General features: G+C 41.5%; 1 protein-coding gene across 2 annotated transcripts; it reads left to right on the plus strand.

Moving 5' to 3' along the window:
* The first annotated feature begins 18,184 nt into the window (after nucleotides 1-18,184).
* LMO1 (LIM domain only 1) lies at nucleotides 18,185-96,548 on the plus strand. 2 transcript variants are annotated; one of them, XM_074999035.1, is made up of 4 exons: nucleotides 18,185-18,202; nucleotides 81,008-81,221; nucleotides 91,992-92,117; nucleotides 96,108-96,548. In XM_074999035.1, exons 2-4 carry the CDS (start codon nucleotides 81,016-81,018, stop codon nucleotides 96,211-96,213), a joined length of 438 nt encoding a protein of 145 aa, XP_074855136.1. In that variant the 5' UTR covers nucleotides 18,185-18,202; nucleotides 81,008-81,015; the 3' UTR covers nucleotides 96,214-96,548. The 2 variants fall into 2 exon arrangements, with proteins under 2 accessions (XP_074855136.1, XP_074855135.1); XM_074999034.1 differs by lacking the exon at nucleotides 18,185-18,202 and adding an exon at nucleotides 24,772-24,898.
* The last annotated feature ends 8,080 nt before the right edge of the window (nucleotides 96,549-104,628 follow it).

Consider the following 104,628-nt stretch of genomic DNA (forward strand, 5'->3'; position numbering starts at 1 on the left):
ACTTATTTAGGTTCCTAACTTCCACTGAAATCAGTGGGCTCTATAAGCCAAAATACATTTATGGATCTGGGTTTTTCTGATTCTCAATTCCATGTCTGTAAAATGAGTTCCTTCTACTTTTTGTCTCTTCTACTTTAGGAGGAGTTGTGATTTGTACAGTGCCTAACACAATTAGAATACAGTCTTTGTTTGGGCCTCTAGACCTATTGTAATAGAAATAATGATAATTATTCCCCATCACCAATGGAGAAATGACACCAAGAGAGACTAAGGGCCTCATTTTCAGAAGGGCTGAACACCCACAATTCCAGTTGAAGTTAATAGGAGCTATTGGTTTCCAGTGCTTCTCATGACCAGGCTCTAAGGGGCAGATTTTTATGGTATTTTCAAAAGCACACAGGCACTTTTGAAAATTCCATTGGGTGGTTAGCTGCATCTTTAGATGCCTAAGTACCTTTAAAAATCTGGTCCTAAGTGTCTTCTTCAGTCAGTAAAAAAGCCAGAGGCCAAGTGACGAGCAGGAGCTTGTGACCAGCAGGGGGGGTTGCAAACAGGGCTGCTAACAGAGGAGTCTGAGAGGGTGTTTGTAAGAGGGAGTCTGATGGAGTCCTACTATGCGTAGGAAGACTCGCATCACCTGTGTCAGCACTCCTCCTGTCTCCTCCACTTCTAGACGGACAGACCAGCTGATCATGGACGCATCTACTCAGACCCTGGTGCAGTGCTTCAGAGACTGTGACTCATATTTCCCACTTACAGAAATCCAGGCTGAGGGGAACATCTGGTGGACTGAGTTTGAGATGGACAGAGGAGACCAACTTGTTAAAAGTCTCTGGGTAAGGTTAAAAGGAGTAAAAAGCAGGGGTGATGTCATGGTAGGGGGGGTCTACTGCAGACCACCTAACCAGGAAGAAGAGGTGGATGAGGCTTTTTTTTAAACAACTAACAAATCATCCTAAGCACAGAACTTGGTGGGGGGTTGTGGGACTTCAAATATCCAGACATTACTTAGGGCACAAGAGCAAACCATTCCTCTGCATAGGAAAGATAGGAAATGTGGCAAGAGACCAGCTTGCCATAACCAGGAGATATTGAATGACTTAAAAATCAAAAAGGAATTGTATAAAAAGCGAAAACTAGGTCAAAGTGTAAAGGAGGAATATAAACAAATAACACAGGAATGTAGGGGCAAAATTAAAAAAGGTGAAAGCACAAAACAAGCTTAAACTAGTTTGAGACATAAAGTGAAACAAGAAAACATTCTACAAATATATTAGAAACAAGAGGAAGACCAAGGACAGGGTAGGCCTGTTGCATAATGAAGAGGAACGAACAATAACAGAAAATGTAGAAATGGCAGAAGTACTTAATGATTTTTTTGTTTCAGTTTTCACAAAGGAGGTGATAGAGACTGGGTGCCTAATATAGTGAATGCTAGTGGACATGGGATACGTCAAGAAGATAAAATAGGAAAAGAAAATATTAATAATTCCTTCAAAAAACAGCTGTCTTCAAGTCACTAGGACCTGATGAATTGCATCTGATAATACTCGAGGAGCTGATAGAAGAGGTGTCCGAGCCACTAGCCATCATCTTTAAAAAATCATGGAAGTCAGGAGAGGTTCCAGAAGGCTGGAAAAGGGCAAATATAATGCCCATCTATAAAAAGGGCAATAAGGACAACCCAGGAGATTACAGACAAGTCAGCTTAACGTCAGTGGCAGGAAAGATGATGGAACAAATAATTAAGGAATCCGTCTACAAACATCTGGAAGATAATAAGGTGATAGGGAACAGCATGGATTTGTCAAGAGCAAATCAGGTGAAACTAACCTGATAGCTTTCTTTGATAGGATCACAAGCATTGTGGATAAAGGGGAAACAGTGGATATGGTATACCTAGACTTTAGTAAAGCATTTGATGCAGTATTGCATGACCTGATCAGTAAACTATGGAAATGCAACTTAGGTGGGGCTACTATTGGGTGGGTGTGTAACTGGTTCAATAACTGTTTACAGAGAGAAGTTAGTAATTGTTCATAGTTGTGCTGGAAGGGAATAACAAGTAGAGTTCCACAGGGGTCAGTTTTGGTGTCAGATAATGGCACAGAGAGTACACTCATCAAGTTTGAAGATGATACCAAACTGGGAAGGGGCTGCAAATGCTTTGGAGGATAGGGTCTGAATTCAAAATGATCTGGACAAACTGGAGAATTGGTCTGAGGAAAACAGGGTGATGTTCCATAAGGACAAATGTAAAGCTCTGCACTTGTGGAGGCAAAATCAGTTTCACATAAACAAAATGGTAAGCGACTCCCTAGGATGGACTACTGCAGAAAGGGATCTACAGGTCACAGTGGACCACAAGCTGAGTATAAGTCAACAGTGTGACACTGTTGCAAAAAAAAAAAAAAAGAGCAGAGGAGTGTGTGAGCAAAACACAAGACACAAGAAGTAATTCTTCCGCTCTACTCTGCTCTACTCCTCAGCTGGAGCACTTCGCCAGTTCTGGGCACCACATTTCGGGAAAGATGTGGAGGAATTGGAGAGGGCTGAGAGAAGAACAACTAAAAAGATTAAAGGTCTAGAAAGTATAACCTATGAGAGAAGATTAAAAGAACTGGGGTTGTTTATTTTGGAAAAGAGAAGGCTAAGAAGGGACATGGTCTACAAGAAGGAGAGAGAAAAATTATTTTCCTTAGCCTCTGATGAAAGGACAAGAAGTGATGGGCTTAAATTGCTGTAAGGGAGGTTTAGGTTGAACATGAGGAAAAAATCCTAATTGTTAGGGTGCTTAAATACTGGCATAAATTGCTTAGGGTGGTTGTAGAATCTCCATAATCGGAGCTATTTAAGAACAGGTTGGATAAATATCTAACAGGGATGATATAGATGATGCTTGGCTCTACCATGAGGGCAGGGAACTGGACTTTATGAATTCTTGAGTCCTCTTCAACTTCTAGTATTCTATGATTATAAGCTACAGAAGAGTAGGAATCTCACCCTAGATCTCCTGACAGTCTCAGTTCAATAGCCTGAGCTCTAGACCAGCTTTTCTCTCCCAGAAAGCTTTGTCCTTTAGTTCCCAAAAATGTCTGAAATGTCACATTGTATTTGTTTGAGAAATGCTTGTTGAAGAAAGGACACATAGTTCATTGGATCATGTTATGACATGATACAAATTAACTTGTCACATTTTTCAAAAAATATTCTTTTAATGTTCTTGTTGTGAGTCATTTGTCTGAGACTTTCATGCGATGCCACCTTCATTACTTTGGACCTAACTGCAACGCTTTTGTAATTATTTGTGCTTGTTTGCTCTTGGGGTTGGAAAATTTCCCCTGTGTGTTTTCTTTCTTCAAGGCTGCTGCAGTGCTCCTGACGTGAGCTTAGCAGAGATGGTAGTACTGAAAGCTTTCTGAAATCATTCCTGAAATGTGGTGTATAATCTCCTGAGATTAACTTGATGACAAAATTTAAATGTAAGTTTGATTTGGCTCCGTCTACTTAACTGATCTCTAGCATATAAAAAGGCTTCAGTTAAGTATTTAAGATGACATTTAATTGGTCCTGGATAGCATACCACTTGGTGTAAAATCTTTGTGTTTCTTAAGAACTTTAACCACTGTCTTTCCAGCAGAGCTAGATTTACCTTCACCTGGATTTTGTAGGTATATAAAAGCTTTAAACTGGGACCAACCCAAGAAATTTCCTCCAAGTCACCCAGCTGTCCTTACTGCTTCTTATGAACTCCTGCTTAGTAACTGGATTTTCATGCTGAAAGACAGGACTGTCCGGAAGCTCCTTCCCCATCTTCCTATGAGACTGGGTCTGATAAGTACACGAGCTACTGGAGGAAATAAGAAATTATTACATTAAAAATATGCATTAGGTCTATACTGTTCCTTTGGTTCAAAGTGTTTAGCTTGTGGAGTTTCAGGACCATAGGCTGGAATTGGAGGACCAGACAAATAGGGGAAAAAGTTGTCCAAAAATACTGTTTAAAAATAATATACACATTATTATTAGTCAGTCCACAGCACTAAAGGTTATAGTTACATTTCAGCAGAACTCTCTATTTCCTACTGCCTTTTTGGCAGCAACAGTCCCCTCTTAACAGTATTTTAGTGCTTAGAGTTGATGGTAAGCTCTATTTTATCCCCATCAATCAGCATTGACAACTATACGTTAGAGGTCGTCCACGAGTTCATGTACCTCGGGTCCACCATCACTGACACCCTGTCATTGGACACTGAGCTAAACAGGAGGATCGGAAAAGCGGCCACAACTCTGTCCAGGCTCAGCAAGAGAGTGTGGAATAGCAACAAGCTGTACACTCACACCAAAATGCAAGTCTACAGAGCCTGCATCCTCAGCACCCTCCTTTATGGCAGCGAGACTTGGACCCTGTATGCCCGCCAGGAAAAGAGGCTGAACGTCTTCCACTTGCGCTGCCTCAGGCGCATCCTTGGAATATCATGGAAGGACAGAGTGACCAACACCGCTGTCCTCGAGCAAGCTGGAATCCCAACCATGCACACCCTCCTCAGGCAGCGTCGGCTCCGCTGGCTTGGCCACGTCCACAGGATGAATGATAGAAGGATTCCAAAAGACATCCTGTATGGTGAGCTAGCCTCTGGCAAAAGACCTCCCGGATGCCCCCAGCTGCGCTACAAAGATGTCTGCAAGAGAGACCTCAGAGAGGTAGATATTGAGCTGGACAACTGCGAAGAACTAGCAGACGACCACGGCAGATGGAGGCAGGGGTTACACAAGGGCCTTCAGAAGGCGAGATGAGGATCAGACAGCTAGCAGAGGAGAAGCGAGCGCACAGAAAGCACACTAAGGACTTGCCAGACACCCACCACATCTGCAAGAGAAGCAGCAAGGACTGTCACTCTCGTGTGGGTCTTCATAGTCACAGTAGACGCTGTAAATGAAGTCCTCAGTTGAAACTATAAAGGGTGCGATCCATAGTCTATGCAGACTGAAGGATGCCTACTATAACGTTTAATTTAAAAAACCAAAGTGTGACTATTTGAATTAATTAGAGGATGTGTAAGAATGCACGTATGATATTCACCTTTAAATGCACATTTGTATCTATTGATCTCTATATATTTGAAGTGTATTTATGTAAACTTGATATACTAGCAATGTGATTATAGATAATTTGCAAGGGTGTTGTAGGGTAAAGCATCAAACAGCATGAGTTAAAGTTCTGTGTTTTAACTCTATGCTTTTTTAAAAGGCTCAGCTCTTCACTCTCTTGAAAAATACATCAGAGTTGTAGCTCAACCTCTTTAAGTGATAACTTGACTTCAGCTGCTCTTTAGCCAAAAAAGAAAAACAATCTATTTAAAACAGAAGTGTAGCCATTACCAGGCTATCTAAACTGCACTTCATACTCTTCTCACTGGTCTGACTACCTTGAAAGCATGTTAGGAAGAAACTGTGTTTGACAGCAACCTCACAGTTCTCATTTTCAGCCACAGTTTCAAGGCTAGGTGCCAAGCGCATAGCCAAAAGCTTACTTAGTTAATGTATTGATTGGTTGTTTAATCCATTTGACTCACTATGGCTTCTGAGTGCTGTATTAAAATGTAAATTAAAAAATTATTAAGAAAATTTATCTAAGAACCTGACAAAAAGAGGTTCCTTACCTGAAAGAATGTCCACCTGGGCTCAGGTGAACTACCTTATTCATTGTGCTCTGCATTCAATTGTCGTTTTTAGCGAGAGCCCTGCCAATCACCCTGGAGACCTGACAGGCAGAAACTAGTAGTACAAAGTCTAAATTAGTCTTAATTACTACAAAATAAGGAGAAAGAGGGATTGACTGAAGTGACCTCATCAGTTTTGAAAATGAGTGGAAGGCTGAATGAAGTCTCACTGGGACAGAAAGGAGCCAAAATAATTTTCCACACTCCCCCAGCTCTGAATTTTGGTTGAGGACTGAAATGGGGAAATAGTTTCAGATGAGAGAGAGCTGGATCTGAACCACTGATCATCTAAACCGTAAGTACACTCAGATTTACTGACTTCTAATGTCTTTCACCCTGGCAATAGGGAACACACTTCTGCCCCGATGGTGTGTATGTTAGGATTTTTTTGCTAGCTCTGTGGTGTTCTGAGTCTCTAGCATGAACAAGTTTTTCACCTTCTTGAAGAAACTGTGGCAGGTCCAAACATCGTAATTTTCTTATTTTAGGGCACAAGTTCACATATCTTGTGATGGACCAGAAAGAATAGAGCCATGCAGACTTGCATGCCCTTATTACGTCTCAGTTCAGTCAATGTCTCCATCCCTGATTTTCACAGAGAGAGGGACTTAGTCATCTACTTAGTTGTTCCATCTCTCGTGTTTCTATGATCCTATGAGAATTTTACCAAGAATAGCCCTAGGCATCTCCCTGGCCAAGGCAAAAAATGTTCTGTCATCTACCACAGAGCAGCCAAGCAAAAAAACCCCAAGGAAACAGCCCCAGTGTCATGGCAGCCTGCGTCCCAACAGTCTTGCTTATCTAACCCACTACCTTCATCCCAAACTAGCCCTAAAACCACAGCATTGTCAGCTTTTTCCATTGGCTGGTACCTAAAAGGAACAGAAGCACCAGGGATGGCATTGTAACTGTTCATCTAGAAAAATGGGTCCTATTAATAAAAGGAGAGGGGGAGTTACAATCCACTCTGCTACAGACATAACGACTTGCTTCCTCCAAAACTGATATCAAGTTAAATACTAGAGTGGAAATTGTATGGGTGCAGAATCAGTGTTAGTTGATTCATTTTGTATTTCCCCAGCTATATTTCAGTCCCAGCCAATGTTACTGGTTTAGTTAGATGTTGCCCCTGTTAACTAAGTGGAGCATATGACATTGCTTTATATCAAAGATACTCCTACAGACATTCTCACTGGTTTGTTTCTGTTGAGCTGAAACTGGACTCAGTGGCCATGATTCTGGGTTAAATACTGCTCTTGTACACCAACATAGTACGTAGATGCTGGATTTCCTGCTGATCTAGTGAGTGGGCTTCCCAACTAGACCAGGGTTGTAAATTACAGCAGGCTACTGCCACAATCTTGAAGGCCACAAAGAACAACATACAGCCACCTGGTCACCTGAGTTGCACCAAGTTCATCATGGCTGCAATTGAGAATCTGGGCCACTGTTTTAAACTGGGATCTGTACAATGTTCTTCTGGTTTCATTTTAATTGGGAGAGAGAGCATGAGATTGGGAAGCACATCTAAATAGTTCTGCATCTGCTCAAAGGAAGCTTGCTAGGGAAGGTTTGTATTAGGAGGAAACCTGTTAGAGATGATGAATGATCTAGGGCTGAAACCCTTTGCATGGAGAATGGGATGAGAATTGGGACATCCCTGTCAGTGTTCCCTGTAAGCTGTACACTTCTGCAGCCATTCATGAGAGAGTCCGATGCCACCCAGCTGATTAGCACAGTGCCCACAGCTAGGTTGGTGTTTCTACCAGTGGTGCACCTTTGCACATGCCTCAGTGCACATAAAATTTATTCTGCACATAGATGGAAAACATCCTCACAGGAAAATATTAGAAAGAATATTGATTCCTGGTATGTACTGTGGATAGTGACTATATCCTGTGTTTGGACTGATGTAGTATTAGTGAATGTGTGCTCATGTTAACATATACATGTGCTATAACATAACATTAGCAACTTCACTTCTGAACTATTTTCTTCTGAAATTTTTTAGACACATTCACTTCTGGTATGATTCCACTGGATCAGGAATAATTTTGACTGTACATGTCAGAAGACATGTATCTTTTCTTCCTTCTGTGCATGTACATTGCCACTGATGGCTTTCTGTTTTCATTACAACAGAGAAGGTTAAAGGCAATTCTAGTAATATGATTGGGAAAGTGTAGAAGGAAATGCCAGTATTAATATATGACATCTGCTTTCTGCTCTAATTCTGGTCAAAGTACTCTAGACCTAAATTTATACTGCTGTGCCATCTTCCAGCTATGAAGAGTGGTGCAGCAAATTCTTAGTATCACTATTTAAATTCCTCTCGGCATAGATTCATGAGATGCTGGCCATCTTTTCATTTTGGATTGTCAGTGGATTTGGATGACACAAAGGGAGGAGAGGAGAAATCTGCTAAAAAGGTTCTGCTCTCAGAATGAAAATCTTTCCTAAAGAACTTTCCCCTTTCCCCACACACCTCAAGCAATATTATTCTTCTCTGAGTGCACCTACTATTCATAAAGAAATGTTGGCCAGATGTGCCTCATAGTGTATGTTCTCACTTAGCTTCCAACTGCCTGTTTTCCAGAAATGTTTATCTGCAGCGAACTTGCTTATGCTGCTCTTACACCTCCTTGCTGCTGTTGGGATGTATTTCCTCTCACCACCTGCACAAACGCATATGTCTAATGAAGCAAGAGCAACACCACCAGTAGAGTCAGGTTAAACTGAATGCCCTTGAAAAGATGTGCAAAATATGGTGCAGTGCAACAGACACTCACCACCAATGATGGGAAGATGAGTTGCTTAATTCCATAGTCAATATTTGGGTCACATCTTTTGTGTGCACCTCCTGCACATGCCTGCAGAAGTTACATTCTTTAGCTGATTGTGCATTACTAGCATGCAATTAAGCCACAACCTCACTGAACAGAGACGAAGAGACACACAAAGTAATCAGAGCCTGCTCCGCTAACAGTGGGGCCTGTCCAGTGAGGTGTAAATGCTATAAGTAATTGGAATGCAGGGCCTTGCAGGCTCGGGGCTAAAGGCAACTGATTTGCTCCTCTTGCACTATGTAAATTCTGCATTGTGTCCTGCCACTGTGTTGTGACATTTCCAGTGCAAACCAATGTGTAATTGCCCCACGGTGACTGTGCCCATGTCTCCACTATGTGGTGGATCGATGTGGCAGTGATTGCCCAACCGGCCATCAATTTATCATGTCTACTTTTGATGCCATAAATTGATCTTCGAGCTTGCTCCTGTCAATGCTGGTATTCCACCAAAATGAGAAGAGTAGCAAGTGTTGACGGGACAGCAGCCCTGTTGACCTTACCATAGTAGGTATGTTGACTAGTAGATTGACGGTGCAGGTAAGTGCAGACAAGACCTTTCATGTTGCACTTTGAGACAGCATTCATTATACTCTTACTCCCTTCCTGTTCACACCAGCTGTACCTGCCCTTTCTGAAGGCAAGAAAGGAGAGAAAGAGAGACAGTTGTTCTGTGTTTGTACAGCATCTAGTGCAGTGTAGCCTTAGTCCACAACTAGAACTTCTAGAAACTACTGCAGTAGAGATAATCAATAATAGGAGTAAAAATGTGTTCTCTTTCTGAGTGTGAAGAGTGACCTTGGTGGCTCTAACTGATTTATTCAGCAATCTCGTATTCTTTCTTGATGTGTAACTGTGTTCTTCACTTTTTCTTGAATATAAGCCAGAGTGAGATGAGTTCTGGTGCAAACTGCAGACTCTGTCAGAGATTTTACATACCTACAAGGTCTCAGAGGCTGGGTTCCAGTCAAAGCCCAAACATTTACACTAAAATTTTATGGCTCTGTAGACTAACTCACATGAACCTTAGTCAATATGGGCCAGGCATGGCTTTTTTATTACTGTATAGACATGCCCTAAGATCTACATGTGAACCTAGAACCATAGGGTGATTGTCATCATGCTGTGGGGATGCCAAGGTGAACAAGGGATGAGACCAAGTGACCTCCCACTCAGCCAAAGCGTTAGAGCCTGAGAATCCTTGCCATGCTGAGAACTGGCCAGAGCAGAAACTGCCCCCAAGTACCGTGGACCCTGAAGACTGGCTGGGGCCACCACTAGATACCTACGCCCTGATGGGAATATAGGAAGTGGACCAGGGACAGCTAACTCCACTTTGGCTGTATGGTTACTTAAACATGGTTAATTTCTTGTAGCTGGATTCCTCACTGATGCAGTGGCAGGAAGATACACCATTGTTATGGTCTTCATCTGGGAAAGTCGACCCCGAAAATCCTTGCGAGCAGCAAGGGTTAAGGAAGGTTGATGGAAGAAATGCTCTCATTGACCCATTCTTCTGTATACTCAGATGCTGAAGTCAACTGCTGCTAAGTCAATTTTAGCCATGCAATTGGCGTATCTAAAACTGTAGATCAGTGGTCAACTTCTATGTCTAGTATAGCCATAGCCTTAGGCTCCTGGAGTTTGGTTCCTCTTGAGTGGTAGAAAGTGATGGTATCTCCCACGCATCAACTGGTTGTGGCACCACATTGAGTGGTGATGGTTTGAGATGTTCCTTTTCTTTTTCAGCATAAGGAATTGTTACAGAGCATCTCAGTGAATGCCTCACCAAGATGACCAGCACAGGTTATGCTTCTCAGAGCTTTTGTGGAGCTGATCAGAAAATTCATCTTCTCACTGAAAAATTTTAGCAGAAAATTTGAATTTTTTTATTAGGTAGGAAAAAAACGAATTCTAACAAATTAAAACATTCAGTTTTTAGCTGAAATTTTTCTTTTGTAAAAATTTCTAAGATGACAAATACTTTCAATTAAACAAAACTTTTCACAGAAAATTCAATGTTCTATAGGCAAAAAGTTGACTGAAAATATTTGTGCATCCTTGATAGCGGGCTCTCTGCAGACTCATATAGACATGTTTCTGCATGCAGTTTCTCTGTTCATTTTTGTGGGTTTCTTTCAACCTGAGCAGTAAAAATTCACTCTTTTAAAAAAATGAACATTGAGATGCTGGAGAAAGTGAAACAGGTGTCAGCTCAATGTTCTGGGCCTAGGTGAACCACCACTGTGACCATATGCTTCTACTGGTAGACTTGGTTTGTTTAATACAAGCCTGCAGTGCTAGTGCCTCTTGCTAACTCTTCCAGTTCTATAGTCAGTCTTGTGGTATTTGCTGCCTTCTTCAAACCTCCAGCTCCTACAAGCATAGTATTAATGACGAATCCCAGCTGTCATTAAAAAGTGTCTAGTCCTCAAGATTTCAGAGAAAACCTTAAAAAACATCAATTCCAAAAGCTTAAAAACTAGAACACAAATGAAAAGACTCCAACCATATGATTTGAAAATAATCTCATGATTTTCAAGCCAAGCTCATGATAATCAATTAGACTTCAGACTATGGAGTGTTTGTGCCTGGCAGAGCTGGGCCTGATTTTGCTTGCCTGACATGTTCAAACAATTTTGGTAGGTGCCCAATTAAGAGAAAAATGTAACTATAATGTAACAACTCCTTACTTTCTTTCACCTGAATAAGGCCGTGTGGTTGGACTTGCTCAGGAATGTGGGATTTTTTTTTAAACCTTAATTTGTTAATTGGCTGTACTTTTCCTTGACTGGGGCAAATATTCAATTGTGACATGATAGATAGATATACAAGAGAAGAGCAGTAATGAGCAGGGGTAATTAACTACAAAAAGGTTTTGAGTGGAAGTGAGGTGAAGGTAGATCTGCACTGAACAGGCTTGTCAGCTATGTCCTGTTTGTAATATAGGAACTTGCTGGTCTAGACCTGCTTTGCTCAAAAGCCAGTTCCAGCTAGCCCTTAAGCCACTGACTTCAGCCTCAGGCTCTGTCGTCCTAGAACCTCTTTTCTTCCCAACTTTATTGGAGGGGAAGATGAGTGAGGAATCTGTGCCGTCTTATATCCAGCTCAACTCCCCTTATACTTGCCATGCCATTGACAGGTTTATATATTGGACAGCTGCTTGAATTCCTGTTTCCCCAGAACAGAGAAACCACATGGAGTTCAGACCCATAAAAAACTGTACGGGAGGCAAAATTTGCCCTGTGATAAATTACATGGATTCATTTATGAATTAGGGAACAGATTTTGAGTTCTAGAGTTCTTGCTTCATTTAAAAGAAACGACATTTTTCTTTGTAACTTTGTGTTGCTGCTACCCAGAGAACAGCAGTCAAGGCATCCCATTACTAATATAATACCTGTAAATTCCCCAAGAAGGTCACCACAGATTGTGTAGCCTAATGGCTAAAGTGTCAGCCTTATATTACAAAGGTAGAAAGCTCACATTCTCTAGAGGCTGCCCTTTTATGAGATCCTTCTGTTTTTTATCCTCTCAGTATCAGAGGCAGTACTCTATTTTTAACACAGAGATAATTTTAATCGAAAAGGTCTCCATTGAACAAAAACACTTAATTTTTATTTCAAGAATCAAGATCTGGTAACACAGATTTTTTGCTTCATATAGATATTCAAATTGTCTTATAGCTAATTCAGTTCTAGAGCTGCTGGGTGGGAACCAGATCTTCTATTTTGCAGTGAGTGTTACCTGGCAGACTCAGGCAGGACTTTGGGTTGTGGTTCCACACATGGAACCAGATGAAAGATAGTGTGTACTGCCTGGATCCATCAGGCAACACCCCCCAGGCACGGGCACCAGCCTGCTGCCAGCCTCACAGAAGGCTGGATGATCCCCAGGCCCTGAAGGGAGTGTGGAAGCCCTGCCAGCACATGCCCCGGCTAGAAGCGGGCTAGCCACAAGGACAACGGCCTAACCCCAGGCACATGGGGGAATGCGGCTCCCAGCACATGGGCATGTCTGCAGGCAAGAGGTAGCACCCGCTTCCATGAACAGTGCTACAAGCCACAGGTGTGTGGTAGAGGTGCACCTCTGTGGCCAGACACCCCCCTTGGCTGCTAGCCCATTAAGCAGAAGAAGGGTGACACTGCTGTGGTCAGCTCAGTCATGGAGGCACTGTGGAGCTCCCATGCAGCAAAGCCCAATGTGCACACCCCACATGGCACTGCTCCCGGGACATTCCCGTCCCTCAGCCTGGGGGGTTGTGTTGGTCAGTGCTCATGGTGGGGGGCCTTAGGGCCACCTCTCCTCCTTGTCTTCCTTACAGCTGGACATGTGCTGTCTGGGGGCTTGGCCAGCCCTCCCCAGCACCAGAGTGAGCCAGACCCACACCACCAAAGTACCACTGTCAAGCAGCCGAGCTGCCCGCTGTTAACAGAGCAGATCAAAAGAGCAATACACTGTGCCATTTGGACGTGATCTGTGGGCAGAAGTTTTGTCGGAAGTTATCTACCAACAAAAACTTCTGTCGACAGATCACTCTAATCTAGACATAGCCTAGCAGAGCTTTGCCCATCAACATAGCTACCATCTCTCAGGGAGATGGCATTTCCACAGATGGGAGAAGCCCTCCCATTGGTCTAGGTGGTGTCTTCGCTAAGAACTGCAGCAGTGCCACTGCAACACTGTAAGTGTAGACAAGCCATAAAATATCTAGGAAGAAAACCTGGGTCACTAATATGGCAGAAGCAAGTCTTATTCACTTAGCAATGTCATTCCAGACATAATCAGATAAATCTAACTCAAGTAGTAGGAGTTGGTGCTGAGCAGCTAAAACCTTGGAAATTAAATTTAAAAAGTGTTCAAACAACACCATGTTGCCAAATTGGGCCCTCAAACATTAGCAAATGCCAAAATTAAGATGGCTAATGAAACCTGAATTCTGCCACTTTGAGTACACATTATGATAGGATGGTTAGTTTCATGATTGTATACTTTTTTCCTCCACTGGGCTACTGCCTTATTGAAGCACAGGATAACATGTAGAGATCTTTCCATCCAGTTCAGCCCTGGCTGGGATACAACACAGGTTCACTATTTTTACCCTCCAGAAAACCTTCTTCTACTAATCTCTATGGTTTTTGAGGCATTTCATTCTCTGCTACTTATGGCCAGAATACAAGAGGAAAACTAACTGTGATCTAATAAACAGGGAATTGATTTAGGATTCAGGAAATCTGGATTGTACTCCCGACTTTCCACACAGCTTGTGTGATCCTGAGCAAGGCACTGACATTTTCTATACTTCTCTTTCCTCACACATTATTTCTCTCCTTTGTCTGTCTATACTACAAGGACCACAGAGAAGAGGATGTCTGTTAAGGTGTTTTTGTGTACCCTGCACCACAATGAGGCTGTGATCCTGGATGGCTCCTGTAGATGCCACTATAGCATGAATAACTCAGAAGCCTTGAATGGCATTTTAACCGTGTCTAGTCCTGTTCTGAGCCTGCATACAATGCAGACTAATGCTACAGGATTGGATGGGGAGTCAGGAGATCTAGTTGCTATTTTCAGCTCTTCCACTAGTATGCAGCTTGACCTTGGGCAAGTAACTTTCACTTCTCTGAACCGGTTTCTCCTCTCATTCTTTGTCAGCTCTATTTTGAATGACAATAGCACCAGTAGACTGGGGCCACTGGTACAATTATTATTATGAATAGTATAGAAAAACTCTTAGGGCTTGTCTACACTACCACCTTCTTTCAAAGGAAGGATGGTAATTAGGGTGTTGGGAGTTTACTAATGAAGTGCTGCGGTGCACATGCAGCAATTCATTAAGCAAATTCCCCCCGTGGCAACTCTGAAGTACAGGCACGCGTCTAGCTGTGGCTCACCTGCCGGCACTTCGAAGTGCCAGGGCAACTTTGACGTCCCTTTACTCCTCAAAATTTGAGCCGCGGCTAGATATGTGCCGGTACTCTGAAGTTTTAAACTTCGAAGTTGCTGCGGGGGGGAATTTGCTTAATGAATTGCTGCATATGCACCGCAGCACTTCATTAGTAAACTCCCAACACCCTAATTACCATCCTTCCTTTGAAGGAAGGTGGTCGTGTAGACAAGTGTAGACAAGCCCCTAGAGAAGGCCAGTCTCATGGCATTTCCAGTCTAGTGGAGATATACATGCATACATATCTCATAGAACTGGAACGGACCTTGAGAGATCAAGTCCAGTCCCCTGCCTTCTCAGCAGGACCAAGCACCCTCCCTGACAGATTTTTGTTTAAATCTGTTTGCCCCAGATCCCTAAATGGCCTTCTCAAGGATTGAAATCACAGCCTGGGGTTTACAAGGCCAATCCTAGCTAGTGTTTTTAGACACCAGATATTCAGATAAGTATTCAAATACTTTCTTTTCTGAATGGACTGTTTGAATATATTTAATTGCAAAAGATGCACGGGGCAGTACTCCACTATATTGCAAAAAACATTTACCTATGATAGAGACTTTTACATAGGGGTTAATCCTGGGATCTTTATTAAACCTGTACACCTCAGAGCTCACATAAATGTAAAGGTAGAGATCAATGCATGGCATTTAAACTATTCACTGTTTGCCTGGAGAATTATTTATGTTTTGTAATAGTTTGGCTTTGGTTGTGAGACCCTACTTGAATTTGTCCATTGCTTCTTCTCTTTTTCATCCCCAGGGACCACAATCTTTCTGAATTCAACTGTGAACATTACTTCTAGGAAGGCAATACCAAAATCAATATTCATTTCACAGTTTAGACCCTTTACTCAGTTTCTCGCTGCTTCTCCCTTTGCATCCTCCGTAGTGTCCTTCAGCTTTGTGTATCCAAATAAATGCCTATATGGTAAGAGCATCCTTAGACAAAACTCTCGCATCTCAACAACAAACTCAGAATAAAATGCAATTGCTGCATGATAAGGTCTTGATCCTACTGTCATTTCAGTTAAAGCCTCCATTGATTACAGTGGAAGTACAACTGGGCCCTTAAAATTTCACTTGTATTAGAGGTGTGCGAATGCAGCTAAAGGCTTATCTGGGTTTGGGATTTCTTGAGTTCTGCTGTGTAGTTTCCAAAAAGATTCATTGAGTTACACAGGTCAGGTTCCTGTGGGTGCAGTATATGCCATACACTGGAAATTAAAGACCAGAAAATTAAGAGGGTTTGTTGTGTTACAAAGCTGTAGGCTTTTTTATCATCGTACTCATAGAAAAACGTACTGCACTAATGGAACACAACATTATGTTCCAAGTTGTATTTATACTTGCAAGTAATAAGTATACTTCAGTTAAGCTTCCTTGGAACTAAAGGTACCAGTTTTTCACCTTGGCTTTATCTGACACGTACAAGGTGTGCTTTAAAGATAATGGGTAGAGTTGCCAAATGAGCGACTTTAATCATGGCAGCCCCGACATCAGTAAATGGGGTGATGTGGAAGTGGGAGAAAATCCCAGGAAACAAATCTTTTGGCATTTTTAAAAAATTTAAAACAAACATTTTCTGTGTCCCACTAATGAAAACCAGCCTGAATAAGAAATTTTAAAAGGCAAGGCAATGGGGAAAAATGACAAAAAAAACCCAAAAAACAAACAAAAAAACCCAAAAAACCTTGTATATGAGCAGAATCAATGTTAGTTTCCTGATAGGTATAGATAGGTAAATGGAGTAATAGATAAAATCATGCTTTGCCTGTGGAAACAAAAAGAAAATCTTCAATACCCTTATGCAAATTGAGGACACTAACAATAAGATCTTTAGAAAGTGAAAACCGATGGGGGGGCAATCAATACATATTATTTTAATGGAATAGTAACAGAGGTAGTTGTGTTAGTCTGTATTCTAACAAAACGAAACAGCAGTCATGTAGCACTTTAAAGACTAACAAAATGATTTATTAGGTGATGAGCTTCTGTGGGACAGACCCACTTCTTCAGATCTGAAGAAGTGGGTCTGTCCCAAGAAAGCTCATCACCTAATAAATCATTTTGTTAGTCTTTAAAGTGCTACATGACTGCTGTTTCATTTTAATGGAAGTTCACATGGAATTAAAATTTGGAACCTGCAAACCACAAGTCTTGTCTCTCTAATGGGCAGCATAATGATTGTTGATTTCAGTTTGTATTAGTCCTGTCTAGCCTCTTTCAGTGTTCCAGTTTCAGCTAATGGAAATCAAGCTCATCATGCTAAACCTAGGAAGCAAGTGCATTAATAGTGGGCACTGACATTAATTCAGATTGTAAACAGTTCAGAACTGTTATCGGTACATGTGCTGTATACAGTGTATGATATGCTATCTTCTCTGCTGCTTTCATAGGACTGCTTCCTTCACAGCTTTTTAAAATACAGAACATCAAGTGCTACACAAGTTTACCACCTTTCTGCCTTGGTAAACAAAACTGTTGGTAAATTTTGTTTTGTATCCCTCAACTCTGTCAATGCTTTACACCTTTTTCCTCTCTCTCTCTCTGTGTGGTGGTGGCAAGCGCTTTTCAAGCCAGCAATGCCACCTACATTCATTGCAATGCAGTTCTCAGCTTTACTTTTAAAAAGTTTAGCCGGGGGACATGTGAGGAATAATCTAACGCAAGAAGTAGAAAGAAAATTGAGCTTATTTATACAGGAACACGTGTGTTAGAGCAATGCCTGCTCTCCTCGGCTATACACTCCCGCATATTCTCTCTCGCACACGTATACACACACACACACACTCTTTAACTGTGCTTTTGTGTTTTGTCAGAATTAATGAGAAAAGTTCCCTTGCCCTAGGGGTAATTAGTGTCCTTGGAGTTAAATAAGCTAATACTTAGACACCTCTGGCACAGGCAATTATGTTTGTGTATTGAATAATTGATTCAAAGAGGGGGGGAAGGGGCTGCTAATCAGATCTGAGCATAATGAATTGATTTAATTAACAGGGGAATCTGAGGGTCCCTGGGAAATGTGTGCATTTATTCAGCAGCCAGAGAGAGTGCAAAGCACATAAATTGAGAAGAGAGAGCGAGAGAGAGAGGCAGGCGGCAAGTGCTTTTGCGTTCAGCGATAGGTTCCCATTTTTCTCCCTCCCCACCTCCCTTCCTTTGAATATAATTTTAGCTTTAGAGTGAAATAAAGAGCAAAGCACTTCGGAGCTTGGAAAACGCTGCAGTAGCAACAGCAAAGGGGCTGGGGGGAGGCCTGTGAGGCATCACATGCACTCGCATTAAAACATTTTTGACAGTGTACGTTGGGAAGGCGCTGGAGAACCAACCGGCCCTGGATTTGGCTTCCTTTACCTTTGAAAAATTCTTCCCCTCCTTTCCGAGGTGGAGCGGGCGGCGAGGGGCTGAGATTGCTTTTGCACCAGTACAGCTCTTCCGCGCCGCATGTCATTCTAGCCCGGTGCAATCTAGGTGAAAAGTCGTGCAAGTGCAGCTAGCGGGCTGGGGTGGGGGAGCAAGCCAGGGAGGGCGAGCCGGGTGCGTGTGTCGCTCATTCCCGGGTCCTGCTTCCCTTCGCCTCCCTGGAGCGAAGGAGCGGCGGCGGCTGGAGGGCGCGAGAACGCCAGAGACAGCGGCGGAGGTAGCTGCAGCCCGCGAGCCCCGGGACCATGGTGCTGGACAAGGAGGACGGTAGGTGGGGAGCTGAGATGGGCCGGACGGGCAGGGCGCGCTGCAGGAGCAGGGGCATTTCTGCAAGTGCACGTCCCGGTTGCTGTGCAGCTCGGCGCACGCGGGCTCGGGGCGGGGGGGGGGAGAGCTTGCGGGGCTGCCTCGCTGAACTCCACGGGCTCGGCCGGGTATTCACTACCCCAGCTCTCCTGTAACAAGCCGCCTTCCCCCCTCAGTGTGATTTTTGTGCGCTCTCTCTCCCGAGCGGAATGCGCTGCTTGCTGGAGTTCTCTGGCCTGGATCAGGCTCCCTGCCTCTTTAAATCCATTAGCTTCAGAATTTCCTATGCTCCCCGCCTGTCCCCTGCTTGTTACCTTCTCTTGTCGTGTTTCTCCCCTTGCCTAGTCCACCCTCACGCACCCCCTTCCAACTCCCTCCCCCTTTATGGCTCTAAACCTGCTATTAATGACCAAGAGCTCACAGCTTTGCTAAACTGCTTCACAAAGGGCGCCTTGGCTTATTGTGGGAAAGGATTTACTTTTTAAATGAGGCTGGGAAGACAAGGGGGGCGTGTGGAAATGAGGGAGCAGGCTGCATGCAAGTTTAGATCAACCATGTGCTTATTGTCAAGACTCGCTAGAAATTCATTTGGACTCACTTGGGAGCGGGGAGGCAAGCAGTGTTGTAGGCAAGATTTAAAGACTATGTCAGCTAATTTAAAGGGAAACTAATTCTGGTGTGTAAAGTATTAAAAAAGGGCAGGGGAGAAAGGAGAGAGATTGGTAAATCTCCAAAATAGTTCTGCACTCTGGAGAAACCTAGGCGAGGAGAAATAAAGGTGCTACTGGAAGTTTTTGTCATTTGTGGCTGGGGTGAATGGAGAAGATAATTCCAACCTCTGTCAGCCACTGGTCTGCACTCCTAGCTGTCAGATTTGGCAGTTGAGGGTTATTTGCAACAGAGAACTGGGGTAATGTTTTTGGTGAGCAGAAAGCGGTCTACAGGCTTGATGTAATAACACGCTTAAAAACTCTTGCCTGGCTTATCCTCCTGAGGCATTTGAATTTCTTCCCCTATCTCCCAAATCTTTAAAACTTATTTACAAAGCACCAGTGAGTAGTGAAAGCATGGTCACCTGCTGTCATGCATGGTGATGCTGTTTCAGAGTTTTCCCCATAAGAGTTCATCATATTGACTTTTTTAAAAAAAGAAGCTTAAGATCATTGGAGTCTTATTTTCTTCATAATTGAAAAGACTGTCATTGCCAGCATGATTTCCTGTCAGAAGCTAATATATACATGCCTGGACATCACTGATTCTGACAGTATCTTGCAGTGTCTTTTTGCGTACAACTGTGTTTTCAAATAGCGGCCTATGCCTTGAGGATGAGCACCTGGGTGGTCACTGGGTCAAGGGTAATCTTATATGCTCCTAATCGGCATAGACAATACCTGGGGAAAGCAGCTCAGAAAGTGGTCCTTTCCTCCAAGCCCTGATTGGGGAAAACTGTGGTAACATAACTGATATTCTTAATTGTTCTCCTTCATCTACTGTTACCACTTTCCCACCCTTTCATTAGCCTATGCCAATCATAGTTATATACAGAAATAGAAGTGTTACAGAGGTGGCTGTCTTTTGAAGAACCTGATGAGTGGATATCCTGTTGGTCATCATGATCCTGTTGCAAGCTCAGAACTTCATGACCTCTTGTGAACATAACTGTGTCACTTGCTATGAGGTCAGGTGGTGTTTGCTTCTCACCATCATGCCAGCTTCAGTTACGTTGCAAACTGAAAAACCTCACATTGGCAGTGTTACAGTGAATGCTGTGTTATGCGCCTGTATAAATTACCAGAAAACTTCTGTCCTTGACAAATGAGGGATTTTAATTTGAAAAGGCGAATGCCAGAATAAAAAGAGCCAGTGGGAATCTTCCTTTCCCCCTCAGTTTTGGAGTGTCTGTAAGAGGAGTGTATGCTTGACCAAAGCCTTAATGGAGTCAATTGGGGCATGAGGAAAAAACATATGCCTGTTTGTGTACTCCACCTGCATGGGAGGGTGTCAAATCTCTAACAGCTAGAAGGTTAAATGCACACTGGGGCTCTGAGGGGTGTGTGGGGAGGGAGTTAAATCTGTAGACTTCATAATTTTCCACAGTTTGTCAGAGCCCTCTGGAGTAAACTGATCCAGTATTAGTAATGGCGTGTATAATGCTCCAGCCAAAAGCAAGTGTGTGTGTGAATGAGAAAGAGGATGGGGAGAAAACTTGCTCTAAATATTAAGTAAAAGGTATGAAATGTTCAGTAAAAAGAAAAATAAACCTCTCTCTCATCTACACCGTGATACAGGGGCCGAAGGAATAAAGTCAGTATAGGTAAGCAAGGTTAATTCTTTTCTGGTAATGCTAACACATGATAGTGGAAAATACAAGCCCTGATTTCATTTTTGTGGATAAACTGCAATGGTTGGTCCTTGAAACTTAAATTGTTACAGTGTAAATTTTGTTTGACTACAGGGGGAAAAGGTCATCTTTTTACTTTAAACATGAAAGTCTTCCAATAATAATAAACTAGGCAACATCTTAATCTCTCTTAACTTTATGCCAAAGGGTGTCTGCCAACCCATATCTGTTTAAATCTGATTGACGGTTTAACAGCAGGATGCTGCCTCTGCTGCAGAAGTAAGGGAAGCAGGTGAGCTGCGAGGAAAGACTGAGATCTAAAGAGGTTTTGCTAATGGGGATATTTGGGTTCTTTCAAGTATTGCAGACGGACTCATTAAACATAAGGAGCTCAGGGCTGGAATGATGGTGGTGTAAGGAAGTGAAACTAGAATCATTGATTATTCAGACAGTTCTCAACAGCCCTCATTCTGGGAGCTCTCGTGAGTGGCGATATAAAAGGAAATAATGGGGATGGTGATGAAGGTAAAGAGGAAATTAGAATGAGACACACTTAAATAGAAGACTAGTAGGAAAGCCATAATGTTGCAATCGGAGTAACAAACTGTAGTAATGCCTGGGAATCTTCAAAACTGTTCATAGTGCAGTTATGCTGTAGAAGAAATTGTACCTGTTAAAAGTGTCAGAGGAATTAGGAATGGAAGGCAAAATTAAGAGAGAGAACTATTTTATGAGGAGATTATTTTATGCTTTTCTTTCTCTTTCTGCCCGACTTGAATGGCACTTCAGTTGCCTGATCATCTGTGACTGTTAAAGAGGATGCTGGATCTATACAGGTTATAAATGGACTAAAATGGAGGTTATTAGTAGGTACACCAGTTCCTTGTCTAGAAAGCCCTTGTTAGTGAAAATGGGTCTGTTTTCTTAATGCACACAGGTCTCCTTCTGGGGACAGGTCTGTTTTTTCTTTTGTCCAGTTTGTTTTTTAACCTTCTAAAATCCCTAAAGTAGCTGATCACAGATCCCCAATTCTCTCTGTCTCTCTCTCTCTTTCTTTTTTGCAGGGTCATTTTAATCTTAAAAAGCTAGCTCTTCTACATGAGGCAGCACTATGATAGCTTCATGAAAGCTGTATGCATCCATGTGGGAAACCAGGAATTGTTTAAGTCCTTCATTCCTTCAGCAATCTTGGGGCATTGTGGAGCTCTCACATCCTCTTAGGTAGAAGTTGTAATGTGCTACTTGCTTTTGCAACCCTGAGAGCTAGTTGTCCAACAATATTGTTGTTTTGGAGGAAATTGCTGTCCCAGCCTCAGGGTACGTGTTGCAATGATGGCTTCAGGGGAGCATGCAAGCCTTCGAATGACACTGCCACCACCACACATGGTCTAATAATCAGTTTGCTGCCTAGTAAGTGGAAAGCTGCCCTGACTCAAACTCTTCTTGGTGTTGACAGAGGCAACAGAAATGCAGTAATGCTTTTCTAAGGGCTCTGCAAATATTAGTGTGGGTGAAGGAGGAGAAGATAAAAATTGTCAGGTTCCTGACATGTGGTACCACAACCTCATCATGTCATGTCTGTAAGGCAGCATTGCTTCATGTATCTGAAGTGACACAATATAACTGATAGAACCCCAATGTGATGATAACAAATATTTTAAAATGGAAACTTACACAAGTGTTTCCCCAAAAGGAATCTACAGCACAGTAGTTACAGAGGAAAATTCTGAGCTAAAAATCTCTGCAGACTCACACCTATACAAGTCGGGTGTGCTAGCCGCAGCCAAGTTTGGCACTGAATTTCTCTTTTGTTTTGTTTTGCAAAACCTAGCCAGCCCAGTGTCCAACATGATCAGGATTATTATAAATATTCTTCAAATACATAATAGTGATAGGAAAGCAGAACTTCTGCTAAAAATAACCCAACAATCAGAGATCTCAAATATCATGACCATTTCAAAAATTGGTTTAACTGTATCTGATTCTATTTAATTGCTCATAAAGTACTTTAAGGGTTATAGGACGTGTGTTTTTTCCCTGGTATCTGAAATGAGCAAGTGAGTGAGGAGTGTTTAATGTAAGAATTATTAGTCTGCAAAAGGGAATTGACGTTACTGGGTATGTAAAAGTAATGCAGGAAAAAATGCAAATCAGTCTAGCATTACAGATTAATGTGTGTGATTTTTGACAGCTATGTAATCAGTCTACAGGTATGTTTAGAAAAATGTCAATGGTAATAGACATCGGCAGTTTAATGTAGATGAGAACTTTAAACTTCACATAGTTCATGAAAGATATAACATATAAAAAGTATTGCCCTAAAATAGCAGCTGTGGGGTAGGAAAAAAAGAGAGCCAAAATTAAGGTGCTGTGATCCAAAGAAGTTATATGCTTTCTAATAAAGGTTGGCAATGCATTTGAGCAAATATTAAAATATTACCTCTGCTAGCTTATACATTTCTACTTTTCTGTTAGTGGTGTTCAGAAATGTTTAGCAGGCATTAGTTACCACATCTTTGGCCTGCAGTTCCCCCCCCCCTTTTTTTTAACTTTAAAGTAGTGAAAATAAACGATCACTTAGCTGTTGTACTTGTACCCCAATGTACAATTTCACTCCTTCCGAGGTACATTAGAAGGAGAAGAATAGAAGTTTTAAGTATTGGATGAAAATGATTCTATGCAAAATGATATATTTAACATCAAATATGTTCAAGGACTGTTAGGATTAAGTATTCAAAATGAAGGGGGAAGGAAAAGCCATTTGAGCTGAGGATAAGGAATCTAATTAAAAACAGGTTTTAAGGATATATAACTTGAGCCTGCTATCATGCTCTGAAGGAGAGCTGTTGTATCAGTTGTAAAGTGGAGGGAGAAAGATCATTAGAATGAGAATAAAATGTTTTCTCTGATTAAAAAAAGCATGTTGGAAATTAGATTGTGCTTCGCATTGAAGGACCTCATCCTGCAATCTTGACTGGTGTAATTGAAGACAATGGGCTACTAGTGAGAGTAAGGGTTACTCAAGTGAGCAAAGATGGAAATTGCCTCCTCATGCACCCTGCCCCAGTTGTGTCAATTTTTATATTCCAGTATTAGTAGCAGTAACTGCAACTGTGATGTCTCTGAACAAGTGGAGCAAATGGGCAAGGATTAGTATTGCATTCAGTTTGTAGAAACTGTTGTCCTAGCTGAAATGCTTCATGAAACACTGAATTTCACCGTATGCGTTTTGGAAGTTTCTGAAGTGTGCCTGGAGGGAAAAAAAGGTCAAAATGAGCTTTGAGAAGTGTTACTTCTAAATCATGACACATCTGTGAAATAGACTTAATAATGGAAGAAGGCAATGGGACAGGGCTATGATCTCAGAATCCGTGCTGAGAAAGGGAGAGTCTAACCCATTAGCAGCTACTATACAGTTTCAAATGCCACTTCAGGCTTTAAATGAGAACAGTGGGGAAGGCTTTGGAGTGAGAGAAGTAAAACACAGTTGTGTAAGGTACTGTTCATAAAGACATGCTGAGTGTGTTTGTGTGTGAAAATTGGTTGGCGATGGTGACCAGCATTAAAGAGAGCCAAAGTTAGGCACGCCTGAAAAACTCCAGCTACTCAGTAGCTATTAAAAATAAAGCTACAGCGTGTGTCCTGCAGGTGGTGCTGCTGAGCTAGAAAGCCTTAAATTCACCATTAATTCCTGACAGAAGAATAAGAGGGGGTCCCTGAGAAACGCGGGCATTTATTCAGGAGCAAGTGTGCTTAGCGCACAAATTGAGAGACAGAGCAGCAGTAGCCAGGCTTAGATATATTCCCCTCTCTCGCTGAATATAATTTGTGATTTAGAGTCATCTTAAATCCAAGGGAAAACACTTTGTAAGGGTTGAAAGCTGTGTAGTTGCAACAGCCAGGGTTACGAGCTATCAACTGCAATTACATTAAAACAGATTATACTGTGCAAATTGAGCCATTTAGAAGGTGAGAACCAAAGAGACAGCTCTGATTTCCATCCCCCCCTTTTTTTTTCTAAATTGCAGTTTTAATTCTTTGCAATTCCAAGGTACAAAAGTAGGTGAGACAGCTTTTGTATCTGCAAAGTGCTGCATTTCTGAATGTAATTCTAACTGAGTGCAATCTAGGTTAAAAGCTGGACAACTGGGTAATTAGAGCTCACTGGCTGCTAAAGGAGGATCAGCTGTGCTGTGGCTCATCTGTGTTCCCAGAGACTAGTTCTCTTCTTCCCTGAGCGAAAGCTGCTGGAGACAGAACATCTGCATCCGGACGCCTCTTGATCCCTGAGATGATGGTGCTGGACAAGGAGGACGGTAGGTGGGCTGAGATTCCTTAAGCTTGTACATAGTGTATGCTGCATGTTGGTTACATGTAAGTAAAAATGGCTCTGACACATAAGTACCTTGTGCATGGTTGGGTGGTCTGCCATCACCCTTTGATATTTTTCCCTATGCCAATAACACACTCTGTTTTCCCTTGGCTTTGCTGACAAGTAAGCTAGCGCAGAAGGGTTTACTTCAGGCTCTGTTTGCTGAAGGACATGTGGTATAAACAGTTTATTTTTCAATCCATTTGGATTTTTTCCTGGCAACTGATAACATGACTCTGTTTTGCCCATCTTAGCCTGTTTATTTAGTAGCTTTTATTTTACATCTAATTTTGAGGCTTTATCTCCCACATCTTTTTTCACTTTACATGTTTAATAGCTATATCTTATGGTTCTTCATAACTATAAACATAATGACAATAAGGTAATAGGCCTGCTAAACTGCTTTGACAAAGAATAATTGGTTTGTGGTGACAGTTTCCTCTCCTCACTAAATGGGAGAGGTGGTGCTACTGTAAGAAGGTAACTTAATGAAGGAAGCCAAAGAAGAGTGTGATTGTTTTTAAGTGTGGGTTGCTGGCACGTGCTTCTGATATTTTTAAAGCTAGTTGCCCTGAGGGCAGAAGGAACAGAGCGTTAATCTAGGGCAGCAGCAAATATTTGCCCTGGGACACTGTTACTTAGTGGCTAGAACATGATACTAGGAGTCAGAAAACCAGTATCATTCATGTGGCTGCCATTTGCCCTTGGACGAGAAACTTAATTGCTCAGTCACTGGTAGTTTCTGGGATCAATATGGTGAGTCTGACCACAAGTTTTCTGATGAGAAGACAAACATTGTTTCGTTACTGTGTGACAAATGCAGCATTTTGGGGTGCTATCATAATGTTTATGGGAAACTAAACATTGGGGATTTCCTTTAAAAACAAGCAAGCTATTTTGACTTTAAAGAGCTATGAGTACTCATTCTTTTATATCCATTTTCTAAATGGATAAGGTCAGTGTTGTTGAGTGGTTGTTGAGTCCACCAATATATGCTGCTGGATAGCATGGATTCTGGTAGCTTTTAGCATATGTGACAAAATCTCTAACAGCTGAAAAGTTTGACACGAGTATCATTAGGAATCAGAATGGAAATACTGAATTTCCATCAGTTCAGACCTGATTAAGCTTGAAAGGACAAATTTTAAGCTATCTAGAAACCGATAAAATTAAATGCTTTGACACCCAGTAACAGAAATATCGCTATAGTCAATGTGTGTCAGTTCTTGAGACAAACAGGAATTGTTTTTCCCTGTCATAATTCATGCTAATTGCATAACACTAATAGTATTTAAAACTAAGTAATACCAATATCAGGTAGAAAGAGGAAGATTTCCACCTGTGGTGTTTTTTCTAGTGTCAAAATGGATTGTGTACCGAGATGTTTTTAGAGTAGGAAGAGCCTAAGTATTAAAAAGTAACCCATGTCTAATGCTTTCTACCCAGTAGGTTTCATAATTGCTACAGTGAGGTTTTTCAGCATTAAAATAACCGTAAGAATACTGCTCAAAATTAGATCAGACCTGTAGCTTTACTTACAGTGGACTTTTTTTAGGTATCCGTTTTCAGTCAAAATAACTTTTATTTTGCTTAATCTGTGCACTCCAACTTACTTGCAAATGAAGAGACCCTTAGTCTACTTTTATTGAGTGATGGAACACAAGTATTTTGCCTAGCCCTTGCTTGACCTGCAAGTTGTGGTGAACAAAATTTGGATGAACATTTTTCCACCAAGATTCTTCCTTGCTATTTAAAAAAAAAAAAAAAATTTACTGCCATTCCCCTCAGTTCAATGGAATTCATAAAGTCTTATTTCTGAATTGACAATCATGGTGTCTTATTTACAAATTTCATGTCTGGAATGCATAACCAGTCTTACCAATACCGTAGCAGTCAATTTTGCTTCCTGAAATTTCCAAATAACCTGACATAGAAGATAGAAATTTTGATTTCTATTGAGGTGTCAGATTGGTTTCCTTGTCAATATATTACAGCTTAGAAAATGAAGTAGATAAGAAGCATCTGTTAGAAATCTTCTCCAGCAACTTTGCAGGTGAGTGGACAGTGGATATAAGAAGTATTAAGTGGTTGTATATTGCTTATGCTGGAAAAACAAATGAAGGTCTCTGGATTTCAAAGGCTTTGAAGCAGCTTTGCTCTCCAAGGTGTTCCATTGCTGCTGCAGTTTTTTGTTTTTTTTTTTTTTTGGAGCAGGGGGTGGGTGGGATGGGCTGTGTAAACTGAATCTAGTGAGTCTATTTTATTAGAAGCATAAGGCTGCCTTATAACCTTACTCTGAATAAGACATATTAGGCTGGCTGACTTTATTTCCTGTTGGACACAAGTTGTGTGCTGCTTTTTAAACAAAAACAATTTTTTCCATGTTGTAAAATCCTCCTTTTCAATTCATGCTTGTGCTCAGAATTATAATCTGTGATGACGGAACAGAGCAGCACACCCAAAATTAATTCTTTAGTTTGAGGAAGTGCTGTTACTCACAAAAGAAGTGCCATGTAGAGATGACATTTTCAAGTGTAATGCGTGAATAACACTTAAAGCAAAACAAAAATTTAATATTCATAATAGTAATTAGGGAAGGTGCTGCTGCTTAACCCAGCTATAATCTTTTGCTAACCAATGAGCCTCAGCCTACTAAGTAATGTGTATGGCATGAAACACACTACCAGAAATCATCATTCTTTCGTGCAACATTTTTTCACCTAACTTATGTTAACTACTCTGTCCTGAGACCCAGGTTACTGAATCAGTTGTTACTGCACTCTTCAGGTGTACGAAGGCACTGATCAGAATGCAAGTATACTGTAAAACCGGTACAGCCAAACAAAGCTGACAGATATGGAGCCTGTGAGTTAAAAATAGAACTTGAATCAATTAAATGTGGTAACAAAAGGGTAATATCAATACCAGGTGGAAGAGTTCCAGGAAGTATAATAGGATACTTTTTATAGGTGTTGTGGATGAAGACTTGATATTATGAGAGTGGCCTAAAATACGGGTACCTAGGATGGGTGTGAGTTTGCGCAAAAAAGCTGGATATTGAAATGAAGTGTTTATGGCAATGAATATTCGAGGCTCTGAAACAAGACCATCTGCTGTAGTGGTAAACACTGAAGACTTCAAAAAGAGGAAGTGATGCTGAGACAGCAGAAAAGAAAACAAGCGGGTTGGAAGATGGTTAAAATAATTTAACTTGGAGAGAACCAATGTGTGCTCCAGGACTGCAGTTTTACAAACAGTTAATTCATGCATTTTGAAAGGCTGATTAGCAAATGGATTTGTATTAACTGATTTTATGTGAGTTGAAATGGGAGGTAATAATCAAACACTTGCATATATCAAGCTGTGGGGAAAGGAGTAATATGGGAGAATTAACCTCAACATAAACCTCAAAATACAGCACTCCAAAAATGTGTCTACAAAACAGTATTTCTCTCATCTATATTTAATAGCAAGAGGTTCTCACTTATCCACTTATATTGCTTACACAACATGGTAAATGAAGGCTAAGCCACTTGAAGAAAAGGGAAGGACCAGCTCTAGGTAAAGATGGATTAAATACCATAGATGTGGATCGGTAGGTGACTCTAACGTGTGAATAAAAGCACTGGCTCCAAATAGAATCCTATGTCATGGTAAGTCAGGAGAATAAGGACATTTTTCCCTTCTTCCAACTACAAACACAGTGACAGAAATGATCAGTGAGATACAACTCCAGCCACGTTTGGGTCCATGCATTCGTCATATAAATAGACATTTCAGATGCCACAAACAAATATGACGAGATCAAGAAATGATACTTTACTCAATGGATACAACTATTTACAAGGTCATTATAAACATCCAATAAGGTGAAAAGTCTCAGGAGATTAGTCATGTTAGTTTGTAGCTAGACAAATAACAAGCAAACCTGTGGCACCTTTAAGACTAACAAATTTATTAAGTAAGGAGCTGTCATCGACAGAACCTAACTTCTTAGTGGATTTTACCCTGGAAGCTCATGACCTAATGAATTTGTTATTCTCTAAGGTATCACAGGACTGCTTGTTATTTAACAAGGTAGTTCTAAAATGAACACAAGTCAAAACATGAGGCAGTGCCACCTCTGGAAGAGAAACCATCCTGTGTTGAGGTTTGTCAGCAACATGAAGGTGGTCTTGGATGACATTTATATTGGTAAATGTCAGTGCCATCATTCAAAACACAAATAATGAAAATATTTCCACTGATGATAAATCTAAGATTTCAAATAAGTAAGAAAAGTGTTGCTTGCCACTCAGCTTGATTTCAAGATATTTGTATGCTTTGACATGTGCTATTGATAATTTGTCTTAATGATTGTTTCAACTTTTTGAACTCAGTGTCTGCTGTCAGTTATTGCTGTCTGATGCCCCCCACCCCTTGCTGTCTAACATCCTCTATAATTTTGTAGAAATCCAAAAATAAAACTAAAAAATGCTTACAAATAAACATTCACAATATCTAATGATTTAAAAGTCTGGTTGGTAGCACGATGAGGCTAAGGTTGACTTCTTGCCTGCTATGGTTCTGCACAGCTCCCAGAAGCAGCCAGGATGTCCAGCTGCCAGGTGCAGGGGCAGCCAGGGGCTCCCTGTACTGCCCCTGCACAAGCGTTGCCTCCACAGTTCCCGTTCACTGGAAGCATGGCCAATGGGAGCTGCAAGGGGCAATGCCTACAGACTGTTTAGGAGCCTAACGTGCTGGCTGCTTCCAGAAGCCTCTGAGGTAAGTGCCACCCAGCCAGAGCCCACTCTCCCTCCTGTACCTCAGCCTCCTGCCTCAGCCCTTTGTGTGTGTGTGTATGTATGTGGTGGGAGAGCATAAGGAATGGTGTGGGGGGCGGGATGGGAGAGAGCAAGAGATGGAATGAGAAGAGGACAGGACTTTGAAGAAAGGATGGGGCCTCAGAGAAGGGTTGGGGCTGGGACTAGGACAGGGGTGTTTAATCACACAGAAAGTTAGCAGCCCTGGCAGGGGTCTCAAAAAGAAAAATGTTGAGAACCCCTACCCTAAACTCAGCTGCTTCAAATGCTGTGGGACTGTACAATTAGGGGTACAGTCATAGGTGGCTTGGCTGAAAGGATGACTCTAAAATATTATCTCTTTTCAATACTTCGGAAGGGGTTAGGTTGGTTACAGTTTTCAGTGGTCATTTTGCTGAGTTCTGAGTCTGATGAAATTGGTTTTGCCCATCCCTAAGGGAAAAAGGAGAAGTTAACATTCCTGAGAGGTGTGTGTGTGTGTGTGTGTATATATATATATACACACACACACACTCCTGTGTTGTACAAGTAAGGCCATTTCGTAGTATGCAGGGTTATGGTACTGAGGCTGGACTTCTCCAGAGCTTCAGTGTTTTTAAGTTCTCAAGTACTTCTGACATGTTGCAGTTGTCTTCTAGGCATATTATGTGTTTAAAACAATTAGGAAACACTTTTTTCCACCTTTGGGGATGGAAGGGAGGGATAAAAGGACTGAATCATGGAAATTACCTAGATTTAATTTTGGATTTGAATGCAATGAGAGAGCAGCTCAACAGCTAGGAAGATTAAAATTCTGTTTCACTGCCTATGGGTAGGTGTGTTCAGTTTTCATGGGGTATTCATGAATGCTGTGCATTTTATGTTTGCTGTGGCAGCCCTTAAAAAGGCATCAAAGCATAGAAGCATTTAAAAAAAAAAAGTCCAGTGCATTATTAATAAAGAGAATGAGATTTCATGATAGAAGGTCATGGTTTTTAAGTGGTTAAGAAGTTGTCATGGTTCAAGGATTGATTCCACTTGGGAAGTTTTTTTTAGGTTTTCAGAGTTCACCTTTAGAAACAAATTGCACTGCTTGTAAATAAATGTCTGTTTTTCTATTCAAAGCTTTTGTTTAACCTAGGTCAAATAATTAGTCTTATAACACCATTAGGCTTTGGTGAGAAGTAACTAAACATTTATGAAGGAAAATTCACTTGCAGCACTAGTATTAAGTGAATTTTTAAACCATTTTATCTTGGGTTAAGAATATGAAAGTTCATGGTAAGTAAAGTATTTGAAATCCATCCAACTCAGAGTAACAGCATCAAAAAAAAAAAGGAGGAGGGTGAGGAAAAAAACACAGTAAATATTAAACATGATGATCTAAGAATAGAAAATACATTGAAGATATTACTAACTGCTGAATTGTACAATGGGGCTATATATTTTTAAAATTGTGCTGAATTGTCATCGTTTAGTACATTGAGAAGTTTTCAACAGTACAAGAATGACTACCCCCTAATTCCCATAATGTGGGTGAACTGTTTGAAGATACAGACTAAAACGGCTTTTAGAGACCTTTGTTCATATGAAATGATCTTCAGTGACTGTACCACCTATTCACCAATAATTGGGGATGGAGGGTACTGAGGGGCCTAGTCTATTTTTTATCTTATTTACTATTGCTTTAATATATCTTGGCCTATAAATAGCTTATGAGTGATCCACTACTGCAGTTTTGATAATTCTCCGATGCATGGGCTATTTTTCCTGTTTGCTGACAGGTTGACTCCCAAGCCCAATAGAGTTTTAAAGACTTTTGGTTACTGCTTCACATATAAATGGTATGTTGTCTGGGCAGAGCCTGTTTTTGTTCTGTTTGTACATCATTTGGCACAAGGACATTCTGGGCCATGACCAGAGTTCCAATTTAATTAATTAATTAATTAGTATTTTTACACAAGTTGGCACAACTTTTTTCTGCCGTTAATGCTCTTGCAAAGAAAAATCATAGAATAGATGCCAAAGAGGATCACAAGTAGTGGAGGATTAATACTGCATCAGAAAATACAAATGATAATTTAAACAAAAAAATCTAAATTCAGAGTTCTGCATTCATTGATCAAATTCCTATGTGTGTTAACAAAACTAGGTTGATAGTTGGTTGATACAACTACTGTTTTTAAAAGTTCTACTTTTTTTTTTTCCCCTAAAAGAAAGACAACACGGGGTTTATTCAGGAGTGAAGATAACTTGAACCCAAATTAAACAATAAAATATCCCCCACTACTGTAAACGTATATTTGAGACATGGCCAGAGATGCTCCTAGTTGGCTCATTATGGATACAAGATAGAAATGTATTCCAGAGGACTGTATTTCTAATAAATAAAAAAGCATAATGAGAATGTAACTGGGAAGGAAGACAAAAGCAGCCATGCTTTAAATTGTTAATGATGGTGCCAGTGGCTGCAGCTTTACCACAGCTGTTTAAATTGATCTGCTAGTGAAAATGTTTTGTTTTGGCACTTTCCCTTCATGTGCAGCTCTTTCAGAGGGACCCCTGGAAGCTTTTCAAAGGGAGAATTGTGATCTCTTTGTAAATGGGGTTTAGAGTACCAGAGTTCCAATATTTTCGATTATATAAGCATACAAGTGTGTGCTCTCCTTTTATAACACTTCTAACACATACACAGTTGTTTTCCTCTCCCATATACACCCCCGTTTACAAATTATTAATGCCTCATTCTAAAGGACGCTATTCTGGTGTCAGCGTCACCTTTCTGTACAGTCTCTTCTTTTTCTGACACTATCATGCTTCATAAGAAAAGCAAAACAGTACTTCTTAATCTTGGGAAATAACGGGCTAGCATAAACTTATGTCTAGTTCCTAGTCAGAGATTGCACTGCAAAATGTATGCCTTTATAGTATTTTATGATGTATTACTTACCAAGACTCCTTTGTGCTAGGTGCTGTACAAACATAAAAATGAGATGTTTGGAGTTTATCATCATTTTGTTTCTAAAGTTGTCTCTCTTTTAGTTAGTTAACTTCAGCATTGTTTTGTATTTACACCATGCATACACACGCAGTGGTGATGGGTAGACTCTCAGAATTATAAAATGTCGCTAGTAAGTTGAGATGAATTTGCTTTTATTTATTGTCTGAAGCAAATCACATGTATTCAAGTTGTTTCCAAGCCTCCAGGAAAGCGGAGCTTTGCTGGTTTGTCCACCGCCTACAAAGTTACAATCCCTGCCTTCAGGAACTTAAGCTCTGTGCACCAAATATTTGGAAACATAAAGAAAGACTTGTGTGGGATAATTATGGCTTTGAAGATGTGGAAGACACCTATAGTAGATGTCTTAATGGATAGGCTGGGCCTTGTATGCTTTAGGTGATCTCAGCAGCTCGGTTTCTGCACAGTGTTTCTAGCTGAGGATATTTAGCATTATTCAAAATCCATTATATATTCATTTTTTTCTCTCCTTTGTGGTACCCCTGCTATGGATACGAAAGGCTGTTTTAGGCATCATCTCAAACCTTTTGACCTGTCTGCATAGACTGGAGCTCTGTTTTTGAAAAGACTCCTTTATCTCTGTTTTTCTTCCATGCCCTTCCATTCATTTGCCTATACAAAGCAATAAAGGGTAAAACTAAAGTAACATAAATTGGTCTGTCTTCCTGAATCCATGTCTCACTAATGTACCCAGATTAACTCAACTGTAAATTGTCTCCTTTGGATGTCGTGTCTTGCTAAAAGTTTCCTATATGATTCATGATTTGGATTGCTTTTAACAGCTATTGGCTAAGCAATATGGTAAATGTACAAGGTGATGCAATTGGCATTAGTGAGAGGATGCACAGGAGCATGTAATGCAGTCAATACTACATTAACTACTGATGCCCAATTACAGAAACTGGAAGAGTGGCTTTTAGGAGCATTAGGACTTGCAGAAGAGCTGAGATCACCTGCCGCTCCTTGCCTAAAAGCTTCACCCTTTATGCGCTGGGATCAAAGCAAACATTCAGTTCTCCTTCATCATGTATAGTAACAAAGTTCGTTTCTCCCCCCCCCCCCCCCCCCAAAAAAAAAGTGTCGTGCTGATGCTTTTAACACATGTAAATTCAAATTTCCATATTTCAAGATTCTCTTTCCATCCCCGGAGGCAAGACTTTATTTGAATAAAATCTCTCTAACCACCTCTATACTTGTTCTGTTTCTCTGCATCCTTCTACTTGAGCCATTTTTGTTTAAAGAAATGCTTTAAGTGCAGTTGAGTGTCCTATTTCAGTGAGTCAGACAGAACAGGACTCTTCTTCCCATAGCCAGTCTCCTGTCCGTTCTCTAATCTGTATGTGATTGACACCTCAGCTGGTTTACACTCTAGAGATAAAAGTCCTAAAATACAGCCAGACACGCTATAAATCAGGATATTTGAGAGTGACTTCTTAGCCTGACGAAGTTCAGATTGAGAACTTACTGTTACCACCACTGTTTCGAAACTGAGTTATAGTAGTACGAAAGTTTATAGGGTCAAATTATGTTTGAAAAAAAATGCAGTGTGCATTTCTTATATTACTGCAGTTTCTAGCTCCTTTTTAAAATTGGCAGTGTCACTGCTGCATCACTGTATTAACAAGCCACAGAGTTCTTCATGACTTGAAGACAGGATGGAGGAGGTGAGGGGAACTGTAAATGACATTTAAATATTTTAATATAAAAGAAGACTGTCAAGTGGCTTGCCACTCTTATTTCAGTGATTCTTATCTTCACTCGGGGTACTTTGCATATCCCGAGTCCTTTTTTCCTCAAAACATTGCAGAACATTAAGTAATTCTATCTAATCTCTTGTGTATTGGCCCACTTTTACAGTTGTGAACCCTGGGTATACAGAGGTTTGGTGACTTGCCAAGGTCGAGAGAGGGGGATTTGGTTTTACAAATGTTATCAGAGTATCTACCAGACACAATGACGTGTACGTGTAATCCCAGCTATCTGGGGGCTGAGGCTGGAAGATTGCTTGGGCTTAGGGGTTCTGTGCACTATGCTGAGTGGGCGATGCCACCAACAGCTTAGCCAGTGTATGGCTGAAGGACTGGCTAGAACACAGGAGGAAAATAATTTTTGATGGGGCCAAGACTTTGGTAAGTAGCCAAGGACCACACTTTTTTATGGCTGGCGTACGGGGTCTGGAATGTAGTTTGGGTGCAAAAGAAGCTCAGGGTAGGGAACTAGGGTGCAGGATAGGCTGTAGGGTCTGAGAGAGTTTGGGTGAAGGAGAGGGTTGTGACCTGGGCCTGGGGTTGGGGTGAAGAGTCTGGGAGGAGGTGTGGGTGCAAGAGAGGATTCTGGCCCTAGGAAGGGGTGTGAGGGAGTGGGGTGTGCAGTGCCAGAAACAGAACTGGGCTGGGGGACACTTACCAAAGCCTCTCCTAGCCAGCAGTGCTTTCATGCAGGTTTCCCTGCCTGCCATCAGTGCTAGCTCACTGGCTGTTCCATGTGGCTCTCTGAGCCAGAGTGGGGCTTCTGCCAGGGCCCTCAGCAAAATCGCTCTGCTCTCATTAGCTGGTTTTGGCATTGCTTCCACCCCCTGTGAAGTCTCTCAGCTACTGTTCGGTGGAAACTAGCCAATAGGACCTGAGAAATTGTGCCCCAGCAAAATCTCTTGGCTCCCATTGCCTGGTTTCCAGCCAAGGGAAGCTGAGAGATTTTTGTTGAGGGTGAGAAAGGAAACTGACCAATGGGAGCTAACAGATTTTGCTGGGGGTGGGCCACAACATGAATTTCTCCCTGCTTCGCAGGTATATGGGCTGGTCATTGGCCGATTTCAAAGGATTGGTGGGCCACATCCATCCCCTGGGCTGTATCTTGTCACCCTTGGGCTAGAGCAACATGAGTGATGTGTTTACGGTCAGTGCTGCTTCTGTGACGACTCATGAACTGATTGATCAAGGTGACTAGAGTGCCTGTGCTAATTGTTCCTAACTTGGGTGGCCTGATCTCTCACTGTACAATGCTTGCACACTTGCTCAGCTGAGTCAGGGCTGTTCAGACAGCATCTCCATCCTTAGCTGGGGAGAGTACAGGCAAAAATGGTTAAGATGAACTGAGGTGGAAAGGGAGAACAGTACGGGCTTCTCCCTCCTACTCACTGGCCAGGAGTGAAGGGTGGAGGAGCCGCTCTATGGCCGTGTCTACATGTGCCCCAAACTTCGAAATGGCCACGCAAATGGCCATTTTGAAGTTTACTAATGAAGCGCTGAAATGCATATTCAGCGCTTCATTAGCATGCGGGCTGCCGCGGCGCTTCAAAATTGACGTGCCTTGCCACCGTACGGTGCGTCCAGACGGGGCTCCTTTTCGAAAGGACCCCGCCTACTTCAAAGTCCCTTTATTCCCATAAGGGAACTTCAAAGTAGGTGGGGTCCTTTTGAAAAGGAGCCCCATCTGGACGCGACACGCGGTGGCAAGGCTCGTCAATTTCGAAGCGCCGCGGCAGCCTGCCTGCTAATGAAGCGCTGAATATGCATTTCAGCGCTCCATTAGTAAACTTCAAAATGGCCATTTGCGTGGCCATTTTGAAGTTTGGGGCACATGTAGACGTAGCCTATAAGAGAGAGCTGAAGAACTTCATTACTCCACAAATCACCATTGACACATCTTTCCTGGGCATCTCATGAGGCCCAGGTAGCTTCACACTGACTGCCCCTTTCTCTGGGGCAACTGCAGGGTAGTATTTGAACCCTTTGTGCTTAAGCAAGTGCACCTCAGTTTGCTTTGTGTAGTGTTATGGGCCATGAGGACACTGTATTCTAAATCTGGCTTACAGTTTCTGGAATTGGGTCTCATTGCCATGGTAGTGCAGTATGGACTGAGTATCTAGACCTTTTGACTTGGCTTTGCAGCCTACATTTTGTCCGTGTTGTAAAATGACAGTGCTCAGCCCTAAGTGTCAGGCGAAGTCTGGTGAACTTTAGCAGGGTCTTGGGACCCGGAGATGCAGGCTTGAGTCAATACCTCAGCTTAGTGTGCCATGTAGTCATAACCACAGAACTTAGATTCAACTGATCAGACAAGGCCTCCATTCGGCGAAGGACAAAAATCTCTACTAGCACGTTGTTCTTCCTTTGGGCAGCTTCCCTGGCACCATTTTGTTTATAAGTGGGGCCTAAAAACTTCTTGACCATTTAATGTCTCCATTGTCAAAGTAAAACTATCACAAGGTCACAACTGACATTGTCCCTGCCTAGTTTAATGCTTTCACATATTCAGCTAGCTGGAAGAGTTGGTAGTGCTATTAGAGCAAGGGCGGGGGGAGGGACATTGTTGTTTTTAAGAGGACTGTCACTTTCCGTTCCTGATCAATGCTCTTTTGAACATCTGGGGTGGGGGAGCAGAAGGTAACCTGCTGGCTTGCCATCTTTTATGTACATTAGTGCAAGGAGTACAGGCATTGGAGACGTGAGGGACCTTAACTGATCTGTGCATTTAGCCTGGCCTCAGTGTGCGGTGCTGACTAGTTGCCTACACATGATGCATTTCCCTGCTCTTACAGACGGTGGCTTAAGTTTCTAAGTCTCCCAAAGGGCAAGTCAAAACATCCTTTTAGTGAGTTTCTGGAGTTGGTGTCTTGTCTTATATATTATTCCTAACAGAATGGGCATGTAACCTTTCCTATGCACAATTAAAATACATACACTAGTATTGCTGTCCTTGTGAAATTATTAGAAAATTTAGGGTATGTTGCTGTTCACCCCTTTGGCAGTACTGGGAATTGAAGGGCTGGAATTTATAGAACCTAAGTTAAACAGGCACTAACTTTTTCTAAGTTGTTCCCTTGTGCCTCTTTAATTCGGAATAAGTGAAAATTTAACAGCCATCTTTACAAATGGGTAAGAACAATTCATTGGCTAGCTTGTTTGGTTGTTTAAACATGCAGTGTTTAAGTGGGCTGCTCGGTGAAACTTGTACATTCATGAAATAGCTGATTGAAAAGCAATATTTCAGATAAATACAAGCCAGCGATCTATCAGCAGTGGTAATAAAAGCTGGGCTTCAGGCTGTGATTTTATTTTGAAATAATAAGAATTGCTTTATTCTTTTTACTTGAGTTACCATGGTAATTCTGTCGTGTAGCAGTGTTATATTGATTTAGAAAGTGGACAGTAATATTTCTTTTGTGTTATTCTGTTTCTAGGGGTTGATTTCTAATTTCCACTTGGAGATTACTTTTCTTAAGTCCCTTCCCCTTTTTTTCTCTAGCAGTGTAATTTTCCTCTCACACATTGCTATTTTCTGAGCTTATTGGCTTGCTCTTATTTTAAATTAAACTTGCTGGTTTCAAATATTGAAATGACATCTTTGTCTGTGGCTGTACTTTGGTTTAACAAAATATTACCTTCTGCTGTTTTATGCTTAATAATTTAAGGGAGGCTTTATGTCTGCTATCAGTGGTTGTTGGTAACTAACGACTAAACCAACAGAAAGCTTAAACCTGTGACATTTTAATATGGTGTAATGGTGCTTCCACCTTGCATATGATTCTTTTAAAGAAAAGTCTATGGTGTATATATGAGCATTCTTACCAATCACACTTGAAGGGGATTTATATGAGTTTACGACTGGAACTAACTGTGAGTTAGGGTTCCATAGTAGCTAAGAGACTCATCAGCTTTGTATTTTGAAAACCCATTTATCATGTCTCAATGAATTCCCCCTTTAATCAAATGCCAAAAGTCTTTCAAAAGCTACACTTCCTTTTTAATACTAATCTGCAATTCTGTGTAAGATAGTAAATGTGAAGATCTGAGAAGCATTAATAGAAAAGATGCAGCCCTATAAAGTACATCCAAAATATTTTCTCTGTCAAGATCTGAGTATGGGTCTGTGTTTCTTCTTTTAAGAGATGGCCTCCTAAAGCTGAGCTGCTTCTCCTTTTGGAGTTCCAGGTTGTCCGCCCTTGCAAGAGAAGCAGACCTCTGCTTGAGCATGAGGATGATGAGAGGAAATGAACATCTACCATCTCATTTAAAGATACAAGCATTTAAAACACTTCCACCTGTTTGAGTGTAACTATTAATGGCTTGATTCTGTGGGCTTAAAAAGCTGTTTTCCCATCCATACTACTGACAGATAAACTTCTTCCCCTTGTTTGAAAATTCTCCTTTCCAAGAATTTTTGAGGGGCAAATCCCTGAGCAAACCAGTACGTAATTTGCCTTGGGACTTTTTTAATTTTCATCCTTCTCACAAGCCTGAGAAACAGTCTTGAGAATGCTGACTGGTCTAATGGGGAAACTTATGCCACCACATCTGATTCTGTCAGTTTCTATATAAAATCCCCTCGCTTCATGAAATTTCATTTGAGTTAGAAAGTATGCACATAAGCTCCTTGCTTGAGGATACCTTTTGTCTTACTTATTTAATGTGTATAATTTCTTCATTTGGCTTTTTTTGAGCTCTTTGCAAAATAAAAAAGAGGTGGGACAGGAGAAAAACAATTTCTGGGCAATCTTTCTAAATGACACTGACTAAAATTATTCGACAACTGAATGAACAGTTGTTGTATTGCAAACTGTTTCTGTAGGCCTGCACTCCCTATTTATTTTAGTCCAAGTGCTATAATGCATAAACAGCAGTCATTCCCACAAATCTTTTTAGCCATATTCCATGCAACTAGCTCTGCAACTGTTGCCTGCAGTGGTCTATTTAGGGTCTGTGATCCACAGCCTCTAAAGCTTTCAAGTAGGTCTTGACCCTTGAGTTTATAATGGCCTCTGGAGCCATTATGACCAATCCAGTGATGTCTGTTCCACACTAATATATAATAGATCCACATAAAATAATTGCTTTAAAGATTGTAATTCTCTCTCTCTTTCTCTCTAGTAGACTGCAATGGTTCTGAATGGAGAAATGAAATTTTAAAGTAATGCAGCAGTTGACCATATTAATCTGAGTGCTTGGTGGTCTAAAACTTGGGACTCAACTCACTAACACTCTTATTCTTTCCTTTCTTGCTTCCTTCTCTGTTATTTAACATTTTTTTCTGATCTTTTTTTCAAAGGGCAGGTCATAATCTATATGTTAGCAGCGTTGGTCTACTCTGCATTCTTCCCTCTCCTGCTGAATTGCAGTGATGTGGTAAAATGGCATCTGACCTCACAGAGCGCTGCAAGGAGTAAGCTTCTGTTGATCTTCAATTATCCCACATGCTTCTCACAAACGTACTTCAACTGATTGTAGGCACCATTTTAATGAGCACACACTTTTGCATAACAGACTGCTATTTGTTGGAGCAAGCAATCCAGGAGAAGGATCTAGATGATGTGAAAGGCATTTTCCAACATATATTTCTATAAGCCTGTTCTATCTTAAGGGATATAGTCGTGCCTGCAAATGTGAGTCAAGGTTTGAGGTTGCCACCGCCTGCTTTAAAATGTGATTTCCTTTCACAGTTCATTCCATTATGACTGTATGATGCATCATCTGGGATTGAGTAATTGGCTAGCTCAGATGTAATTTTTGTTTCCGCTAGAGAGATGTTTACAAACTGATGTAGTATCTCTTTAAAACCTCCCACTGAGAATCTGATTAAAGGCCTGATGTTCTTCCGCAAAGAATGCATGCTCCCAGGTGACATGAAAGGGTCAGCATGCTGCCACAGTTTCAGCTGTTAAGAATTAAGTTAAGACCAATTCAGATGCTTCTGTGTATGTTCAGTGTTGATTGGACTGTAGTCCAATTGGATGGCGGTAAAAGTAACTACAGGTTGAACCCCACTAATCTGGCACTCTTTTGTCTTTCAATGTCCGTGGTCTGGCATAATTTTAGTTAGCTACTTATCCTGGGTGTGGACAAGGTTCCCATAGTTCCATAAAAGTTTGTTTACAACTACCAGCTCTGGCTGTCAGTGTTCTGTGCTGCTGTTTAGCTGTAATTCACTCCTAAATGTCTTCTAAAAGCCCAGTAAGCAGTGAAAGTGTTGGTGAAGCTGCTAGACAATATTGGGCTCCTGTTGTTTGGCAAATTGTCTCATTTGGCATGAGTCAGGCCCTGAGGGTACCAGACTAGAGCTTCAATATGTATACCGTAGGCTACATCTACACTAGCAAGTCCCTTTAGAAAATCAGGCCCTCTTCCAAAAGAATACGTGGAGTGTCTACCACACAAAATGCACTCCTTTGAATTCCTTTTGAAAGAACACAGTGCTTCTTCTGGAGGCCCTCTTCCTCTCCCAAATGAAGAAGAGCGCCTCTTTTTGAAAGATTCTTTCAGAAAATAGCATGAGTAGCTGCTCCAGGGGCCCTTTGTTCCAAAGAACAGTCCTAATGGTTTGGATTGTTCAATCCCTGGCAAATTCTTTTGAAAGAGTCGGGGCTGTGTGGATATGCTTTTGAAAGATTTGATTGCTCTTTTGATCTGCTTTTTTTGTGTCTAGATGTGCTCTTTTGAAAGAAGGGCTTCTGGAAGATCATCTTTCTGAAGATCACTGTAGTGCAGACATGGCCCCAGTGTGTGTGAACTCAGTTTAGTGACACAATAAAGCTGAATGAATTATGGCCACTTGTGACTGGTATTTGAGCATGCATTAAATAGTTCAATTTGGGTGGAAGGGAAACATCATAAGACCACATTCCCAAGTAGACTGCAGAAAATGTTACCACTGGCTGGTGTAGCTATTCTTCAAGTGTGGGGAAAAAGGTTTATCTAACAGGGATGGCTTTTACTTGTGGATTTGAACATTTGTGATACTGAATTCCTGCTGAAGATAATACAGGTTGAACCTCTCTAGTCTGTCTGCCTTTGGACCTGACTGGTGCCGAACCACATGATGTCCATATTGTCTAGCAGCATTACCAACCCTTCTGCTGCTTACTGGGCTCTGAGAAGACACTTTAGGAGTAAATTAGAACTAAATAACAGCACAGAATTCTGAGAGCCATGATGGTGGTTTTAAATAAATTTTATGGGACAAAAAAGCAGTCCTGTAGCACCTTAAAGCCAAATGATATTGTTTGTTTCATGGCACAGACCCATTTCTTCAGATCTGGAGAATAACAACTGATAACTGAGAGAGAGAATTGAAAAAAAGCTGATGTATCAAATAGAGGGGGGAAGGAAGGTGGTTAAGGGAGTTTTTTAAAAAAAAATTTTTTTTCAAGTGTCTGTCAAGTTCAGTGGGATGCCTGCAGACACTATGAATATCAAAGATGGGGAAATTGTCCTTGTAATGTGTAAGATAATTGATACCTATCACCATGGACTCAATGAAGATATCCTGCTTGAAAATTAATTCCAAGTTAGATGTCTCTCTTTCTAATCTGGTGTTAAAATCTCTGTTTTAGAATGCATCCTGTTAAGTCTTCAATAGTGCGTCCAGCCAAACTGAAATGTTCATTTACTGGTTTTTGTGTATTCAGATTGTTAATGTCTCATTTGTGTCCATTCATCCTTTGGCAAAGTGGTTGTCCAGTTTGTCCAACGTACATGGCAGAGGGCACTGCTGGCACATGACGGCGTATATCACATTAGTGGAAGTGCAGGATTATGAGTCCCTGATCATGTGACTGATATTGTTAGGTCCACTGATGGGGTCTCCAGAGTAAATATGAGGACAGACTTGGCAACAGGGTATGTTGCAAGGAAAAGTTCCAGGATTAGTATTTCTGTGGTGTGGCGTGTGGTTGCTAGTGAGACTTTTCCTGATGTTGGGTAGCTGTCTGTAGGAAAGACCATACTTGTCACCTAGGGCCTGTGAGAGTGCAGCATCATGTTCCACTATAGGTTGTAGGTTGTCGAAAATGCGCTGGAGGGGTTTGAGTTGGGGGCTATCAGGGATGACAAGCTGTGTGCTAGTGTTAACTTCTTGGGCTTGTGTAGAAGTAGCTGTTTTCTCTGTATTCATTTGGTCCTGTTAATCTGTTTCTTCTAGTACATAATTACGTTTTACGAATGCCTGGTAGAGATTTTGAAGCTTTTTATCTCTGCCAGTAATCATGCTCGACCACGGATGTTGCCAGACCAGAGCGTGGCAAGATTTGAGAGGTTCGGCCTCTACTAGATCGCTAGATCTGTGGGAGAATTCAGTAAGGGAAGTGGGTACTATGCAAAACAACCATTGCCCTTCTTTTGGGTTTGTTGTAATAGAAGCCCTCAACTTTTAGCTTTGGCAAACTTGCTGTCTTGAAGTAACATGAGCAGTGTTACTCAAACTTCAAACGCCAGTAGTCATTCACTTAAAGTTAGCACTTTACCATGGATTATGATGTTCTCATCCTGCCTGAGGTTTTGAGGCTCACTGTTCCAGGTTTCCATTTGCTGGTGTTCCATAGCCTTAAAACAAGCACTACCATGTGGCACAGTCTGGTCTCCTGATTGCATTCATGCTTCCCATTGCGGTCAACAATGCCACTGTTGGACCTGAAGAATTCTCATGCTGCCAGTGCTTGCATCAAAGGTTCTGCTGCATGGTAGGGAAATTCAATGTTCATACAAGAAACTTGTGGAAAGAAAAAATTGGCTGAGTTGAGATTGTGTGCTTCTGAGGAAACACTTCTTCCTGTATTTTCTTTCAAAATTCCTGCTGCTGATCCCAGAGTCTTGTGCTTTAAGTGTTTTGAAGAAAGCAGGAAAAATGCACTAACACCAGAATAATGCTGGTGCAGGTCTTGCTCCTGAGGCCAGTTCTTTTTTTTGGTAAGTGTGATTGCACCAAAGAGAAATCTAGCACAGATTTTCAAAACCAAGTTGAGGTTTCACTCTCTCCCTTGGATATATTGGTGTCTATCTTCTTTGTATCCAAGTGCTGCCCAATGGAGACCAGTGGACCAAGCAACTGTGGGTGTTTTGTGCATAAGTTCTTAGGCTAAGTGGTCTCAACGGTGGACGAGGAGGTGTGGTGCTGCAAATCGACAACTCCTGTGAAGGCTGAGGAAGATGCCCCACTGCCTTGTGGGTTATTCTGGGAAGGAGTAAGGCTAAGGGAGTAAACCCTGACAGAAAATCCGGAGTGGAGTCCTAAGGCGGTTCTGTGTCAACTTCTGGCACCGTCCCAGCAACTTCTTCAGCTGAGCTGGTACCAGATGTAGAGGTTATCCTTTCCTTTGGACTATATCAGTAAAGCTGAGGGGGGGGGCTGGTATCTGTGCAGCCCAGGGTCTCCATAAAAATTGCTGAGGTTCACACCTGGAGAGGTACTCCAGCATCGCTTAACAGCATTGAACCAACACGGGAGGCAACAGATACTGGTTATAAACTCTTGCTCGATTTGTGTAGAGAATGAGTGCCAGCGGTTGCTTCCAATGGTGGGAGAGATCATCATATCTCATTGGACAGTCACCGCCCGCCTTAAGCTGGGCAGCCCCCAGCCAGTAGGGTACTGTCTCACCACAGTTCAGTTGCCTCACTGGGTGCATGAGGCTTAAGGTTCCCAAACCTGACAAGTGACTGAAATGAGCACCAGACAAACCAACAAGAAAATTATTAAGAAAAGGAAATCACCAAAGTTTCAAGCTTGCTTGTTGGAATGTACAGACTATGTTGACCAGTTTGACTGAAGATCTTCAGGACATCAGTGACACCCAAAAGACCGCTGTCATCAATGAGGAACTGAAGAGGCTCCAAGTTGACATCGCCACTTTGCAGGAGACGTGACTCGCAGCTTCGGGATCCCTAATGGAAAAGGACTACACCTTTTTCTGGCAGGGCAAAGCCCAAGAGGAACCCAGGGAGCACGGTGTCGGCTTTGCCATCAGAAACACCCTTCTGCAAATGGTGGAACTAGTCATGGGCGGATCAGAAAGACTCCTTCAGGTCAAACTTGAAACCTGCGCCGGTCCCGTCCACCTGATTGGCACTTACGCTCCAACCCTGAACACCACACCAGAAGCAACGGACAAGTTCTATGACAAGCTCAGTGCCGCCATAGTGCAAATACCTGCTCGTGAACAATTGTACCTTTTGGGTGACTTCAGTGCAAGAGTTGGAGCCGATCGTGACTCATGGCCCTCTTGCCTAGGTCACTTCGGTGTGGGAAAAGTGAATGACAATGGATAGTGTCTCCTCAAACTTTGCACGTACCGCAATCTGTGCATCAAACACATTTTTCCAAACCAAGCCACAGCACAGTGTGTCATGGAGACACCCACGCTCGAAACACTGGCACCAATTACACTTGGTCATCACCAGATGCAACAACCTCAAAAACGTCGTCCTGACATGCAGCTACCATAGTGCTGACTGTGATACAGATCATTTGCTAGTCTGCTCCAAGCTCAAGCTGAGACCCAAGAAGCTGCACCATTCTAAACTAACTGGAAGTCCCCACATTGGTGCCAGAAAGATGGCAAACTCAGGAAAAAGCTGAAATGGTCAGGGAGACCCTTGAGGAGAATCTGCGCAGCAGCCCTCGGGGTGCTGATGCAACATCCAGATGGCAACATCTGAGGGACAAAATCTACAATACGGCCTTGTCAGTGTTTGGAAGAAGAGCTGGAAACAAACATCTGGCTGGAAGCTAACTCTGAGATGATTTCAGTCATCGAAAAGAAGCGTGCTGCACTTCTGGAGTACAAACGCTCACCGAGTCAGAGTATCCAGAAAGCACTCAGAGTAGCCAGAAAAATAGTACAGCAGACAGCCAGGCGCTATGCCAACAACTACTGGCTTAAGCTATGCAGCAATATCCAGACCTGTGCTGACTTTGGTAATCTCAGGGGAACGTACGAGGGCCTAAAGAAGGCAAGGTGACCCATCCAGAATAAGACAGCACCTCTGAAATCCAAATCTGGTGAAGTCATCACTGACAAAGCCAAACAGATGGAGCGATGGGTTGAGTACTACTCCGAGCTGTACTCGTGCAAGAACACTGTGGTTGGTACAGCCCTCAGTGCCGTCGAGCTCCTGTCAGACATGGACAAGCTGGACCTGGAACCAACTGTGGTCGAATTGAAGAAAGCTATTGACAGCACTGCAGTAGGAAAGGCCCCAGGCCAGGATGGTATACCACCAGAGGTAATCAAGTGTGCCTTGGACACACTCCTGGAACCCCTACATGAGCTGCTGTGCCTGTGCTGGAGAGAGGGTGTGGTTCCACAGGATATGCAGGATGCCAACATTGTAACCTTGTATAAGAACAAAGGAGACAGAAGTGACTGCAACAATTACTGTGGAATCTCCCTCCTAAGTATCACTGGTAAATTGTTCACTCGTGTCATCCTCGGAAGACTCCAGAAGCTTGCTGAGAGGGTGTATGCTGAATTCCAGTGTGGATCCATGCCGAGAGATCTACCACTGACGTGATCTTCTCCCTGAGGCAGCTGCAGGACAAATGCAGAGAGCAGAGGAAGCCACTCTGTCGCCTGCATCGACCTGGACCAAGGCTTTCGACTCGGTCAGTAGGGATGGACTGTTTAAATTGCTCCACAAGATAGGCTGTCCACCATGGCTATGCAAGATGATCCAGTCTTTCCACAAAGACATGAGAGGAACCATCCAATATGATGGTACATCATCAGATGCCTTCAGCATCAGGAGTGGTGTCAAACAAGGATGCATCCTTGCTCCGACATTGTTCGGGATCTTCTTTGCACTCCTCCTGAAGCACGCCTTTGGATCCTCAACAGAGGGCATCTTTTTGCACACAAGATCTGATGGGAAACTGTTTAATCTTGCAAGGCTGAAAGCTAAATCTAAGGTGCGGGAAGTGCTCATTAGAGACATGCTGTTCGCAGACGGCGCTGCTGTAGTGACACACACAGAAGGCCAGCTTCAAAAACTGCTGGATCAGTTCTCCAAAGCATGCAAGGACTTCGGGCTTACCATCAGCCTAGAGAAGACAAACGTACTTGGTCAGGACGTTGCTGAACCTCCATCAATCAGCATTGACAATTACACACTAGAGGTCACCCACGAGTTTACTTACCTTGGGTCTATCATCACCGACACCCCATCGCTGGAGTCTGAGCTAAACAGGAGGATTGGAAAAGCAGCCACAACTCTGTTCAGATTTAGCAAGAGTGTGTGGAACAACAAGCAGCTGTACACTCACACCAAAATGCAAGTCTACAGAGCCTGCATCCTCAGCACCCTCCTCTACGGCAGTGAGTCTTGGACCTTGTACGCTCATCAGGAAAAGAGGCTGAATGTCTTCCACTTGCACTGCCTCAGGCGCATTCTTGGGATATCATGGAAGGACGGAGTGCCCAACAACGCTGTCCTTGAGCAAGCTGGAATTCCAACCATGCGTACCCTCCTCCAGGCAGCGGCGGCTCCGCTGGCTTGGCCACGTCCACAGGATGAATGATGAAAGGATCCCAAAAGACATCCTGTACGGCGAGCTAGCCTCTGGCAAAAGACCTCCTGGACGCCCCCAATTACTCTTCAAAGACGTCTGTAAGAGGGACCTGAAGGAGGTAGACATTGACCCAGATAGTTGGGAAGAGCTGGCAGATGACTGCAGCAGCTGGAAGCAGGAACTACACAAAGGCCTTCAGAAGGGCGAGATGAAGATCAGACAGCTAGCAGAGGAGAAGGGAGCCCATAGAAAGGACAGCAAGGACCTGCCAGACACCCACTACATATGCAGCAGATGTAGCAAGGACTGTCACTGTCATGTGGGCCTTCACAGTCAACTCTGCAAATGACGATCTTAAATGGAGTTACAAAGGGCATGATCCATAGTCTACGCAGACTGAAGGATGCCTGCCTACCTACCTCTTAGGGTTTAGGTTCTATGTCCCTGCATTCCCTTTGGGATTCCTCATGGTATGTTGAGGTGAAGTAAGGGAAGGAAAAAATGGTACGCTGAGATCGTACACCAGAGTAAAGCATGAGGCATGTTTTATTTATGACCATTATAATAACCCCTGCTTTGGATGCTGCTGCTGTTGGAAATGCTGACAAGCTTTGAATTAGAGTGACCAGTGAGGCAGTGCTATAACATACTGCACAGTTTAAACTGTGCCCCGGATATGTTCTGAGTTCCCTTAAAACAGAGTTACTGTGCAGCAAGCACGGGATTCTTGTGCCGAGCCAGTGCACACAGGTCCTCTACATACAGAGCTACAAACCAGCAGTGGCCATTCTAAGGAGCACAATTGGCTCAGGCAGCGTTCTGAGCAACTTGGAGCATAAACTGTGTGCAGATTAGGCAGAGAAGAGGGAAAAGTGAATGAGTCAAAACACCTACTCATGACAATGAATAAATATTGAGTCAGACTGAGCAGTTCATCCTAAAGTTCACGTCCCTCCTACCTATAGAGCTTACAAAAATGCTTGATGCTTATGAGTCCTCAAGTAGTAATTTTTCAGGGAAGGAAAATACCTGTCTTGTCATTCTCCTGAGAATTTAAAGGAAAAAATCAATTCTATATTTTTATTGTAACACACTGACAAACAATTTTCTGGTTAATAAATAGAATCCCAGTTCCACCCCTTGTGCCCAACACTATTGAGTGATACAGTCTAATAAACTGAAGTGTCATGTACAGTTTACACCTGCTCTGATGTCACTCGTGTTTTCAGTCCTTCCATTCTGTGCTGCTTTTGACCATGTCTCTCTTTGGCTTGGAATGCCCTGCCCTTGTTGTATATTTCCATGCTATTAAAAAACCTTCAAGTAAATCTGTCCTCAAGGTTTCTTGGTGCATCCTGTGTGTGCTTCTCTTTCTCTTCCCCCTCCTCCAGGCCCCTCTAGATTGAGTAAAACCTTGTTTCAAATGTTCAGTGTTAGTCACTTTACCAGTGCATCATGAAAATACACAGTTCTCAGACTTTGCTTGTCTTAAATTTGTCAGATCTTCAAAAGCTGACTTGCTCAACAGATAATGCTGTTTCCTTCTGAAGAAGAATCTGTGATATATGGTCTTTATATTATCTCATAGCTAGAGTGGCTGAGAATAAACCTTATTTATTTCCATTTAAATATACAACATTTATACACTTAAAATGTAATGTTCCATCTTTCTTTCAGCTGAGCTGGTTTTATACATCTCATTGTTGTGACTTAAACAAAGATGACAAACTTATTGTATACGTTTGTATTGGAGCTGATAAACTTAGATGGCATAATAAGGCATAAGCACAACGGGGCATGTTAAGGTTGAATTTTGCATTTCATGACTTTGAGGACTTGAGACAACTTTGATGAAATGAAAATCCAGGACGCTTTGAGTGTCCTCCAAAGACTTTACTGGGACTTTATAGGAAAACAGGCCCTATGGTCATGTCATTACTTTGTACATTTGTAGTATGCACAGGCCTGAACAGAGATACAGGCCCTACTGTGCAAGGTGCTGAACATATACATAATGGGTTGTGCCCAATCCAAACACTTAAAATTTAAACAGATAAAATTTGCAAAGGGATGGAAGAGAAAAAGAACTGAGCATAGAACCTAGGTTTTGTGAGTTCTAGTCAGCTCCCTGTTCACTGGATCACAATATAAAGTTCAAAGGATTTTTTACATTACTGTTAATACAAATCCATGTGGATGTTCCCATTGAATCAATTTTGAATTAGCATTGAGCACTCATGATAAATTATCAACTGGGACTCTGACAAACTTTTCTTTATGCAATTATTATGTAATTGTTTTAAAAAGAACACCAGCATTCTTTTCTTGGTAATGGGGTTTGGCACGTTTTACCGAGTGTTGTGTTGTTCAGCATGTTCCTATAGCACAGATGATGATGATTATATGAATTGCCAGGGAGCCCTAATCATAGACCAGGACCCCATTGTGCAAGGCGTTTTACTAACATAGATCAAAAACAAAACAAAGATTCCTCCCTGTCCCAAAACTGATTTTTGACACCTGAGGACCAAATGAAATCCACATTGTTCTGACGATCTGTTGACAATGATACTTTAAAATGTATCTGAGAGGCATCATGCCAGATGCTTAGCCTCTGGGTTGATGTGGGCTAGGAGCATGTTAGCGGCAAATGGCCCTGCTCTGGGTGAAAGGGATTAGCGGAAGGAGTCCCTGAGATCAACTGTTAGAAATTGACTGAAAGATTGTTTGTTAGCTTAATACAATTGGAAAGGGCATTAAAGGTACAGGCCAACATCCTTGACGCGATGTTGGCTGGGGAGCCATGACACTTTTGCCTCTCTGCCAGGGGAGCACTGCTGAAACAAAGGCTGGAAAGGGAAAGTGTGAACAGACAGACTAATGGAGAGCTCCATATGCACCCCAGCAAAACTCTCCTTTGATCCTATGGCTGTCCTTAGCAGCAAATTACAGGAAACTGTGCTTTAAAAGAACCACCCAACATCTATATGCTATGTCGGTTTTCCCGTGTTCCTGCAACTGATGACCACATACTGCTTTGAATTATCTACCCTTCCTATTCCCCTCTAAATTCTGCGTGACTCACTAATGATCCTGGCCTTTGAAAGAGTACCAACCTTTGTCTTCCACCCTTTCTGAATGTCTAAGGTACCTGAGTTCTTGTATCATTTGACTGGATGTCTGCAGTGCTTTCTTCCAAGTATTCTTTTCTGTGTCACCAGGACTGCTCAGAATCTTCAATAAGTAGCTCTAGAAGTCCCACTAAAAATAAGATGCAGTAATCCTCATGAGTTGCATCCGTGCATTTTCATAACTATGGCAAAGGCATTAATGCTCTTTGAATTTAAGGAGCACAGATTTCCTATCCCCTCATTTGTGGAGAGTTTATTTCTGCTTCCTCACGTCTCAATTTTCATTTTCTCTGAAATATTCATATGTAATTAAAAATCATGAGCTTCCAGGTACCTGAGCATAAAATGGGACCTAAACCAGGTTTGAACCTAGATCTCCACCTAACCTATGGTAGCTGGTAGCATCAATCGAAGACCTAGAGAATAGTTCATTTTTAGTTATAGTTCAAAACAGTAGACATTCTATTCTTTCCCACTGTGCTCTTTCAAAGTTCCTCTAAGGAAACTCACAAAGAGCCATTTTGAGATTGAAGTGAGAACAAAGTGTTAATTGTTAGATTTTGAGGGCAAAAAAAAAAAATTAAGGGAAATCCATCTGAAAGATGTTAGTTGCATACAGAGTATTTCTGTCTCCATCCAGTGTTAAGTAATCTGTTTTAGAAATCTTTTTATATGCTGTCCTTGGCACTTCTCAATAGGCTTTTACACTCAAACAATATGGACTCTAGCAGGTGGCATTTTTGGCAAATGACCTCTTCTCAATACAAAGAGATTCAGAAGTTGGCCTTTCTCGTCTTTTTTTTTTTTTTTTTTAAAGTATTAAAATAGGAACTTGAAGGCAAATGTACTGATAGGATGGAGATGCACTAACAGGTTAAACTAGAGGAAAATCAAAATCTCCATTACCAAAGATTCAAAACCCAATAAATGAATTTAGTTGAATAGCTGAAGATATTCACTATCAGCAGATCTCCCTGAGGAAACAAATGCTACAAACTTGTTACTGTAGGTCTGTTTCTGTAGCTGAGTTTAGATACACCAACGGTTCTACAGTATGCAGGCTTTCTCTTCTGTTTTCCAGTTACATTGCTTTTCAGACATGAACTGCAATAACATGCCCAATATATGTCTCTCTCACTCTCTTATTTTGGTTAATTATAGTAGTAATTACAAATTTCCAACCCCTGACCTGTTTTTAATCATTTTTTAAAATGGGTTTTGTGCTGTTTTAAAGTTTGGTACTTGGCTTTAATTTAGATTGTGCTAAAGTGTTTGAGAGGGCTTCAGAGCAAGGTCAAAAGCTTTATCTGCGCAGTGCCCATTTTCTTTAACACGTTTTAATAATTGTAGATGCTTTCCCTAATAGGGGCTTTTTGTTTGATCTATGTTAAATCTGTCCTTTGTAGGCCAAGCTGCTGCGGCATTAGCAATTATCATCAAATGGCTGATTGGGATCTAAGACCAACCTCTGTGGTAGAGGACTGAATGAGACCAGATTTTTTTTTTTTAAGTACTCTGCACCCCAGACTTCCAAAAGAATTCTGTCCTCACATATGAATTTAGACAAGGATCAGATGCTCTGGAATGCTGGTTTACATGGTATCTATAGCCAAATTTTTCAGGAGCTCAGCACCTAATATATTGAGAATCTGGCTACCAGTGTTCCTTGTAAGCAGAGCACTTGGGTGGCCACCCAGGAGAGATTTGGGTGGTGCCCAGCTGATTAGCAGAATGCCCATAGCCATCCACAGTGGGAAACGTGTCAATTGGTGGTGCACATAACAAAACTTATTCTGCTAATGGATGGGAAAAAATAGAGAGGACATTGCTGGCCACTTACTTTAATGAACTACAAAAAACAAGCAGTTCTGTAGCATGTTAAAGTCTAGCAAATTTATTAGGTAATGAGCTTTCATGGGTAAGACCCACAAAAATCTGAACTTGTTAGCCTTTAAGGTGCTAAAGACTGCTTGTGTTTTGTGAAGCTACAAACCAACATGGCTATCCCTATGAGACTATTTTAATGTCTCAGTGAGAGCTGATTTCTGAAAAGCTGTCCCTGTTTTTTCCCATTGTGAATACTGAGCCTTTAAAAATACTGGCCATAGAATATGTTGTATAGAGCTTCAGAATGCTTGGCTTCTACCAGCTACCCCAAACTTATAGCTACTGCCTGTCATGTTGCCTGTATCCCAAATGTACATGTGCTACATATGACCTTTTTAGGGAGGTCAACTATCAACAGCCAAAAAGCCTCCTTGCATTATGAAATGTGGTACTCCTTTCAGTTGAAAAGTTCTTAAGATGTCATGGTACTTAGTGTTTCAAAAGAGCATTTTCCAGATGTCTTTGCATTTTAAATTGACTCATGGCCAGCCTTCTTGCATTAGGGCTCTAAAACACTTTTAAAAAAAAAACTGAAGAATTAGATAAAAAAGCCACTCTCCTGTGCAGTTCTACAGTGAGTTACAAAAAGCCTCCATGTAGAGAGAGAGTGTGTGTGTGTGTGTGTGTGTGTGTGTGTGTGTGTGTGTGTGTGTGTGTGTGTGTGTTTTTTTTAAATCCACCCTCAAATGGAAAAGTTTAACAGAGTTTGATGCTTTCAGACTTGGAAACAATATTAAACAACAATTAGCTGACCAGCTTCTCTGGGTAAAATTGAAAATGCTTGCCAGAAAACTTGTGGCATTTAAACCTTTTGTACAGTCTCTTGTCAAATATAGAAGCGATTGCCTTTTTTTCCCCCTTTCCTCAACCATTTTCAGTCCTGCATCTGGTTTAATATAATGGGTGTTTGCATGAATGGCTTAGTTAGCCAGAGTAGTAATAAAACACTTGAAATTTATTGTGACATTTGGATTTAATTAAAAAGTACACACTTAGAAAAGTAAAACATAATGTGGAGAGAGAGTCAGGAAGGTTTTTCTCCCTTTCTTCCAAAAAACTAATTAGAGTTGTATTTTAAATTGTTTATGTGCTGCTAATCATTGTAATAAATCATTTATACTGAAAAAGACACACTCTAAGAGCTTGTGTAACTGTTTATGCTCTCAAGTTTCTATCATGAACAAATTGATCTGGAAGTGGATTTATTAACCACTAGGGAAGAAATCATTAGTGCTTTCTCTAAATATTCCCCAGGTACATTTTTATTATGGTAGTTTACTGCTTTAACTAAAAGTAATGTTACACTGCCTTGGTTGTAATTATGATGCAAATTGACTTTCCATCACTTACATGAGAGAGAGAGAGAGCGAGAGCTGCCTTTTCATAGGTTATATTTCCATTTTCTTTTTATCTGAAAAAGTCATGTATTCCAAAATTCTTGAGTAAATTGAAGCCCATGTTCTCAGTAGAACTACTGGAAAAACTTGAAAAAACAAAACTTGTAAAGTTGTTTGAATTATCTATAATCCACCAGTCCTCAATAAACAATTTTAAAACTAGATAAGCTCATCACATGATTTAACCCTCTCATGTGTTGTAACAAAACTTGGTGATTTGTAATATTCAAAGAATGGCACATTGCTGATAGGAAGCCAAATATTTTTGTCCTGATGTCCCATATGGGGAAACTGATGCACAAGATGTTCTGATTGACTCGCGTAGCATGTCAGTGGCAAAAGTGAGGTTATAGTTTAGGAATTTGAATCCCCTGATTCTATCTTCTATCCAAAGTAAGGATTTAACGATATCCAAACACAGCACCGGGTGGGTCTTTTAAGATGACTAGAGAGTCTGATACATCTAGAAGATTTGCTTGTCTTGCATATTTATTGCACTGTATGTGAAGGTGCAAGTAAAACACTAGTTAGTAAAGGCTCATCCTTCCCATTGCCAACCAAAGAAAAAATAATGGCCTAAGTGTTCAAATTTGGGTACTTGGAATTAGTCTGCCAAATCTTTCTTTAGGCACCTAAATCAATCAGCCTGAGATGTTCAGAGATACAGAGCACCTGCAGCTCCAGTCAGTATCAGTGGGATTTGTGGCTGTTGGAAAGCATATCACTTTTATTTGGGTGCCTAAATATGGATTTACAAGCCTAGCTTGAGACACCCAGGCTCGTACAGTTTGGCCCAGTGTGAACAGTCAGAAAGGAACTAGCTGCCATAGCTGTTCATTTATAGAATTGGGCTGGTGGTTTGGAGCTGTCTTATTTTTGTATTTGGACACTGAAATACCTTAATTTGTGTGAATCTCTTGGTAACTGATAGGGAAGCTTAATTTGTAAGGAAAAATCTTACTCAAGATTCTGTGTAAAGCAAACAATACTGTGCCCTTTCCAGAAGGGAGTGGAAGGGGTAAGAGGATATGAAAGAAAATGCTGCTTGTTAGATCAGATAGCTAACTTAGTGGTGGTTATGCTGTGTAATAACAGGAGAGAGAGGTGGGAGGATGCATATGGTATCCTTGAGGACATCCATAAGAGCACAAGAGGATGTTAAGCAAAATAGAGAAGACACACAAATTATGAGTGGAAGCAAGGATCACTTGCGTATCAAAATTGTGCATACTTGAAACCATTCATTGCATTTTTTAACCTGCCATTCATAACAGTGGAATCTAGATGTCATCTAGTCCTGTCTGCTGTGGTCTAGACACTATTGTCATTTCCCCACTGTAAATTCAGCTTCTAAAATCCCACTACCTTATGAGCTGCCATCAGTGGGCTCAGTGGAGTGGTATTGACTGTTAGCAATTCATTTTAGCTGTTTGGAAACAATAAGCATTTGAATAATTTGTGGGGAGCAAGAAAACTAGTACAAGCAGTTAACTCAATAAAATGACAAAATTGAAAGGCAGTTGGTTTTGCCACACTTCTTTGTGCATATTTTCTCCTTATGATCACATGTACTGTACCTCTGAAGGGTAGTTTGACTGGTTCACCCCCCAACCACCCTTTATACTATCAGGTGGAGCTCTAGAACCTCCAAGAATTAATAGGGAGAGGAGGAGGGCTACTAACATTCTCTTAACCTGTTCAAGCTTTTGTGTCATTGTTCCTGTGGGTTGAAACTCTTGATATAAATCCTAGTTGTATTTGTTCCTGCTTGACTGTTTACATACTTTGCCTCTGCCCTTGTAGATGGTTCAAGAGTAACTGAATCTGAAATGTCAATTTTTGCCTCTTATATCATGTTGGCAATATGTGGACTTATACACATGAACCTCTAGGCCTTTAAGCTATGTAAATGTTTGCCACACTTAGCTTCTGTTCAAAGGAAATAGTTCTCATCAAGGCAAAGGATATAAATTCTTATTTTGTCACTCCGTTTATTATATTATTGATATGCCAAAAATTCTAAAATCAAGACAATTTATGCTTGTATAGTAAGTGTGCTTTAAAGACTTACAGCTATTCATTTTTCCAGACACCTACTGTATTATGTTCTGCCACATTAGGTTTTCCTAATAATCTGTGGGAGGGACATGATCAAGGTCTGATATGATAAACTTTGAACATCACTGAATTTTGTTTTTTAAAAAGAAATGCTATCATGGAGGCTAGCTCTGCAGATGTTTTAATCTGTACTTTCAGAGAAGCACTATATTTTCCTTACCATAGTGAAATAAGATGCAAAAGATTGTCTGATGTTTGGTATGTACCTTCTACAAAACAGGGCTTACTTTGAACCACACTGCCAAATTACACTTGGGATTCTTGTAAAGTTTCTTTACATCCAGAAAGGGAAGCCTTCAGCTATTTCATATTCTGCTAAATTTGATATTTGATCATTTAAGCATATTTGTCAAGATGTCATTAGTTGAGCGTAAAAAATGCCCCCTTTACATACGATGCCTTTTATGGGTAGGTAACTCATTATGCTTCTTTTGAATGCTTCTATTCCTTTCAAGCATAAAAATGTCAGCACCTGTTGTACTGTTTCAACTCCATCAGTTTGAGTTCTGCCTTGCCACAGCCATTGTTTTCTCTTACATTTTAGACAATAGGATGTCCAATATGATATCCAAATGTGGACATTTTTGCCAAAAGGTGGTTTCTATGAACTACTGGAGTTGGAAAGGAGCTAAGTGATAGTTGTACAAAGAGCACTAAAATCCATGACCAGCTGGCATGCGTGGTAAGAGAAAGAGAAATGTGACTCAGCTGCTTAGAAGGTACAAGTGGAAACTAAGAAACCTTTTGGAGCTAGTGTTGCCTTTAGCCTTTTTTCCAGTAGGAAAAAATGTTTCTCTGAAGGCTGTAGTATTTGGTTTCATGGGCAAGAAATGTGCTGACATATTTGTGGAGCTTGAGGGCAAGAAGAGAAAAAAATCCTCAATTAAACTGAATCTGTAAGTTGCTTGGATGACAAATAGGAAACCCTACATTGCCATTTTTAAAGCATTTTTCAGCAGAACTGTATTTTAATATTCAAACATCCTTAATAGCTATGATCTTACTTTGTATTAAGCCTTATGTATTATTAAATTTGCATTTGTTTTTTTGCTTACTGGAATTGGAATGCTGGACGGGGAATGGTTATCCTGTCCTAGTTAAAAATTTGAGATTTTAAAAAGTTTTACTAGCCTATTCTGGGGTGAAAATTCTAAATCTGAGATTTTCACAAACAAGCGAAGAGTTTTTGGGTTTGGTCAATAAAAATATATTGGTTTTGGTTGTGGCATTTTGATTTTGACCTTTTTATTTTATTTTAAGGCTTTTTACTATAATTTTAGCTTTCGTTGCAAAATGAAGCTGTATTGAACTGAAAATTAATTTTCCATTTTGAAAATGTCATAAAGGAGCGATTCAGCAACTTCAAAACTTTTTCCAAAATGTGTGCTGAAACTGAGTCTACGTGAGGAGTTTTCATTTCGATGAATTAGCTTTTTCTGCTGAAAAATTAGTTGTCTAGCTGTAGATCATCTTGGTACGCTGAGTGCTCAGTCTCTCCTAGTTACCTATGTAGGGTATATTCATTTAAATCAAGGCAATTTAAATAATTGATTAAAATCACTATTTAAATTATGCCCAAAATCATTGATTTACATCAAATTATGAAAAAAAGTAAGACTGTGCTTATAGTGCACTTAGTTTTGGAATAAAGGCCACTGAACTCACTGGCACTTCTGTTGGGTTTATTTTTTGTTTTGTTTGTTTTTTGTTTTTAGTATTTTTCTTGAGAAAAGAAGTGCAGGGTGGGATTCCCTCTGAAAAGCTGAGTTATGCTGAAGTAAAATAGGGAAGACGTTTATGGCATTATCTTTATGTTCTGTGGCCATGATGTTCTAAAAGAAGGAGCGTGCAGTGCTTTTTTTGTTTTGGGGGTTTTTTGGTCTGTTTTTTAAAGAGATGGTACTACTCCTCAATTCACACCTTAAAGTCCTCTGTTGGGTGCCTGCAGTCAGGCTTCTGGAGGTGTGGGTGGAGGACTCCATCTCCCAGCCCCTGCTGCTTTGGGGCAAATGGGGTCTACAGATCCCTGCACCCCTCTGCCACAGGGCGTGGGGGTCTCTAGCTCCCAGCCCCATGTCAGCCTTACAACCCCTGTGCTTCTGCAGGGATCCAGCAGGGGGGCTCTGGCTCCAGCCCCCTATACTGTTGCGGGGCTGGTGGGGAGCTCTGGTAGCCCTGCAGCTGAGAGCCATCTGGGGCACTGAGCCCCACTGGCAGTCTCAGCCACGGAACCGTGGCAAGGAGTTATTGAGGAGGCACCAGCACATACGGCCAGAGGGGAGAAAAAGCCCTGGGGGCAGATACTGTGTAATATAAGATAAGAAAATTACATTCAGTGGCATATGGCAACTCTAAATTTCTCTTACTGCAGCTTTCTGTATTGTGTCCTCGAGTGATAGATTCTAAACCTAGTTAACTAATTAAACAACCCATAAAGATTAGCTAAGCTAAATCTTCATTATTTTTCCAGCAACATCCCAGGAGGCAAACAGTTTGGGAATTTACTTGTCAAATCACACTTATATTAAAAGGCATAGAGAGAGTGTTGAAGAATGAAGTATTGCGAAGTGAATTATTTAAGTTACTAACCACTTGATCCACTGAGCCTTATCCACATCATTTTCTCCCATTAAGCAGTTTTCCTTATGTTTCATCCTTGTAGCTAAGCCCTGCATCTCCCTCTTCATGGCTTACACTTGACATGTCTTATTTTTTTACCCAGGCAACAAATTTCTTCAGCATATTCCCTGTTAGGGTCTCTCTTATGCACTGAAGCCATGATGGCTTTTCTGTGGCAAAAGGGTGGGGGAATATAGAGTATAGGAATTGTGCTTGGGATGAGATTTAATTGTAACTTATTTTTATATGAGAAATTTAGTGTCTTTCAAAAAATCCAACTTTTAATGTTTTTGAAATAATTGTCTTTTGGCCACCATGTACATGTGGGATTGTTTTTCACAGTCCCAAGCTTGATACTGTTTTCTTTTATAATGAAAAGACCTGTAACGTGCACTGCAACAGCTTCTAAGCTTATGCACTCATGAAATAGTCCTTCTACAAGCTTTGTAAGGTCAAAGAACACTTTCTACGAATCGGTCAGTTGTGTGTGCGTTCCCCTAAAGAAACTGCAGGATAAACTCTTAATTTTTTCATGCTTTTCTCCCCTCTCATTTTCCTTTTTGGAATTGCATTGGAAAGAATTGTATGTGAAAAAGAAAGGGAAATCATTTAGAAGTGGTACTGCTGTTCCACTGGGCGAGCATGGCACATTAGAAGCAATCGGAAGGACAGATCTTTATTTATTTTTTTTAATTATATGTGAGCAGAAAAAGAGGATGGAAGAACAGCCTGGACTAGGAGCTCTAGACTTAGAATCTCCTAGAAAGCAAGTGACAGAGTAAATTCACAGTGGATGTGAACAAAGGAAGGCTGTAGTAGGTTGCAAAGGCGAAGTAATGCAGGAGCAGGAACTATATAAAAGTCACCTTGAAGATGTGACTGCTGAGGAGAGGGATTTGATATCTTTACAGTCTCATGCAAGAAGAGTGACACCTGTGCCATATTCCTTTGTGTGAGCTGTGGAGCCAGCCTGAGAGCGGAAAGAATTCCTATGGCCACTTGGTGATGTCTTCATAGTGAAGAGGCTGTTTGGGCCAGTAGATGTGGAGCTGCTGGTGCTTTTTGAATGCCCTGAGTGGCCTACAAAAGAGAACTTTCCCCACTTTAGGAGAGCAGAGCACTAAGACTTAGTTGGATGGCTGCATGAATAGAGGTGGGGAGGAATAGAAGCCACTGCAGATAGTGCCAGAATGCTTTCAAGTTGGGAGGGGACTTACTGGAAAGATTCATAACTGGCATAAGGTAGAGGACACTTTTTTTTTTTTTTTTTTACACAAATGGGTCCACCTAGATTCAAAACCACGAGTGGGGAGAGTGCCCATTTTCTCCAAGGCAGTCATTTTGGCCATGACTCTTAAGTAACACAATTTCTCAAGCCTTTTGGTTACTGGGGAGTTTGGCCAACATCACCTTTTAGGGAGTAACAGAGCTAGAGATGAGATTTGGTTTTGAGATTTAGGCTTTAAAGTGAACTGATAACCTTGAGTATATCTGCCCCAGTTTAGAGGTATTCTCTTCTCCTCCTAAAGGACTGTGAAAGGAAGTACCCGAGTTGCAAAAGGAGTAAAGTGAAAGATTATTTGGGATTCTGAGGCCCTGCCAACAGTACAAATCCTGTCCCCACTGAAGCCAGTGGGATTTCTTGCACTGACTTCACTGGCGACAGGATTTCAGCCTATATGTTATGTTACTGTTTTGCAACAATGCATTTCCCCTGAGTGCATATGTCTACATAGGTATAAAGTGCATTTACATAGTTTATCCCAGTACTTTACTCCCTTATGATGCACCATGAACTAGATGTTCATTTCTTAGCTTAGAAAAGACTCAAAGGATATGCGTACTGAGAGGTTTTAAGCGTGACTGTGTTGGGTGTGCATGTGAAACTATTTTGTGGCTACTTTACATGTGGAAGGTGGTAAGAATACATGGAAGTAGGTCATTGTTACAAGGATGTGAGAGAAGTGTGTGCCCTGTGAATACAAGGGGAGAAATAAGCACAGGTTGAACCTCTCTAATCTGAACTCTCATCTGGCAACATCTGTAGACCATGATTTTATTTAGCCAGACAACCACTTAATGTGGGTGTGGCCAAGTTTCCTGTGGGCCCATAAAGTTTCTTTACAGCCACCTGACCTGGCTCTCAGTTTGCTGTGCTGTTGTTTATTTGCGATTTACCCCTGTCTTCTAAGAGCCCAGTAAGCAGTGGAAGTTCTCTTGATGCTGCTAGACAACATTGACCTCTCGTGGTCTGGCAAATTCTCTCGTTTGGCACCGGTCAGGTCCCAAGGGTGCCAGCCGAGAGGTTCAACCTGTAGAAGATCTCTTTGCCAATATAAATATTTACTACAATTCTAGTCTTGGCTCAGGATCAAAAAGGAGAAAACTGCTAGGCAATGGAGTATATTGGTAGGAGTTACAACTTCAGAATAGCCTATAATAATGAAAGTATATAGCGATACCTTTTACTGAACAGGAGAAGTTCAGTAGTAATTGTGGATTAGTCTCGGGCTTTGGAAGAGGTGGGAATTTGGTGATAACTTCATGGGCTGGGACAAAAATGTCTTTAATCAAAACAAAAAACATTTGGCTGATAACACAAGTTTACACAGACATCACAATAATATCTTCTCGATGTATAATCTTTGAGAGAGACAGACAATCTTAATGGGGAAAAATATTTCATGTTAAAATGTAATGTTTTAAAACATCCCAGGAACTCCTAGTCTTATCGTACAGCAAAAGAGTATGATAAATCTCAGCATAATTGTTAATATTATGTCAACATCAGTACACAGAAGCATTTTGAAAGTTAGCTTTCTAGGATGGTTGTGGGAACCCCACGTCCAGGAGCACACCAACCCCTATGGCTATGGGGCTCCATTCCTGGCTGCTAGGCTCTGCAGCCATCCTGCCTCTTCCTTTGAGTATCCCCTAACCCCATTCCTCCTCCTCCTCCCTCCCTGGTTTGAGCACCACAATTGAGGTATTTGTGGCATTTTGGAAGCTCTGGGAAGAGTGGGGTGCAGGGGAGGGGGCAGTTGCTGAACACTGGGCCTGACTTTCCCCCGTGAGTGCTCCAGCCTTGGAGCACCCACAGTGATGCAAGAACACAGATGCTGCTGGACTATGGAAGTCTGGACTACAGAGGGTTGGATCTATATATATGTGTGTGTGTGTGTGTGTGTGTTGCTTTTGATGAGATCTTATAAGTCAAAGGTGTGGCTGCTCTGCATGGTCACTGGAGCCCCCGTATCATTCTTTAGAAAGGATGGGTTTTCTTGGTGTCCCTGAGACATTCATACATATGTTGTCTGGCAACATTTACATACCTTCCATCTCCACATAGCTTGTGAAGTGTTTTGGGATTCTTCAACCTGAAAGGCTCCATATAAATGTAAAATGTGTTCTTGGTGGCAGCAAGCATAGTAAAAATGAAGTTTCAGATTGGCCAGCCTTTAGAAATCAACATTGCTGACCAAAGTAACCTCACTGAAGCAATTGAGCATTTTCTGTGGTGCTTCACTTGTTCCCTTGGCACCATAGTATGAAATTGTCAGTTTTTCATTTTCAGGAGATCAAACTGTCAGTTTTAAAGCAGCTGTGGGTTGTAACCTTTGAATGTTGTGAAAGTTGCTTCCCCGTACAAAGCTTGTCTAGCCAGCCTGTGTGCACATTTATATTAGTTGCTCCCAGAGTCTTCAGTTGGGATGGAGGATCCCCATTGTGCTAGGCACCCTGAAAATGCATCAGAAGAGGCAGGCCTGGCTCAGAGTGTTTGGAATCTCGGTAGACAAGGGAGAGGAAGGGAGAGAAGAGAACTAGACATTGAGGTGACGCGACTCACAAGATCATGCCACAGGACTTTGACAGAGCTTGCTATAGAGCCTAGCTTTCCTGACTGCCAGCTCTAGGCTCTACTGACTCACAGCAGAGGCACCGTTCAATAGATAAGGGCTAAGAAGATTGTGCTTGGGATTGAGGCTGGTCTCAAACTCTGTTTTGAGACTGAATCCAGGCTGAGGTTCAGGCAGGGGTAGAGTTTGCATTTAGAGGTGGAAAAACATTTTTCTGAGGAATTCTTGTGATATTTTACCCCCTGTGAGGGAGAAATCACCCAGTTAGTGGGTCTTGAGAGTTTTCCTTCATCCTTGGCCAAAAGGTAGGGTGTTTTGTCTGATGACTTAATGCCTGCCCGCTTGAAATTCAAAGTGGTGAAACACCCAAGGTCCTTATTTGTACTTCTCTTTGCTGGTCTCTCACAGAGTGGTGCTGCCTGGTGGATCCTTACACTGGGAAATAACGGACATAATGTTTCGATCATGTCTGGGATCTTGAACAAGTGTTCTTCTCTTCCTGGCTGAATATTCATAATACAAACTGGGATTACGTGCAGTACAGTAGTGGTCTGTAAAGATGGAATAAAACAAATTAAGATTTCCATAGGCTTATCAGCACCCAAAATATGGTTGGTAGTTTAAAAAACACTGCAGCACTAAAAGTAATGAACTGCTTCTTGTAGGCTTTTCTGTAACACCTCTAGGCTTGCTTCAGAGTAATGTTTTGTTTCAGTGCTGCAGGTAATTTAAAGACCTCTCTGAAGAGAGGTACCATGCCAAGTGCTGCTGAGTTGTGGTGCCTTGGCAAAGGGCACTATGTTTTGTGGGTGGAAGCAATGAATATTGGCCAGAGATGAGTTGGGCAGGTTTAGCGAGATGAGTGGGCCTCAGCTTGATTTTCACGACAGGTTGTCTTCTCTCTCAAAGATGTGCTGCATTCCCAGCTGATTATACAGTATTTGCACATGGGGCATTCTTTCCTCTAGCAGTTGATCAGCCCATTCCCATATAAACTAGTTTTAGATCACCTATTTTTCTTGATAAATGCATCCATTGTAATGTGACGGACCAGAAAGATAGAATGCTACTTTTGTTTCCATTATGGAAATCCTGCGATGGACTTGCCATATATGAATATTTTATTTTATAACTTTTAAAAACTAGAATCACAATAAGATTCATTTGGGCAGTTCAGAATCTCCCTTAATTTAATATGCCAGCATTTGTTCATAGTTTAGAAAAGTTGTGCTTGTGGAAAGTGTGAATCATTTTCTTGCCCTGCAGTAGGAGTTTGGATTGGATATTACACTGGTGGGAGTGAGTGTGGGAAACCAAAATTGCTATTATACCCGTAAGCTGTCTACACTGAGCCCTAGTGCTGACAGTTTGATGCAAATAAGCAGTCGTGAAAATACAAAGTGGAGGTTCATTTGCATATGCAACTAATGTGCATATCCATCTGGCTAATTTTGCGTATTCACAGCAGAGCTGAACCCTTGTACACATGGTTCTGCTGACAAAGGTTTTTTTTTGCTGGCAGAACCATGTCTACATGGTTTGTTCTGCAGTGAATATGCAAAACAGTTTCATGAATATGCATATGTCATGCATATATGCAAATGAGCGGCCATTTTGCATTTTTGGGACTGTTTGACTCAAACTGTTAGCACTGAGGCTCAGTGTAGACTCAGCAATAATGTGCTCCTATTGGAAACATTCTCAACCACCAAATTCACTGTATTAAAAGTGGAGAGGGAAGACCTAATGTGATTTGTAAATAATAAACCCTAGCCTTGAGGTTGGTTTTTTGTTTTCTCAAACTTCGTTTGCTGTTTATATAACCCATGAACTTTTCTTGAAATCTCAAAATATCTGTGGCTGGTCCTTTCTATGGGTTAAGAAAAGCCCAATTAGTCCATGGTGCCATTTAGCATTTGGTGGATAAATTCCTTTTTGTTGAGTGAAGAGTCTGGTCACTTCTTTTTTCCTTCTGGGTCTTTTAATTCATGGGAGGAGTGTGTGTAATGAAAAAGCATTGGAATTAATGTGAATAGCTGGCATGGGGTAAGCACTGCAGACCCTCCTCTAATCAGCCTGGCATTCTAAAAGCTTACTGCCTGTCCAACTTCCAGTGCCAGATTGACATAATTCCACCTGTCCCTTGAGAGTGGAGTGGAGTGGAGTGCTCCCTGATGGGCTTGTAATTCTGAAGGGAAATTGGATCTTTTTATAGGATTTCTGAAGTGCTCACGTTCACACAAAGAATTTTGGGCTGTTTAATGTTTTTTTTTAAAGGTTTTTTTCTCATTGCCACACTCCCCGCCCCTCGTCAGATTTTCTGAGATCTTTTTCATTTTTTTTTAAACTAGTTGAATCTCTCAAGCTATGTAGTTCGAGGGGGGAAAACTATGGTAACTGAAAATGTCTCTGATTTTCTTTTTCTTCCATTTTAATACAGACATTTCATCTTGTTTTAAAAGCTTTCTTGGGCACCTGTTATGAATGACTGACTGATTTAAGCTTGACAGGTTTTAATTATAATGTCTTTATACCCATAAGATGCTTAATGCTAGTGAAAAATTCTGAATACAAAGGAAACCTGTGTCAAGTTGTAGAGCACACTTACCCATCTTAATTACTTTTGGTTTGAACTTTGCCCTTGCCTTTCCCATCTGTGTCTTGCAAATTCCCTTGCCTCATCACAAGAACTTTTGTAGTTGGACTTTTTAGAGCTATTTTAATTTACAGATTTTGTTTTCAACATGATCTTCCAAAAGCCCACACGTGCACACCTTGTTCACCCTCTATCACTACAGTGTGATTACTTTCCTGGGGGCCACGCTGCACCAGTCTTGAGCATGCTGAATAGCTCTTTACTCCATGCCTAAAATGGAGCTATTTCTGCAGCAAAGAGTAAGTGTAAAGAGGGCCAGACCCAGCCATACGTGTCTTGGCAGCTTAAAAAGTTCAGTTAAAGCAAGCTTCCAGTGAACTTCTGCAGTACATCTTTGCATCTAAGTTTTATACGCCTTAAGTATATTGTTCCTTTTTAGGATTATTGATGTCTGCATAATTGTCCACATGTGACCCAGCTTCAGGACTTCAGTAACAAAGGTTAGTTGCATCCTTTCCTTAGAGAAGTATGAGTTGCCCACTGTGAGCGAATTCTTTCCCAGTATTCTGAACAGCACATTTAAAAGTTGGAATCCAAAATTGATTTGAAGAACTCTAATCTAAAATAAACCTGATGGTAGCAGTGTGTGTAACTCCTGTTTGACTCTAGTGTTCTGGTTCAGTGCATTGGCACACAGTTCCTTAATGCTGTGTAACTGAAATTCATCTGGAGAGTCAAACTTTTCTAAAGAGCCTTCAGGGTAAGACTCTATTTGATTACTAAAGTGAGAGTAGTTCTTTTCAGCAGTCAGGAATGTTTATGATGAGTTGTCCACTCAAAACACAGACTACATCAAGCAGTTGGGAGTTGGCTGTCAAAATGGAAGGAAGATAAAGTACACTAATTGGAATTTCTTGTCCTGTATCATTAAAAGTTTGGAGGTGAAGCTTAACATTTACTATCCATTTGAAGCAGCTAGAAATACTTGGTGATCCCCTGAAACACAGCAATAAACAGGAGACATGTTAAGCACAAATTGATGTGAGTTCACTTTGGGTTCCAGAACATCCCAAATTTCAGAGGCTTTCAGGTCTGCATTTTTGGTTTGTGCTCATCTATTTCGTGGAGGAGAAAACCTGCTGGTTTTACGGTTCACTTTTCTAATGTGTAAATGTCAATTAAATGGAGCATAAGTAACTAATCTTAAGAGGAGACTTTTTCTAGAAGAGGATTTGTTGTTGCATAGAATGTGTAAGGATGCAGCGTGGTAGGAGGCAGTGAAGAAAAGAGCAAAGAGGTGGGCTATATTCAATATATAGGCAGCAGGTCATATGTGTTCTGGGCTGATGGTGGTCTGAGGTCTGAGAATAGAATTAGAAAGGTACTAGGTCAGTGGTTCTCAAACTGTGGGTCAGGCCTCTGAAGTGGGGTTGGTGCAATGCCATTTTAATGGGAGTTGCCAGGGCTGGCTTTGACTTGCTGAGGCTGAAGCCTGAGGTCCCCTGCTGAGGGCCAAAGCTGAAGCTCAAGGGCTTGAGCCCTGGGTATCAGGGCTCAGATTAGACTCTGGTTTTTCTCCGCCCCCCCTTCCCCCCCCACAGTGTGGTGTGCTTGGTAATTGTTGTTGTCTGAAGGGGTTCACTGTGCAAGGAAGTTGGAGAACTTCTGATACAGATTGGTAAAAATGGCTCCCTTGGGATAAGCTTGAATGCAGCTCAGTGGTCAGCCGTAACAGGAGAGTTTCATATGACTCTGTCTACTTGTATTCTGAGTTCTGTGATGCTAATAAATGCTGTACATAGCAGAAAGTACTGTATCAGTCTATTTTGCCTGCTTTCTTGGGTGCAATGAACTAAATGTCAGAATAGTCTGCTCCAGACCTTGAGTGTTCATTTCATTCTGAAATACTGAGCACACCACCACAGAAGTATTTTCAAAGCAAGGTAAACAATCCACAGGGCAGAAGGATTGGGGAACTTTCAAGGTGGTGGTGAGGGAGTGTGGTAAAGGAGAGCTTTTCAGTATATGCCTTTACTTTGTTTTCTGCATGTCTAGTGTTGCTTCAAGGTCCCTGATTATTGTAGATCAAGGCTCACTACAGCAAACTGTTCTCACTGTTTACTAAACTCCCCCACCCGCAAATACAGATTTCTTTCCTCCTTTACACTCTGACGGATCAGTTTCTTGAACATTAACAGAGAGGAAGCTGTGCTAGTCTATACCCTATCAAAACAAAAAGCAGTCAAGTAGCACTTTAAAGACTAGCCAAATAGTTTATTAGGTGAGCTTTCGTGGGACAGACCCACTTCTTCAGACCATAGCCAGACCAGAACAGACTCAATATTTAGAGTCTGTTCTGGTCTGGCTATGGTCTGAAGAAGTGGGTCTGTCCCATGAAAGCTCACCTAATAAACTATTTGGCTAGTCTTTAAAGTGCTACTTGACTGCTTTTGGTTTTTCTTGAACATGTGTGTACAAACACGTACTTTCATGTTTTCATTGGACCCATATGTTTTCTCTGTGGCGTTGATGCTATGAGCTCCACAGAGGCGCAAGAACAGTGATGCGGCTATGCTGCTGAAGTGCTGCAGATGTAGCTGTTTTCCTAGGTCCATGAAGGAGTTTTCCATTGATGTAGGTGATCCACTGCCTTTGCTGCTCCTCAAACAGCAGTAGTTAGGTTGGTGAATTCTTCTCTGTCAAACTTGAAAACTTGCTTGTCTCCCCACCTGAAGCTGGTCCAATGAAAGAGAGTACCTCACCCACCTTGTCAGATTAAAAACTTAGCACTTGCAAACAATTTATGGCACAGTTGTTCCTGAGAAACTGAGGGGGGAAAATGCCAGTTGTTGTTAGTTGGAAATTCTTGATGTTTTTTAGTGGGGACCATGGTACATGCAACTGTCTTCTGGCTATCTTTATCTGGAGATTTGAAAGAAATGTGAGGGAGTCCCAGGATACAGCTTCTGTATATGTTAGAGCAGTATGTCATTTTGGAATGTATTGGTGAGCAGGAAATTATTTAACTTTAATAATCTGGGGTTTCTGTCACTACTTTCATGAGACAGAACTCCAGACTGCTTTATTTTTAAGTCAGCAAACTGATTATATATTGTAAAATATCAGTGTTTTCATGGGCGAATAGTAATTACTGAGTAATGGCTTAAAACGTTTCCTGAAGGAACATAAAGCTGTTTTTAAAAGTCAAGAGTACATTAAAAGGATTACCATGTAGATTTGATTTTTAGATAACACTAAAATGGATCCCAAATGGACTTATGAAAGGGGATGCTATCTCTTTAATGGAAAGTGCATGGTCTGACAGTTAAGCATGCAAATAGTCTATACTTACTGCTGCAAAGAAGTGGAGTGGCTTTTTCTTCTTCTTCTTTCAACAAAGCGGGAGGAAATGACTTCCCTCCAGCTCTTTTCTAACTTTTAGTAGCAAAAAGGCTTGTCTTGTGGTAGCTTGGAAAGGTAGAAGAGACTAGGTTTTTCAAGATAACTGCATCTTTATGAATCATTAGAGAGGTATGCTTCATGACACTAGAAGGTCAATAGCAATTGTATCTGTTACATGGATTGAATTAAGTGGAAAGACTCTGTCTGCACTCTTTAAAAGTGGATTCTTGCTCATCTTTTGAAAAACCCAGGGGAAATGCAATTAGATCCTTAGAGGTAAGGTGAAGAGCTGACTGTGGAATACACCCCCTGCACAGTACTAGTGTATTTGACTGTGGATCAGTTGTAAGCTTTTTGCCCCCCTGCCCCACCCCACTTAAAAATTGTGATGACTTGCAATACCTGTAGGTTTTGGGGAAGGGGGGAGAGTGTGTGTGAGAGAACTTTCTAGGAATTGATGGCTTCAAGTACTGCCTAGGGCATCAATACAATTTTCTTTTAAAGCAGTGGAAGAGCATATGTCCTTGTTTTTGTTAAGCTTTGTCTGGTTTCAAATTCTTTAGTAGTACTGCACAAATTTTTATAGTCTCTAAAATTCTTGAGAAACTTGGATAGGCCTGTGAAAGCTTTAGAAGAGAGTGTCGTTATTGCCAGTATTAGGGTTTGTGACTGATTGCTTCATCTCTGTACACAGAGCAGAACATCAAATGGCCATTTGGCAATGGGCACTGAAATTCTATTAAGGTTGCCGACAGCTTCAGCTGACAAGGTGTATGTCTGCAAAAAGGAAAAAGAGATGATGATGATCATCTTACTGTGATACAGCCCTGTTCACCTGACAGTACTCACTAATTTTAAAGAGAGAACCTGCATTAAAGCAGTGTTACAGACTCACAGGTAAACTTGAGTTGAGACATGGTCTGTGTGCTTTTTTTTATATGTGTACTTCTTTCAGCTTAAACAGTAGTATTGAGCCATACACTTCAGTGTAAAATTAGGACTAAAAAATATTACTTACGTGCATTGAGAGTTGACTTAAATTCTTATTCCCCAGGCTTTTGGGGATTTTTAACTGTACAGACTTAAAATTTGCATTTAATTTCCTTTAAAAACAGAGACAAGAAGTTGGCTTTGTTTCGATATCGGTATTTTCGTTACCCTAAGTGTAAGGTGAGTTTGCTTTGTTGATTTTTTTTTTTTTCATGGGGAGACAGATGTATTGTTCTCCTGTTTGCTTTGGCACTTACATATTGTGCATAGAAGAACCAAGGAACTTAATTTTATTTTAATGAGTACTTACAAATTTTTAGAATGTGGATATAATTCCAGCCAAATCTGAAATCACTGAACTGGCAATATTTTCCCACCAGTAACTTCCTCATGTCTCTGCAAAGGTTATTTAGGTGTGATCTTCCCTTGCCACATTTTATTTATTTTACTTTTTCCTGTCACCCAAACAATTAAACAGAGGTACTAATCCTCAAAAAGACAGTCCTATGCCAAATTTGTAACTTTACTGATTTTTCCATAGCAGTGTCTTTTAAGAGATTAGGTATTCTGACAGTGTGCCCCATAGGGTTGCTACTTTTGGTTAGATGTATTCCTGGAGATTTAATCACATGACACAATCTTTACTTTAAATTAATCTTTTAATTTCTGGAGACTACAGGACAATCCTGGAGGGTTGGCAACTGCAGGATGGGAGGTGAGGCGTGTGGGTGTTCGTTAGTTTTTCCAGAACACAAAACTTCAGCATTAATTTTGTGACTGTTTTAAATGTCCCCTCAAAAAAAAGAAAAAACCTCTAGATAGATACATATCTCTGAGAAGTTGCAAAACCTGGAAAATTTAAGTCCACAACTAGAATATTTTTGTAAGCATATGAAAATGTTTTTTATGGAAGTTGTTTTACAACCATCATTGTGAATGTCATCTAGTGCTTGGTCTGTGAGACAGTAAACTATTTTGCATCCAGAATGCTCAAATAACCGGCATTTTAACCATAAGTAAATTTTAGTTACATTTTCCATAAGTACAGTATAGTGAAAGTAAACACAAATACAGTATAAGTTGATAGTGTACAATACTACTGTTGTAAATAAAGTACTCTGCATACACTTCTGTTTCTTAATAGCTAATCTTGTTTTTATTTTGTGTTATGCATTGCTAGGTATACCTCTTTATTATCCAGACTATCTGAATATCAGGCAGCTTCCTGGTCCCAGAGCTGCTGGAGGTGAAAGAGTTTACTGTATGTATTTTTAACTGCAAGTTGTTCATTTGTAAACTCTGCTATATAAGGAGAGTGGCCTGAGTTAGGCATCCAAACACTTCAAAGAAAGGGAGTTTGGACTCTGAGTCTTAATCCAAATTTTGTGGATTAGGATCTATCTCTATGCAACTCTTAGACAAGAAATGAATTGACTTTGGATGGACTTTTTGAATGGACTTTGAATGGACTTTTGGGGACCCAGCTTCAGCCAGCACTCTTTGACAATTAGGACTCTGTCTTACTGATTTTTAAAGTGTTGTGAGATGGAACACTCAATCATTAGACACTTCTGAAAAATTAGTCCTATTTATCATATATGCACACAAAGGCAAGCCTTGGGGTAGCTGTGAGCTGTTCTGAACCTCAGTTTTAGATCTGTTAAGGAATTTGTTAAGTAATGACTGGGAGGAAGGAATGCCACCGAATTAATTCTCAGTCACAAAGAAAATATCTATTGCCTATCACAGCACAAAACTAGAATTGTGAAATAATCATGGTTTTTTGTAACATATTTGTTTGAAACTATTCACTGAATAATTTTGATTAACATGGCTTGGACTAAAATTTGTTCCTAAGCAGTTTAACACATATATTGAATATTTTCATTGTACACGCATGGCATGGTAAGGTTCAGCTTATTCATTGGAGGCCTGCTTTTTAAATCAGTGAATATTTAAAGTTGCAAATACTGAAGATGTCCTATTTGGCCTGATTGTTTCCTATTTAGTAAACTTGTTTGCTAGAATATTCACAGCAGGTAAACACAGTAATAGTACAAGCACAAAGTGCACTTGTTTTAAAAATAACATTGAAAATCTTCTTTTGTAAATACTCACCCAGTTCTGCTTACATTGGTATTCAGACTAAAGCTTAGAAATGTCAGATTTTCTGATGAAAGACACCCCAAGAGTGCTGCTTATTTACTGTGTTGAAAAAAGGTTAATAAGATTACTTTACTCTTCAGTTGCCATTTTGTTTTTTTGCTGCCAAATACTGGCTTGTTACTGGAAGGTCATTTTAAAAAAAAAAAATGAAGTTATTGAAAAGATGATTTCTTCAGGTGCTCTGCAATACCAGGATAAATTGCCTCTGTATCTCCCAGCTTCCCAAACTATGACCTCTAAGCATAAATTGCTGTGAGCTCTTATTACTTTAGGACAGGGATACCCAACCTATGGGTCAGGACCTAATCATGAGTCGCCATTAGATTTTTGTAAGGGTCGCTGGCTAGGTGGCTCCGAGCCAAATGTGGCTATTTAATTTCTAGCTCCTGCCACTGCTGCCACTCACTCCTCTGGCTCCCAGTCCCTGCCCTGCTGCGCTGAAATGGAACTTAATTCAATTGGCAGGAGGGATCTGTCTGTCAAACCAATTAAATTGGGTCCCATTTCAGCAGACAGGGCATGGAACTGCCCATGCTGCAGTTGGGGGGGGGGGGGGGGGAAGGAAGAAGAAGGGGTGGGCGGAGCTGCACTGAGGAAGTAGTGGCCCAGAGAAGCAGCAGTGGCAATAGGAGTGAATGGAGCTTGTGAGAAGTAGGTTGGGGGGCTGGGGGCTGAGAGGGGTTTGTCTGGGGGCATTTTGGGGCTGAGAGGGGCTTAAGGTGGGGGCTGCATTTTTCCCTGGGGAGAAAAACAAACACACCCCCACACAATTTTGAATTGCCTTGGGTCACAATCTTATTGAATCGTCAGAATGGATCCCTGTCTCGAAATGGTTGGGAACTGGTGCTTTAGGATTTCAGTGCTCCATCTACCCACTTTTTATATCTGTTTTGCAATTAGTACTGCTGATACACTGAGAAGAATTTGTAGCCTCTGGCTTCCCACCTGAAGCATGTTGGCTAATTATGTGTCTGAAAGCACCGGGCAGCTATTTAAGCAATAGTTCCTGGCTGAACAAAACATTATCACATTGGTCCCCAGATGCCTGTGTGTCAGGTGTTGTACAGACCTATATGGTGATGTAGTCCTTGACCTGGAAAGTGGCAGTCCACTAGTCCCACTTTGCAGCAGGAGAGGAAGGTTACTGTCTGTTGTGAGAAGTTATTATGATGGTAAAAGCAGCTAAGCTGTGGGAAAGTTTAAAAAGAAGTTGTAGAAGGGAAAGAGTTAAAGCCATCTGCCTGAAAGCATTGTGTAAAACATACACACAATGTTGGGGAAATAAGCCAATTATGTGTGCTTCACAGGAGGTGGGGGAGTGACCTTTGTGTATAATTAGTTCTTTTATTTAAAGCAAAGATTTTGAATAGAATAACTAATTAGCTGTCATAAATGGCAAATTGAAGATTTTGGCCAGATTCCTTGGGGAATGTGGGAGGACTTCCCTCCTCCCAGCCCATACTGTATGCTCACACACTTCCCTCATTAGGCTTGTTTTTAGTTCTCTGCAGTGGTAATGAGGAGTACAGTTGCTGCTCTTAACTGAGCCCCCTCTAACAAGGCATGAAATGCAGGTGGAACAGAACTGCCTTCAGCTATTGCAGCTTTAATACGAAGCATTTTAGATGTATTGGTAGGTTGGAGGTTTCTTGGAGAAAGGGGGAGGAGGCTTGGAAAGTCATAGTGATCTCAGCTGTGTATTATGCTCTGGACTTGATTGTACAAAACACAAGAAAGCCAGGAAGCCTTGAGGCATATATCATTAGCCAGAAGTCCACATTACTCTTTCAGACCAATTAACCTTTAGAGTTGCATTAAAGAAATTAGGTGGTGAACTTCCATGCTCTCAGACAGGGCCAGTAGCCCTCTTATGAAACAGAGCGCTAGAGAGACATACATCACAGCGCCCTTTGAGATAACTGTTATTTAAATATTTGGCCCACCCTTTATAAAAGTTTTCCAGTCTCCTGAAAATGAAGTGATGTGAGCATACCCTTAGAAGTTATGGTTACAGATTGCCACATGAATAAAATAGCAGGAAAATGATGTAGAAACATTGAGGGTGTGTTTAATTAATGTGTGTGATATAAGCCTGCTGAATAACTTTCTTGTAAAAGACCCTTTCCAGAGGAGATATAGGGTGGTAAACTGGCTTTAATCAGCCCTGGAGTAGAGGTAAAGTTTAGCTTACCCAGTACGATAACAACCTCGTAAATTTCAGTATGACCAGAGGTGGTGTCTTATAATACTTTTAATGTGTGTTGCTGCTGGCAAATACAAAACAAAACCTACACTACCGAGTGCTCACAGCTCCAAGTCTATTAAATTGTAAAGGGCAAGGAAAGGAGTATAGATGGGCAAAAATAGAAAGACTTAATCTACTGTTCCTAAGGAAAGGTACAAGGGATAGTGGGCAATGAGGGAGAAAGAGTGAGTGGGGGAATTTGATATTACAGGTTGAACCTCTCTAGTCTGGCACTCTTGGAACCTGAAATGTGCCAAACGAGAGAATTTGCCAGACCACAGGAGGTCAATATTGTCTAAAGGCATTACCAACTCTTCCTATGCTTACTGGGCTCTTAGAAGACATCTACGGGTAAACTACATCTAAATAACAGCACAGAATACTAAGAGCCAAGACTGGTGGCTGTAAACAAACTTTCTGGGATGGCAGGAAGCTTGGCCACACGCAAGATAAGTGGTCATTCGGCTAACTAAAATCATGCTGGATGATGGATGTTGCTAGATGAGAGTGTGCTGGATTAGAGCAGTTGAACCTGTACTTCCAAAATTTCTCTTAGTACTCCATCAACATTCCTTTTTTAAAAACATTTTTAAATACGTTGATTATATATTTAAACAAGTAAATATTAGTATTTAACTTTTCCCAGCTCCACAGATGTATGTGCCTTTCTGATGTTAGCTTGACCCAGGCACAGGGGACTGTGCCTGGGGTAGTCTGTTTGGAGGATTCTTGTTAGTACCCATTCTAGTGCGACATTTTGCCAGTTAAAATGAACTGTCTTTCTTGCTTTAGAGCCTTCACTAAGTAGTAGAAAATAAGTAATTTTCAATAGTCCCTTGGTGTTTCATGAATTTAAGGTAGTGAAGTGACTTTCTAATAAAAATTAAAACTGAATGCTGGCAGTCCTGTGATCATCATTCAGTCTTACTTTGTGTTTTGGAGAGGAAGAAGAGTGGGATTTGGTGGTATATCAGCTGTCTCCTGAAATTTTTTCTTTAGGGCTTGGGCTGTAAAGTTATAATGCTGTGGAGACTGTGCTTGCTCATTGTTTGGAAATTAAATGGCAAGTACACTGTGAATCCATGCCAATAAACTTTGTCAGTTTTGAAATTTGTTTCACACCTCACCTGCCATCTCAACGTGCCAGCTAATTGCAGTCAAAACTTTTTATAGTTCCATTTGTGCTCCATCCAGACTGGTTAGGAGTTAGGGGTGGGGGAGCCTTCTAGACCAAAATGTAATTTCAAAACGCTGAACCTGACTGGCACAGGTTGACCTTGCTCGTTATTATCTGAGTGGGAATAGCAGCTTTGAACATCATATGGTTTCTGAAACGCTGGCTTTTTTCATTAGAAAACCTCCTGCTGAAAACTGACCAAGTATGTGGCATTTCTTTCCTTGCTAAGGTACTGTTTTTTAAAAAAAAAAAAAAAAAAAAAATTCACTGCTTTTCTGCTAGTTACTAAAAGAAAATTGGAAAGTGTTGCTCTCCTCCTGTTCAGATGAGCCTTTGCTAAGACAATGATGAACACCGAATGGAGACTGGGAGATTTAAGAGAGTCATGTGCATACAGGCCACGTATAGGACAACGAACCACACTGCAGTCCACTAATAATCATTGTTAACAATCTACTTGTGACCCGCTTTACAATGTAGTTCAAGCCCTACTTAACTTTTATCGAGGGTGGTTTCCTTCCTGTCTTGATGAAATTAACTTTGTAAAATATTTTGAGAAATGGAGTTGGCTTTTCCCTCCATCCCTCACTGCTTACCTCAGTTATTAGGAGCCTACTTTCTGAGTGAAGGCAGATGACATTCTCATTGGCTGATTTTTTGTTTTTTCCTTAGAGTTTTAGAAAGACAGGTCACATTGAACATCTTGTATTCTTAAATCACTTAGGAACTTCAGAAAACCTTGCCTTTAGTAACTACTAGCAGATGTACCTGGCATTGCTTGGGTCCTTAACTTAGGGTCGAGCAGATGTAATGTGGCCTGCTTCAGGGCTGGGTGCAGCTTAGGCCGCAAATCCTGGCCCCTGTGACTGTCGTCAGAGGGTTGGGGGCTGGATTGGGCTGTGGCTCCCAGCCCCTTCATCAGTCTTGGGAGGATGGGAGCAAGTCAGGGCCCAGCTCCCAGCCCAGGCCTAAGATCCAGGGAGCATGGGGATCAGGGCTGGTTGAGGCAGGGCTGGGCCACTTTCCCTGAACCCAGCATGAGCTCCAGGGAGGTGGGTCAGAGAGCTGTTGGGGCTAGGGCTGTGCTGGGCTGAGCCATGGGGGCCAGGCTTCAGCGCTTGGCCCAGTCCTGGCCTGTGCAGTGGGGTGGGGGTTGGGGAAGCCAGTTCAAGGCTCTTTCCCCTGACACTGGACAGAGCAGCAGGGGAAAGCTGGGGCCAGGGCCACAGCTTTTGTGCCCAGCCCTGGCCAAAGAGGTGGGGAGGGGGAAAGAAGTCAGGGCTGCAGTTCTTTGTTTGCCCTGGCCAGAGCAGCAGGTAGAGTAAGGACACAGCTGCGTGTCTTTCCCCTGGTCTCTCAACCACAATGGCAGGGGGAAGCTGGGGCCAGGGTCATGGCTGCGTATCTTTCCCCGGCCCCATCCAGACAAGCTGGAGGGTGAGGGAGGCCAGAGCAGCAGGTGGGGGCAGCAGGGCTCATGTGCCCAGCCCCAGCAAGAGTGGCCAGGGTGGGGCCAGGCCTGGGCTGCTTTCCTTAGTGCCAGCGTGAGCTGGGCAGGGGGACAGTCCCACCTGACCCCTGCATATTGGGAGCTAATTGAGGAGAGTTGCAGGGGAGCATCAGCGTTCCTCCTGTGGGGCCTGAGGCAACTTACCCATCTGGAAGTAGGCAGGGTTGAGAGCCCTAGCTCCACATGGCCACTGTTTTCTTGCTGCGGCTGCCCCCAGCGGTCACTCTGCAATATCACTGTTCCCTGTGAATCTGAAGTATGTCATTCCTCTTGTTGATGCCTCTCTCTTTCCATGTTCTGGGAAATCCTGGGGTTTCAGGCGTTTTCCACTTCCCAGGAACAACCAAACTCTGACCTTAGTTTAAGTTAGGATGAGAGGAAGCTGCCTGCCAATTTTTGTGGTTGTAGCTCTTACAGTTTTGAAAGAAGTTCTTGAACACATGTTGCACCACAGAGACAGAAACCTTCTAAAATGTATAGAAGATTTACCAATTAAACTTAATGTTTAACCCTTGAAACTAGTGGTATCTACTTTTCCTGAGATGGTTCTGAGGCAGGATTTCTGGCTTATTTAAGATCTCATGAATGGCATGTGGCCCAAGGTGGGGATGGGGAAGGAGGTCTGTTTCAACAGCACACAAATCAATGGTGGGTGGTGATAAAGTACATAACCAGAGGAACTTAACTTTAAGTGTGGTGTTTTTCAATGCCTACTAAATTTCTGAAGTGTTAAACTTGGGTGGATATACATAGTTATCTTGTAGTCTAAAGTTAATGATAACTACAAGAACATCCCAAGTTTTCTAGAGACGTAGGGACAACTACAGCTGGGGCAAACTGCTCCAAATTGAGTTGATTTTGTTCTGCCATGTATGGTGTTTCTTGCACTTTCTGTATGAGTTCGGGTAAGTTAAACCCCTAATTTATGTTGTATTGAAAAATGGGAAACCAAGCGTTGCCCTTGAAACTTGTCCAAATATGAAACAGACTTTGTATAGATTGTCTGCCTTATGGGCAGAGTGAGGGGAAAAGGTTGTAGTGAGTTCTTCCAAACTCTACCCACATGACAGGATCCACTCCGTGAATATCCAAAATGAGACAGTGCTCACTGTAGATCGTGTGAGTGCGCTTTTGCCCGCCCCCACCCGTCCATCGTGCAGACTATGTCAGCACAGCTTAAGTCACTCAGGTCCGAGAAGGACGAGGTATACCTCTGAGTGACATAGGCACTCGTGTACACAGGAGCTTCTCCCACCTACAAAGCTTCTGCTGCTCACAAAGGTGGGTTTGTATGCTGACAACTGAGCTCTCTGCCCTTGGCATAGATTCTTTGCATCAAACGATCTGCAGAAGTACAACTCTGTTAGGCTGCAGTGCTGTTAAGTAAAGACATGGCCTCTCATGAAGAATGATGTAATAGATGCTTAACTCAGGTGGCTGGGGGTATGATGATTTAATCCTCAGTTGAGATAATGGGGCAGTTCATGCCTCTCAGAGCTGTTGTTCCAGACTTTCAGCCTACATTTCAGAGCCTGTACTGTGAAAACCAACCAAGTTGCAACTTCAAAGTGCTGTCTATAGTGCCATTTTTAGCACATTCTGCAAACTCTTTTTGGTGACGCAGTCTGAGAGGTTTGTTCAAAATGCTATGCAGACATGCAATTAGAGATGATAGTGTCAGAGAAACATTGGTACAACATGTAGGCACCTACTGGCTGTTTTTGAGCCCTGATATATGTACAGTAAATGTATATCCAGCTGTCAGAGAATTAAAAATAGGGTTACCAACACACACAGAGCTCCTGTTTAAAATCCTGTTAATAAGTTGCTGATGATATATTCTGTTAGCAGGATAGTTTAAGTATTTTGAAGAAGTGTGAACATTTGAACCCAAATTACTAATGATTGTTGCTGCAAAGAATAACTAGTGCTGAAGGGGATAAAGGACCAGCTAAGCAAGGGTTTTTCTTACAATATCCCAGAGTGTTGACCTAAACACATGTTGTGAGTTTGGTTTTTCTGGACTCCTTTCCTGACTTGGCATCTGACCGGCTGGTACATGGTTGCACCAGAATTTCCATCTCTTGTGATCTGAAACTGGATTTTTCTTATGTCGACACAGACTTCGATTGTGTTTTCTGCCTTGCATTGGTGATCAGCAGAATTGACATGAGATGATTTTAAGGCAGCCATTTGAAGAGCATCTGGATGAGATATTGGAAGCACAGTTTTGCTGTGCAAAAAAAAGAAATCAATCTTTCAGTCCACTTTCGAATGGCAAATAAGATTATAGGTTTTTTGACAGACAAGGCTGAAGTTATACAATTTGTGGCAAGACTAACCACACTCATAAAAAGGAGGGGAATTATCTTAGCCCAGCCTGGAATCCAAGCATGCATACATTCAAATAGATGACTAGTCAATAAATTCCATGTAATGGGGCTCAGTGTCACACCTATTTAAGGACCTGGGAGAGTCTTTGATTACACATATCAAGCCAGTTTCCTGTGCCAGTTTGGATTACGTGGATAGCGAGGTGGTTTTTTCTTCCTTTCTTCAATGTCTAGGGATGCTGTCTCAGTTTGATTCTTAAGTTTGGGGAAGCCTGGTACTTCGTTTCACTAAATTAAGAAAGCTATTTAATTTCTTTAATGTTGCTACTGAAACTTAGTTATATACCAGTAATTGTTTCAATACGAAGGTCTCCGTTCTGGCAGGATAACACAGTTCCCTGCCTGTGAAGTTAGTCTACTAGTGAGGCATGTGATTAGCTCTTAATGGGAAATATTTGGAGGAAGAGATTGTCTGGAAAAATGGAGACTCTTTTCTTTGCTCCCAAAATGCCCAAGAAAAAAAGCATAGTATGTAGACTACATGAGTCACTTTCCTGACACTTCTTGTGGGCATGTTTTGCAGTATCACTGCTGCTTGAATCTTACCAGCTGTTATATGACAGTCCTTATGTCTAAAACATCCATACTTTTTCCTACTTAATTTGTTGGGTTCTCAGGGGTTGTTCATATGTTTTCCATAGGAAACACTTCTGTACTTGTTCAAAAACCTTTTCCTATTTGTTGATTTGTGTGTGGTGTTGGCACATAGTCTATACATTTTCAGTCACTAATTATTACACCATCTCAAAGGTTTGCAGATATTACCCTGCAAGTGGATTTTATGCCTCTGGCAGTCGAGACCAGGAGGGCTTTTTAAATGTTAAGAATTTCTGAATGTTACTTGACCTGTCTCCACACTACTGAGACCACTTTGATAACAAATGGATCAATAGCGTGCTTTTTGTGTGTGAATGTCTTAAGGGCTGTTGTCCTCCACTTGCGGCTCTGACAGAGCAATTATTACTGTAAGAATGGTGGGTTCTACATGTGCCAAGCGCTAACTACCCTCAGGCCCCCCTATTGGCTTTTTGAGAAAACAACGAACATTGGTTATTACAGCAGCACTAAGCAGTGCTACTCTGGGTAAGGGGCTGCTAGTAATTCTGACATCAAACTGCTGCTGTAACTTTCTATGAATATTGTGTTCTAAAACACTGTGTAAGAGTGAAGCCTGTGCACTCCCTCCCCTGTCTTCCCCACATTGCCAGTAACAGCACCACCACCATCACCTCATCTTCCTGGCTTCATTGAGACTAAATCAGTCATGTTTTGGAGGCCCAGCTGTCTCACTTCAGTGTGGAGTGATATGGGGATGGGCCAGCAGCAAGGCCAGGTTTGTGCTCCAGAGCAAATCCTTCCTCTTTCCCTATGAGGAACTGAGAAGTGGTAGGACTCAGGCTCATTCTTCCCTTCTTCCACTGCAACAGTCAAACAGCTTTTTGCCACGATTCCTGGGCACAGAGCTCAGAGGAGAGGAGTCCTGAGGTAACTGGGGACTGAAAAGAGAGAGAGCCTGCAGGGAAGCGGTAGGGAGGAACAGCTCCCTGGAAAGTTGGAAGAGGCCATGTGCTGACAGGCCAGGGGGCTCTGGCATCACGGGGGCTCAGATGGTCTCTTGGTGTCCTATCAAGATCCAGGGATTTGGTGGCCAAAGAACTGCCATCTCCCCAAAATCCTTGATCAAGAACCTAGCTTTTGCTCTCTGCTGGCTGTCTCCCTGGCACCCTTATAGTCATCTCTGCTGTCTAGCAGGGGTTTCCCACAATCAGGAGGCAATCCAGAGTGGTACTTGCACTTATGGCACAAAGCAAAGGGAAAGCCGAGGTTAGTCAGCTACCTGAAAATACCTCTCAGGTGTCAGTGCAGAGTCCTTGACACAAGAAACACAGTCAGCGAATCACTGTGCTCTGTCTATTCTCAGTGGCCTTGGGCCATATGAGTTAGAGTAGCCTCATAGCTATGTGAGTTTTCACCAGGGCCTTTGTGAAGGAGGAAGGTGCAAAGACTCATAAGGGTGGCACTTAGCAATTTTTGCTCCCACTTTCCTCCCCTTTTTCCATGAAGATCTGCTCAGCTGCAGATTGGCATTAGGGCCTTGGTGTACATATATACAGTGAGTGCCATTAAAATCTTCATGATTAACTTTAAATGGCTCATTAATTGCCTGTTAATGCTAATTGAGAAAAAGAATACTGTTGACATTGAAACTAGTTTGGTGGAAAACTTTAAGCCGACCACTTGGTACTCATCAGTTCATTATTTGGTAAACAACTGTTGCATCCTTGCAGGTGAATATCCTTACCAAGACAAAACCTATTCTTTTGATCACTGTTGCCAAAGGCTGTTCGGAACATGAATTTCTCAAAACATGCAGTATTTGAACATTGTTCAGGGAAAGTTACCAATGATGCAAGAAAGCAACTCTGCTTAAAATATTTGGCTGTCTGCAAATGTCTCCTGAATAGTAATGGTTTGTTTTTGTTTGTAGGTGTGCCGATGTTATCTGTGCAGCCAAAGGGGAAACAGAAAGGCTGTGCTGGCTGCAACCGAAAGATCAAGGACCGCTACCTTCTGAAGGCTTTGGATAAATATTGGCATGAAGATTGTCTAAAATGTGCCTGCTGCGACTGCCGTCTCGGAGAGGTTGGATCAACTCTTTACACAAAAGCAAATCTCATTCTCTGCCGCAGAGATTACCTGAGGTAAATACAGGCATATTCTATGGGTGCTTCCTATAAGCTTCCAGTTCAGTTCACTACCAGCTGTTTTGAAAAAATAAACTTGTCCTGTGTAAATATCCGTGCATAGTTTTTCACATTGCCTAGTAGTTATGTTTAGTACAAGATCTGTAGCATTCTCCTTTTTCAGGATGTCTTTTTGTTTGCTGGTTTATATTTGATGTAACTGTTTATGTAAGATAGGAGTGGCCAACACATGGCCCAGAGGCCAGAATCCAGCCTGCAGAGCCTTTTTCATATGGCTTGTGGAACTAGCAGTGGTGCCATTGTGAAAGCCGGCTGTGGGGTGAGTGGGCAGCATCCTGCAGCTCCAGAGCCACTTGTGGCTCTTTAAAGAGCCATTTGCTGCTCTGGATGCTGCCGCCACTGACTCCTCCTCCTGGCTCCCTGCCCTGCCATGCTGAAATAATGGAACTCAGTTTAATTAGTTTAATGGCCAGCAGCATGGTGGGAGGTATCCAGCAGTTAAACCAATTAAATCAAGTCCCATTAGTTCATCACAGCAGGCCAGGGAGCTGCCTGCTCTATCTGTGGGGCCAAAGAAAGTAGGAGAGCTAGGGTGAGCTGCACAGCAGTGCTGGGGTGGAGGCAGTGGCCCAGGGAAGGTGCAGTTGGGGGATGGCAGCAGCAGCATGCACAGCTCCTGTGGGGGAGGTGGTGGGGCAGTCTGGAGCTGAGAGGACTTACGCCTGGGTTAGGGGTGGGACAGGTTGGGACTGAGAGGCACTAGACCTGGGGGTGGCGGGGGGGTTGAAATACTGATTGTTTTCGTTTTGTTTTTTTGTTTTTGTTTTTTTACAATATGAATTATTAATTGAACGATGATGCTCGAAAAATGTGCATGTAGAGAAAGTCAGATCCACCCATATTATTGCAAAGTTACTACTTTGATGTTTTATGCAGTTAAGCCTAGGAGCTCGGGGTGGGGGCATGGTTTGGAGCTGAGAGGAGTTAAGCCTGGGGGCAGGTTTGGGGCTGAGAGGGATTAAACCTTGGGGGGTGGTTTGGGGCTGCGAAGGGTTAAACATGGGGACATGGGGGGCAGGTTTGGAGGTATTTTGTGTTTGGCCCTCGGAACATGGCAATTTTTTACACGTGGCCCCCTGAGGAAGAAGGGTTGGCCACCCCTGGTGTAAGCCTTAATAGTAATGGGAGGGCACGTTTTGTTGTATTTTTTTTAATTCTGATCTTACAGAAGAAAGCTAGTGTGAACTGGTGTAGCGTATTGACTTCACTGCTACCTGGATATGCAGCTGCTGAGGAGCTGTCTCATTTTGCCTTTCCAGTGGCAGCTTTTAAATAGACATTTAAGTGTGTTCTCTACAGGCTCACCCTATAGCAAATGAGGCTCCTCGGTGATGCAACAAAGCAAAAATTGTCTTTAAAAAGTTTACCTTCAGGAAATTTTACCATGGTGAGCAGTGACTCTCTGTCATGGTAGTTAGGTACATTTGTGGTGAATAAACCTGTTTATTCAAGGACATTTGTGATTTTTTTTTTTTTTTTTTGTTTTTAAATTGGATGAGTGCATGTAAAAATAAAAAATATGGAAGCACAAATTAATCTGAATAAGGTGGTAGCTATAATGTACTTTCACAAATAATGGGGTTTAGTGAAAATGTGAGGGGATGTGATGTCTACTATATATAAAACAAATAGAAGAAAGGGGAAGTTGATAGAAATGGCGATCAATAAGAAGTTAGCAATTATAGAAGACTAATAAGTAAAGCAAAAGCATACAAGTAGCTATATGTGGCCAACAGAGTTAAGGACAATAAGGAGTTTTTAAATTACATTAGGTACAAGAAGAATCCTGGTGCCAGTTTTTTTTAAAAAAAAGAGTCAAGGGGATAACCCAGGTAACTATATAAGCCCGTCAGCCTGATGTCAGTCCCGAACAAGACAATGAAATGGGTGAAGTGAAACTCAAGAAGTAATTACATGAGAGTAATATAATTAATGTAAATTAACATGGGTTCATGGAAAATAGATCCTGTCAGACTAACTTAATATTTTTATTACATTACAAGTTTAGCTGATAAAGGTAATTGTCGGCATCATATATTTAGTCTTCTGTAAGGTGTTTGGTTTGCGACCATAGGACATTCTTTATTAAAAACTAAAACACGACAGAATCAACCTGGCACACACTGAATGAATTAAAAGCTGACTTCTCTAAGTCTCAGCATGTAACTGAACAGGGTATTGAGGTCACCAATACAGTGATCTGGGTCACTTGGTAAACTTGATGCAAGTGAGCAATGTGTGTGTTCATGCAGTTAAATAAAAATGAATATACAGTATTGGAGAATAAGGCATCTAAACCATACTTGCAGGACGAGGAACTCTGTCCTGGGAAGCAGTGTTGGAAAAAGATTTGGGGATCATGGTGGATAATCAGTTGCATAGCAGCCCACAGTTTGATGCTGTGGCCAAAAGAAGCTAATATGATTTTCACATGCATAAACATGGAAATCTTGAGAAGGAGTAGTGAGGTTATCTTACCTCTGTATTTATTAGTGGTACGAACACTGTTGGAATCCTGTGTCCAGTTCTGCTGCCCACAATGTAGAAGGACACTGATAAATTGAAGAAGGTTCAGAGAAGAGCCAAGAGAATGATTTAAAAAATTGGAAAACATGCCTTAGAGTGATAGACTCAAAGAGCTATCTATTTATCTTAACAAACAGAAGATTAAAGGGTGACTTGATTGCAACCTGAAAGTATCTACATAGTAAAAAATATATATGTGCACTTAAATCTAGCAGAGAAATGTAACATGCTCCAGTGGCTGGCAGCTAAAGCTAGATGAATTTAGACTGGAAATAAGGAGTGCAGTTTGGTCAATGAGAGTTGTTTATCAAGGGTTCTGGTAGATGCTCCATCATGGTCATTTTAAAATCAAGTTTGGTTGCTTTGCTAAAAGACCTGGTCTAGGAATTATTTTGGAGAAGTTCAGTGGCCTGTGTGCTCTATATATAAGATGTTCTGGCTTTGGAATCCGTGAGATGAGAATGCAGTTGAATAATACTCACAATGGCTAGCTTTGCATTTTTTAATTTATCTGTATATTTTGAATAGACAAATTCTGTTGGAAGTCATTGTTCCTAGAATAGAAATCCTTAGTGTGTTTCGTCATAAACTGCTTGTTTAATACATAGAAGAGTAGTTGTTTTACTGTTCTGCAGACATAATTGAAGGTCCACCAACTTGGAGCACACATGCAGTCTGTGCACTCTGACCAGATTATTTGGGTGGAACTTCAGAATTAATATAAATTCAGAATTTTCATCATCATGATTTTTGAAGATGTTTAATTTTCTCCTGTCTTACCAGTGCAACTCCATTCACTTAAATGGAGCTTTTGCTGAAATATACCCATATGCATCAGAGGAAAATCAAACTCAGTATGATAGAAACAAACCAAATGATGTCTGCGTATTCCATGCATACCAGCACCTTTTAGAAATTTATCACACTTTGATGATCAACACAATTAGTCTGGATCAGGGCTTGAATGAGGATATCTCCAAAGACTGGTCAAATGTTGCATAAAGAGATGATGGTAAATCAGAGGGCGTGTTTCTCTCTAAGGGTCTGCTTCACCTCCTAGTGGAGTTAATGGGAATCTTTTCACTGGCTTCAGCCAGTGTGCTTTTGATTGGGCCTCTAAGTTGTCATATAACCTATGCCTCAGCATACTTGACAATTGTGAAGTTCTGCTTATTGCAGCTTGGGAATGGAAGCTCAAACTGGGGTTTTCAGCTTATCTGATTGTTGATGATCTCAGGACCATTTTTGCGAGAGAGAGATCGAAAGAGAGAGAGAGAGAGAACACTTTTGAGTCTGTCTTAACCAAATTCCAGTGTTTGTAGCTCTGGTGCCTTCTTCATGCCTAAAATTTCCTATTTCTAGCTGGATTCAAAGTTCACCTTTTCCTGTCTCCATCTTTTGGATAGCCCTGCATTGTAGTACCCCAGTTTGAGCAAAGAACATTGGGATGCCTTTGGATAAAAGTGATTTGCACCCAATAAATGTACAATACTTTTAGGAGGGATTTAAGCAATGTGTGTCTTTGACTTTTAGAAAATGTGATAGTTGTTAGTCTGGCAAGGACGTATGCACAGCGGTGCCTAGCTTTCAGTAGACTTCCGTGTTTAAGTAATGATGGTGGCACCAAATCAAATGGCCGCACCACAGTTACACATTTCAAGCACAGCATTTGAAAGTTCCAGCATGTGCGCCAAAACTAGCAAAACTTGAGCTAACAGTGTGGTTGTTACTGAATGTAGCTTCAGTCTACAGAAAGACTAGATAAACTGGAAAGTCTTCCAAGGAAGATACTGTTTGGGCTTACATGTAATATATAAAATACACACACCACAGAGAGAGTATGGGACAGCAGCAGCAGATGTGAGGCAGTAGTCGGTTACGTTTTTTATTTTTTTCAAAACCTTCTAATGTAGGTGGGCTAATTCTTGGTTGCTTTTAATGTACTAACTTGCCTCTAATACTTTCAAAATTGCGGCTTGCTTATTAATATTTTAAACTCTCATAAGAAAACTTGGCTCCATACATGTGTGTTTACACAGCATCTGTGAAAGCCAAGACTGATGTTAATGTCAATTGGAACGGTTATACTGTAGAAGATCAGAACATTTGAGGAAGATGGTGCTTAGACTCTAGGGAGGGAGAGCTTCATACCAGATGTAAATCTTGTGGTCTTTAAAACATGGAGGGAGGAACGAAAAGACCCAAAATAAATGTCTTTCATATGGATTCTTCACCTGAAGATGTGTGCCCTTGAGCAACCCTGAAATTTGTGCCCAGTAGCCTCCCTGCTAGTTGGCCACCCAAGCAGAATACTTTTTATACTATGCTGGTTCAGCAGCTCCTGTTTAGCTATCCATGGATAATAAACCCTTTGGCTTAAAATGTACATTCCCTGAACTGAACTAGAAACTATCATGAAAGGACAACTTGACCAACTTAATTAACATCAAATGTCTCCTTTCCTTCAGCCGACACAGCTTACCACTGTGACATTCGTCCTGCTCTGGTGAGGAGTTTGCACTCACTAGTGCAGGGGTGGCCACCCTGTGGCTCTTGAGCTGCACGCGGCTCTTTGTGCAATTAAATGTAGCTCCTGCTCAGAGCCGTGCACTGAGTGCCACGTGCCCCAGTGCTTCATAGGAGAAGCACGTGACGGCTGTGGTGGTGGCAACTTTGGTGGTCACCAGTATCGAGTTTGAGCAGGGGACTTAGGCATGCTTGTCTGTGGGAGAGGGGGAGGGCATTGAGTTTGGTAGGGCTGGAGTGCCTGGCTCTGAGGGAGGGTGAGGTCATTGACCCATATATTATATATTTACTTTTATCTAACTAGCTAGATAGCTATTCTGTATAAGCAAGAACAAAACTGTCTCTGCCCCCAAGAGATTAATATAAATGTAACAATAGACACAAGATGTTTACAGAGCAGCTGGGGGGAATACAACTTAAAAATGAGACCCTTGTTGATTTAGCTTGGTAGGCAATGATCTCCTCCTGCTGAAACCACTTAATCCATAGAAATTTGTGATTGGCTTAATCAATTGTGAGGTTCACTATCTCTTCCAAAATCTGCTGGTGTTAACTGCTATAACTCGGGATATCCTTGGCATCCATATAAATGTCCAATCCTTTCTCGAATGGTGCTAAATTCATGGCCTCAGCCATGTCCTATGACCATTATCAACACCTGTTTATGTTTTTGTACAGAAAAGGTGTACTTTTTTTTGTCTGTTTTGAACTTGCTATCTCTTTAGCTTCACTGAATGTTCTTGTTCTTTGCATTCTAGAGGAGGGACAATGGAAGATCCTGATATACTTTCTCTGTCCTATTCAGTGTTTTTGTACACATTTAATCATTTCTAAAGTGAACAGTTCCAGTCTTTTCAGTTTCTTTTGATACCGACCTGCTGCTGATTTGCAAATACCAGGGTGGAGGGCAATCTTGCTATTGCTAAGTAATTATAAATCCATTTGTAGACATTGGTTTAGCAATTAATGAAACAAATGTGCAAATTATCATATATCTTAGACCAGCGTTTCCCAAAGTGTGGTCTGTGGCCCAGTACCAGTCCTTGGGGGGAAAAAAATACTGGTCCTTAGAAAATAAACAAATTATCGCTATGTACTATTATTATTGTGAATTAATAATACACAGTGAAATTTTATTCATTTTTCATTTTTTATATGCTTTTATATTTTTGGGTGGCAAAAACAGGGTATTCGAAAAAAACTGGGTCCCAACTATATAAAATTTGTGAAACCCTTCTTAGACCATAAATGAATGTGAAGGAAAATTCATGGAAAGGGCACAGAACTAATGTTTGCTTGTGAGGGGTGACTGCAATTAGGAAATATAGGATGTGTTTAAAATGATGGGAGAGATGGTCACGTTTTGACAAGTCGCTCCATTTTCACATATTTTCCATTACAAGCCCCAGGCTGAGACCCTATTAAGAAGTAAATGTTAAGTAATCATGCCACTATCATATATTTAGTCAATTTTGGGTACCTTCATGGCATTGATGAATTCCAAAATGTTGTAGGGAAGATTATTGTAACAACCAGCTAAGTCTTTTAAATAAAAGGAAGCTTTCCAACAGTTACATAGCACTTCCAGGGTGGTGTTCCCCCTCCCCTCCCATTAATTCGTATTCACTGCTGTTCCTGTGCGCCAATTTAGTTTTAATTTTTACTATGCACAATGACATCAGCAGCTAATCAGAATATAGAATAGCTGGATTTTAGTGTGCCTATAAACTACAGAAAATTGTCCTTGGCCAAACTCCTGCTTTCGAATTGGCTGCCGACAATAGATATGGTTAAGTTCAGAGTAAGAGCCATTAAGCATAATTACTACTGTGGGGTAAAAGTTTAATTGTGCTAAATTATAAATCTGCATAGTCTAAGCTTATTTACAAGCTTGTGAGGTACTCCTCTCTGTAGTGGTCCTCCTCCTGTTACATAAGAGAAAATAAATCTGTACTTAAATTGCTGTCTAACTTTTAAGAGAGTTTTAAAAAGTGATTTAAAAAATCCCCTCTTTGTCTGACTATTCTCTTCCCCTGCCCTCCCTGTGTCATGCCAGGGAGAATATGGTGGCTCTTACATTTCCCTGATATTTTTTTTTGTGTGTGTGTGGGGGGGGGGGGCTTCTTATAAAACTAAACCATGGGATTTATTGAGGGTGAAAGAGAATTCTCCCCCAAAATTTAAAAAATAAAAACAAACTTCTCCTGTGCTCTCCAAGCAAGGAGGTATGGAGTATGCCAGCTGGCCATGCCATAAAATAAGCTCATTGTTTGAAGAATGCATCTATTCTTTGCCTCAGAGTCTACTTCCCAACAGCATAATATCTGTGGTCTTTTGAGCTACAAGTTAGACTTACTTAAGAATTTTGGTGACTACATAAAGTTTTAAATCATTCCCTGAAAAGCAGTGGTGCTGAGTCACTCCAGGCCCAGGGGCAAGGTGGGAAGGGCTCAGCTCCCCACCCCCCAGCAGGAGTGGGACCAATGGTGGAAGGGGCAGCTCCCCACCCCCCAGCAGGAGTGGGACCAATGGTGGAAGGGGCAGTACTTAGGGCAGTCAGCCCTGGACCTCCCCCACACTCCCTCATCACCGCACGTGGAGTGCCAGCCCAGTACTGTGCAGTGTTTCAAAGGGCCTGGAGTGCCAACTGTTGCCACTGCTACTTTGGCAGTGGTGGCAGATGGAGCTACAGGCCCCTTTGAAATGTCAGGCCTTGGGGGGCTACTTCCCACATGGTCTTCACCCTCCCTGCTCTCCCCCTCCCCCCCCCCCCCCCCCCCGCCTTTGGCAGATCTGCTGTAAAGTGAGTAAGATTAGAAAAGTGCTAGAATTTGCCCGTGTTAGGAAAAGGAGGGGAAAGCGAGCAAGATTAGCACACTGACAAACTGGGAGCTACCTTTATTTAGATATTAAAAAGCAACATAATTTCAGTGGAACAAAACATAAATTAGTCCTCTTACACAAACATTCAAAGCTGTTTAACACTTGATTGACCCCTAGCCTCCTGAATAGAGACAGGTGAATCCAGAGCCAAATAGCTTTTCATGTTTTTTAAGCTGTTTAAATAGTTAAGTGAACATCTGTCCAAACTTCCCCATCATTTCCATTTAGAGAGGTATCCTTTTCGAAGGGTGAGAAAAATGCCTGTTTAACAATGCAAATAGTGCCGTCTGGGGCCCCTTTATTTTATTTAATCTAGATTGAGCTCCACACAACTGTGATGCTAATGAATAATGGATATTTCACGCTTGCTACTATAGCGGCATCATGCATGGAACAAATCTAGGATTAACTTCCACTGTTCTCCTTACCTAATGTACAGGGCTGCTTTGCCTGGTTTTTGTTTTTTGGGGGGAGGGGAGGTTAAGTGACTTTTTTAAATGTTGCTATGATTCTGATGAAAGTGTCATTGTTCTCCTAATCTGCTACTTCTCTGTCACAGAGAAATTGAAACTAATGGCTGTTGCTATTGCACTGAGGGTCTTCTGTTTACGCAATGGAAGACAGTCACATCAGACAGCCATACAGACATGCTTCTGTATCAATCAAAAATACAGATTTGGAGCTAGATTATAATTTTACAATCCATCCAGAATGAGGGGCACTACGTAGCTATGCTGGGTCAGGAGCATCTGAAGATGAGAATTGTGATCTCCTGCCGCCAGCACCACTACCCTTGTTGCAATCTGCTACTATTGTCATAAGGCATGCCCTTTCTTGAAGTGTCCTTTACAACCTTTTTAGGGCTGGGAGCTACAACCCTCTTGTAAAATACTTTTCTGTACTTGCCCATGATATGGAAAGCCAATGCAGGGAAGCTTAGGTGCTTGCTTCCTGGCATCCTGCCCTTACTGAACATAAAAACGAGACGTCCTGTGACACCTTATAGACTAATAGATTTTTTTTTGGAGCGTAAGCTTTCGTGGGCAAAAAAATCTGTTAGCCCGTAAGGTGTTACAGAACTTCTCATTTTTCCAGGTACAGGCTAACATGGCTACTCCTCTGATACTTACTGAACATGTTGCCATTTGCTTTATGTCCTCTTATAGGACATTTTGCTTGGTCTATTGAGCTACAGGCTTTCCAGTCCTAATGTGGTAAAGTTTGAGAGCAGGAGTATTTGGGTTTTACATTACTGTAGTTCTGGTACTATTTCAGTATTGCCGTCAGTACCATAGACTTGGGAGGGGGTGTTATTTTTTGTTCTTGTTTTGTAAACTAGCAGATGCAGAGGTCTAGTCCCCTCTTAATATCCTGGAATGGTTTTCCTTTAGGCCGGAACAGAAAAGTAATGGGTGTCTCTTCTAACATCTGGCACAAGCTGTAAGACTTGATATATGAAAACCAAGCCAATAATGCCATAGCTTAGGAGCCTGAGAGGGGAAGGGTTATTTTGAGGATCTTATCACTCTCCAGTGGTTACTGTCCACTGATTGATTTCTCAGCCTACAATTTGCTGAACCAGACAAGCAACAAGTGGGTCTTGTTGGAGTTTTTGCCTCTTTGTACTGGTGGAAGCAGTAGGCACTTATATTAGCAAGATGCAGCTCCCAAGGTTTGAAATAGCCCTGAGATCCCATCTGTGTTTAGCGGTGTGTACATGTAGATGTGTGTGTACATGCCAAGCTAACAGTCAGTGGGAGGAAGGTGCCTTCCATCTAGCTCTGAAAACAATGAAATCCCATGCATACTCTTGAACAAAGTAAATGTACATTTGACTATTCACAGGTTTCAAGACTGAAACCTTCGGTGTGTTGCATGCACCTGCAGTTGGTTCCTATAGCCTTAACATAGATGTGTTGTCGTGCCTATTGCCCCGGGGTGGCACTCACTCATGGGTCTTCAGAGATTTGTCTCAGGGGCGGGGTGACAACGCCCTAGCTCTTGGTTAGTCTCCCTGTGGGAGCTGTCACAGCAGCAGACCTCTGGGAAAGCAGATGATAGAAACCATGAGAAAAAAGATGAAGCTTCCCATGCGGAAGTGCTGTCATCAAGGACTGGGGAGCTGAAGTGAACATTGGGATGTACTGTTTGTGTCTCAGTGTGAGAAGCTTAGTTGACTTACAGGAATGTCCAGGAGACTGTGGATCTTAAAAAAATTATAAAGTGGCGTTGTAAAACATTATTGCCCTTTGTCTTCAGAGGAGTGGATGTTTCTTTAAAACAGAAGGTAAGTTAGACTCTTGTCCAGCTGCAGTTTTGCCTGCCAAATTTGGCAAAGTTGGTGAGACTTCTGTATTCCACCCATTCTAGCTGGTTCATTATCACCAGCTTGGATTTCCCCACTAGCCAACACTCAAGAGCAAGTGGTGTGGGGAAGGAAGCCAGATGTTCAGAGAACAAACCCCGGAAAGTTTTATTTTGACGAAAATTTTGTGAGCCCCAAAATAGCACTGTAAGTGTCTGTAATGCTTTTCTCCATTAGACAGTAAATTAACCCTCGGCTCACAAGCCAAGTGAAGTTTCATCTCAACAACCGGCGTTTGCTCACCAGGCAGTTTTATCCCAAGTTCCTGCACACAGGTTGGTCAGCGAAATGAAGATTGCAACTCCTATTTATTGGTGCAATACAGTATTTGATGCTGCTAATTACACTTAATTAGTGCTTCCACCATTTAATTAAAATGGCTTCTAATGATTGTGCTTCTTTGGCAGGCTCTTTGGTACCACCGGGAATTGTGCTGCCTGCAGTAAACTGATCCCTGCCTTTGAGATGGTGATGAGGGCCAGAGATAATGTTTACCATTTGGACTGCTTTGCCTGCCAGCTCTGCAACCAGAGGTGAGGACACAGTTATTACAGAAACAACAACAACAAAACCCCCACAAACTATTTTTAATTTTGCTCACAGAGCAAGGAAATCTGCTTAATCTTTGCTACCTCTCTGGGGTTGAGAGGCTGCTAGTGCCAGCTGGGTTGTCTTATTTGTAGTTGCCTGCAGTCTGGCCTTCAGTCCTTACAAAATCAGTGGGAATTAGGGGTGTGCAAAAACTGCAGATCCAGGAACAATAAGCACTAGACAGCTGTTCTGAAGTAGTTGTAATGCAACTGAACAAACAGCTTCTGAAATCTTTTAGCATCCAACTGGTCAGCTAAACATCCATAAAAGAGAGAGAGAGGATCCTCTCTTGCACAAGAACTACTGACATGGGGGTACTTAAATCAGATTTCAGTCAGGCTTTGAGGGTACGAAGAAGAAATACATTCTAGGTAAGCCCTTTTGGAGACTATGAAGTGCTCTCTTCAGTTTGCTATATATTCAGTGGGGCCTGCTTGGCTTTAAATGGGATTATACCACACTTGACTGGAAGATGCAGAGAAGAATATATATCAGTGTTCAGTGAAAGAATTTATCAATTCAGCCTGACTCCTTGGTATCTACGAAAGACTAAGTTTTAAAGGTCTTTTTGCAGAAGACTTTAGGGCATTCTTTTTCTTTTGATTTGGTGCAGTTGTAGGAAAACTGAGTTCTGCTCTTGGAAGCTGAGTGCGTTAAATGCAGCATGTTCTCTCCTTTTGATGCATGTATTCCTTGTTAAAATTTCCCATTCCTTGCTTAGGCTGCTTATGGAACCACAAATTACTTATGGGGAAGGGGCATATGGTAAAAGAGGAGGAAAAGAAGAATGATTAAGTTCAATGGGAGAGAAGGCTATTACTTCAAAGCCAAGTTAGCGTACCTGATTTTTCACTTAACGTTAAGGTACCCCGCCTTCGTTTACTCTGGCATTTCTGTCAACACAGGGTTGTATGTGTAATTTTCACACACCCATATGTGAGAACATACGAAATGCACAGAATGACTTTCCTCTCACGCTAGTTTTGTATCAGTATTATTGGCTGAAGCCAGTAAAGTTACTGTGCCTGCTGCCCACCAGTGAATGTGTGAGGAGAATCGGACACACTCCATGTAGCGTGGGTGGCTTTAATTGAAGGCACTGTATCAAACACAAAGCTGGTATTATTTGTTGGGGGGTAGAATGCCTTCCTATTAATACTGGCAGCTGCAATAAATCAAACCATCCAGTTTAATAAGGTTATTCCACTGAGGTTATAGTGACATCTAGTGGCTATTATGTTGGACAGAGAGCCTAGTTTCTCAAAGACAAAGTTGTGTTTCTCAGTGTTTCCTTCAGTGGGTATTCCTGTTTCTAGTTTGCTTTCAAATATGCTTCTGATATACCTTAGGTCTCCCAGTGCTTTCTGGATAGAAATATCTGTTTTATGAGTATGCTAACAGGAAGGCAGCACCCGCCTCCTAAGAGAGAAAACTCGTGATAATGAACTACTTCTCACAGGCAAAGTCCTGAATTAGGTTTTTTGGTCTCCATTGGTGGTATTGCCTCATTCTTTTTCAGATCCGTAGACTCCAGTCTTAGTGCAGTATTTTTAATGGCCAAATTATACTTATTTAGTAGTGATCTGTATGAAATATTTCCACCAGCTATCTTCTCCAACACATATCAGTAATACTCTGATTCCAAAAATATTTCTTGGGTCTAACTCATATTGCCTTTTTTAGGGGAAGGTAGCTATTGTCAAACTATTGTATCATATTTATAGTACTGAACTCTGCTGGTGTATCAGTATTCTAAGATGTCTCAAATATTTTGACTGCCTATATTTCTTCAGTTGTTCTGCTTTCTAAAAGTCACTTCTTAAAAATGGCATCATGACTTCAGTGTTTGGGTCTGGCTGATTCCTGCTGAAACCCACTCAGGGAAAGTTTTTTTCCCCCCCGCCATCTCCCCCCCCCCCCCCCCCCCCCGGCTGTTGGATATATGAAGCCTGTTCCTTTTTCTTCTTTTATGGCCCTCAAGAAAACTGCTGCATTGGCCCAGATGTAACACTTTGGGTGGGGCTAGGCCTGCTAAATCTTGTTGTTGTTGTTGTTGTAGATGATATGTGAGAAAGAAAGAACTCAGGTCCCTGCTGAATCCGTGCCGAGTTTGCAGGATTGGCAGTTGGGGAAAACATCTTTTGTCTTGTAAATTGAGCACAGTTGTTAGAGACATATTTGGGACCCCCAGGGTTGCCTAGTTTTTACTCCGTTTCAAAGAACCAGAACCTACAAACTGCTTTCCAGCTCTCACTCTGCAGCTCTAGACCTCAACCAGGTTTGGCAAGAGGCAGCTGTTGACTTCTGCATTTGTGCTGCTGGAGTGACTTTGTTTGATATTCCTGCTCATTGGGGGTTTTACCATGGCAGTTTAAGTAACATTAAGTAGCAGAAGGTCAGCAGCTGTATCTTAAGTCGCTGTCTGGAAAATGCTGGCTAGTTTGTATACTCAGCAAAACAATTGGTAAGGCTGTACCTTCTAGGAGAATGAGTGCAATGCAGCTTCAGCTTGAGTTTCTCCTTAAAGAAATAGCTTTTGTTTCTTTTCTGAAATGCTAGTTAAAAGTTAGCTCACTGACTTTTGGAGCTATTATAAGGAGAGCTGAAGGTGCTGACTGGGAGAGAAGATTGAGTTCTTAGCTAAATCACACAAAGAAGCATCCTAATAACATGCACTGTATGTATACTATGGGCAGGTTTTGGAGGAAAGAGTTGTCCTCTATTTAAGGGCTTCATGTTTTATAGGTTTATATTTGTACTCCTAGTTAATGTTTTTGCCCCTTTTTAAATCTCGTATCTGACCATTCCTGCAGCTGGCCATGTGTGCACCATGTATATTTGATTTTGCAATGTTGGTGATCTGCATCACTGGCAGCTTTGCCTGTAACTGCCCTGAAATAGTGGGACTTGCTCAGGACACTGGGGGCTCTGTCTCCTGCGTTCTGCCGTGTTGTCATGCCATTAGCACATGCTGAGTCGCTCTGACCTTGAATAAGAGACCATTGAAGAGCACTGTGTGTTTTATCCTAAAATGGTAGATTAATTTCTACAATAGCAAACAGGAGGAGGTGTGAGGAGGCCAGTGGCTGTCAAACTGTACCTGGCAGGTATTGTGTGTGCAACTTTTTTGATCTTAATGATCAAATAATATTGTTAAATATCATGAGTCTCTGTCAACTTTAATACAAACAGAGCAATTTACATGGTAGACAGAGAGCTTTACGCTCCACTCCATGAAGATAAAGGTTAACAGAGTCTAGCTGTCCGTCAAGAAACTTCTTCTGTTTATTGTTCAGTACTGTGCATAAGGGTGTGAGGAAGGACTTAATAGCCATTTGGTGCCTGTGAATTAGTGTAAACACTGCCTCACCTGAGGGGGCTCTGGACATTTGAATGTTGTGGAACATTTCACATATTTTGTGTAATGTAACCTGTTTGCTTTCCCAATTTTACAGAGTTCTGAAAGCTCATTCTCTTTGGGGATATATTCCATCACTTTTCCTGTTGGATTATTACTACTGTAGCAATTTATGGCTTCAACAGAAATGAGAGGTCCTTGTGCTAGGTGCTGTACAAACATATATTATGAAAGAACCTCTGTGCCAAAGATCTTAGTCTATATATAGACAATACAGACAAAAGGTAGGAGAGGGAAACAGGATGGTGAAGTGACTTGCCCAATGTCTATGAAGTCAGTGGCAGGGTCAGAAATAGAACACTGTCTCCTGATTCCCAGCCAAGTGCCCTATTCCCTGCAACCCGCCTCCCTGAATTGTGATCCAGTAAGCATAGTTCATAATGAAGATAATTTTTCCCTTAACTCTGGCAACCCACTATTTCTAGACTTAATCCTCTGTCATCTTTCATGCAGTGCATTGCCACCTGCTTAATGACAACTAACTTTTAGACATGTGGATTTTTTTTTGTTTCAGATTCTGTGTGGGAGACAAATTTTTCCTGAAGAACAACATGATCTTGTGTCAGATGGACTATGAGGAAGGGCAGCTGAATGGAAGTTTTGAGTCCCAAGTTCAATAACGACCCCTGCTTTGCTGAAGCACTGTGGGATGGACGTTCAGCCGCACAACGAGTGGGGGGCGTCTGTCAGCTTGCCTGCAATATTTTTTTAATTCTTGGTCCAGAAAGGACTATATACATTGTAGTACTTTTTTCCTGCCCCCAACACAAAGCAGTTACAATTTTAGATGTACAGTTGTGCCTGCTTAGCTGAGCACTGCATTGCCTGTATGTTTGTGAGTTTTTTGGGGTTGGGGTGGGGTCTGTACAGTCTGTTTTCTGTATATAAACTGGAACATTTATTTTATGAAAAATGTAATGCAATTTTATTACTGGTGTGAATTAAAAATTATGAATGTTTCCTGGTCATTTAAAAGTTGTGGTTTATTTGGAATACAGTTGAGGCTTGTGTTTTCTGCACTTGATGCTGACCAGATATCTTTTAAAAATAAAGCAATATACAGATCCCTGATAGTCACGTAAAGTAAAATAAGGGGCAAGAGCATAATCCACTACCGAGAAAAATTGATGGAGGCAGTGCTGCTCTGAAATTCAGCCTCTCCACTTGAACCACATCATGTTTCTTCTTCACAATTACTATTGTGTAGAAAGGAAGTAAATGTGTTCTGTGTGGGAATAGCTGGGAAATCTTCATTGCATCCGACTAGTCAGTCCCCAGGAGGACTGTATTAAACAACTTTTCCATGAATGGTATCTGTGAACACAAGCCACTTCTAAGTGCACACATCAATTCAGACCAAGTAACTTGTGACCAAGAACCATATTGATCAGCTAATACAGTGTTTCCTCCTCGTGAGCCCTAATGAATAGAATCTATCTAGCCTTGTCAACAGGTGGCCAGTTACTAATCAGAACATTCATTTCAGGACTTTGGCATGGCTTAATTCTGTTCTCCCGGGCATCAGTTTTCCAAGTGTCAGGCACCAAAACAGCTGATGCCAGAGACTTCACATTAAGCTTTGTATTGAACACACATCACCTGTTTTACAGCTCTCTTTGCTTGTCACTTTGCCAGTTGTTTTGACCTACAGAACAAACTCTCAAATTCTACTTACTCTAAGTCAGTTTAAAAAGATACCCATAATAAAGCTCCAAATTATAATCATACTACTGTACTTTGTGACAATTTTCAGTGTCAGACGATTCATATGCAGGTCATGGGAATACACCAAACAATTTTACTTAAATCCAAAATTGTATATAGGTGAGCCAGAAATTGTAAATAATTGCAGGTTCAACCTCTCTAGTCTGCCCCTTTTCATCTGACAATGCCCATAATCCAGGTGATTTTAGTTAGGTGGATGACCACTGATCATGGGTGTAGCCAAGTTTCTTGTGCTCCTATAAAGTTTGTTTCCCGCCACCACTCTTGGCTCTCAGTGTTCTGGGGGGCTGTTGTTTATATGTAATTTACCTCCACGTGTCGTCTAAGAGCCCAGTAAGCAGTAGTAGTGTTGGAAATCCTACTAGACAATATTGACCTCCCGTGTTCTGGCAAATTCTCTCCATGCCCTTCAGGTCCTGAGGAGCCAGACTAGAAAGGTACAACCTGAACTTCAGTTCTGTGTGCTGTATCTCCCTGCTTTGTGTTCAGTGTCAACTTTTTCCGGCATGAATTACCATCTACTGATCTTGAATCTGATAGTGCTTGTTTCCTGTACGTTGCAAATATTATATACAGTTTTATTTTTGAGTTGCTTATCTATTTTCTTTAACTGGGATTCACACTACATGCAGAACTCAAGCTGAGCAAATAGAGAGAAAAGCAGTAGAACACCTACATAAGAGAAGCTCTAAATATCATTAATAGGCTGTAACAAACCACATAGCACATATTGACCCTTCCTTTTCTTGAACGCAGAGGTAGATTATTTCAGGCTTGGGATGGCCGATGTGAAATAAATTGTTTGGTCTCTGTTTGTTTGGTTTCAGTTTCAGATGGTCTTCAGGAGTCTTTTCAATAGATAACTCCCCCACCCACAGTTATACTTATTTGTTCCTTTTAGCAATTTCATTGGGAGGGGGAGGGAGCAGGGATAAAATAGCCTTCCTAGCACTAGAGGCTACCCAAATAGTTCATAATTCAGGCTGCTTGTGATAGTACAGGAGAATCTTCATGTTCACTACCCAAACTGTGTGTATTGTCTTGATTTTAAACAGATTACCATATCCAGTACTGACATTCTGCCACCTTTCATGCGCTCAAAAGTCAAAGGAAAAATGCATCTGCATATCCATTATTTCCTTCCATAGTTTACAATGTTACAGTTGGGGTGATAGGTGTTAGCTCCCGTATCAGGCTTATTAAGGTTAGAAAGAAGTGTTTTGGTGCCAGTTAAGGAATCACTTAATAAAACTGATACTGACTTTAGATGTCTCCAGAATGCTCTTTCAAGGTCATGTAACTTAATTTTTCCAGTGAAAAGAAGCATGAAAATTATCTTTCAAAAAGATTTGCCTAGACACATTGGCCACCAACCAGTTCTATTATCACCCAGTGACATGCCGTACTGACAATGAAATTGAAGTATTAGTGCACAGTACAGAGGGGAGAAATCTATCCAGTAGCTTGTAGAGAAGTGGTTCTTAAGAACCTTGGATTTCTGTAATGGCTTTGTGGCATGTTTAGGCAGGTTGCTTTTGTGTAATTGAACCACCTGTCGACTTCTTTAGGCTGATAATATCTGAGAGTTATCTTTTTTGTTGAGGCACATCGGGACTGGCTCTTGGTTTTTCTGCATGATAGAATCACGTCTCCCAGACAATAGGCATACAAACAGAAAAAAGGAAGTTTTCTCTGGACACATGAGATACTGAATCACATGTTCCAACAGGGTTCTCACACAGCCTTGAGGTACATTAAGAGAATTACAATGTGCTATTGCTTCTTTTGGAAACTGCCTTGGCATAGATATAATTTTCCTGTGCTGTACTGACATTGAAGTTTTTCCCTTACTGGAAAAGAAAATGGTATTCCTTTTTTTTTTCCTTTGTGACTTGGTAAGGGATGTCTGTTCGTAGCAGGAGATGGAGGAAGAGAGAAATTAGCTTGTGTAATATCTCAGATGGCTTTTAGCTTAATCTTGGTGGCACAGTTTGTGGGACTCAACCAATGGAAACCAGCAGGAATCATGAACTAATGTCAGATAAAGGTGAAATCCCAAAGGACCTGGCAAAAAATGTCACAGAGTGATGAATGGCTTAGGTTTGATGTAGATTGTAAACCAAACAACTGCGACTGTTCTTTAAGTGACATGGTAAGGAGTGTTGAAGGGTAGCAGGAAATGGAGGAATTAGCATGTGTAATATCTGATGGATTTTTGAAAGAACTGCAATAAAGGCTGGGCCCAAAGGGATAGTAATGGCAGGATGCTGGGCAAAATAGTAATCTGGGGTAGAAGTAAGGTAGACAGCAACATTAAACCATTTGCCACCATGGGAAACAAAGCTAATAGGCATCATTATCGTATTTGCATATGTAGGAGTAGGAAGAAAAGATCAGACCATCTGTACCTGGGAATTGGTCAACACAGTCTAAAAAAAAAAAAACGAAGTTGTCGAAGCTTTGCATCTAACCTTGCTCGTGGGAAGGTGCTGAAACCATTTTGTTTCTCTTCCTTGGTGGGGCACCAAAAATATGCTGAGGAAAAACACTTTAGCAGTGTCCTGTCCTGTTCTGTTCCTGTAAGCTTTGTAGTCTGGCCAAAAGCAGGAATGAATGGAAATGCACAGATATAGACCTTAGTGGCTGACCTTAGTTGTTCTGAGGCACAGCTCTTGAGTCTAGACCATTTGGTGCTGCACAAAAGGTGAGTGCAAATTCAGGTGGAGCAATGTTCAGAATTCGGAGTATCCCATTGTGGAAGAATAATACATAAAGGGTTTGGAAGGCCTGACTGAAGATACCTGCGTAGCTTACCTAATCAGGCACTCTTTAAGGCGGACATGACTGGGCAGTCTGAAACCAGGTCTATTTGCTAAAGAAGCTTAACTGATTTTTGCAAAGAAGAAAAAAACCATTGAGGTTAATGAAAAGGAAAGATTGTCATTATCCTCAGCACTTGTCTCTGTTTGTTTAGAACTAGGGAAAAAAACAGGGAAGGAGGACTAGTCTCCTTGGCTTTATCCTCCCCAGTTCAAGTGCAGGAAGAAAATTATGTCAATAGAGCCATCGTTGCCAGCCTTTTCACTGGTCTCTCCTCCAAACTCCAATTCTAGCTACTACGTACACTTCATTAAGGCTATGTCTACACCTGCCTCCAACTTCGAAGGGCATATGGTAATCAGGATGATGGGCGATTACTAATGAAGTGCTGCAATGCATATGATGTAAAATTTTGGGAAGTAAAGGCAATTCAAAGTAGTGCAGGCACTTCAAAGTGCCCATGGCTACACTCATGACAACACTTCAAAGTTTGACTCTTTGAAGTTGCTGCAGGGGAGTTTGCCAAGTGAAGTACTTCATATGCATTGCAACACTTCATTAGTCATCTCCCATCACCCTGATTACCATACCCCCCTTCGAAGGAGGGGGTAAGTGTCGATGTAGCCATATGAAAATGAAACCCACAACATAGCTTTTTGGACAGCTATGAATAACATTATTGGAAGATATTTAATATAAAATTTTGTAACTAATTTATTTCAAACTTATTTTCTATGATCATTTTTCATTTATATTTTATTTTTTCACCTATGCTCTGCAATACCCTTGGGGACCTCCCAGTTGGGAACCACTGCAATGGAGAAAAACTTAAACAGTCTTAAATAGCACGTTCCATGGTGGCCTTGTGTTAACAACACTCTGAAAAAGAGAAATAGGAAGCAAGAAGGTCTAAGTGCTCATTTTCAGCCCATGTGTTTTTTCAGACTGTTTGGAAAAAAGACCTCCTCAATGAATCTGGAATAGGGTAACTCAATAAATTTCAGGGAGGGCTAGCTCAGTGGCTTGCGCATTGGCCTGCAGAACCCAGGGTTGTGAGCTCAAGCCTTGAGGAGGCCATTTAGGGATGTGGCAAATAGATGCCAGAGATGGTGTTTGGTCCTGCTAAGAGGGCAGGGGACTAGACTAGATGACCTCCCAAGGTCCCTTCCAGTTCTAGGAGATGTGTATCTCCAATTATATCTAACAAAAAAGAAAATATTCATTTTCAGGAACTGTTATGTACTGTTGCATGAGGTTTTCCACCCATAGTTGAAACAGTAAAAAAAAAAAAATTCTGTTGGTTTGCTTTCTACATAGCTACATTATTTTATTTACTTGAGCCATAGTAATGCCTAGGGTTCCTTCCTGGCCCACTGTAAATGCTGTACAAACACAGGCCAGTCTCACAGAGGGGTTTAGTCTAAGGCAGGAGACAACAGTACCAGATGCAACAAACACCTGGGAGGAACACAAGCAAATGAGACAGTGCTGGTTATCCTGTTGAACACCATCTCAGTTCACCAGTTGCAAACCCGTTGTTGGGATTGTGGGCACCATTGCAGGTAGCTGCCAACCCAACAAACCAACCAAAAATAGTATTCAATTGGTAGAGAAGGGGGGAAATGCATCTTGCCTCATCGAGCCAGCTCCTGCTAGAAGGTTTCGGTTTTAACATTATCTTCACCCAAGCTTCCTTTCTCACCAGGATATTTTTCCAGATATCAGACACACCAGAAACACAGAGCTGAACTCTTCTCTGTTATACTCTTGACTCCTACATCTTACTTTTCCTCAATCTGGTGGTCATATATCATATATATAAAAAATCATATATGTCATATATTTTAATATTTTCATAAATGCTTGACACTGGTATGTTCTAAACTTCATCCCTAGTGAAGAGGCAAAATACATTTGTGTGTACACCAGGCTCTGAAAGCCTAGCACTGAAGAAAAGATGTTCTTGTGGTGCAAACAAGGACTGTGACTCATGAGAGTCAGCTTCAAGTCCCAGTTCTACCACTGACTTCCTGTAAGAACTTGGGCGAGTCACCAGCCTGTGCCTAACTTTCCTGAGGCTAGGTCTATGCTACTGTGGAAGATCAACCTACTCAGGGCCGATCTTCTAGGGTTTTGTTTTGCACATGCATGAAGCGATGCTTTCTGTGGGTTAAAAGCAACCCTGGAACTCCTCGCGAGCAGTGAGGATTAAGGAAGGTCAATGGAAGAATGCTCCTGTCAACCTTCTTCTGTATAGCCAGACATCGAAGTCAACTTGATAAGTTGATTTTAGCTATGCAATTGGTATAGCTAAAATTGCATGTTGTCAGTTGACTTCTAGGTCTAGTACAGACATAGCCTCAGGTCCATCTTAAAATTTAGCGAATGCCTGTGTTGTTAGGGTGTGAAGTGGATTAATGCATCAGCACTAGAGAGGCACCTTGAGGTCCTTGGGTGGCAGGACGCATGGTTTGCAAAGTAGTATCAATGTCATTATTAAAAGGCTGGAGGCAATTGCATTTTGAAAAGAGACAATGGGGCTGCAGGAATGGTGTCATAGGTTAACATGTCTGCTCATCAAAGTTTCCAGTCAGTTACCATACCCTATCATGGACGTAACATCTTACCTTATCAAGTGTAAGTTGCATGAAAAAGTATGGTTAACCACATTCATAAATTTATTGAATTAATGCCTGATAGTCTGGATTATTATTCTGCCCCTGTGAAGTGACTGGCTGTAAAGTTGATTTTAGGTACCTAATAAGAACTTACTAGACTGAAAGATTTCTGTTTTTTTCTCCTGCCTTGCCCAGATTTATCGCATGCAGAAATTCAACCTGTGAGTGGCTGGCCAAGTGAGAGAGAGACATGCTGCATGCTTTGTGTTTTCTCCCTTTGAATACAGTGCAGGAAATGTCCAGCAGGTTCATATAAAATACAGGTGAGAAATTGCTCATTGTCTGTATAACCACCTTCATATATATATTTACAGGATAAAGCCCACCTGTCGTGACCCACATTCTTATGATGGAATAGAACGTGATTTCTTTAATAAAAAAAAAAAAAAAATAAAAAAAAAAATCCCTGAAGGAAAACGTAATCTGAATTTTTGTCTGAACATTGCAAATTTGCTTAATAGAAACAAGTGCTGAAGCACGGACCTGCTGTTGAATAATCACTGATGCGCTGATGAACAGAAATTCTTTTGATGGCATGTTACAGTCATCACTTAGTATAAATATTCATTTGAGGACTCATACCAGAGTAAATGACATTTTAGAATCTAATCATTTACTATTAGCAGCTAGCTTTTTTACTGCTCAGGACAACCACTGCATAATCTGTTTAGTGACCACTGGCAGAAGTTTGACATTTTAGCTCTTGCCTCAGTCCCTGCAGTCAGACTGCTGCTGTCAATGACCTCTGCTTGAGTCTTAATGATTCTTACTCAAAGTGTGGGAGATTCGCTGTGGCACAGTGCTTCTGAAAAACACATGCAACTTGCTTTAACTGCTGAACTCTTTGCTTACTACTTCTTAGCTCAGTGTAACATGTAAGCTCTAGATTTCAAATATACAATATCTGAGGTGTTTTGAGTTTTGTTTTATGGATGGTAGTGACTTTGTCTGATATCTGTGATAAGAACAAGTCACTGTTTAAAACAAACAAACTCTAAATTTAATCCTTTACGTTTAATCTTTAATGCTGGAATAATTGGTGTACTGGTTCTGGCTCTCTCTCCAGTCTTTTTTTTTAACCTTTGTATTACAGATGGATAGTCTACTTTCCTGAGCTACATTAGCTTTATTGAACACTGGGCTATCGACAATCCAGCTCTCCTGATTTCATATCTTGCCAGGCAAGTTAATCTAATATTAACAGCATTTTGTTACCTTGTTGTTAGCTTAATTTACTTTACAAGAAATGCTGTATTTGCATCTCGATCCTGTTCCATTCAGTTATAAGAAATATCCCCCTCCCTTGTGCCATAATGATCATTCACTTTGCTGAGAGCAGTGTGTGGAATGCATCTTCTCCCAGGCTGTTGCAAGTTACAGATAGACGGAATGATCATGAGGCATATTCACTAATTGGCTGGGAGGTGAAACACAGATTGGAGGAGTCTCTCAAAGATAAGAGCTATAAAATGCGGAGCTGTACATATCCTGGAAATGTAAGATTCAGACAAATACAAAGACAGTACTGTGCTTCCAGTAATATAGCTGAACGGTAGACAGTAGTTTTCCCTTGTGGCAAACATATACAGTAAATGTCTTTAGTATGGAAATAAGTAGACATATGGGCATAACAGCAGACATTTCTAATATTAACAGATTCCTTCAGCATTTATATAGTGCTTCCATACCATTCTTCATCTTGTGCATTAGGATTTTCTGAGATTTATCTGCAGGCAAAGGAAATGCCTGTCGTTTCACTGCAAATTGGTGTAAGAGAAAAGGGCAAGCAAAGACCTCAGTCAATCCAAATGT

The sequence above is a fragment of the Carettochelys insculpta genome, chromosome 6 (assembly GCF_033958435.1).
Source record: "Carettochelys insculpta isolate YL-2023 chromosome 6, ASM3395843v1, whole genome shotgun sequence".
Lineage (NCBI taxonomy): Eukaryota > Metazoa > Chordata > Testudines > Carettochelyidae > Carettochelys > Carettochelys insculpta.

What these genes read in the sequence shown, in the direction of transcription:
- LMO1 (XM_074999034.1), top strand. Translation starts at nt 24,874, where the DNA reads ATGATGGTGCTGGACAAGGAGGACG. An exon ending in GGTGCTGGACAAGGAGGACG is followed by an intron (nt 24,899 to 81,007) that starts GTAGGTGGGCTG and finishes TTTTGTTTGTAG; the next exon opens with GTGTGCCGATGTTATCTGTG. An exon ending in TGCCGCAGAGATTACCTGAG is followed by an intron (nt 81,222 to 91,991) that starts GTAAATACAGGC and finishes CTTCTTTGGCAG; the next exon opens with GCTCTTTGGTACCACCGGGA.